A 144,179-nucleotide genomic window follows, 5' to 3' on the forward strand; every position below is an offset into this window, starting at 1 on the left:
GATAGAGAATGAGCTCATCTTTGTAATATTATAAAATGAAAAGACTTATTGCACTCCTGCTTAGACATGTTTCTAATTTGAGTACACTAAACTATTTTATGAATAAAATTATTTGATCTGTTAACATATATTCACAGGCATTTTATCTATATTTATCACTAATATTGTAGAGCAACATCTGCTAACAATTTCTTATGAAGTTTCTTCAGTGCTCAAACACTTTACTAAAAATGTAATTATCTGTTTTCAACACTCTCTTTGGCCAATTAGGAGAACATATCAAAGAACTGCACAGTGAACACTTTCAGAAAAATGTCTAGTTCTTGTATTCTATTAATTTTTTTTGTAAATCAGATTTATTTAAATGATAAATGTCATGGTCCCTAAATGAAAGTAAATTTATTCTCAGATCATTGGTCAACCTAGAAACTTTTAGAATATTTTCAACATTATGCATTTGGAGGAGATGGTCTAAAGAATTTTTAATGAACAGTAATAAATATCACATGGAATTGTAACCAGGAATTGTGTTTATTCTTTCTGCAAGTACTTATTGACTGTCTTCTCTATTTGACACTATGAAGTTATGCTCTAGAAACGAAGATAAACAAGCTAAGAATGATTTTTTTCCTAGGGGCTTACACTGAAATAGGTAAAGGAAAAAAAAAAACAGTAAATTAATTAGCAAAGTTACTTTATTATGCCAGATAATAAATTTAAGCAGTTATTCTAGAAAACAATTTGTCAGTATTAGATAAATAAGATGCATCTGTAACTACACACAATTAACAGGGAGTCGAATAACTTAGATGTTCCTCATTAGTATATATCATCAGTAAAATGTGGTGGAACTTATCAGAAAAATACAATGCAGCAGTCAGATGCAACATAGAACTATTCTAAATGTATGTTGCCTCAAAAAATTAGGAAATACAATAAAAGTTATAGCACAATACCTCTTATGTACTTATGCAAATGAAAATGCATACTTAATCAAAACTGATGATGGCAGAGACACAGAGACAAAACCAAAAAGTGATAGAATAGCAAAAAATAAAACAAGAGGGAAATAACACACAATATTGTTGATAATTTTCCATGGATTGAAAATATTTCTAACCAACTCTCTGTGTCTGAGATTTAGAAAATGTATAAAGAACAAAATCAGATGACTATATGATCAGAAAATTTGCTGAAAAGTAATACAAATGGGGATCAATAGCATCATATGTAATTAGGAAGTAGAATGTAAAGCAATGATAGGTTACTTATTTCTTCCTTTATGGTGACAAAAATGATAAAGTTTGTTAATATCCAGAATTGATGAAAACGGAGGAAATGATAAATTCTGTAAAATGTTGAATGAAGTATAAGTATTGCCCTGAGCAATATTCTTTCAGGGCAAAAATTTTAAAGGTACATGCTTAATGAGTAACTATTTCAATTCTAGAAATACATCATTAAAGTAAACATACTAGCATGGCTTTAAAGAAGAATGCCACATTTCTGCTTCTGGTATGGCTGTATTACTTTCTTAAGTACAGGCTATCCTGATAACAGCTAAAATTCTAGATAAAATTGGAAATTTTATTTTTTAAACAGGCAACTTTCTGAAAATTCTGTAGTGTAAACATAAAGAGGCAGATTGTTGAGGGGAGTCAAAAATTTGATAAGTGATTGCCAATTAGTTTCCTGTAATTTCTTTTTGATAGATATTTTCAGAGAGAAAGTCTAAGTCATGAAGTAGTATGAAGAGTTAAAACCATGACACAAACTCTGATGCCCTTTTGGATGGGGGAAATAGAGGAAAAAAGTCTAGGATATCTTGGTGAAGTAAATACATGTATAAAAGGATCCCTTATTCTATGCATGAACACCACAGGTATACATGTGACAGATTCAAGGAAGCATTGCAAAGGCTTAAGGCATTGAACTGAGATTTTAAAAGAGATCATATACAGTAGGAGAAATAGTGCTTAAAGATTGAGCAAAATGTACATGTTAAATATAATTATAACATAATTAGATAAATAGATGCGTACATATGTGCTAATAGTATAGTGAAATATAAAATATATCATATTTAATTGAAATATATATATATATATCTCTCTAAAAATGCACAAACATTTCTTAAGACCAATAATCTCCGGGAAATGAATAGAAAATATGGTATACCAATGGAAAATCTATGAATTCAGGATAAAACTAAACTTAAACATTTTAAGACTTCTCCCTATTAATGGCATAGGATTATATAGCATGTCTATAAAGGATACAAGATACATAAACAATTAAATAGCTAGTCTTTTCATATCTCTTTCAGGCCACAGCTCTTCTCTATATATCATGAATTCCTTAATTCTATATAAAGATTTTTCCCCTTTCTACACATCACCTTGCACATGGCCAAATATAATTACTCCAGCCCATACACGTTGTTTCAGATTTCATCCATGGGTTCCCACCTATAGAGTATCAGGATATAATTTTGTAAGTGAGAATCAGATTGTCCTGCTTTACTCGCCTAAGATTGAACTGTTCTTAATTTGTCCACCTTGATCCAGGCAGATGTGACCAAAGAAAAAGTCATGTTTTACAATGCTAAACTGGCTCTTCAGTATTCACTGTTGAGGGGCATTTATTCAGGGAAATGGTCTGGACTAACTGCGAACTTCAGTCTACCGCTCCTTCATCATCTGAAGAAGACACTAAGTAGAAAATTTTATCCTCCAAAGGCATATGAGCAGATTTACTATTGTTTAAAAGGTAAACTGAGACACAGTACAGTTATAAGAGTTTATTAGGGAAAAGGGGATTCATGAATCAGACAGCTACAAACAAGAAGTGGTTCAGAAGCTCCCCCAGGAGGTTTTTATAGGATGAACATGGAAGTAAAGAAAATATTTAATTGCTTTGCAATTAGAAAGTTGCCTTACTTAGTCTATTCCACTGGAAATTCTCTAGTTATAGATTTATAACTTTGTTGATGTTTTCTGATTGATTGAGCTTCTGCGTTTTCCTTTACTATCAGAATTTACAAGAAATAGCTCAAGTTACATTTTGCTTATGTTTGCAAATCAAGCAACACCGAGGTCACTTTTGAGACCTAATTGGCTTTGTTTGTTCAGGGATTCTTCTGGCTTTGCCTCCCTCTTAGTTTAATTTAACGCTAGTTATGTTCTCATCTCTCATTTTCTTTACATATACTTTTACTGTTACTGTGAATCCCTAACAGACACCCTTATACTCAATGATTAAAACTTTTCTTTCACTGACTTCCTCCTTTTAAATTTGTCAGTTATTTCTTGACATTGTTCTCAACTATAATCTCTCAGTATCTAGAAGGGATTGGTACCAGGAACTTCCCCAGGTACCAAAATGCAAAGATGCTCAAATCCCTTGTATAAAATGGTGTAGTATTTGCACATAACCTACGCACATCTGTCTGTATACATTAAGTCATCTGTAGATGACTTATAATACTGAATAAAATGTAAATGCTGTATAAATCGTCGTTGTGTGTTTTGTTTGTATTATTTGTTATTGATGTATTTTTTATAAATTTTTAAAAATTTTACCTTCAATATTTTCTATCCACAGTTGACTGAATCCATAGACACAGAAACTGTGGATTTGGAGGGTTGACAATATCAATCAATGCTTTTTTTAGGTACCTTGCCATCTATTGTTAGTAGTCGTATCCTTTAAAAACACAAAATATATTATTCCCAACCACTAATGCTTATAAACTTACAGTGTGCAGACAATTGAAAGGAGATGGATTTTATACTAGCAAAGCTCTAGTAAATTGGATTACAAACAACCAAGAGTGCCAAGAGCTGTCAGATCTAAAAGCAATTATCTTGTAAAGTACTTTTACTTTGTCTAATTCAATGCAGTATATCATGCTACCTGAATGGTGCCAAATAACATGCAAACCTTACGCAGGATAGAATACTCCTGTAATATACAGATGTGTTTCTGTATTTCTTATATATATATAAGCTAAAAAAATCAGACTTTACAATGATAACCTCTTCAAGTAACATTGGGTAAAAACTCTGAGATATACTTGACTAAATTCTCACTGTGGCTTAAAATTAAAGCAAGAAAAATAAAGAATGTGAAAAATGAAGATTCAAATTATTATTAAAGATGTCTACAATTTTTCAAGTTTATTTGTAAGTTGCAAATATTTTTATAGCATCATTTTCTAAAATAAATAAAAAATTATGTCTTTAAATAAAGTAGATTATGTCTTGTATAATTAATTTGTTAATTGTTATTTTACAGCATTATACCCTGAGATACATAGCGTAGGGAAAAACTGAACTTAAAAACATTTTAGATCCATTTGAAGCAACTTCATATTTGCATACATGGCATAATGATTCAACTGAATCTGTTGTATAGTAATACTATACAATAATCTACATGTGATTTATAAAGTCAAGATAGCATTTCCATTTTAAAAATTATTTATAAAATTTTCGTGACTAATGTATTTTGCTTTCTTGGTCTATGTCAGGTAATACAGAAATGAACTAAAAACAACCATATCTATGCTGGAATCGTATCATTGTTAAATATGACATTATTAATATCAGTTTTAGGGATTCTATTAGCTTTACATTAGCTTTAAGGATTATAATTCATATCTTATACCATTATTATTTGATTTCCAATGTTTAGTTGTCCTTTAAAATTGACTACTATTAATATAGCTGTTTCATGTGGCCAATACAGACATATAGGGAAACATGGTTTTTTAAATTCTTCAGGTTGTGTGGCTAGATCTGGACTGGATCTTACACAATTAGATTTTTGGGTGATGTAACAGAACAATATAACAGACATGATAGTGAAAATTATCTAGAAAAAGTCTGGCAGGCCATACAAAGGCATTTATTATCTTCAGTAAAGCATTTACCTATTTTTATTAAATAGTCTTCTACCACCACACTATATTCTCTCAATATTAGGTGCAGTTTCTCTATATCCTTTCCCTTGACACTGTTGACTCTCATGTCACACTTTGTCACAAGTGTTGTTAGCCTCTCCCTGTTGTGCTCCTTGCCACAGCACTTCTCGGAGTAGAGTACTGAGAGCATTTTCCTAATAAGTTAACCCCATTAGAGCCAAAGCATTGCAATTCTTAGAGTCTGAATGCTCTGATAGGGCTCACCCCTCCCACCAGGAATACCACACTTCAAAATACTTATTTAATAGATGTTAAAACATATAATAGTAAACATTATTGCTGAAACTGGATTGAACTTCCTAGTTGCAACAGATAATCCTTAACCAAATGTTTGTAGCCTAAGACAGACAAGCAGAAAAACTCCATTAGGCTTTCTATGAAATATTAGAGATCATTACGAGATTCCAAAGACAATCATTTTAAGAATATTTGTGAGAATCATAGTCTTGGCTTCTTTCAATCAAGTCCACTTTCTTCTTGAGATTCTAATCAAATAACTACAAATAATAAATTAGCCAGCATGTTTCTCATCTTTTATTATATATTTTTATACATATATATACAAATATACATTGCCTTTGGTTGAGATGTATTATGATAAAAAGCTAGTTGTTATTTGTTTTCATTTTTATTTTTTAATATACAGTGAGTTTTTTGCTTTGTTTTCATATTAATAAGCATTTAGCCCTTTAAGTTTTACTTTATTTTTATTGACACATAAAATTTTACATATTTATGGGGTACAATATGTGGTGTATTTTTCTCTAAAATATAGCATTAACAATTTTGGTAGAGAAAAAAATAGAAATGTTAACTATCATGTGTCATAACATTCCATTTCAAATGCATTGTAATAGTTTCAAGGAAGAGCAGAGCCTGAGGTCATTAAAACTTTGAAAACTCTGCCAGATGATTCCAATCATAGTGATCCCTTTATTGTATTCAAATTTTCTTTATTCGTGAACATTCACATGTCACTAGCAATAATTACTTTTTAAAACTAAATATTTAAAATTATTATATATTACACAATAAAGAAGTATAATTACAAGGGTACCTTTGCTTTCTTCTCAAACGTAGAATGTGTGAGAAGAACACTTGTTTCTGTCAGCCTTTGTGTTATTGCACAAGTGATGCACTCTGTACTAAAAACACAGTGTACAGTGATTTTAGAGGTAAACTTTAACACACAGAAAGTTACTCTGACCATTTTAAATTCAGCTCTTTTTCACTTTCTACAAGGACAGTAGCAATTGTGTTATTCTTTTAAAGCATGTAATTGTAGGAATAGGACAGATCTGAGGGACTACTAATAAATACCTCTACTCTAAAAGAGAGTTACATGGAAATCATTACAAAAAGTGAAATATCCCCTCCTTTTAAAAACATAAAACAGAGCTTCTACAAACTCTTTAACAACTCTGACTTCTAGAGATTCAATCATTCTCTGTCCAAGCACCCATCTTTAACGTAATTGTCTAATTTTTTATTCAACTTCAACACAGAATATTTTCATTTTAAAGAGTTGTATTTTAACTCCTCCCAGGCAAATTGTTCTAATTCATTCTAGATCATCTGTCACTTTGCTTGAGAAACTAATTCATAAATTAATTTAATATTAGTGTTTGGAGTGACTTAATTTTGCCAATTGCTTGGAACAATAGAACATATAAAAATTGTCTGAGAAATTAACACTCTTATGGAGGACAGTATGTATACTACATAAAAAAGCAATGAAAGATTTTTAAAAACCTGTAGAAGTCAATACAATCAATTTCTAAATACATATAATTCAGAAAAATATCTGTAGGAAAAGTCAGGAATGTGAGAAGAAACATGTTGTTAGGAATTACTGAGGCTTGTTTCTTGAAACATTTAGAACTAGAAATAATTCTTCATTAACCAGTACATAATGTGTAAGGGAAGAGGAGGAAAGGATAACATTCTATGTGTGAGAAGAAAGCAGAGGTACACCTGTAAATCTGAAGAGATGAGTGATCATTTATTTCCATTTTTCAATCAGCATCTCTAGAATATTACCTAGCAGTTGAAGTTCAGTAGGACAGCTTCAGAAAACGGGGATTTAATATGATGAGGATGTAAAGTTTGAGTTTGATCTCATAGGAAATGAAAGCTAATGGCAGAGATTTAAATGAGAAAGTCACTTCTATAGCAAGAATTTTGGCATCACTTTATAGATCTCATTTTAAATAATTTTCATGTAATTACAATTAAACTGCAGTTTTTATTAAGTTTTGGTTATGAAAAATACTCCCAAAAGGAAAATTAATTTCTTTTCCAATTATCCTTTTAGTGATTCTGAATGAAGTATACTTGCATAAGATGAAAGATACATGGTTCTATGCCAATTAATCTAGCACATAATCTTGTAAAAAACAGTTAAAATTCAAAAACTATATAAGGAAATACAAGATAACATCTTTCTTAAAATTGACAGAAAACTTGAAAAAGTATAAGTGTGAATGGTAGTAAGCAGGAAATGTAGAAGTGTAATAAACAAAATGTATCTACAGGGACTTCCTAAAGAGGAAGAACAGTTTCCTTCAGAAAAGTTGTACAAAGCATGCAGTAGATAAAAATTATTTTTCATTGTCTTTGGACATTACTGCTGTTCCTCTGGGACGATGGATTTTTTATTTAGAAAGTATTTTGATAGAATGATACGTTTTTAGTACTACAGACAATTTTGGAGTTTTATGCTATTTTTGCTCCTTTTGCAAAACTGTGGTCACATATTTTCTGTCATTATTTTAATCAAGTAATTTATTATTCATTTAAGTATTTTAAACGACAGAAAGCACATTAACAAAAACATATTTATATAGATATAATACACATATATTGACATATTGCTAAATGTCTCAAAAGAAGCTTGTTTCTAGTGAATCCTTTCTTAAGGTATGGTCCTAAGACTAGCAACATTAACCTCACTTGGAAACTATTGAATAAGAAACTCAGGGGCTGCACCCATCAATCTGTTTTTCCTTCCCTCAGGATGCTTCTGGTAGAAGTTATGAGAACAACTTAGATTAATGCAGTGTATTTATATGTTGCTATATAAGACACTCATAGTTTTGCATGTAATGATATTTTATCTTTTTCTGAATATTTATTATAATGTAGTTGTAACCTACTCTTCCTTTTTTTATAATAATGCATATTATCTGCTATACAAATAACTGTTTTATAGCAAATTTAGAATGACATAGCATATATTGATTCTAAAATTAAATGAACAATAACACATTAAAATATGTAAGATACAAATTATATAAAACAATATATTTCCTATATAGACATGTATGATTCTATTTTATAGTAGCAGATAAAATTTAACTTAAGACAGCATATATATTTTATTATTAATTTTTATTTTTTTAGAAAACAAATCTGTTCTTTTTCTAATGTAAAATAAATATTAAAAAATAAGTGAGTGTAAATTACCCTTTCAGAATTAACAAGAGATTATATCAAATTCCCTTTTGCTTCTCTCATCAACGAGCTGCTAGAAAGCTATCAGGATTTCTACTTCTGCTTTTTCACTCTTTAATTTTGTTTTTTAACAAAATAGAACTTCTAAGATCTGAAAAATAAAGAGAACTTTTAAAATAAAAACATACACCTATCTATAGTCTTTGACACTATACTTTTTATTTAGCTTATTTTTTTATGAACGTGAAAAAAGCCCCACCTCACATTCCCCCTACAATAGTTCAGGTGTACGATAGTTGTCAAATTATCACTAATAGTTGTGTTTCTGTACTGTTATTGGGTATGTCTTAATACTAGAGATGCCTGAGAAACAATAAACATATTATACAGTCTACATTAATTTAACATTTGTCACTCTCCTCCGTTACCATTTTTCCCAAAGTTTCTAGATTCTGTATTATCTCCCCCAGCTTTGCTGTCATAACTAGCATATTTTCTTACAAGGGTTAAAACAGTGTGCTTAGTGGAATGCTGAAACATACAATGTAAATAATGCACATTTTTTTGTATTACAAAACAAAATAAAAAATATCTTCACGTTATGAAGGAGCTTTACACACAAATACATATTCTAAAAATAAAAAGTATTGTTGTGTTTGCTTTTATTCATTAAAGATGAACTGCTATCGGAAATTCTTCCTGTAAAATAATTACAAAATCCTCCAAATAGCCATTGAAAGATGTGCATTACAGGACAATGGTCTGTGATATTATGAAAACATTACGTGAGCCTTGTAACTGTCCCCCTATCCCATTACTACAAGAGGCAGTTTCCAGATTGCAAAGTAGGGAGTTGAAACCCAAAAAGAGGCCAGTGATATCTCTGATGAAAGGAAACAGGGTCAACGTTTGAAGAGATTGAAGTGGTTAGAATTTGTAGAGCAGAATACCAAACAGGAAGCTGCAAAAAGTGGGAAATCCTATACGTCAGCAAAGCTGTCTCCTCAACATTTCAGCTGAAAGATTACTTGTACTTGTATGAGAAAACCTCAGTGGGACTGAGAGGAACAGAAGACAATAGAGTGCGTGTCTCTGAGCTCACACGGGACCAAGAAGAGGCTGTAGCCCCATCAGCTAGAGGATAGACGTTGTGACACATGGGGCAGTTGTTAGAGTTCTAAATTAACTTTAGACTAAAGACTCCTCTGTTTCTGACATAATCCTTGATTTTAAGGCTATTTATGTATCTTCCTTTTCAGTTCTGCTTAGAGTAATACTTTATTTATTTTCAGAGTCTTTGGGGACTTCTGCAAGGTAAGACTCATTCAGCATATATTGCTACAAAGGTAAATTTACTGCTAGAAAATTCAAAACACAATTCAAAAAATATCAGCAGAAATACTAAAGATTAGACTAGGCATTTTCCAAGAACTCGATGTATTAAGCCAATTAGTTTTAATTGTAATTAGCTACCGAGGAAGTAATAGAGCTGAAGCCTGCATAAATATCTAAGTACCAGATAACATTTATCTATTATGTTTTGCCCTGTTAGACATTTGAGGAAACTTCTTTTTTTTCTGACTAAATTTTTTTTTTATTATACTTTAAGTTCTAGGGTACATGTGCACAACATGCAGTTTTGTTACGTATGTATACGTGTGCCATGATGGTGTGCTGCACCCATTAACTCATCATTTACATTAGGTATATCTCTCGGTGCTGTCTCTCCAAATGTTGCAGCCAGGATACAGTAAAGAGAGGTGTTCAGAGGGCTTTTCAATCAATGTACTCTCCTGAATTACATGAAATAAATATGTCCAAATTCTTTCTGGAATCCACAGTTTTAAATATCTTATTAAGTGCCAATGACAAGCTAATATATTTTCTAAATTCAGATTTGCATCATTTTTTAATGAAGTTGGGAGTTGGGAGGTTTTTTAGATTTATTTGACTATTTGGGTATATTTATCTTCAAAATATGGCAACTGAACTTATATAAAATGAACCCTAAAATTTATTCCATATTAATTAATCATAATGCTGTGTGTGCGTATTCGTGTAGAGAAAGAGAAAAACCCAGATTTTTCATGAGTTAACTTTATGGAAAGTACATCATTGTTTTCCCCAGTATTAAAAACACAATGGAATTATTATAAACAACCATTGTTAAATATTTTAAATTATTCTAATAAACCATGAACAGCTAAAATATCTTGTTGGCAAGTAAACAAAAGATAAAAACAAGTAGTATGTGTTATCATTCCTTTTTTTTTTAACTAAACTGAATAATTTGGCCTCATGTTTAAGTTTACAAGTTTTTTGTTTTATCATAGATGTTTTCCCTGTACCTACCATCAGGAAAAATTGTGAAAGACTTTGAAATAGGCATAGTGATAAATGAGTGTTCTGGCTTCCTTCCTTACATTTTCAGGTTACTTGCTTCAATAGAAGCCTTACAATACAGCTAATGCAAATTATTCTTTCCATAGAAATGCAAATAATTACATCAGATGGTGATACAATTGGCAATTGTCTTGTGGATTTGGACAACAGTTTCTTGTTCATTTGTAAATTTGCTTCAGTGTTCATGATTGCCTGTATGTGTGCCTGAGTGTGTCTGAATTATTTGAAATAGTTGTAACGTCTCACTGGTTCTGTCATAAACTAACGACTTAAATAATATCTCTGACATGTGTTCATTTTATATGTGTATGAGAGTTTTATCTTAGATTTTTAAAATATATTTTTAGCATTATGAGAAACTCATTTACCAATAGAAAGTAAGGGATCATGGGTCCTGATTCTTTCCTAATTCTCTGCAGGGGAAATATTCTTTGGCTCATGAATTAGTAATTTTCAGAAATTAATGGTCTTGAGTAGTTATTTCTCTTATATAGATATTTGACAGAGGCGGCATGCAGTTTTTTACACAGTTACTGTTATGCCCAGACCCTCTATTCCCCAAAGAAGACCACCAGAGTCCAGAGTCAAAGCCAAGCGGCAAGGATCTTTATGACAAGTTCGAACTTGGTCCCTCCATTACACAGCATACAAGAGGGCCCCGAACAATGCGAGTGTTTGCTTTTTATAGCCCAAAAGTTACAGGGGAACAAAGGAATTCTTTTGGTTCCCGTGCTTTCAGTAAAACTTTGAACGGCTGCCTCCTTATCGGAGACTTTTCCAGGTGGTGTTTGTACTGGGCTCAGGAAGTTTGAGAGATATATGGCGATATGTGGTGGGATGGGAGGATGGGATGTGTTTGTACTGGGCTCAGGAAGTTTGAGAGATATATGGCGATATGTGGTGGGATGGGAGGATGGGATATGTTTGTATTGGGCTTGTTTGTTTTGAGCCCGGGGCTGAGGAATGTGCCCGGCTCCTCTCATTACGAAAAGAAACGTTCCTACTTTTGACTTTCAAAAGCAACAAAAATTTCTATATCTACACTTTGCCAAATGTTTAATCCAATAGTCACATGTGGTTATTGGGTACTTGAAATGTAACTAGTTGAGCAAAGAAAATACTTTTTAAATTTTGTTAATCGTATATGGTCCCCTGTAACTAACAGCTACTGTTTTGGACAGATCAGTTCTAGATCAATCATCTTACACTAGAAAATGTACTCAAGAGGTACAGAACTTCTTTCCAAAGGGGCATACATGCATATGAACCAATGCCATATATATATATATATATATATATATTTTATTTTATTTTTCTTAAGACTGCTGATTTTCCTGTCTCACTTCATAAAACAAAGAAACTCTTTGCACTCATCCAGATATTACTATTGTACCTAGCCCCAGGGAATAAATATTTGCATAATGTTTGTTGATGCTAGAATGAGAAAATAATGTCATTTCTGTATAATTGTTTCCAACAATTTTAAATAAAATCTGATTAAATTTTACTTGATAGACAATGAAAATATACTTGTGACGGCTTTATTGATACGTTTTACCTGACAAAAAAATCACCACAGTGTGCAATTAAATGGACTTTAGTATATATAGAGAGTTATGGCAATAATCAGCACAATTTTTAAACTTTTTGTCACTCCAAAAATAAACCCCATGCCAGCAGTTGCATCCTATTTCATCCAATACCCCCAGCCCCAGCAAAACACCGAGATACTCTCTGTCTCTCTAAATGTTGTTACTGGCATTTCATATCAATGAAATCATACAATACATGATACATGAATTTTTTTTTTTTTTTTCCGAGACGGCATCTCGCTCTGTCGCCCAGGCTCAAGTGCAGTGGCGCGATCTCTGCTCACTGCAAGCTCCACCTCCCGGGTTTACGCCATTCTCCTGCCTCAGCCTCCCGAGTACCTGGGACTACAGGCTCCCACCACCACGCCCGGCTAATTTTTTGTATTTTTTTAGTAGAGATGGGGTTTCACTGTGTTAGCCAGGATGGTCTTGATCTCCTGACCTTGTGATCTGCCCACCTCGGCCTCCCAAAGTGCTGGGATTATAGGCTTGAGCCACCACGCCCGGCCTAATACATGATCTTTTATGACCATTGTCTTTCAGTTAGTCTACTGTTTTCAAGGTTCATCAATATTGTATCAATTATCAGTAATTCATTCCTTTTATTTGTAAGAATATTCCATATTTTATTTATTCACTTATCTTTTGATGAGCATTTGGCTTGTTTCCAATTTTTGGCTATTATGATACTGCTGCAAATATTTGTATACAAATTTTTGCATGGACAAATGTTCCTATTTTCTTAGGTATATTCCTAGGAATTGCTAGGTCATAATATAACTAACTCTATGTTTAATTTTTTTGAGGAGCTGTTTAACAATTGATTAGCATATCCTTTCAAAAAATAATGTGATTTTTTTAAAATGTGTTCACTTTCAACAATATTGAGAGATAATCTAATTGACTAACAGCCATTAAAATATATTTGATGGCATATCATGATGTGATTTTTGGCATAGGAGCTCAGATAAGTAGTGTTGTGGGGCAAAAAGAAAATAAACATACTTATCAGCAATTAAGAGAAATAATATTTTTACAAATAAGAGTAATGCAATGAATTATTAACAAAAAAAATCAAAATCTTAGAAAAAGAAAGTATTCTTTAACAGCTATGCAAAACCATATTGGAACATGAAGCCAAAGACCTAAGATCTCCCCAGAAATCTGAAGCAGTTACTTTTACTAAGTTTCTGTACTTTACACTGTAATATAATTATTTCTATAATATCATCAATATCTTTTTAATTCTTTAACCAGGATGTAACTTAAGTCTATTGTGCAACCAAGACCATATATGGAGTGTCATGTTTGAATTTATATGGAGCCAAAGTTTACAAAGTCCTGCAGAAAAAGTGGCCTAACGTTGGGAGTAGAGAATCCTACCCTTATAGATGGTAAGGAAGGTCAATTTTAGGCAGGCTAGAAAATTTAGAAAATTATGGAGGTCTCATGAAGGACATAGTTCACCCACATTACAAGTACTGCATTTAAAATCTGGTGGACAAGTTTCCTGGAGGGTTTCCTATCAGCCTGATAAAAGAGCTAATAATAGAGGCTTTGAAAGTTCCATATATTCACACATTTCTGTCCTTATTAAAGCTTCTGGACAGAAATTTATCCTGTGGCCTTAGAATAAATAGCTTCTGGCTCTATCTTTGCAATGCAAACTCAAGAGGTATGTGGATACTAAATTTACTGCATGAATGAAATAATAGATAAAAATGAGTCTGGCCTTTTTGTAATCAAATAATTGTTCCAAATAATTTATTGTGTCAAGGGGAATGGCATTGCTTGGAAAATTTGCCCAATCTTTGGTAAAAAACAAAAGAGATTACCGGGTGTTCTTTCAGAGTAGCTCTGGTAATCTAGCAGATGCTCTTGGTATTAACAGATAGTATAAAAATGGGCACTCTGTTGCTCATTTGTTTAAATGAATAATAAAATTAATCAATCAACACTATGTTGACAAAGCTATTTTAAATCTCTGCTATTTTTTAAAATATCTAATTCCAGTTGTTCATTGCTGGCATATAAAAAAATAAATTTTATATATCGACCTTTGAATCTAAAACCTTGCTATATTTTCTTATTACTTTTAATAGTTTCCCTGAAGATAGTTTTCTACATAGACAATCATGCCATTTGCCTGTTAAGACAGTTTTATTTCTTCATTTCCATTCTGTATTATTTTTAAACTTCTTCACTCCATTATTGACTTCCTGTTTACTTTCTGATTTGACAGAATACTTTGTATGATTTCAGTTCTTCTAATGTGTTGAGGTGTTTCAAGGTTTAGAATATGGCTTATCTTGGTGAACGTCTCATGTGAGCTTGAAAAATTTGTGTATCCTGCCCTCATTGAATGAAGTATTCAATAAATGCCATTTAGATCAACTTGATGGCTAGTGTTCAAGTTAACTATATCGTTACTGAGTATGTTCCTGCTGCATTTGTCAATTACTGATAGATGCTGAACTCTTCTACAATACCGTGACAACATTTTTAACACACACTTTTGTGCCTTTATCACTTTGCTTATCAAATACATATCTTGCTTTAGTTTATACAGTCTATATGCAGAATTGTTTCTCTCATATCTAGTAGTTTTTAGCTTGTAGTGACTTTATTTCTAGTGAAAATGATAGAAAGTAATTTTGAATTGTTTTGCATCAGTGTTTGTAGATAAAAACCATTTGTATGGTCATTATTTTTTTGTAAGGTTAGAGTAAGGGGTACACTCTTATTCTGGAATGCCCTGTTTATAGGAGAAAAACAAAACCTAATCTTTTCTAAGAACTACATGTTTCCTTAAAGTCTTAGTTTGATTACGACGCATTTAGCATGAGTGACTCCATTTTGGTTTGGTCTGATCTTTTGGGGCCTTGTTCAAACAAAACAAGGGAACTTTTGTTTAAAACTTCCCTAGTTAGCTTTACCTTAATGGTTCTAATGGATGTAAAGTTTTGTTTAAAACTTCCCTTGTTTCAGTCATATTCTCACTTAGGTGAGAGTATGACCAAAACTTAGGGTCTTAGTGCCACTCTAAGTTACCATCATTTTGGGTTTCTGGTTTCAGCATATCATTCACAGGTTATGGTTCCCTCATGGTCACACATTTCTTTCAGCTATTGTCATTCCAGTTGAAGACAGAACATCTGACATTCTAGAGATGGCTGAGCGCAAACATTTAAAACTTTCAAGAGGATACATGCACAAGGGAGACTTCTACTATAACTATCAGGAAGATAATACCAAGAGTTTGGAGTATGCTCCTTAGCTAGGGTCCCCATAAAATAAACCAACTAAAATCAAATAGATCCAAGAATTAGCTAAAGGGCCTACTCACTTTAACCAAGCAGTCTCTTCATCACTGCATTACAACTAAATCTTTGTAATACCCAATGTAATGTGTTTCGCCATGGACAACAAGAAGTGCCAGCAGCTGCACCGATACATCTCAGTTTAGCCAGTAAGTAATCTGGAGCAATTCTATTATTTAGCATAACTTTCACAAGAGAATTTGAAGTCTGTTGTATAACCGTAGAATTTAGAGTATAATCTGCTATACAGCCTATTATGAGGAATAAATTTCTTTCTTTCTTTTTTTTTTTTTTAAGACGGAGTCTTGCTCTGTCACCCAGGCTGGAGTGCAGTGGCCGGATCTCAGCTCACTGCAAGCTCCGCCTCCCGGGTTTACGCCATTCTCCTGCCTCAGCCTCCCGAGTAGCTGGGACTACAGGCGCCTGCCACCTCACCCGGCTAGTTGGTTTTTTTTGTTTTTTTTTTTTTTGTTTGGTTTTTTTGTATTTTTTAGTAGAGACGGGGTTTCACTGGGTTAGCCAGGATGGTCTCGATCTCCTGACCTCGTGATCCGTCCGTCTCATCATTACTTCATTTAATCCAAACTATGGAAAAAAGGATCTAACAAACGATGCCCTTTTAGAAGAGTGAAGCCCTCCCAAAAATGTTCTTTTTTACCCTTGGTGTAGGTTAAGAAGGATGGACCAATGTTCTGTTTCTGACTATGAGGCAATATACATACCACTAAAATTTCTCACCTACATTGGGACTTCATATTCCATTGATTAAGGCATGAGGTTATCCATGTATAAGGTTGACTGCAAAACCCTTCACAAACATAAGTATACTCCATGAGTGCAAAAAACAGACCTCCTTTTCACTTCTATATTTCATAGAGGTATAAGCAGTGAACAAAATTAAAGATAAGAGTCTCATGATAGTAGAGAAGTCTTGATCTGTCATTTTGGGGAAAAGCTGACCACATCAAGGATGCTGTCTTCTTCTGGGGAGAAACTTCCCTGGTTAGCTTTACCTTAATTGTTCTAATGGATGTAAAGTTCGAAAAGTGTGGAGGGAGCCTTCTGAGTTGTGAGATTATGAACCCAAGGTTCAAGGTCTTGAAATTTTACTGCAGTGTGGATAACAAGGGCAGTGTTTTTCTGATGTTCTCCGAAGATCCAACCTTGGGGTTCTAGATTGTGAAGGGGTTACTTGTCCTCAGTCAGTGAACCAGAGGAAGTTTTCTTTTCCTGGTGATAATATACTGTGGCATAATGATCTACTGTTATAACATCAGCCCTCTAGCATGGAAAAGCTTTTATACAACCAGAAAACATGAATTAAAAATGACAACTGAATGAAATCCCTCTATAAATGTTTAAATGGCCCATCAAGTAGCAGAATATACCTAAAGTTTTGATTGTCTTCCCAGGAATATGTGTTTGACAGAGTAAACATTGGTCATAAACTATTTTAGCAATTTAGAAGTCACCACACTAATATATACATTTAATTTGGATAATTTTATCTTTTCCATGAAGAATCGTGGAATGCAGAACTTTTAATAACAAAAGCTTTAATGACTCAGGAAAACATTGGTCATAAACTATTTGAGTAATTTAGAAGTTATCACACTAATATATATACTTAATTTGGATAATTTTTCCTTTTCCATGAAGAATCATGGAATGCAGAATTTTAATAACAAAAGCTTTAAGGACTCAGGAAGAACAAGGTGGTCGTCCTGGTTCTTCCAGAGTTCATATTTACTACTGAACTTATGTCCTTTTGAATACCAGTTATTTCTCCAATTTAGGTGCATAGAACTGATAATTATGGGTTATCATAGATAATTTTACTTAGACCTTGGAGTTCATTGAAACTGTATATATAAACAATTTCAGTATTGGCTGATTTAGCAGGAAAATCTGGCAAAGTATTTTCCTGGTATTCTATTATTTTTTGTCTTGCTTGGGTTAGCAGTTTATAAACCAGTTAATCTCTTCATTCAAGTTTTGGGAATTCTTAAAGTCCAAATAATATATTTCTAATGTGATCAAAAACCCATATTCTAGAATGTTTCTCGGGGTCTTTTCCATCCATTCATGAAGGGACTTCCTCAAATACCCCATATTCTAGGATTTTGTGTGCTTGCGATGTTTTCAGAAACTGCATCTGAAAGAAGCAATTAACTGTGGAAATGACTTTAAACAGTCATAGTTAAAGACACAGTTGGCAAGGAAATTTGATTATTTCTGTGGTCTACAATAACTTGATGTAATAACCATAATTATGATTGATAGCATATATTCACACATATCAGAATTTTAGAAATCCCATACAGTTTTGGAACATATATTAATAACTTCACTAAAATATAATCTGAAGAAGGTTAAACATTATTTCTTATTTGACAGTGCACCGCATGTAAATGAACATGTCAAATAATCCAGTTTACCTCTCTTTCAAATGCTTCATGGGCCCTCTGTAACATCCCGAAGTTAGAGGTCAACAAAGACTTAATTTTGAAGAGGAATTTTGATTTTGGGAAGCCTGTCAAATATGTTAAAGTCTTAAAACATTGGACCAAAATAGGATCACAAATCACCATAAAACAATAGTCATTCATTCAACCAAAGTGATAATTAAAATATTTTTAAAAGCAAATACCTGTAAGCTTTGATAATGGACACTCAGTTTTCCAATCAGAAGCCTTAAGACAGCATAAAATAGCATCTATCCTTTCTTCTTTCCTCTTTCTTCTTCATATTTTTGCAGTTTACTGAAAAGACAAAAATATTTTACTGTGTCTTGTTAATAGTAAACAAAATTTTGTTCAAAAGAGAAAAGTAAATTTTACTGTGGTATTAGTGTATCAATACTAAAACTAATTTTAATAAAACTTCAAAAATAAATTTATCAAATCTGTCATCTTTTAAAAACAAAATTTCCATAAGACTTTTGTTTTACATGTTTCCCTGACTTTCTATAGTCATTTTGATTTATTTTTTATTTCTTCAATTTGAAAACTTTAACTTCAAACCAGTTTTTAACACACACTTTTGTTCTTTTATAAATTTCTTCATCAAAAAATATATTGCTTTTGTTTATAGACTGTATACAGAATTGTTTCTTTCATATCTAGTAGTTTTTTAAATATTAGTTACCCTAATATGTAGTGAAAACCCTAGAAAGCAATTTTGAACTGTTTGATATCAGTATTTGTGGAAAAAATATTTATAATTTTTTAGAAAAATAGTTCTTCAAATTATTGTTTATCAACAGGTCTATATATATTTAGTTTTTAAATACCGTATAAAAATGTCAAAGTACCTAGACTTAAACTCATGTTTAATAATTAATATTTCAGTATCTTAACTTACAGATGAATCAGACATTTTATGATTATTTATTACTTAACCCTTTTCCCATTTAGAAAAAAAGAAGCACAGCTTGCTGGTAGCGCTCATTTAATTTTACAAAAACATGCTCCTTGAAGCTGAAGCAAATCTAACTGATTTTCAACATGACAATAAAATATAAAAACTGTTTTAGGAGTTCTTTCTAAACAGATCTAACATCAGAATCATCTGAATCATCAGAATGGTCTGTTTTGGAAAAATTGAATTCACCAAAGAATCTTTGTCTAACAACTGTTCAAAAATCATGTTAAGGTTACATGTAGTAATGCTATGTTTTCTAGAATTTGACATTTTCAGCAATTGAGAATTACTATATTTTGCACATGGAAATACCACTACTAAAACCAGAATGCTATAAAGAGAATGATGTTTTTCATTTGCAAAGTCAATATGCTTGAGAAATTTGAAAATAATAACAAAAGTGAGATATTTCATGGCAAAATCATCTCGGGGTAAATGCTGCATCTACAAGCACTACTGGTGAGTATACTTGGGGCAACTGGGGAAAAGGTTAATTTAACATAACATAATTCTAAGATTTTAAATTACTGAAAAGAGTGTTAATGCTATGACACAGGTAGCCTTCCTAATGTCTTTCTCCAGTCATTCCACGTTTCAAGGAGCCACGTGGCACCCAGGAGGACTATGAAAGTCAGGACTATAAGGACAGAAGACAGAGCTATGAAGACTATACCCGGAGGATACAACCCCTCTTAAAATATCTAGGAGGCGAAATCGGAAAAGCAGAGAAAGAAGGGGCTAAATTTGGCTCGATTCTGGCTTATAGCTGCTGGTCTAGGCACTAAGAACCTGTCTCCAGACTTCATTATGGCCACCTATCCAGAACCCTGAATTCAGCAACTGTAAAGACTTAAGTTCACAGTCAAATCAAGCAAGTATCTAATTACAATTAACTGATAATTTTGAATCCATTTCTATTTTACCAATAATTTTTAAATTAGCTTTATTTACCAACTATCACATACATATAATATATAGAGACATACAAATGGAGCAGATCTTATATCTCTCATAAAGGATTTCCATTTACCAGCTTTTAAATATATATATATATTTTTCTTTTCCCCATTCGGTCTATCAATCTTCCAGTTACCTGTTTCATTGCCATAAGCAATTGTTAACTAGGTGAAAAATTTGCATTTCTAAAAGAAAAACTTTTAGGTGGAACAAAAAAATTATGTTTCATAAACACAGAGCTAAGATTTCAGGCCTAAATATTGTATCATAATTTGCTCAAACCAAGGGGAAAAAAACTGCTAAAGTAAAAATTTGCTTAAGACAAGATGGCCAGAAAAGCACCTTAAATAAACATATGACTTAACATGTAAATTTAAAAGAATAGTAAGATATTTGAATATGCATTTGCAGATATCCTTAAAATTGGAGATTTCCTTAATAGATGTGAATTTCTTTTACGAAAGAGTTTCAAGATAGCCAATTAAATTTCAGAAAGGTGTATTTTAGTTTAGTAGGGTATTCTTTTTTAACTTAGATACTGTTTCTTAGATAAAATTACTAAGTTCAGTATGGAGCCCTTCAATTAGGGACAAGAAAGCATTCTTAATGCCTGGACTCAGGATGGACATATCTATAAAAGAAACAAGCCTATTCTGCCTGTGAGCCTACCTTTTATAGACACCTTATCTAGGATAGCTTTCTTTCCAGCTTTGGGGTGGGATACCAACTAAGCCAAAAGGTTAGCAGTTTTGATTTTTCTTATCAATTAGTTGCTTAAGCTTTTTATTTGCTCTTCAAAAAGTCTTTAAATAAAAATAAAATACTCAATAAAAAAAGGAAATGTGTTTTGAAACTTCTGCATATCAATACAAGTGTCCCTGGAAGAGAATACTTTGGGAGTCTTCATTTTCGAATGTACTTCTTCAGTGCAGTGTTGTTTATTTGGAATGCTCCATTGTAACTTTATATTTCAGTAAGATTTTACTGTTTCTGTAAGCCTTGCTGCTTCTGGGGCCTAATAATTATGCATGCATAAGCTAGAAGGAATTCAGATCTTCAGAAACTATGCTTTCCATTTTTACTTCAAATATTGGCTTTGTCTCTCAGGTTCTCTTGATCAACTTAGCCAATGATATTTTTTTCCTTACTTAAGTAATATGGTTTGGCTGTGTCCCCACCCAAATCTCAACTTGAATTGTAGCTCCCAGAATTCCCATGTGTTGTGGGAGGGATCCAGGGGGAAGTAATTGAATCATGGGGGCCGGTATTTCCCATGCTTTTCTCAAAATAGTGCATTAGTCTCACAAGATCTGATGAGTTTATCAAGGGTTCCCGCTTTTGCTTTTTACTCATTTTTCTCTTGCTGCCAGCATGTAAGAAGTGCCTTTCACCTCCTGCCGTGATTCTGAGGCCTTCCCAGTCATGTGGAAATATAGGTCCAATTAAACCTCTTTTTCTTCCTAGTTTCCAATATGTCTTTACCAGCATCATGAAAACAGACTAATACACTAAGCATGCAAGAAAAATAAACAAATGGATAGAATACAAAAATTCCTGCAAAATTTCAAAAGACAATACTTATACCACCTGCAATATTTTAACTTACTGCCATTTTATTTCTGACCCATTCAGATGTAAGAGACCTCTAACTGAATCCAAGCTAATTAATTATCAGATCCAGTCCAATCCTGAGCCCAGTCCTATTTCTGTCATTACTTCCAAACCCAATTTGGATCAGAGATTTGCTCAAAGAAACTCAGAGAGCTCAAAACACAGATCTGTGAAGCTTCAGAATCCAAGAGAGCACTTACCACAATCCTCAGTTGCTCGGAGAAAACAATGGACACAGTGGGCCTGATGGGTACCTCATCACTTGGCACTCTTGAGGGTTGCTAAAAGCTCTACTTCGTATCCCACTTCTGACACCACCTGTTAAAAAAAACAAAACAAAACAAAACAAAAAACTGTAGCTGAATTAAATTTAAAATAACTTAATTGAGCAAAGAGAAATTTGTGAACTGGGCAGTCTCCCAGGTCAGAATAGGCTCAGAGACTACAGCACAACCACATGATGGAAAAAGATTTATGGACAGAAAAAGGAAAGTGAAGTACAGAAAATAGAAGTGAGGTACAGAAACAGCTGGATTGGTTACAACTCAGCATTTGCCTTATTTGAGCATAGTTTGAACAGTTGGCCACCTTTGGCCAAATCTCAGTGATTGGCACAACATAGGCTATAATCTGCTTATATCTCCATTGAGGTTATAGTTCATGATGTAAAGAGAAACCTTAGGCAAAACTCAAAATATGTAAGGAGGCAGCTTTAGGCTAAACTTGATTTAACAAGTGATGTGTCTATTACTCCTTTCAGTTCTATCAGTTTTTGTTTTCTCACATATTTTGCTGCTCTGTTGTTAGTTGTATATACATTAAGAATTATTATATCTTGTTGAAGAATTGACTCCTTTTATTATTATATAATGTACTTCTTTAGTCCTGATAACCTTGCTCCTTCTGAAATCTGTCTTTGATATAGCTCCTCCAGCTTCACTTAGTATTATTAAAGTATACTTTTCTCCATCCCTTTACTTTTAGCCTCTTTAAGTCTTCACATTAAGTGGATTTCTTGTGGGTGACGTATAGTTGCCCAGTTATTTAATCAACTCTGACAATCCCTGTCTTCAAACAGTTGTATTTATGCCACTCACATTTAAAATAAACTTTAAATATTTGGATAAATACCATTTCTAACAGTTTTATATTTGTTGTATTTATTACCCTTTTTTCTCTTTTACCCTTTTTTTCTCTTTTACCTTTTTTTCTCTTTTCTGCCTTGTTTACACTTAATTGATCATTTTGTATGCTAAATTAAGATATCTTCTCTCTTAGAGTTTAATTTTTTTCTATTATTTTTAGTAGATATCCTAGAATTCACAATATATATTTTTCATTTCAACTAACAATATACTGCTCCAAATACCGCTATGTATCTTTTATGCAAGTACCTTACTATAGAATACTTCTAATTCTTTCCTCTCATTCTTGTCATATTGCTATAATTCATTTCACATGTCATTTTGAAATAATAATTTAATAGTTATTTATTGCTTTAAACAAAGAATTATGTTTCAGATAAGTTATAAATATGAAAATACTTAAATATTTTCTTTTTATTTATTCTCTGATGCTCTTCCTTTCTTTATTAGATCCAAGTTTCAGAACTACATAGTTTTCATCGTACCTGCAGAACTTACTTTAAACCTGTAGATGAGATTTACTAGCAATAAATTCTCTTTGCAGTCTAGTTTGGGATTTTCTATTAACCCATTTTCAAGTTCACTGATTCTTAGCATATCAAGTCTAATAATGAGCACATACATCTAAAACATTCTTTGTTTCTGCTACTGTTTTTTTTTTTTCATTTCTAGCATTTTATTTTATTATTTCTTAAGAGTATTTATATCTATGCTTACATTATCTGTTTTTACACGCTGTCTACTTTTCTCCAATATAGTCCTTAACATACTAATTGTAACTTTTTCAATACCCTGTCTCATATCTGAATTCTGTATCATAATTGAGTCGGGTTCTCGTGACTTCTTTGTATCTTTAACTTATGTTTTATTTTTTTCTCATTTTTGACATGCCTTTCACATGCCATATTACCCATTCATATGGGTAATAGGGACTGAGATAGATTGTGAATATCAGGATTTAATTTATGTTAATCTGGCTGTGGGTTGTTCTGTACTTAATGTTAGTTGCGGCTATAGGCGCCAGAGGCTTCAAGTTCTATAGTGTGTTTGTTCTTGTCAACATTTTTGTCATAATCAACATTTTGTCTTTGGGCTTCCTTTTGTACCTCTCCTCATAGAAAGAGTCTGAATCTTACAGTTCTTTAAACTGTTATACTGGAGCCCTGTTCATGTGGTATTAAGTTTGGGGGATGAAATGCATTCTAAACTCATCTGAATAAATCTGTCTTTCATTGTGCCTGTGTCTTGAGCTTGTGACTTTCTCAAGTATTTGTTCGAAGGTATTGCATTATTTTCTCCCAACCCCCTATTCCTTTCAATGGCTGCAGCTTTTTTGATTTATTTTCTTGAAGAAAGACCTGACCTCTATGCACTATGATTTTATGCCTTTGGGAAGGAATCCCCTTCCCAATTGGGAATAGGTGTCAAAACTAAGCTCTGGTAGAGTCTTATTTTCCAGAGAATAGGAATTTCTCTGTGGAAAAGGTTCTTCATCTGTATTTCAATGGATTTTCTTCCTGACAAGCATAATGACTACTTTAAAGACCCCCAAAAGGTTTTGTAGATACTTTTTAATTTCTTAAAAAAACTGAAGGAAATGTCCATTGTTCAGTCTTCAGCATCACACAAAAATTAACAATTTAGTATAAGTTCTCACACATGCCTCATATAAGACTTTGAGCTCCTCAAGGCCACAGATTTTCTTGTTTTTCTTTTTCTTTTTTTTTTTTTTTGAGACGGAGTCTCCCTCTGTCACCCAGGCTGGAGTGCAGTGGCTTGATCTCAGCTCACTGCAAGCTCCGCCTCCCGGGTTCACGCCATTCTCCTGCCTCAGCCTCCCGAGTAGCTGGGACTATAGGCGCCCGCCACCACGCCCAGCTAATTTTTTTATATTTTTAGTAGAGACAGGGTTTCACTGTGTTAGCCGGGATGGTCTCGGTCTCCTGACCTCGTGATCCGCCCGTCTCGGCCTCCCAAAGTGCTGGGATTACAAGCATGAGCCACCGCGCCCGGCCTTTGTTTTTCTTTTTCATTGTCACACAACTAGTACCTATCATAGTGCTTGGTAGAGAACTCATGCTTTATAAATATTTTTTCTGAGCCATACTAATAAATAAGCATCTGATTTATTTTATGATGCTTTGGCAAGTAAATATCTATATTTGGTCACATATAGTACAGTAGAATGCAATAAGAATAAACACAAAAACTAAAGGAGCAGAAAGAAAGTTTTAAGTATTAAAAAAAAAAGTTTTAAGTACTGAAAGGGTTCATTCCATATCTTATTGATGTGAAAGTCAATGTTTCTTTATATAAAAATGCCTGTCTACGAAATCTACCAAAATTACAGAATAGTAGATAAAATTCCAGGGATTCTCAAGGTTATTAAAAATGTAAATCATGTTGAATTTGGTCTTTACTGGCATTTTGGTAGATTACTATTATTTATTAAACATTGCAACCTCTTACATTTTGATTCATAAATAATTTAATGTTCTTTATAAGATTAAATTTTTTCTTAAATGTAATTGCAAAATTAAACAGGTCATTTATTAAAATTATATATTATAACACTGTAGTAGAACCTGTCACACTTTTAATACAGGCCACTAGAGCTAACTAATAATCTTAATATGCAAGACCAATAATTGAAGAATATATGCATACATAGTGTGTTTAAATCACTTGATATTATATAATGCATTGCTAAAATAACCTTTGGCTTATAGATTTGCTATCTGGACTATCAAACAAAGTGCTAGAGTGCCATCTCCTGGAAAGTATGATGATCCGGAAGAGGAGGTGTGATAGAATATGAATTATTTAGTTAATAGGTAGTTCAGTTTAATCAAACAATGAGGAGGTTTAAAGAGAAGGATAAGCTTGTAGGTTTCTCTTCTGAGGATAATAACTGTGTTTTAATATAGAGTAATAGAATATTAAATATTTTACTCATATATGTAACATTATTATTTCTTTATCTTTTGGAAGGCTACATCAATGTTAATATTCAGGGCATGTGCTGAGCTTACAAAACACGTAAGATAAATCATCTAGTTCAGGAAATTAACTTCCTGTTTAAAAATCATTTAGGACTCTCACTTTATAGGGGCCTCTCACTCCTTTTCCTGATCTTATGACCATTATAAAAAAAAATGTTAAAATATGAGTGGCTATACAAGGTATTCAAGTCATTTAGTGAAATACTGTAAGTTCATGGAGAATACATTTCTGTACCTCCATATCAATTCCGGCCTTAAACTGTCTTTTCTTTATTTTTCTCATGTATAACAAAAAGATTTCAATGGTTTAAATTTATTTTAGCATATTTCTTATTAGAAAAATTATTGAGTTAGTGAGTCCTCTATGCTCAAAATTTAACACATTTCATCTTAAATTTCTTTTAGTTTCTTTTTAAACTTTTATTTTAGGCTCAGGGAAACGTAAAGGTTACTTTTTTTATATATACTTTATGTTCTAGGGTACATGTACACAATGTGCAGGTTTGTTACATATGTATACATGTGCCATGTTGGTGTGCTGCACCCATTAACTCATCATTTATCTCCTAGTGCTATCCCTGCCCCCTCTCCCCACCCCGCAACAGGCCCCGGTGTGTGATGTTGCCCTTCCTGTGTCCAAGTGTTCTCATCATACAATTCCCACCTATGAGTGAGAACATGTAGTGTTTGGTTTTCTGTTCTTGTGATAGTTTTCTGAGAATGATGGTTTCCAGCTGCATCTATGTCCCTACAAAGGACATGAACTCATCCTTTTTTAGGGCTGCATAGTATTCCATGGTGTATACGTGCCACATTTTCTTAATCCAGTCTGTCATTGATGGACATTTGGGTTGGTTCCAAGTCTTTGCTATTGTTAATAGTGCCGCAATAAACATACATGTACATGTGTCTTTATAGCAGCATGATTTACAATCCTTTGGGTATATATCCAGTAATGGGATAGCTGGGTCAAATGGTATTTCTAGTTCTAGATCCTTGAGGAATCACCACACTGTTTCCCACAATGGTTGAACTAGTTACAGTGCCACCAACAGTGTAAAAGTGTTCCCATCTCTCCACATCTTCTCCCACACCTGTTGTTTCCTGACTTTGTAATGATTGCCATTCTAACTGGTGTGAGATGGTATCTCCTTCTGGTTTTGATTTGCATTTCTCTGATGGTGAGTGATGATAAGCATTTTTTTCATGTGTCTGTTGTCTGCATAAATGTCTTCTTTTGAAAAGTGTCTGTTCATATTCTTTGCCCACTTTTTGATGGGGTTGTTTGTCTTTTTTCTTGTAAATTTGTTTGAGTTCTTTGTAGGTTCTGGAAATTAGCCCTTTGTCAGATGAGTAGATTGCAAACATTTTCTCCCATTCCGTAGGCTGCCTGTTCACGCTGATGGTAGTTTCTTTTGCTGTGCAGAAGCTCTTTAGTTTAATTAGATCTCATTTGTCAATTTTGGCTTTTGTTGCCCTTGCTTTTGGTGTTTTAGACATGAAGTCCTTGCCCATGCCTATGACATGAGTGGTATTGCCTAGGTTTTCTTCTAGGGTTTTTATGGTTTTAGGTCTAACATTTAAGTCTCTAATCCATCTTGAATTAATTTTTGTATAAGGAGTAAGGAAGGGATCCAATTTCAGCTTTCTACTTATGGCTAGCCAGTTTTCCCAGCACCATTTATTAAATGGGGAATCCTTTCCCCATTTCTTGTTTTTGCCAGGTTTGTCAAAGAGCAGATGGTTGTAGATGTGTGGTATTATTTCTGAGGGCCCTGTTCTGTTCCATTGGTTTATATCTCTGTTTTGGTACCAGTACCATGCTGTTTTGGTTACTGTAGCCTTGTAGTATAGTTTGAAGTCAGGTAGCTTGGTGCCTCCAGCTTTGTTGTTTTGACTTAGGATTGTGTTGGCAATGCGGGCTCTTTTTTGTTTCCATATGAACTTTAAAGTAGCTTTTTTTTTCCAATTCTGTGAAGAAAGTCATTGGTGGCTTTATGGGGATGGCATTGAATCTATAAATTACCTTGGGCAGCGTGGCCATTTTCATGATATTGATTCTTCCTATCTATGAGCATGGAATGTTCTTCCATTTGTTTGTGTCCTCTTTTATTTCACTGAGCAGTGGTTTGTAGTTCTCCTTGAAGAGGTCCTTCACATCCCTTGTAAGTTGGATTCCTAGGTATTTTATTCTCTTTAAAGCAATTATGAATGGGAGTTCATTAATGATTTGGCTCTCTGTTTGTCTGTTATTGGTGTATAAGAATGCTTGTGGTTTTTGCACATTGATTTTGTAACCTGAGACTTTGCTGAAGTTGCTTATCAGCTTAAGGAGATTTTGGGCTGAGACAATGGGGTTTTCTAAATCATGTCATCTGCAAACAGGGACAATTTGGCTTCTACTTTTCCTAATTGAATACGCTTTATTTCTTTCTTTTGCCTGATTGCCCTGGCCAGAACTTCCAACACTATGTTGAATAGGAGTGGTGAGGGAGGGCATCCCTGTCTTGTGCCAGTTTTCAAAGGGAATGGTTCCAATTTTTGCCCATTCAGTGTGATATCAGCTGTGAGTTTGTCATAAATAGCTCTTATTATTTTGAGATACATTCTATCAATACATAATTTATTGAGAGTTTTTAGCATGAAGGGCTGTTGAATTTTGTCAAAGGCCTTTTCTGCATCTCTTGAGATAATCATGTGGTTTTTGTCTTTGGTTCTGTTTATATGCTGGATTACATTTATTGATTTGCGTATGTTGAACCAGCCTTGCATCCCAGGGATGAATCCCACTTGATCATGGTGGATAAGTTTTTGACGTGCTACTGGATTCAGTTTGCCAGTATTTTATTGAGGATTTTTGCATCATTGTTCATCAGGGATATTGGTCTAAAATTCTCTTTTTTCATTGTGTTTCTGCCAGACTTTGGTATCACGATGATGTTGGCCTCATAAAATGAGTTAGGGAGGATTCCTTCTTTTTCTATTGATTGGAATAGTTTCAGAAGGAATTGTATCAGCTCCTCCTCCTTGTACTTCTGGTAGAATTTGGCTGTGAATCCTTCTGGACATTTTTTGGTTGATAGGCTATCAATTATTGCCTCAATTTCAGAGCCCGCTAAGAAACTGCGTCAACTAATGAGCAAAATAACCAACTAACATCATAATGACAGTTTCAAGTTCACACATAACAATATTAACCTTAAATATAAATGGGCTAAATGGTCCAATTAAAAGATACAGACTGGCAAATTGGATAAAGAGTCAAGACCCATCAGTTTGTTGTTTTCAGGAGACCCACCTCACATGCAGAGACACACATGACACACATAGGCTCAGTATAAAGGGATGGAGGAAGATCTACCAAGCAAATGGAAAACAAAAAAAGGCAGGGATTGCAATCCTAGTCTCTGATAAAACAGACTTTAAACCAACAAAGATCAAGAGACAAAGAAGGCCATTACCTAATGGTAAAGGGATCAATTCAACAAGAAGAGCTAACTGTCCTAAATATATATGCACCCGATACAGGAGCACCCAGATTCATAAAGCAAGTCCTTAGAGACTGACAAAGAGACTTAGACTCCCACACAATAATAACGGGAGACTTTAACACCCCAATGTCAACATTAGACAGATCATCTTAAATTTCTATCAATGGAATTATTATTTATAAATACATTGTATTTTTTACTTTTCATGTTTGTATGATTTTAGTAATTTTGTGTTAAATTTCTAAATATTTTAAATTATTTTCAAAAATACTTTCTTGAACTATTAACAAACACATAAAAAATTTTGTCTCAAAAATTAATATTAGGTTTCATGCTCATTTATTTTTTAATAGTCAATATATTACTCATACTATTCTTATGATATTTTTGTAATATTACATGGGAAATATTATTTTAAAAGTTATAACTTAAACTTACCAAAATATCATATTAATAGGATTTATTGATTCACTATGAGTTACTAGTTGACACTCCATAAAGCTACAAATAAATATACTGTAAAAATACAATAAAATACATTGTAAAATAAAAATTAGCCCTATTTTCAACCTAAACTGTCCAGCAAACAACCATAAATGTCAAAACTACACTCTTACTAGTTTTTTTTGTATATATACCAGTTTCTATGTTAAGAAACTTTCCATGGCAGTGATTACCATATAAGAATTAGTGGAATTTAATGTTTTTTAAGTTTTCAATCTTTCTTTAAAACTTTATCAAATTCATTGTAAAATTATACACAACATACTGCATCCATTTAAAGTAGGCAATTCAATCAGTTTTGACAGCTGTGTACACCATTGTAACCATCAGCAAATTGGCAATAGAGAACAGCTCTCCAATCCCAGTCTATCACTTGCTTTAGGCAACAATTACTGGCAATTTTATCATCATAATTCTTTTTATTTTTATAAAAATGTAAGCTTGCAATATGTAATCTTTTTTCTCAGTTCTTTTAGTCAACATGTTAATTCTGACATTACCCTATGTGTTTGCATTTACCAAGAAAGTTTGTTATTTTTATTGTTTATTTATAGTAACTAATTTATTTACTGTTAATACAATTTTCCACTAATTTTAGACTTGGATGCTATAGCTGATGTAAATAGTAGTGTATATATCAGTTTTCACTTTTTCTTGGATAAATAACCAGGGGTACAATGGATGTATCATACAGTAAATTTATGTTTAATGTAACTGCAAAGTCTCTCTTGTATGTATCAGCAAAAAGACCCTTCTTTTCCCCCATGAACTCTCATGGCCTGCCTTATGTATCTGCTTTCTGGAAATAATCATATCGTCTTGTGTATTTCTTAATGTACACTTGCTTACTTTACTCTACATAAACTCTACTGCTAGAAACCACAGGAAAACAGAGACTTTTTCTCATTTTTCTATTTTCAAATGCAATACTCTCTCCATCAAAGAAGGTGTTTAACAAATATGCATTTCAAAAATGAAAAATCTTAATTTTAATACAGAAACCTTTTCATATACTTCACTTTGGTCCCACTCCCCTCGACATGAGGTACTCACCAGTCTACCTCCTGCTGTCTTCAATACCTATTAGTATTGTTTTAAAAGATAATTCAGTATTGCTTTTAAGGACATGTGAATGGTAAGAGTGCAGTCACATTGTTTTTCCTATGAGAGAAATGATATTATGACATGTGATCAAATCACAGGAGTATTAAAAGCCTGTAGAGACACAGGTGTTAAAACAAATAAACTTGATACTTGGAAAAAACTTCTTCAAGGCCTATTTGAAATGACTGGTATGTAGCAGATTTAGTTCTAAGTGAGACAGGAATGAAGTTTAAAAAGGGGTTCTTGCCTGGCATAAATTATCAGTGAACTTCAACATTGATTATTCTTACTGCCTTCTTTGAAAGTCCAGATTGCTTGCTGACAATCTTGACTTTCAAAGAGACAAAGGTAAGAAGACAAGAACTTAGCCACCAGAAATGAGATTAAATATGATTTCATGAATGTGAAATACCTTTTAAAAAGTCAATGTGCTAATTAAAAGTGCTCTTGGACACGAATAAGACAGATATCTCAGCAATATTTATAGATACAATCACTGCTTTAGACAAGCCAAATGATACATCCCATACACTAAGAACTTTCCTCATCAGACATGAAGATATAGTAATTATCCACCCCCTTTAGAAAATGTATTCCTCATGCTCGATAGAAAGATTCTGAATCCACAAGAGCGTTTTAAAGGTCTTTTGAGAGAAAAGATACTACCATAAAAATTTACTATGGCTTGAAGAGTGACAGCACAGGGACACAATCATTGGCTACAAATATTTTAATCACAAAATTATTTTTAAAAAGAATTCAGTTTTACTGTTTTAAATAGCCCTTTGTTTTAAATTATTTTACTGGAATGATTAAAAATCAGTTGAAAATTGTTGAAAGTTGTGTCAAAGTATGTTAAATTTAAAAGTTAAATAGGTAATTACATATGGAATATTAAATATGTACTACAGAGGTAACATTTAGAAGTTAAATAGGTAATTACATATGGAATATTAAATATGTACTACAGAGATGATATTATCAAAGAAATAGATAACTGATTTTAAAAGATTATTTCTTTTTTTTTTTTTTTAATTTATTTATTATTATTGTACTTTAAGTTGTAGGGTACATGTGCATAACGTGCAGGTTTGTTACATATGCATACTTGTGCCATGTTGGTGTGCTGCACCCATCAACTTGTCATTTACATCAGGTATAACTCCCAATGCAATCCCTCCCCCCTCCCCCCTCCCCATGATAGGCCCCGGTGTGTGATGTTCCCCTTCCTGAGTCCAAGTGATCTCATTGTTCAGTTCCCACCTATGAGTGAGAACATGCGGTGTTTGGTTTTCTGTTCTTGTGATAGTTTGCTAAGAATGGTGGTTTCCAGCTGCATCCATGTCCCTACAAAGGACGCAAACTCATCCTTTTTGATGGCTGCATAGTATTCCATGGTGTATATGTGCCACATTTTCTTAATCCAATCTGTCACTGATGGACATTTGGGTTGATTCCAAGTCTTTGCTATTGTGAATAGTGCCGCAATAAACATACGTGTGCATGTGTCTTTATAGCAGCATAATTTATAATCCTTTGGGTATATACCCAGTAATGGGATGGCTGGGTCATATGGTACATCTAGTTGTAGATCCTTGAGGAATCGCCATACTGTTTTCCATAATGGTTGAACTAGTTTACAATCCCACCCACAGTGTAAAAGTGTTCCTATTTCTCCACATCCTCTCCAGCACCTGTTGTTTCCTGACTTTTTAATGATCGCCATTCTAACTGGTGTGAGATGGTACCTCATTGTGGTTTTGATTTGCATTTCTCTGATGGCCAGTGATGATGAGCATTTTTTCATGTGTCTGTTGGCTGTATGAATGTCTTCTTTTGAGAAATGTCTGTTCATATCCTTTCCCCACTTTTTGATGGGGTTGTTTGTTTGTTTGTTTTTTTCTTGTAAATTTGTTTGAGTTCTTTGTAGGTTCTGGATATTAGCCCTTTGTCAGATGAGTAGATTGCAAAAAACTGCTTTAAAGTTCATATGGAACCAAAAAAAAGAGCCCGCATCTCCAAGACAATCCTAAGTCAAAAGAACAAAGCTGGAGGCATCACGCTACCTGACTTCAAACTATACTACAAGGCTACAGTAACCAAAACAGCATGGTACTGGTACCAAAACAGAGATATAGACCAATGGAACAGAACAGAGTCCTCAGAAATAATACCACACATCTACAGCCATCTGATCTTTGACAAACCTGAGAGAAACAAGAAATGGGGAAAGGATTCCCTATTTAATAAATGGTGCTGGGAAAATTGGCTAGCCATAAGTAGAAAGCTGAAACTGGATCCTTTCCTTACTCCTTATACGAAAATTAATTCAAGATGGATTAGAGACTTAAATGTTAGACCTAATACCATAAAAATCCTAGAGGAAAACCTAGATAGTACCATTCAGGACATAGGCATGGGCAAAGACTTCATGTCTAAAACACCAAAAGCAACGGCAGCAAAAGCCAAAATTGACAAATGGGATCTCATTAAATTAAAGAGCTTCTGCACAGCAAAAGAAACTACCATCAGAGTGAACAGGCAACCTACAGAATGGGAGAAAATTTTTGCAAATTTTAAAAGATTATTTCTAAGAAAAAAATGAGAGAAAAATGATCAATCTGTAAATTCAATATTTCATAGCATTGATTTAGATTATTAAGGTAAATAATTTTAAAAGGCAAATTTTCCTGTAGTATTTCCTGTAGTACTTTAATTTTCCTGTAGTATTCCTGTCTCAATTTTAATCTATCAGTCATTTACATCTGACTGTACATTAGCTCTGCTACAGATCACCTTACTCTTTATTGTATTTACATTTTTTCTTCTGTTCCATCGAAACTTACACATTTCTAAGGAGGAGGTCCTTCTTTGAAATGTACACCAATTCCTAACTAAATAAAATTATGAAGCTTTCAGGTTTACCTCTTGACAAGAGTCCTGCTCCCATTGGAAAAATCACACCAATCACTATACACCATTTGTGTTCAAGTTTAAAGCCAAAACGAATAAAGCCTAGGGGATATCAGTTCAAAGTCTGATCTGAATAATTCCTAACTATGTGATCTTTGATAAATTACTTAGCCTTTTGTGTATTGATACATAATAATCATACATATCTGGGGGACACATGCAATAATATATTTTGATATATAACATATTTTTGATATATAATATAATATTTTGATACATGCATATAATGTGTAATGATTAAATCAGGGTGATTACAATATTCATTACTGCAAACATTTACTATTTCTTTGTATTAGTAACATTCCTAATCTTCTAGCAATTTTGAAATGTGCAATAAATTCTTGTTAATTATTGTCATGCTACTGTGGTATTGGTAAATATAATTTATTGTATATTATACAGTATCAAACACTAGAGCTTATTCCTTCTAATCTTATTTTTGCACCTGTTAACCAGCCTCTCTTCATCCCCCCACCCGCTTACCCTTTCCAGCTTCTGGTAACTATCAGTCTACTATCCTCTTTCACGAGAGCAATGTTTTTAGCCTCCACATATGAGTATGGATGTGCGATACTTGTCTTTCTGTGTCTGGTTTATTTCACTTAACATAATATCCTTCAGTTTTATCCATGTTGCTGCAAATAGATTTTGAGCCACAGTTTCTATATTTGTAAAATGACATCAGTAACTATTTCTTTGCATATTTTTTTGACAATTACAGAATATTTATTTAAAAACCCTGAAACCCAGTAATGGTCCCATTAATAATAGTTATTTTATAATCAGATACTTCTAACTTGTAATTAAAAGTCTCTAATGTCTTTCAAAACTGCTGAGTGTTTGTTTTATATGTCAGAAAATTTTCGTGATTTATCCATTGTACTCCATGTCTATTCAAGCTTCCTCCAAGATTTATGTAATCAATTTGAGGCTTAAAGGCATAGTTAGAGACACACCTTTGTGAATTGCTTTGAAAAAAGTGTGGTGGGTGAAGCAACACAGCATGTCATATACTGTTTGGACAGTCTCATCAGTTTGCCTCTGCAAATTAAATTGAGTGGCAGCCCCTGGGCACAGTATGCAGAAGTACTCTTGGAAATCCTTATAGATTTTCACGTATTTAAATCATGTATCTTAATTTCTTCATTATGGCTTTTTCCCATCTAATTGAAATATAAACTACTGTGATAGTTCTGTCTTTTCTCCTTTATTTAATTTAAAATAAACTTGATGTATTTCTCCATTGTTCTTATTTTTGGTTTAAGCCACAAAATATTGACCTTCACAATCATGTTAGCCCATTAGGGTCAGAGTATATTGAAAATCAATGGGGTTGTAATGCCAAAATATAAATACATAAATATATATGTAGATTGTTGTCTGTTAATTGAGACACAACTAGTAAATAATAAGATTGAACTATTAAATTAATTAATAGGGACAATTCGGTGTCTGGACGTGTTTATCCAGCATGTAAATTTTGCTATGTGCTTAACAAGTGTAAGACACAGCAATAGGTACTTGATATATATAAAGTTTAATAAAGTTTTTTAACTTTTAGGAGCCTGTAACATGACAGAATAAATGGAGATCTCAATAAATAATAAAAAATAAATAAGAATAGAAAAAGATCAGTGTTATAAAGTGAAATGCATAAGAAAAACTCTCACATAAATCTGAGACAAACCACATGCAATAAATCAAGTCAAAAATCTGAAAGAAAATTACGAAGAGGACATTTTTTGAGACCCTTGATTACGCATTTAAGTTAGGTTTTATGCACTAGGTAATAAGAAAACTTCAAAAGGTTGAGCAAACAAGGATAAAATGGTCAAAACTGTACATTAAATCATTAGTCTTCTAAAACAATGAAGTTGAGTCTGATTTGAGAGAGGAGACAGGAGTAGAGATCAAACCCAAGGGGATAATTAGAGGTTTGTCGGAATGAGAAGTAATTATGGACACTTGATGGTAGAGCAATGCAAATCAATAGAAAGAGATATATTTGAGAGATGATAAGAAGGTAAAATTGAGAAGTTTTGAAAAGTAACTTTGTACTAGCTATTAACAAAACCTTAATTTTATAATAAAAATTAATTATGAAAATATTAAATAGCGAAATTATACCCTTAAAAGGGCAAAGTGGTTGCAGACACTTACAGAAACTAAGCTAAGTGACTCTAGAGGAAGGAGTACATTCTTGTAAAGTGATTTTACGATTGCATTTACTTTCAGGAATTAACACACTACCTCTAGGTAGAAGATTCTTTGTAAATATTGTTTTAATTTTTAATTTTTATGAGTAGATAGTAGGTTTATATAATTTCAGAGTAAATAAGATATTTTGGTTCAGGTGTGCAATGCATAATAATCACATCATGAAAAACTATGTATTCATCGCCTTCTAGCTTATCCTTTTTGTTACAATCCAATTACACCTTTTTAGTTATTTGCAAATGTATAGTTAAATTATAATTGACTATAGTTACCCTGTTGTGCTATTAAATACCAGGTCTTATGCTTTCTAACTATTTTTTGTACCCACTAACCTTCCCCATCTCACCCCTGCCCCCTTCCCACTACCCTTCCTAGCCTCTGGTGACCATCCTTCAATTCTCTATCTCTATGAGCTCAATTGTGTCAATATTTGGATGCACAAATAAATGAGAACATGCAATGTTTATATTTCTGTGTCTGGTTTATTTTACTTAACATAATGAGCTCCAGTTCCATCCATCTTGTTGCAAATGACCAAATCTTATTTTTTTAATGGCTGAATAGTACTTCATCCTGTACAAGTAGTACAATTTTATTGATCAATTCATCTGTTGATGGACACTTAGATTGCTTCCAAATCTTGGCTAATGTGAATAGTGATGGAACAAACATGGGAGTGCAGGTATATCTTCTCTATGTTGATTTCCATTATTTGAGGTATATACCCAGCAGCAGGATTGCTGGATCATTTATTAGCATATTTTTGTTCTTTGAGGAACCTCCAAACCATTCTCCATCGTGGTTGTACTAATTTTCTTTCCCACCCACAGAGTATGAGGGTTCTCTTTTCCCCATATCCTTGCCAGCATTTGTTATTGTCTGTCTTTGGGTATAAGACATTTTATCTGTGGTGAGATGATATTTCAGACAATTCTTATATACTCAAAAATGACCAACATCTATCTAGAATTTCCTAATTATTTTCCTGATATTCTAAATTTCACAAGCCTCAAATTTAGCTTTTCATTTCCCTGTAATCTGTTCTTATTTCTGTGCTCTCTAGCCCAGTTATGGCTTCACTATAAATCTGCTTCCCACACACATAGACAATAATAATAATAATAATAATAATAATAAAACTTCTTGTAATGAGTGATGATTATTACAGTGTTCCCTTGGACTTTGTCTTCCCCCTTTTAAATAACTCTGAAGGGTCTGAAATTTACCATACTTTCAAGGTAACTGAAGTCATGTTTCATGCAAACCTTCGTGTCAACAGGAGACATTAGACTTCTGAGTTAGAGGGAAGAATTGCGTTTCTTATATCAAGGGAAGCAGCATGAGCCTCGTGTTCACATTTTTGATCCTTGCCTTTCCAACATAACAGGGGCCACATGGAGGGGCCCAGCTGAAAACTGCACACGCAGTGAGTTTGTATCACAGCTGAGAAACTACAAACTTAGAAAATCCATTATCTTTATTATTATGGTCAGGAATCATATTTTCCCTCTTCCCTCTCAGTTTTCCAGAGCTGCTTGTTATACAAACACCCTGGACAAGATAGTTCAGAAAGCTGATACATACAGAAATGCTATGGAGAATCACCTCCCAATACTCATTACCTGTCACATCTGGCTTCCAATCTTACTCCCAAACCCTTGGGAGCCACCATTCTACTCTCTGTTTCCATGAGTTGAACTCTTTTTAGATTCTACAGGTACGTGACATTATACAGTTTGCCTTTCTCTGTCTGGGTTATTTCGCTTAACCTAATGTCCTCCAGGTTCATCCATGTTGTCACAAATGGCAGGACATCATTTCTTGTCTATGACTGAATAAAATTCCATTGCATATATATCTATATTTACAAATACCTATGTCTAGATATACCTCCAATTACCTGTTGATGGACACTTAGGTTGTTCAGATATCTTTGCTAATGTGAATAATGCTGAAATAAACAGGAGGTACAGATATCTCTTTGATATATGAATTTTATTTTCTTTGGATATATGCCAAGAAATGAGATTGATCATATGTTCCTTTTCTTTTTTATGTTTTTTATTTTTTGAAGAAACTCCATACTGTTTTCTGAAGTTGGGAGAGGTGGTATATCACTGTGGTTTTGATTTGTATTTCTCTGATGGTTAGTGATGTTGAGTACTTTTTCATATACCTATTGGCCATTTGTATGTCTTTTTTGAAAAATGTTGATTTACGTGCTACATCCATTTTCAATTAGTTTATTTGTGGAGATTTTGCTATTGAGTTGTATGCATTTCTTGTATATTTTGGATATTAACTCCTTATCAGATATTTATGAATGCTCGGCACAACATTCTGTATCTTTTTTTTTCTCAGATAACATTGCAGTATAAACATCCTCTTCCATCTCAATTACATATGACTAGTAAATATATTTTTAAGAGTTGCATATTATTACTTTGTATTGAAATGACATACTTTAATCATTACCAGGTGTGGAATATCAAAGTTATTTCTGTGTTTTCCTCATTATAAATAATGTTGCAATTCCTTTGCCTATCTCTTTATATAGATTCCTAAAATAGAATTACAGGATGAAATAATGAAAGCACTTAGGATATTGATGTACATTTCAAAATTTCTTTCAAATTATCCTGAAGGGTTCTAATTTAAACTCCTACCAGCAGTAGATATGCAACCATCTTACCGCAACTCCATCAGTATTAAATATTTTAAAAATATTTGTAACTCAATAAGTGTAAAATATCATACTGTTGTTTCTTATGTTATTCACTTTACTCTTATTACATTTGTAGTTAAACTTTAGTATATTTATTGATAATATATCTATATTTGTAACTTTTTAAAACTGTCTTTACTGCCTCTGTATTACTATGCAGGTTATTTCCTCCTATTGATTTATAAACTTTATATATTAAAAATATTAATTTTTGAGGCACATTGCTTTGCAATTTTATGTATTTACAACTACTTCTTTTACCTTTTGTGATATAAAGAAATAAATATATATTTAGAAACTAGTTCATTAGCCACCACTAAAGAGTCATCTGTGTTACTGCAAGTTTACATTTGTTTTATTCACTTGAAGTATACTCTTTTACATGAGTATGATTCCAAATATTTTTACTTGGATAATACCTTTTGTGGGAGGGAGCTATGAGTCCAGATAATTTTTCCAAGTTCCCCATATCATTTATTAAAAAAATTACCACTCCATTGTAATTATTATATGATTCTATGTGATTCTTCCTTTTTTAAAAAAATAATTTCCTACACATAGCTCCCACAAATTAATTTCATTTGTTTTTTGACTGAGTCTCACTCTGTCTCCCAGGCTGGAGTGCAGTGGCTCACTATAACCTCTGCCTCCCAGGTTCAAGGGATTCTCCTGCCTCAGCCTCCTGAGTAGCTAGGACTACACGCTGTGCCACCACACCCAGCTGATTGTTTTGTATTTTTAGTAGAGATCGGGTTTCACCATGTTAGTCAGGCTGGTCTCAAACTCCTCACCTCAAATGATCTGCCCCACCTTCTGAAGTGTTGGCATTACAGGAGTGACCCAACATGCCTGGCCACAAATTAATTTTTTATACACACCAGACACTATCTCAGAACTCTCTCATTAGATCGTTCATTCAGTCCTACATGTATTCAACAACATATGTTTTCTTTATAATATTTTATGCTGTTATTAAGACAAGTTTCCACTTATTGCAATCTTTTCAAAAATTTGTATAACATTTGTCCCTTAATTTTTAAAATAATAATTTTGGTGACAGCCTATATTTTCTCTTGGGAAGGAATATTAACCTAAAACACCACAGAATCCCCAGGTGCTATATTTTTATGCATGAAAATATAGTTCTTCCTCCAGAGACCATATTTAAATCAATAAGCCATCTGTGCCTGATATGAGAGGCCTGTTTAAAGATGCTATAATGAATCATGTCTGAGGCTGGAGCAGGGAATATGGAGCCATTTAAGAATTTTTTTATTGAATATGGGGTTAATGTACACAAAGAAGCCCCTCTTGTAACGATGTAATATGAAATTACAATGGAAGTTTCTAATATAATAAAATGCTGGACAAAAAAGACACAGTATATACGGTAAGATCTTTTAATAACTTCAATGTTTAATAGTCACCAGTGGAAGCTTTGAAGAGCTGACCTTTTTGGAGCTCTGGACATGATGGAATCTTCACAAACTGAGACATGTCAAGGTTTTGAGCTCCCCTCCCAAAGTTAAAAGCAGTTTAGCCTCAAGCTCAAAAGATGATAACCAGATTGAATGCCAATCACATTTTATTTTGACTTTTAGAAAAATTCTGCCAAGATGAACCATAAAAATAAACACAAATGGGATTATATGATAGTTTCTAGGAGGTGCCTTGGGCCAGCTTTCAAGATCAATGAATGTGTTTTTACTCTAATGCTTAGAATGACTCCATTATATACCTTGGAGTAAATAGCTTATCGGATGTTATTCTTTTGGAAAATGCAATAAATGGAATTTTCTTCATCAAAACTAAGTGTCTATTATTAGAATCAAGTTAAAGTTATGGATTCTTCTACACAAAGTTATTATAAATCCTGAAATAGATTTTTTACTGAATTGTGTAGGTCACAGAGGACTTCTTTCTGGAAATATCATATATCTATTTCTCCACTGGAGCATAATATCTAGAAATAAACTTTTACGAACGAGAAGGAAATGATAGAGGCTACACAGTCTAACAAAGGATAGTAAATTGCAGCAGTTTAGAATCACTCAAAGGAGAACACAAAACAAATGTCACAATCCATTTTCATTTGACAAAAGATTTCTAAAATGCTTACAAGCTCAGTGAAAAAGGCCAAACTTAGAGAAAAATAATTCTAGGGGCATAGAATTAAAATCAACACTTATTCATACATGATTGTTAACACACATATATTACCACCACACTGTTTGCTACTAGTGCATGTTAGCATCAAAATCAAATACACTGTTCTACATATCACATATGTGAACTCAGTACGAAATAGACTTGGTATTCTTTATAGATTATTAAATCATTGGCAAGAAGATATCAATGATACATTTATAAATCCATCCACTTATAATAGAGGAAATTACTAATATAATGCCTTATTGCAAACAATTGTGAAAATCTCAGGGTTTCACTGGAAATAAAATGTATTTATTTGTTCACTGTTTAATAAACATGCGTTTTGTACCACTATGCTCCCAGACTCTGTGCCGGTCCTACCGATGAAAACATCCATGGGAATTTGTCTTAAAAAAGACCTCACAGTCCAGGATAGACTGATGGTGAAGATTATACTACTGAGAGACAAGATTCTTTAATTTTCAAATGCATTAGGAATATTTATTTATTTGCAAAAGCGAAATTATCCTTGATAACCTCAAAATCATAGTACTGAAAATTGAAAGCAACACCAAAGGTCACTTGACATAGGAAAAAACTGACAGATCACATAATGAGTTGGAGATATGTAACTAGTATATGGTCCATCAGACTAGACTTCTATTCTTTTAACCATTCCTTCTGGAGGCTCCTAAGGTCCAGTCAGTAGAGCATGTCCAGTTACTTCCAAACAGGATGTTTCGTCTCAGTCATGAAAATGAACCTTTCAGACATTTTGTGGTAAACTTTTTATCAACATTAAAATTTTGTTTGTACTAACATTGAAATTCTGTTGTTACTAATATTAAAAATATAGGCCAGTTGGGGTGGCTCATACCTATAATCCCAGCATTTCATGAGGCAGAGGCAGAAGGATCACTTGAGCTCTGGAGTTTGAGACCAGCCTGGGGAATATAGGGAGACCCTGTCTCTGTAAAAAATTTTAAAATTCACCAAGCATGATTGTGCAAACCTGTAGTCCCAGCAACTGAGGAAGCTGATGTGAGAGGGTCACTTGAGCCTGGGAGGCAGATATTGCAGTAAGCTAAGATATTGATATTGTGTCACTGCACTCCAGCCTGGGCTACAGAGTGAGACCGTTTCATAAAACGAGAAAGTGTATGCTGTCATACTATAATAAAAAATATTAAGCAAACCACCACTTAATGTAGAAGAGCATAGTATTGTAGAAGAGGATACAACTTTCTGTAAATAAAAATAATAAGAGGCAAATGTAGAGAAATAGTTTTCAGTCTCTTCGCCAACTTTATCTCATAAACTAGGTGGTAAAATGCTGAGTGGGACTTTTTATTCCATCACAGAATTTCTGCTAAGAATAAAAGCTTAGGGCAGAGGTCACAAGTTATCTGCATGTTCTAAAGAGAATGACAAGAAGTTGCCAGAAACTCCCACAGGCATTTACTACAGATATATTTTCACAACCACCAGGTAGACAAAAAGTAAAAAAGAAAGAAAGAAAAATCAATAAATTGGATATTTTCAAGTTTAAAAATTTTGGCTCTTCAAAAGATACCAAGATAGATTAGTGAGATGATCAATGTGTTAATTAATTTCATTTAATCATTCCACTTTGTATACATAAATCAAAAACATCACATTGTATCCAATAAATGTATACAATGGTGATTTGTCAACTATAAATAATGTTAATAAAAATATATGAAAAACACAACAACAAAACATAAAAAGGAAAGCCATAGCCTAGGAGAAAATATTCTCTCTAGTGTTAGTAGGAAGGTAAATTGTTGCAACCACTTTGGGAGCTCATTTTCTATAAATGTGATCATACACTTACTACATGACCTAGCTATTCCACTTCTTCATATTTGTCCAAGGTAGTGAAAAGTGTGTATACACAAAGACTTGTAAATGAGTATCCATCCCAATTTTATTCATAGGAGTCCCAAACAAAAAACAATTCAAATTCAAAATACGAATAGGTAAACTAAACATAGTCTATTCACACCAAAAGATACAACAGAATCAAATCAAACTAAATCAAAACAAACAAAACAAAAAGAATACTAGTGCACATAATAGCTCAGATGAATCTCAAAAAAAAAATGTTTTGGGTAAAAGAAATCAGACACAGTATTATTCTACTTACATAGAATTTTAGAACCCATGAAACTAATAAATAGTGAGTGAAAGCAAATCAGTGTGTGCTTGACATAGGGAGTAGGGGAGAGTGACCGAAAAAAAAAAGGTAGGAGGGGTCTTTTGGGACAATGAAAATATTTCATATCTTGAAGAGATTACATAGTTTTATACATTTGTCAAAACTCATTGAAATATAAATATGAAGTCCATGCATTTTATTCTATGGAAATTATGCTTCAATATCATCTGATGGGGAAGAAAATATACTTGTAGGTAACAAACTATTAACACCTTGAAGTGAATGAGTTTACAAAATACCTGAAGTTCCTATGAGTGGAGGAGTTCGTTATTTAACCCTAACAAACATAGATGATATTATCTTCTTGTTCTAGAATATCCTATTATCCTGAGGGCTAGTTTTGTCTCTGAGAATGTGATTAACTTAATCACTAATAAAGAGGTTTTTAGAGGGGTAAGCTGACATATAATTGCTAATTTCTAAGTGTACTTTGTTTGTCTACATAATATTTAAATGAAATAAAAACTATATAGGTCATCCTATGATTTTTTTATATGTACATGTAACTATATGACGCACAGCCTGACTGATAAACTATTAAATGGAACATTTTTGGAGTTCTTATCTAATATTGATATTTTCTTTCTGACCTACTCACAAATAAATTGCACTGTGTTTTAGTCTCTTACCGTGAGCCAATATTTCTAACAATATGTAAAACTATAATACCACCTCCTATATGCCTCAAAACTATTGAAAATGTCATATATAGCAACAAAATAATAATAATAATAAACATTAGTTAGAGGGCTTGGTATGTGTCAGGCACCATTCTAAGATTTTATATATTTTCCCCCATTTAATCATCATAACAACCCTCTGAGAAAAGCATTACTATCATTTCCTAATTCAGTGAACGAGAAAACATATGCTCATTATAGTAATTAACTTTATTCAAGGTATTTTTGGTAATAAAGAACTAATTTAATACAGTCCTTTGATTTCTTAAGTTTGAAGTATGTGTTATTTGGGATAATCCTCTGAGACAAGAAACTGATAACTGTTCTATAAAAGATTTTTAAAAAGATGTTTACACAATATTTACCTTGGCTACCTAATCAAGCAGCTTATCAGATATAAAAGTGGAATTCACAATATGGCACTTTAATGATCTGCTTCCTCACATTTTACCCCTGGCTGCTTTTACCCCTTCAGAAATATGCAGTTGATTAGTTCTTTTCTTAGGACTCCTGGGAAACAGCGCTCACCTGAGGAGCCTTCCCAGCAGGACAAAAGAGCTCAAGTTCAATCTTTCATTTCAACATTAACTCCGAGGAGTCTGCTTTCTACAGTTTTAGTAAGACCCCAACCTAGGAATGAGAAAATAGGAATACATTATGCAAAATAAAAATATCTACATAACAGGAAATAATTTGCAAATTTCAATGTGGCCTCCAACTCTTCAATACATTTACTATGATACGGATAGCATCAAGGCAATATTGAGAAATTCAATTACAAAATATTTAACAACTTTTACTTTGGGATTTTATTGGAAGAAAAAATATCCAAGGAGTTACAGTTTTAAAAAAAACTAAGAAGGCTATGCAAAACTATGCTATAGATATATTTGGTTTTTGCCCCTAATTTATTTGTTATTATTTTTCCTCATGAAATCATCATTAATTGTGTCCATATTTTGGAATGCAAATGAAATAGCGTAGGTTCAATCCATTTAAAAATACTATCCCCTATTCAGATTGAGCTTTGGAGCAACAACTATGTGCCAAACACATTTTAGGTGATTTTTCATATAGTTATAATCTACAGGGATTTTTTTTCTCTTTTAGGTATTCAAATCCCCAGTTTATGATCTGTTTTCAAAAGAATAGACAGTAGGCCTGCTCTAAAATAATTGTTAAAGAAAGTTATTTGAAAGCAGACAAGTAATACCAGAAAGAAACTTGTAGTATCAATTGGTAAAAATATAGGTAAATATAATAAAATGGTTTTATTCTCTTGATTTCTTTAAAATATGTTTAGAAGTTGAGGGCAACAATTACAAAATTTCTGAAATTATTTTTAATGTATGCACTTGTAATATACGACAACTATAGCATAAGATTTAAAGAGGATTTATATAGTGGTAAGATTTCTACATCCAAATTGAGGTGCTAAAATCATGATTCTAAACAGACTGATTAGAATAATATATATACTTTGTCATTCCTTGAGAAAACACTGAAAACATTCACTTAAATATAGTCAAAATTACTATAGCTAAATTAAAATGAGATAATAAAGCATGTACAAATAACCCAAAAGAAAGATGAAAAGATAGGTGGACTAGAAACAGAGACAACAGATAGAAAACAAATAAAATGTGTACCCAAATTCAAGCATATCAGTGATAATAAATGTAATTGGTTTCATCACACCAATTAAAAGATAGATATTTTAGGAATAAATTAAAAATATGACCCAACTATGTCAGTTTTCAAGAAACTCATAAGAAGTAAAATTAAACGGAGAGGTTGAAAGAATAAAATAATGTAGAAAATCTATTTTATGTTACACAAAGAAAAAGAATCAGTAGCTATATAAATATACTAGAACTGTAAAATTGGAAATTGCAATAAATATACTGCCTACAATAGTTCTAATATCAAATAAATTCTTTAGATATAAATCTAACAAAACATGTACAGGATACCTATGCTGAAAACTATAAAACACTGATGAAAGAAAATTTTAAAGAGATCTAAATAAAATGAGAAGCATTCCACGTTCATTAATTGAAACACAAAATATGAATCATGTGACTTATCCATAAATCTATATTCCAAATCTTAGTCATAAATTGATCTATAGACTTCATGCAATACCAATCAAACTTTGAGCATATTTTCTGTGTATGTAGATAATAGATTCTAAAATTCATTTCAGTAAAGGAACTGCACAGGTAAAGTTAGATAAATTTGAAAAACAAAAGAATTAAAGTAGCTAACACATTTTGACAAAAATAAATTTTGTTTAAATAAGTAATACTACCAAATTCTAAGAATCACTCTAAAGCTATACTAATACTGTGTGATATTGCTTAAAGGATATATATGTAGATCAAAGTAATAGAATACAGAGTTCAGAAATAAACCCACACACATATGGCTATTTGGTTTTTGATCAACATGTAAAAGAAATTCAAAAAATAAAGGCTGATCTTTTCAATCAATAGTGTTGGATCAACTGATCAGCTATAAGTTAAAACAAATGAATCTCAAACCAAACCTGCTACTTTTATTAGAATTAACTCAAAATGAATGATTACTCTAAATATAAAACAGAAAACTATAAAACATTTAGAGAAAAATGTAAGAGAAAACTTTCATGACAGGGGATTATATGAGGAGTTCTGAGACATGATAACATAACAGTAAAAATGTTAAAAATATGAATTAATTGGACTTCGGCAAACTTAAAACTATTTCCTTAAAAATATCCTGTAAAGAGATAACATAAACTTTACACTTGGAGAAGATATTTGACAAGAACGTCTCCCCAGTGTATATACAGAATGTTCAAAATGTAATAATAAAAAGCCGAATTAATAACTGTACAAATGTCTTGAACAAAAACTTCACCTAAGAAAATACAAGGCAAGTAAATAGCAGATAAAAAGATATTTAACATCATTAGCCATTAGGAAAACACAAATTAAAGCCATAATAAGATATCACTACTCATCTATTAGAACGGCTGCAATTTAAAAATATAAACAATATCTAGCACTGGGGAGGATGCAGAGCAACTGGATTGCTCGTCTGTTGTTGATAGGAACATAAAATGTTATAGACACTCTGGAAAATGATTTGGAATTCTTTCATAAGTCAGTTCTTATCATATGGCCCAGTGATCTATCTCTTAGATATTTATCCTGGAGAAATCTTTAGACAAAAATCTAAAAAAAAAAAAAAAGTTCAAAGAAGCTTTATTTGTAGTATTTCAAAACTGGGAAGAACTCAAATGTCCTTCTGCAGGTAAAGAGATAAACACTAGTACAACCATACAGTGGGATGCTACTCAGAAATAGAAAGAAATGAAATATTAATACAACAGCCTGATACATTTCAAAAGCATGTGCTAAATGATAAAAGCCAATCTCAAATATTACGTGTCATATTATTATATAATATTCCTGAAATGGAAAATATAAAGACAAAGAACAAATCCACCTTTGCCAAAGATTTGTGCTGATGGGAGGTTGGAAGAGGGGGTGCAAGTATAAAGGGGTACAATGTGGAAGTTTCTTTGGGCTGATATAACAGTTCTGCATCCTGATAATGCATGGTTACATGGTTACATGTTTTAAAATTCATAGAAATGCATGCCAAAATTTTTTAAAGTTATTTTTACAATATGAAAATGTTAAAACAAAATTGGAAAAATGAAATAGGGAATTGCTGAGTAAAGATGACCCAAGAAAAATAGAAGTCTTGAACAAGCTGATTCTTGTTCAACATTGCAAAGAACTCAGCAATATCTGTTATGGGGCCGGTCACACAGTAGTCATTTTAAGTTTGAATTGCAAAGATGTATGACCAAGAGTAAACTTGAAATGATCTCCAAGTGCAATAGCTGAAAACTCAAAAGCACAGGCAAATAATTTGACATTTCAACCAATTAAATATAAATTATGTTAAAATCTTTATTAAAATGGCATAATTAATATATTTTTCTGAAACTAGACAAAAATAAATTTTAGAAAACAAACATAAAATGGTTTTTGATTTAAGATATCTTTATACTTATATGAATATCACTAGCCTATAAAGGAAAACTGAAGCATGCACAATCATAATTAAACACATCCTATTTTAAAAATATTTTGCTAACTTTCATATACATAAAGACCATAGTTGTACATATATCTTATTTGGTCTTTATGAAGGTATATTTGTCAAGTTGAGAATGCATAGCACCATGTGAGTCAACCTTCGCTGCAGTATGCAATTTCACAAACAACTCTCAAATTTCAGTGACTTTATAACAAAAAGATTTATTTTTACTCACATTACAAATTATAGCTGCAAGCCGGATCTAGCTCTATAGCTCTGCTCTAGGCTGAGAATGAACTGTGAGCCTGTTGCTATGTGTTCTCATTGTTAAGAGTAGTTGTACATGTGAGAATAAGTTTTTTTCTGATAAAAATCTAGAATGCAGTGAAATTTTATTTCATTTTAGTCAGCCATAGAAATCTCATAATTGGGAATTATACATGTTTTGGGAAATATCTTAAATATCTCTCTGGGGTAAGCGATCAGAATAAAATAGCAAAACACCTAAGCCCCTTGCCAATGTACCAGAGAAGAAAGCTAAATTGTTCTCAGGTTTTCAGTTGTCATTGTTTTGTTTTGTTTTGTTTTGAATTAGGGGACGTGGGAGGGGAATAAAAGGAGAAAAGGAGGGAAATGGATAGAGGAGTCATTGAGATAATATAAGACTGAGTACTGTTATAATAAAGTTGGCACTAAAAATATTCCAAAATTAGAGGAATTTAACAGTTACCAGGTTGATGATATATTGTTCCACAATAAATACTCTGCAGTCTTCTTAATTCCTCAGTAAAATCTTCTAAACTCAAATGCCTCATGGAGAGAGTATTTTGGTGAGGAAGGTGGTGAGTTTCACCTTATAGTCAAACTGGCTTGAAAGAGAAACAGCAGCCACAGGATGGAAGACCTCCCTTATTATGAACAAACTTGCTGGGACATGTGTTTGATACCAGAAGTGACTATGGAAAATAGAAGTTCTTTCGGAATTCTCCAAAATCTAGGGAATGATTTTGAAATTCCATTGGCCAAAAAAATGGGGAATGAAAGTGGCATCACCAGGCAATCTTAAAAAGTCACAAATGGCAGGCAGGGACACTCCAGTTCCATTAGAGAAATAATTGACCACGTTTTCTCTAATGTGATCACAGCCATTAAAATAATTGCTCACTTGTAGCAAACATGTGGTCCATTACTTTTTATGTTTTAAATCCCATTCTTGGTTCTACCTTAAAATGCTATCATAGGTTATCATTTTGCTTATGTTCCACTCTTTATTATTACTTCTTTTTTATACCTTAGTCTTGTGCTAACCCTCCTAAAATTGTGCTTGGAATATGATGAGGAAGGGAGGGAAGAAGGAAAGAAGAGAGGAAGAAACTAGCAGTTTTCCAAAAATGTTGGCCTTACTGGATATGAATTTTTTCTGTGATTTTACTTGCTCTTCATCAGGTTACCATCAACAGTTCTCTACCATCTCCATACCCCTTTTAACATGCATATGTAAAATATAATTCTTATGATAAATGAATTCACATACATCTATTCATAAGAATGATGTAACGAATCTGCCATATAAGTGGGATCAATTTTCTCTGTTCTCTTGACACTCCACTACCCTTCTGGCAAACAACAGCATACACTGACATGATCACTTTCAGGATTTAAAGTTCACTTTTTAGTCAGAAAACCAAAAATTCTATCAACTAGAGTGGGAATAAATTAACTACTTTGTAATTAGAGTAACAAACTAATCAAGGAAAATCATTATTCTTACATTGTTCAGAGAAGTGCTGGGTAAAAGTTACTATTACTGTTTTCTGCCTTGTCCTTTTGAACATCTCTTCAACTTTTTGGTAGCCTAGATACTGTTTATCTTTCTGGTGTTCTTCTCACCTCAGAATAACTAGGTGCCCAGTGACCCCAAATGTTTAGTCTTCCCTAGCCAGTCCTGGTGCTTCATTGTAGACCTTATCTCTACTGGACTTCCCCTGCTCTCACCCTCCTCACTGACAACACCTGTTCATCTCACATTTTAAGGAACTAATTTCATTCTGTTATAAAATACAGAAGAAAATTAGAAACTTGTATAGCTTTAAAACGGAATGAGGTATATGAGACATACTAGTAATGTTGTCCCCCATACCCAATTCTTTTTTTTCTTTTCTCTTCTCTTCTCTTCTCTTCTCTTCTTTTCTTTTCTTATCTTTTCTTTCGATGGAGTCTCACTCTGTCACCCAGGCTGCAGTAATTTTGGTATTTTTAGTAGAGACGGGGTTTTGCCATGTTGGCCAGGCTGGTCTCGAACTCCTGACCTTAGGTGATCTGATCGCCTTGGCCTCCCAGAGTGCTGGAATTACAGATGTGAGCTACCATGCCCAGCCCCATACTCAATACTTTTCTAATTTAAATTTGGTTCCAGTAGAAACAAAGCATAAACTAGATAATGACATAGAAGGCTTTTACTCTTCCACCCCTACCCCCAGCCAAAAAAAAAAAAAAAAGTGACTTATTGAGGAAACTGCAATCATTGTCTCTTTGCTTTGCATCAGAAATTTACACCAAGAACTACAAAGGGAGCCCACAGGTGGCGTAGGCCCAGGTGTTGAAAGGATAATAAGGTACTACAAGCAATAATACCCTTGTAGAGCTTTGCAGAAGCGAAGAAAGCAAAGCAAGGTGGTTAAATAAGAGAAAGGAATAGACATAGAGAGATCATTGTAGATGTATGGTGAGTCTAGAAGCCTGGTGGCTCTCTAGCTCCCAGTTATTAGAAACCCAAACAACATCTCTTACCCTTGAGTTCTATTTCCATCAATCTAATAGAAGCTCTAATAGAAGCCGTTGAAGAATGATCTAGAGTAAAACTTCCTTTTCTATGCAATTAAAATAACTTTGACTGGAAAATGATAATAAATGATCCCTGGCTTCCATTAGCATCTGCTCCATTTTGCTTTTGTAATATCCAGGTCTACATTAGTACTTGCCACCTTGTAATTATTAGTTGGCATTCTCAGTTCCCCACCAGACAGTTTAGAGCACTGAGAGGGCAACATCTGTCATGTTGGTGTTAGTACCAATGCTAACATTTTACCTATAGCTAAAAATAATTATTTAATTGATTAATGGAAAATGATTCCATTTAAAAAACAGAACCCACTTCTCTCTATCCTCTTATTCCACCAACTTGAGGAAAAAAGAGCAGAATCATAACAATACAATGTCACTCACATCAATGGAGAAAGGAGAGAAAATGAGATTGCAGTAAAAGCAAAAAGAAGGAAAAGAATTTTAACTTCCCTTATGGCTTGAGAGAATGTTTAAAGGGGTGCAGGTGGGCAAAGAAGACACCAGGAGAGAAGCTTTCATTTGTTATCTGCCTAATAGCACTGATATTTAATACTGAAACCAAATGATTTATTTTCTAATAAAATAAATCCAGGCATTAGCTGGATTTAGACACACCCCTCTCTTCACCTGCAGGCCGTGGTATTTCCAGACCCTCAATTCCACTCTTCTCATTCTGGTGCAAAGCATAGTAGAAGAACGAGAATCTTCAAAGGGAGCAGGTCTTGCAATTACGGCACTAGAAGTGTGTCTCTTTTTTTGTATAAATAGAAATTATCCAGTGCTATCAGTAATTCGAGGGTGAAAGAGGTTGTAATCTATGTCTCTTGACCCTCTCAGGATCCAGGACACCAAGCTTTGGCAACTGGGTTGGGTGGCAGACTGGAGAGGGGGGAGTATAGTCCTCAGAGTTGTCACGGGAGATATAGAAACACCTTGAAATCTGAAGGCACTTTGACTGCCAAGAAAATTCCCTTTACTCAGTAGAATTTCTATCATCTTTAACAAAGTTTCTCTGAAGTGATTTTTTTTCTCAGTAATGTAACATCTGCATTATTCTCTTCTGACATCCTACGAAGGTCTCCATAAATATGCATTTTCCATTGAATTTATGATACAACCACACTGAGTGCATCCTTGACATCATGTCACTTCCTTAGTCATGCATTGACATTATAATGTTATTTACTACAGAGTAGCATTGACAGCATCTTGGGAACACTGTGACCGCATTTTAGCTGCCACGAAAGTGAATATTGGAAGGGCATTTGAACAAAAATCATTTGGATGAAAAAAAAAGGAAATAGAACCTAGAGACAGTGATCACAGTTTCCTAAAACAATTTTACAACCTAGATACTTGCTGGAAATCTATTCTAGTTCAGTGATAGATGAGAGACTAAATGTTGCTCCTTTTAAAAATACAGAAATAAATTCTGTTTGAACCAGGAGAGTAGAAAAAAATCCGGAAATTATCACACTAGTTTTTGAATGCATGGCATTTTCATTATCCACATTTTCAGTTTTTTTGTCAAATGATTTTATCAGTAAATTGACAATCCACATTAAAATAGACATTTTACAAGTATAAATTAAGGTACACATTTTAGCAGGAAAAGTATAGACTATCTCTAAAGTAAAGAAGGTCTGTTTTTTCCTTAACTTTTAGAGTAGGCCAAGAATCTGTTTAAACCCAGTTATTCATGACATTGGCTATCACTACTATCTTCTATTTTGTTTGTTTGTTTGTTTGTTTGTTTGGACAGATTTCCCTCTGTCGCCACTCTGGAGTGCAGTGGCGCAATCTCCACTCACTGCAAGCTCCACCTCCCAGGTTCAAGTGATTTTCCTGCCTCAGCCTCCCAAGTAGCTGGGGCAACAGGTGTGCGCCACCACACCCAGCTAATTTTTGTATTTTTAGTAGAGACGGGGTTTCATCATGTTGACCAGAATGGTCTCAATCTCTTGACCTCATGATCCACCCACCTCAACCTCCCCAAGTGCTGGGATTACACACTATTATCTTCTACACTTATTTATAATTGCTCTTGTAGAGTTTAATAGACATCTGCAGGTAGTATTGGCAGAAAAGTGGAAGAAGAAAAAGTGAAATGATACAACTAATATTTATGTAGTGCCAATTCTGTGCCAAATGCTGCTTACCAAACATTTTACGTGCATAACTTCATCTAGTTATGATGAGAATCCTTTGGTATATGTACAGTTATTACTCACACTCTGCTTGGAAGAAATTGGCTTCAAGAGATGAACCACTTTCCTGCAAGCGCAGAACTAGTAATGGAGTTGGGAGTTGAACATGTGTGACTCCATGTTACAGCGCCTCTTGAAAAAATAAAGGGGGAAAATAGGGTCAGAAGTTTCCACATAGTGGTAATGTTTGAGCACACCTACAAATGATCCACCTCATGAAGAAGGCAACTCCATTCCCCATTCCTGCAGAGAGGTTGGTGGAAGGCAGGTGTCTGACCTATAGCAATGTTTCATGGAGTCAGGATGGAATTACCAGATAATGTCTGAAAGGGACTGAAGAGAGGCTTCATTTCAAGAGTATGAACGGGTTCCTCTAGTGGCATCGTTCAACACTACTAAGTCTTTTGAGTTTTAGGCTGTTGCTACTGCTACTCTAGCAAATAATTTTGATGAATAATTTACATTTAGAGCTAAGCATAATGGAGTATCTATTAACAGTTTAGGTTTTCATTATCACGTGTTCAGAGACGTTTAAGACATTTTCATAGTCTATTTTATTTTAGTTGTAGCTTTTTATGGTTTAGTTAAAATTTAACTTCTTGTTTTGATTATCTTAAACACACTTTATGCCAAATTTTATTAATTTCCTTCAATTGTGTTATCACAGTGACAGGCACAAATTTATTAGCCCTCGAATACTGTGCTTCAAAACAGATTATTAGAGCAAGGGAGGATGCAATGCCTCTCAGAAGCCTTGTGGGTAGACTGAGAACCAGGGAAATATGGACATCTGGGCAGAAGTCCCTCTAGATAAATACCAGAAACAGTAGCTGTCAGCTAATCTATGCAAATTTATTTAAAGGTCAGTAAGTGTGTTATATTTTAGTAAAATTGTCATGGTTTGCTGATGACATAATCTTACATATAGAAAACCCTAAAGATGTCACCAAAAAACTATCAAAACTAATAAACAAATACAGTAAATTTCCAGCATGCAACACCAACATGTAAAAATCAGTAACAGGTTTATATATTAACAACAAACTATTCCCCACAAAATTTAAAAAAAAAATCCAATTATGATAGGAATATAAAAAATTACATTATTAGGAATAAACGTAACTAAGGAGGTGAAGAATCCATATACTGAAAATTAGAAATCTTCAATGAAAGAAATTCAAGAAGACATAAATAAGCATAAAGATATCTTATGTTTATAATTTGGAATAATTGATATTGTTTAAACATCCATACTGTCCAAAATGATCAACAAATCAGTGTAATCTTTAACAAAATTCCAATATCATTTATCACAGAAATAGATAAAAGTGACCCTAAAATTTATATGAAACCACAAACACCATGAGCAGCCAAGGCAATATTTAGCAAACAGAACTAAGCTGGAGCTTCAAATTATATTATAGTCATTAAAACACTATGGTTCCAAAATCTTTTTTTTTTTTTTTTTTTTTTTTTTGAGACGGAATCTCGCTCTGTGGCCCAGGCTGGAGTGCAGTGGCGCGATCTCGGCTCACTGCAAGCTCCGCCTCCCGGGTTCACGCCATTCTCCTGCCTCAGCCTCCGGAGTAGCTGGGACTACAGGCGCCCGCCACCACGCCTGGCTAGTTTTTTGTATTTTACGGGGTTTCACCGTGTTAGCCAGGATAGTCTCGATCTCCTGACCTCGTGATCCGCCCGTCTCGGCCTCCCAAAGTGCTGGGATTACAGGCTTGAGCCACCGTGCCCGGCCAAAATTCTTTACTTACCATTAGTCAATATTGTTATCAGGATCTTCGGTGCACAGTGAAATCTTATCAAATAGCGTTCAAATGCGGTTCAGGATATCAATTTTTTTTTTGTTAAAACGCATTGTGTAGAGAGCATCACTGAGTAATGTAGGAACTTTTTAAATCTAACTTCCACTTTATCAGGACAACAGATAGATAATTAAATTTACTTCTTATTCTTTTATTTGGCCCCATGATGTGAATTAACTTATCCAACCACTGAAACCATGGCATACACTCGATGTGTTGAGGCAGTTTTTTGAGAGAATATTTCCACATATACAAAATCATGCTCTCAGTTTTGAAATCAAATTGCCTTAAAACTTTTACTCCTTGATAGCCACTCTCCAAAAAATCATTTAACAAAATTCCTTTTTCAATTATGCACTTAGGAAGTGGAATAAAATGTATGTTTCCTGAGGACTTTGAACTAAATGGATTTGTCTGGTAATGTTCAAATAATTCCTAGACATAGGAACTGGATGTTTTTCAGCATAATCAAACTGCTAGCTTGTCTGCAGTTTAAAAAATGTTTAGCTTAAATAATTATCTTGAAGCTGACTACTACTTGAATCTCTGAATCCATTATTAAGAATTATTCCTGGAGATTTTGCCTTTTATTTTATGTATAATGTAGGAAGCATATGATTTTGTTTTGTTTTGATCATGGATTGTGCCTCTGACAAGTTATTATCTATATTGGTAGACCAGACCAAAACATGAACACACACCATGTTTCTAGCAATGCCCTACACTCTAATAATTTTCTGCTTCATTAGTTTTTTCTAAAAGATCGAAGTAATACATGTACATGGGTGTATTAAAGTTATTAAAGGGGTTTTAAAGAGTAAAATTATATAGGAATGTTTATAATGAAGAACAATTAATTCCTACCTCAATCTTTTCTTTTCACCCCCCGACTAATCCCTTTTATTCTTTTCTCACCGTCGACTTCTTTCAATCTTTGTTTTTTGTTGTTGTTGTTGTTGTTCATTTGTTTACTAACTCCACATCTCTAAATAATATTGTTACCAATATACGATGGTCTGTCAACTTTAGATATTGCTTAGTGACTTTCTGATATAGTAGATAAGATTATATATCATACCACTCACATACTCCCTCTGAAAATATTACTTTACCACTAATCTAACTTTACAACTCTAAAATTTCCAATAATATATTCAAGCCCCCATTTCCTTTGCTATTAAATACAGTATGAAGACATGAGAAGATAAAAGTTTATCACATTTTTGTTAACTCTTCTCAAATCAGTGGATCCATCGATTTGAAATTTCAAAACCAATATAATATTTAAATTATCATGGTTCATTTTTAAAATATTATTCTCTGCAAAGGGAAGTTGTATGTTGGAATTACATTTCCTACTCTTAAGTTCTATGTTAGTCGTGTACTCCAGAAAGGAAATGTTCATAATACGATGTTTAAATTGACTCCATTTTGTTCTCTACCAAGTGGTTTTATTATATTTTGGATTTATGAAATTGTTCATCATATTATATGCTCTATTGAATTCTTTTTATGTCACATATCTCTATTCTCCTAGTGAATCTGAGCTGTCCTGGGACTTCTAAATCCTCTCAATGTTTTCTTGACCCCTGTAGTCCTCTTTTTTGATTTATAATTTTTCTTCACTGAAGTGCAAGTAGCTTTCAGTTTTATGTGGCATCAGTAATTATGTGTTTGAAAATTGATTTGTTCGTCCTTCACACTTGTTTGTATTTTGTCTAGGTTTAGAATTCTAAATTAAACATCATTATTTCCCTCTACACTCTCAAAATCCGATTCGGTTGTTTTCAGCACCTATTGTTGCTGGTGGAAGATCTAATCCTCCTGTCACTTAGTTCTCTAGAGGTGGCCTATTTCTGATTTTTGAAAGTCATTGGGAACTTACATTTATGTTTGGCGAGATTTCACAAACTATGACCCTTTATTTGGATCTTTATTTTTTTTAATTGATTCATTGTTCTGTAAGTAGTAGTGTGATCAATTTGGAAACACTCTTCAGGGTTGCTAAACTAACTTCTATTATTACCTTGATAAATGTTTATTTTAGAAAAACATGAATATTAGTGAGAATGAAAATATTTGCAGAAATATTAGACTAGAGGTCAAAAACACAGTGAAAATAATATTCAACCAATAGGAGTACTAGAAAGAGAGAACACATAAAACAAAATTATTAAGTTAGTAATATAAATTATCAGAAGGAAGTTATCAAGGTAATAATAGAAGATAGTTTAGGAATTCTGAAGAGGAAAGGTCTTCAAATTGATGACACTACTACTTACAGAACAATGAATCAATTAAAAAATAATAATAATAAAATAAAATTAAAAGATTCAAATGCAGGGTCATATTCTCTTGAATAATACATTCTACTTCTTTAGAGAAAGCCTCCCCCAACCAACCCTATGTGGCAATTTGGCAGGCAGGATAAGGAAAAGTATCAAGCCTTTTTTTTCATATGGACTTTATATATTTCCTTGTCTGTAGCATCTCTTTCTCTTCCTTCCTACACAGTGTCAACTTTCCAAAATTCAGAGCCTCTCTGAAAGTCTTACTCTCTATTGCAGATCAGCTCCCTTCTAATTCACGTGCACCAGAAACACATGATAGGTTGTGGCTTTGTCAGCTCTCATCTCTTTTTCAATCCACTCTTATCTCCCAGAAATGTGTTTAAATCTTTTGTCTGTTGATTATTAAATTCAAGTTATTTTATTTGTTAAGAGTTTTGTCTTTAAAATATATATATATATATTTCATCATGTTTATGGTTTATCATGAAAGAAAATAATTTGTATATATATATGTATCTAGTCTGCCATCTTGAATGAAACATTTTAAAATCATTTCTAATATAATCAAGAATTTATACTTTTAAGTATTAATTCTAATTATATCTTGTAGCAATCTTGTGCAGATTGTAGAATTTACTAAACATCTTCATATATTGTACCACAATTAGATATACCAAAGTATATATACATAATTTAAAGGACTTTACAATATAAAGTTGGCATAAATATTCCTCAGATTAGTGCTATAGTGTGAGTATTTTGGGACATTTTTCTTTTCATATAAGCCTACATATGTTGGCAGAAGTGTAGAACGAGTGGAGCAATAGACTTGGAGTCTTGTTAAGTAATTATCTGGCTACGAAATGTTAAATTATATCTTGAAATTCATCTATTTAGTAGTTGAACACATTAAACATTAAGGACATTTTAGGTTCTAAATTTCAATATGCAATGGTACATTTCTTCACTGAGTTTTACAGGTCCTCAAAAAATAATTAAGCTTCACTTGCAAAAGCTTTAATTTTTCATCAACTAAATGAAATTAAAACAAAATGTAATTTTTTTTTCAGCATTATGGAGCTTCTTCTAAACTGGTAATAGTAATTATAATGCTTTTCATTTTCATATCCTTTACAAAAAAAGTATGTAATTAACAAGCTGATCAAGGTTACAGAGAAAGCCTAGGAGATTCATTACCTCTCTGAGCCAGGCTGGGGCACATGTTCTGAACCTTGTTAGACTTTGCCAGTCTTGCCATTATTAATTAGACCAGGGAACAGCAACTGACCTAAGGAAAGACAACAGGTAGGCTGGCCAGCACTGACACTCTGACCAAATATATTTAGGTAATTAGATAACCCATAAAGATTTTCTCTTTTGATAGCTCCAAGAGAGAAAATTGAAAAGTTGGTATAAGGAGTATAGGCTTAAATTATGCATATGAAGGCTCATGAAGTAACAGTGTGTTATACTGAGCCATGAGTGAAGTTTATATTGAGAGTGAATAGAAGCAGGTAATTAAGGCAAATGAAGCAGCTACATTAAATGTGTTACAGGTAACAATTATAAAATACCTACAAAATACATTTTAGAAAATCAGCTACCTACAGGCATTTAAAAGTGGCCAAAGCAAGACATAAAACAAATTAGATTTTATTTTTGAAACACCCCATTTGCAAAGTAAAGAGTTGTGAATTTGTGGCTTTCTTGCTTGGGCTGATTTTTCAACCCACATGCATGACTACAACAGTTGCAAAACCACAGAATTTTCAATTTAAGGTGACAGAGGAGAGAATTTGAGACCAGAAAAATAACTGAAAACTTAACTGAGAAATATTTAAAGCAAAAAAGCCACAGGAATGAGACAAAAATATGAGTAAAAATACTGCCCAATTTCCCACATTAATAACTAAAATATAGTAGAGGTAGCACCAGCGGTTCCATGAAAAAGAAGACATGTCCAGAGTGGAAATTAATCCTGAAAGACACTGACAAAAGATGAGGTTTCTGAGTTTCCTATATCTGTTTTTAAACTGTATGCACTTCCCTACCCATTCTCATATCAAGCAGCAGAACATTAAAACATTATTGGCTTCAGGTGTCAGAAGACTGAAACGTTCACGGCTTGCAGAACAACTGGTAATTTGAATAAGTATCCAAAGCACGGAATAGATAGGTAATCCTTCCAAAATCTAATCATAAAACCTGCCCAAATTATTGGGTAATTATCAAACCAAATAGTCACAGCAACGATCCTTAGGGCCAGGATAAAACAGCAGTAGATGGAATCTATCTGTGCTAAGCAAAAGTAGCTGCTGTACCTGGGACAGAAGATATTCAAGTGCAAGCAAGTTAACTGACATAGATTGAACAACAACAACAAAAAGTCATCAAAATCATATAACAAAATCCAGGGTTGACGCAATGTATTATCTAAAATGTCATGTTTTCAAACAAAAATTACTATGGATGAAAGATGTGAAAGTAGGACCCATACTCAGAAAAATATATCAAGTAAGAGAAACTGATGATGAGCAGCTGAATTTAACGTACTATGACTTCAAAACAACTACTGTAAATAATTTTCAAGAATATTAAAAGTTGTTTTCAAACAACTAAAAACAAAACAATCGTACTTTGAATAGATAAGATATATTAATAGATGATTTGTAATGATACAAAATGGGAATTCTAGAATTAAAAACTAATACTCAAATTAAAAATTCAGTAGGTGCCATAAACAGCATACTAGAAATGGCAGATAAAAAAATTAATAAATGAAAATATTATTATAGGTTATCCAATCTGAAATACACAGAAAAAGAAGATTTTTAAAAAATTAACAGTTACATATATGTAGAAAAATATCAAGAAGTTTAACATACATGTAAATTTAGTCATAGAACAAAGAGAATGAAAATGAGTAGCAAAATATATTTGAAGTAACTATCAAACACTTTCATAATTCGATAAACAATGCTAACTTACAGGTCCAACAAACAAAAAGAAGTAAAAATGCGAAAGAAAATTCTATAGTCTGAAGCAAAATGTCATCAGATATTACCTTGAATATGTTGGAAGAAATGAAGAGCACCATATGTGAGTAAATTAAAAGTATACATATATTTTTTTACTTCTCTAAATATCTTAAGAGAATATATGTTCATTTAAGGTAAGCCTTATCATAATTTATGTAATAATATATAATAGGTAATAATATATAATAATTTTTATTATAATGTGTAATGACACAATATACATGTCAATAATAGCTCTAGGTATAGTGAGTAAATGAAAATATATTTTTGTGAGGTTCCTATACTGTACCTGGATTAGCACAATATTAACTTGAACTAGATTGTAATAAATTAAAGATGAATGCAGTAATATCCAAGGCAACCACTAAAAATAATACAATGGGATATAGCTAAAAAATTAATATATGTTTTTAAAAAATACTAAAATTTCCTCATTCATTGAGATTTTATCATGAGATTTGTCCTGAGATTGCAACAATTAAGTCCCATCTTTAGGCTCCACTTCTGATTTTAGTTCTCTTGATATTTCCAATATATCTGCAGTTGCATCCTTCACCAAAGTCTTGAACACCTCAAAATCATTCATGGGAGTTGAAATCAACTTCTTCCAGACTCCTGTTAATGTCAATATAATATTTTAATTTTTTTTACCTTACTTTTACATTTTTTAATTTTTTATTGTTGTGGGTACATAGTAAGTATATATATTTTTGAGGTATATAGTATATTTTGATACATACATATAATGTCTAAAAATTATATCAGGGTAAATGGGGTATCCATCACCTGAAGCATTTATCCTTTGTGTTGCAAACTATCCAATTATATTGCATTAGTTGTTTTTAAATGTAAAGTTAAATTATTATTAACTACAGTCACCATGTTATGCTATAAAATACTAGATCTTATTCAATCTAACTGTATTTGTGTATCCACTTACCATCCCCATTTCCCTGCCACTACCCCCACTATTGTTCCCGGCCTCTTGTTACCATCATTATACTTTCTATCTCCATAAGTTCAATTGTTTTAATTTTTAGTGCACACAAATAAGTGAGAATATGTAAAATTTGTCTTTCTGTGCCTGGCTTTTTTCATTTAAAATAATGACTCTCAGTTCCATCCATGTTGTTGCAAATGACAGGATCTCATTCTTTTTATGGCTGAATAATAATTCATTGTGTATTAGTACCATACTTTCTTTATTCATCTAATGATAAGACACTTGGGTTGCTTCCAAATATTCGCCATTGTGAATAGTGCTGGAATAAACATGAAAGTGCCGTATCTCTTTGATGTACTCATTTCCTTTATTTTAGGTATATACTTAGCATTGGAATTGCTGGATCATATGGTTGGTCTATTTTTGGTTTTTGAGGGACTTCCAAACTGTTCTCCATAGTGACTGTACTAATTTCCATTCCCACCAACAGTATACAAGGGTCCCCTTTTCTCCACATCCTCACCAACATTTGTTATTGCCTGTCTTTTGGATAATAGCTACTTTATCTGGGAGAGGAGATATCTCATCGTAGATTTGATGTGCATTTCTCTTATGATCAATGATGTTGAGCACCTTTTCATATACCTATTTGCCATTTGTATGTCTTCTTTTGAGAAATGTCTATTCAGATGTTTTGCCTATTTTTAATTGGATTATTAGATTTTTTCCTACAGAGGTGTGTGAGCTTCTTATATATTCTAGATACTAATCCTTTGTCAGATGGGTAGTTTGCGAATATTAAATGATTTCTCTTATTCTGTGGGTTGTTGCTTCACTTCTTTGATTTTATCCTCTACTGTGCAGAAGCTTTTTAACTGGATGTGACTCCATTTGTCCATTTTTGCTTTGATTGCTTGTGCTTGTGGAGTATTAATCAAGAAATCTTTCCCTCATCCAATTTCCTGAGAGATTATCCAATTTGTGTGTGTGTGTGTGTGTGTATATATATACTTGTGTATGTTTGTGTGTGGTAGTTGCATAATTTGGGGTCTTAGCTTTAAGACTTTAATCCATTTTGATTTTATTTTTGTGTATGGTAAGAGATATAGGATCTAGTTCTATTCTGCTACATATGAACATCTGGTTTCCCCAGCACCATTTATTGAAGAGACTGTCCTTTCCACAATTTACATTTTTGGTTGCTTTGTCAAATATTAGTGTAATCTAGATGTATGGATTTGTTTTGGGGTTCACTGTTCTCTTTCATTGGTCTGTGTGTCTGTTTTTATGCCAATATCTTGTTGCTTCAGTTAGTATACTCCATAATATTAATATAATTTGAAGTCAGGTAGTGGGATTCCACCAGGTTTTTTCTTTGACTGGGGATAGCTCAAGCTCTTCTTGGTCTTTTGTGGCTCCATATAAAATTTAAGAATTTTTTCCTATTTCTGTGAAGGATATCTTTGGAATTTTGATAGGGATTTCATTCAATCTGTAGACTGTTTTGGGTAGTACAGGCATTTTAACAATATTGACACTTCCAATTCATAAACATTAAATATTTTTCCCTTTTTTATGTTTTCTTCAATTTCTTTCATGAATGTTTTATACTTTTCATTGTAGAGATCTTTCATTTCTTTGGTAAGTTTATTCCTAGGTATTTAATTTTATTTGTGCTATTGTAAATGGGATTATTTTCTTGATTTCTTTTCAGATTATTCGCTATTGGTATACAAACACATTACTGATTTTGTATGTTGATTTTTTATCCTGCAACTTTACTAAACTTGTTTATCAATTGTAAGAGTTTTTTGGTGGAGTTTTTAGGGTTTTCAAAATATAAGATCATATTATCTGTAAACAAGGATAATTCCACTTCCCTTCCTATTTTGATGCCCTTTATTCATTATCTGAGTACTCCAGCTAGGACTTCCATACTATGTTGAATGATAGTGGTGAAAGTGGGCATTCTTGTTGTGTCCCAGATCTCACAGGAAAGACTTTCATTGTTTCTCCATTCAGCCTAATACTAGCTATGGGTCTGTTGTACATGGGTTTTATTATGTTGAGATATGTTCCTTTTTTTTTTGTTTTTTGTTTGTTTGTTTGTTTGTTTTGTTTTTGAGAGGAAGTCTTTCTGTGTCGCCAGGCTGGAGTGCAGTCACTTGATCTGAGCTCACTGCAACCTCCGCCTCCCAGGTTCAAGTGATTCTTCTGCCTGAGCCTCCCAAATAGCTGGGACTACAGGCATGCACCACCATGCCCGGCTAATTTTTGTAGGGTTTTTTTTGTTTTGTTTTTAGTAGAGACAGGGTTTCACCATGTTGGCCAAGATGGTCTCAATCTCTTGACCTTGTGATCCGCCCACCTCAGCCTCCCAAAGTGCTGGGATTACAGGCATGAGTCACCACGCCCAGCTGAGATATGTTCCTTCTATATCCAGTTTTTTGAGGATTTTTATCATTAAGGGGTGTTGAATTTTATCAAATGCTGCTTTAGCATCAATTGAAATTATGTGATTTTATCCTTCATTCTGTTGATACAATGTATCCCACTGATGGATTTGTGTATGTTGAACCATCCTTGTATCTCAAGGATAAATACCACTTTCTCATGATGAATTAATTTTTAATGTATTGTTGAATTCAATTTGCTAGTATTTTGTTGAGGATTTTGCATTTTTGCATCAGTATTCATCAGAGATAATGGCCTGTGAGTTTAGGTGGGTGGTGGTGTTGATGATGATGATGATGTGCCTTTGTCTGGTTTTGGTATCAGGGTAATAATACTGCCCTTATAGAATGAATTTGGGAGTATTCTCTCTAAATCTCTGATTTTTTTTTGTGGGGTGGGGATAGTTTGAGTAGGACTGGCATTAGTTCTTCTAATGTTTGGTAAAATTCAGCAGTGAGGACATCAGTTCCTAGGATTTTCACTGCTAGGGAATTTTTTTTATTTCAGCTTCTATCTCATTGTTATTCATCTATTCATATTTTGGATATCTTCATGGTTCAATCTTAGTAAGTTGTATGTATCTAGGCATTTATCCATCTCTTCTAGATTTTCCAATTTTTTGGCATATAATTGCTGATAGTAGCCACTGATGGCCCTTTGAATTTCTGTGGTATCAGTTGCAATGTTTCCTTTTTCATCTGATTTTATTTATTTGGGTCTTCTCTCTCTCTCTCTTTTTTTTTTGGTCTGGCTAAGAGTTTTTCTATTTTTGATATCTTTTCAAAAAACCTTTTCATTTCATTTACCTTTTATATTATTTTCTTTATTTCAATATTATTTATTTCTACTCTGATGTGTTTCTACTAATGTTGGGTTTTTTGCTTTTCTAATTCTTTAAGATACATAATTAGGTTGTTTCTTGAAGTTGTTATTCTTTTTGATAGAGGCATCTATGGCTTTACACTTTCCTCTTGTTACTGCTTTTGCTGTATCTCATAGGTTTTGGTGTGTTTTGTTTCCATTATCAATTGTTTCAAGAAAGTTTTTAATTTCTTTCTTAATCTCTTTATTGACCCACTGGTCATCCAGAAGCATATAGTTCAATTTTCATGTATTTGGATACTTTCAAAAATTATTCTTGTTGTTGATTTTTAGTTGAATTCCATTATAGTCTGAGAAGTTACTTGAAATGATTTCAACTTTTTAAAGTGTTTTAAGACATATTTTGTGTCCTAATATATGGTATATCCTTTAATGACCCATGCGATAGAGAAGAATGTGTATTCTTCAGCCATGGAATGAAATGTTCTATAAATATATATTCATTCCATTTGGTCTCTAGTGTAGATTAAGTTCAATGTTTTCTTGATTATTTTCTGTCTGAATCTGTACAATGCTGAATGTGGGGTTTTGAAGTCTCTGGTGATTATTGTATACGGGTATATCTCTTTAGCCCTAAGAATATTTACTTTGCATAACTGCATGTTTCAGTGTTGAGTATGTGTATACATTTACAATAATTATGTCCTCTTGCTGAATTGACCCCTTTATCATTATATAATGACTGTCTTTGTCTCTTTTTATAGTTTTTCTTTTGAAATATATTTTGTCTGATGTAAGTATAGCAACTCTTGCTCTTTTTTTTTTTTTTTTTGCTTTCATTTACATGGAATATATTTTTCCGTCTCTTCATTTTTAGTCTATGTGTGTTTTATGAATGAAGTATATTTCCTGTAGGCAACAGGTCTTTGGATCTTGTTGTTTTTATCCATTTAGCCACACTCTATATCTTTTGAATGAACAGTCTGGTCTATTTATTATACATTCACTGTTACTATTGATAAATAAGAACTTACTTCTACCATTTTGATTATGTTTTATGTCTGTTTTGTGGTCTCCTCTTCCTTCATTCTTTCCTTCTTCTCTTTTTAGTGAAGGTAAATTTTTTCTCTTGGTATATTTTTAATTTTTGCATTTATTTTCTGGGTATCCATTGCAGTTTTTAAATTTGAGGTTACTATGAGACTTGTAAGTAATGTCTTATAACCCATTATTTTAACCTGATGGGAACAATACTGATTTCATAAACAAACATACTAATAAACAAGCAAAAAGAAAACTAATAAAAATTCTATGCTTTGACTTCATCTCCCTGCTTTTTAAATTTTTGTGGCTGCTATTTCTTAGTGTTCTGTCTATGTCTTAAAAAGTTGTTGCAGTAATTATTTTGGATCAGTTAATTTGTTCATTTTTTGCTGAAGATATGAGTAGTTTACATACTACAATTACAGTGTTACAATAGTGTGGGTTCTGGGGTGGGAGGGAGTTCAGTTTCGTTTATTTATTTGTTTTGGAGACAGAGTCTCACTCTGTTGCCAAGGCTGGACTGCAGTAGTGCAGTCTTGGCTCACTGCAACCTCTGCATCCCAGGTTCAAGCATTTATCCTGCCTCAGCCTCCTGGGTATCTGGGGTTATGGGCACTCACCACCGCATCAGGCTAATTTTTGTGTTTTTAGTAGAGATGGGGTTTCACCATGTTGGCCAGGCTGGTCTCAAACTCCTGACCTCAAGTGATCCACCCACCTCAGCCTTCTAAACTGCTGGAATTACAGGCATGAGCCACTGCACAGGCACCTGACCTAGCCTGTTTTTTGTGTACTTACTATTACCATTGAGTTTGGTGCCTTCAGGTGATTTCTGATTGCTCATTAATGTTCTTTTTTTTTTTCTGAATTAATTTTCATGAATTTCTCAGAACTCCCTTCAGCATTTCTTATAGGACATGCTTGGTGTTGATGAAAGCCCTCAGCTTTTGTCAGGAAAGCCTTGCTTCTCCTCCTTGTTTGAAAGATATTTTCACTGAATATATTGTTCTGGGGTAAAAGTTTTTTCTCCTTCAGTGCTTTAGATATATATATTCCACTCTCTCCTGGCCTGTAAAGTTTTCACTGAGAAGCCTGCTGCTAGACATAATGGACATCCATTGTTTATTATTTGTTTCTGTTTTCTCTTGCTGCTATTAGATATCTTTGTTTATCCTTGACCTTTGGGAGTTGATTATTAAATACCTTGAGATAGTCTTGTATATTATACTTGAATATTGATAAATTTCTCTAGATTTGGGAAGCTCTCTGTTATTATCCCTTTGAATAAACTTTCTACCACTGTGTCCCTTTTTACCTTCTCTCTAACGCCAATAACTTAGATCTGCCCTTCTGGGCCTATTTCCTTAGATATTGTGGGCATGCTTCATTGTTTTCTATTATTTTGTTATTTTGTCTCCTCTGACTGTGAATTTTCATAGTCAGTCTTCAAGCGCACTAATTCATTCTTCTGTTTGTTCAATTCTGCTATTAAGAAACTCTGATGCATTCTTTAGTATGGCCATTACATTTTTGAACTCAAGAATTTCTGGCCGGGCGCGGTGGCTCAAGCCTGTAATCCCAGCACTTTGGGAGGCCGAGACGGGCGGATCACGAGGTCAGGAGATCGAGACCATCCTGGCTAACACGGTGAAACCCCTTCTCTACTAAAAAAATACAAAAAAAACTAGCCGGGCGAGGTGGCGGGCGCCTGTAGTCCCAGCTACTGAGGAGGCTGAGGCAGGAGAATGGCGTAAACCCGGGAGGCGGAGCTTGCAGTGAGCTGAGATCCGGCCACTGCACTCCAGCCTGGGTGACAAGGCGAGACTCCGTCTCAAAAAAAAAAAAAAAAAAAAAAAGAATTTCTGCTTGATTCATTTTAATTACTTCAATTTAAATTTCTTCTCTGTGTTATCTTGAATTTCTTTGAGTTTCTGCAACAAATATATTTTACTTTCCCATCTGAAAGGTCATATATATGTCTCTGTCTCTCCAGGATTGTCCCCCGATGCCTTATTTAGTTCATTTCCTGAGGCAAAATTTTCCTGGATGGTCATGATGCTTGTGGATATACAATGGTGTCTGGGCATTGAAGACTTAGGATTTCCTTGTAGTTTTTGCACTCTGCTTTTATTTTTAATCATCTTGCTTGGGAAGGCTTTCCAGGTATTTAAAGGGAATTAGGTGTTGTGATCTAAGGTTTTGGTCACTGCAGCCATATCTACATTAGCGGCCACCCCAACCCCAGTAACACTGTAGTTCTTTCAGACTCTTTGATGGTCTTGGATATGATCTGGAAAATTTTTCTGGGTTACTATTCAGAAACTCTTGCTCTCTTCACTTACTTTCTCTCAAACAAATGTGGTATCGCTCTCTGCTGAGCTTCCTGGAGCTCAGCGAAGAGTGATAAAAGCAGTCCTTGTTGCCGAGACAGCCTTTTTAGGTTTATTTAGAACCTCAGATTACTTTAGCCTGAGGCAGTGAAGCTTAAAAACATTTAGCTTTCAACTGTTGGTATGGGCACTTCCCTGCTGGCTAGGGCTGGCCTAAAGTCACCCTCCGTAGGCAACAGCTGAGTTCTTACCAGGACTGGCAGCACTTAGTTTCAATACAAAGTTCCCCAATCACTGTGCTCTCCCTCTCCCAAAGCACACAAATTCTCTCTCAATGTCATGCAACCGTGGCTGGGGGATGGGGAAGGGGTATTTTCAGCAATTCAAAAATGTCTTTTCTACCTTCTTCAGTGCTTTTTTCAGCAATATGGAGTTAAACTGCATATGTGATTGCTTACCTGTTGTTAGGTTCTTATGAAAGTGCTTTTTTGTGTAGATAGTTGTCAAGTATGATGTTGCTGCAAGGAGGATGATCAGTGAAGGCTTCTATTTGGCCATTTTGCTCTGCCTCTTCATTCAAAGTTGATATTTTGACCTCCTCCCATGAATCACAAATATTGTTAATGAAAATCTAGAAGGGTAAATCATTTTTAGGAGGTTTCCACTTAACTTTACATAGACCTATAAGAGGAATTAATGTCTATGACAGCCTTACAAAATGTATTTCTTGATGAGTAAGACTTAAAAGTCAAAATTACTCCTTGATCCACGGGATGCAGGATGTGTTACCAGACATGAAAACAGTATTAATTTCCTTGTACAACTCTATCAGATCTCTTGAGTTTCTAGGTGCATTGCCAGTGTGCAGTAATATTTTGAAATGGACTTTTTTTCTGATCAGTAAGTCTTAACAATGAACTTAAAGTGGTCAGCAAACCATGCTTTAAACAGAGGTACTGTCATCCAGGCTTTGCTGTTCGATTTATAGTGCATAGGCCGGGTAGATTTAATGTAATTCTTAAAGGCTCTAGGATTTTCAGAATTGTAAATGAGCATTGGCTTCAAAGTTAAGTTACATTAGTTCCTTACAAGAGAGTCCGCCTGTACTTTAAAACTTTGGAGCCAGGCATTAGCTTCTCTCTAGTTATGACAATCCCAGATGGCATCTTCTTCCAATAGGAGGCTGTTTTGTCTACATTGAAAAGCTGTTTAGTGGAGCCACCTCCATCGATGATCTCACCTAGATCTTCGGAATAACTTGCTGCAGCTTCTGTATCAATTGGCACTTACTGCTTCACCTTTCACTTTTATGTTGTGGGGGTGGTTTTTGTCCTTAAATTTCATAAAGCCACCTCTGTTAGCTTCACATTTTCCTTCTGTAGTTTCCGTCCCTTTCTCAGCCTTCATAGAAATTAAGAGCATTAGGGCCTTGCCCTGGATTAAGCTTTGGCTTAAGGAAATCTTGTGACTGGTTTTATCTTTTATCCAATCCACTAAAATTTTCCTTATATCAGCAATAAATCTGTTTCAACTTTCTTATTATTTGTGTGTTCACTGGAATAGGACTTTTAATTTTCTTCATAAACTTTCTCTTTGCATTCACTACTTGGTTGTTTGGTGCAAGAGGCCTAGCTTTCAGTCTATCTCTTCTTTCAATGTACCTTCCTCAATAAACTGAATCACTAGTAGCTTTTGATTTACAGTGAAATATGTGTAACTCTTTTTTTCACTTGAACACTTAAGAGACCACTGTAAGGTTATTAATTAACCTAATTAAAACATTGTTATGTTACAAGGGATAAGGAGGCCTGAGGTAAGGAAGAGAGAAGGGGGAATGACTGGTAAGTGGTGCAGTTAGAACACATACAAAATGAATTAATTAAATTCATCATCCTATATGGGAGCTTTTTGTGGCACTTCAAAACAATTACAACAGTAACATCAAAAATCACTGACCAGTGGCCAGTTTATAGTATGTGACTTGGTTTAGCAATGCCTGGGCCAAGACACACAGGTCTGAGCACCCTGAAGTCATTGACTTTGATCTCTGGTCTCTGGGATACATCACTGATGTGTTCAAGGAGGCTCGCGAGAGTCTAGCCCCTCCACTGCTTCTCCCTTCCCTCTTTCCCCATTCACACACTTCTTAGGAGGGTCATCGGCTAGTTCCCCACTTGTGGCACCACTTACAACAAGGCCTGGAAACTTAATGTGCACCTGTAATAACATGGGGAATAAGCCATTTGTTTATGACTGTGAAGGATGTGGCAAGACCCACCTCAAGAGGCTAATATCTGAAGTTGTCATGTCCTGATTCGTATGGCAGAAAAGCCATATATTCGTGCAGCTAGTAGCTGTGATAAAAAAATTCAACACAAAATCAAACTTGAAGAGACATTTTACGGGCAAACATGAAAACTAGCAAAAATATATATATACATATGCAATTTTGAAGGTTGTAAGAAGACCTTTACAAACATCAGCAGCTGAAAAACCATCACTGCCAGCATACCAATGAACCACTACTCAACTGTACCCAGGAAAGATGTGGGAAGCATTTTTTCCCCATCCATCTAGGAAGCAGCAAGGACCATGAGGGCTCTATATGTCAAAAAGGGTGTTCTTTTGTGGTGAAAACATGAACAGAAATTTTGAAACATGTGAGAGAAACCTATAAAAAGGAAATAACATATGAAGCAGGCCAGAAAACATTTAAACATTCTCTTAGGCAACATATGAACACTCATGCCCCAGAAAGGGATATTTTTGACATACAAGAGAAGTCTGTGGAAGAACCTACACAATTGTGTTTATTCTACAAATCCATGTCCTTTCCATGAGAAAAAAAGGTGCCACTTTGCATGTGAACATGTTGGCTGTGGCAAAACATTTGCAGTGAAGCAAAGTCTTTCTACACACACTGTTGCACATATTCTGACAAGAAGAAAATGAGGCTCAGAGTAATAGCTAGGAGAGTGGATTCTGAACATTTTTCACACAAAAAATGATAAATGTCAGAGGTGATAGATATGCTAATTACCCTGATTATAGAAATTGTATACACATATCAAAATATCACACTTTACCCCATACATATGCAGAATGTATTCATGCAGAATGAATGTAGTATGTGTCAATTAAAAACATAATAAATGCAAAAAAAATCTCACTAAAAACCTAGCTTGACCTCTCATCTCAGTGGATATATCCTTCCTAAAACAAGAGAAAGGCTTATTTTTGTCTCCAAGTGGAAGGCCTCTGAAATGTATGGAAGATAAGGGTGGGCTCCACAGTCAGGGTACTACCCCTTAACCAAGTATCATATTGCTTTTTTCAAAGGACTATAGACCAATGATCTTAGCTATTTTCCCTCAGAAGCATATTTTTCTTTATTAAAATTGTTGATGCAGAAAAAGGAAGATCACTAATCACAGATTGTCATAACAGATATGATAATAATTAACAAGTTTAAGTATTGTGAGAATTACCATGTAACAGAGAGACATGAAGTAAGCACATGCTGTTGAAAAAATGGAGCTGATAAGCTTGCTAGATATAAGTTTCCACAAAACTACAATTTGTAAAAAATGTAATATTGTGAAGCACACAAAAGCAAGGCACAATGAAAAAAAAAAAAAAGTCATGCCTGTATGTCACAGATGATATTTACTTAATCCCAACATAGTGCTAAGACTGACTGAAGACATTGGCTCACAAGAGCCATTTTATTTTTTAATTTTCAGGAATTTTTTCAAGCAAATTTTTAAACTTTTAATAGTTTGAATATGGTGATGAGGTAGTTACTTATACTATGGAGGCCTGCAAATTCTTCAAACCAGACTCCCTCCCTGAGGCCAGTTCTTGATATTCACGGCACATCACTACTTAAAACTTAAAAACTTAATTCATAGTTGATATGGTTTGAGTGTGTCCCCATCCAAATCTCATATTGAATTCCCACTTGTTGTGGGATGGACCTCATGGGAGGTAAATGAATCATGGGGGCTGGCCTTTCCTATGCTGTTCTCATGATAGTGAATAAGTCTCATGAGATCTGATGGTTTTATAAGGGGGAATTTCCCTGCACAAGCTCTCTTCTCTTCTCTGCCACCATGTGAGACATGCCTTTCACCTGCTGCCATAATTGTGAGGCTTTCCCAGCCACATCAAACTGTGAGTCCATTAAACCTCTTTATTTTGTAAATTGCCCAATCTTGGGTATGTCTTTATCAGCAGCGTGAAAACAGACTAATGCAATAGTATTACTGCAAATGTTGACATTAGTGCCAGTAAAACTAGGCTACCTACAGCCAGCTCTCTTTTACTTTAATGCATGTAAATTTTACATTAAAATGCTGTTTTATTATTAATCACAAGTGAAGTTCATGAATATATTGTGAGACAAAGTAGCAAACGTTACAAACCGTGTTTGCGCATTTCTGCTTGCTAGCAGTTCTGCTTGCTAGTTTTGTGAAAAAACCCCTGACTTTGTTACCATCTGCAGCTCTCTGAAGGGAGGCTTTGAAAACAAAACAGGATAGCATGCACAGCCTCCAATGTCTCTTGCCTGAGCTACTATGTTTTTCTTAAAAGATAAATGACCCTAGTCCTTGCCTTTCCCTGCACCCAAGATAACCTCTGACAGGGGCAGTGATTATGCTTCTGTAATCTATAACCAGATGTACCCTTACACCCAAACCTTGATGTGATTCTGCTTTAATGTAACTCCTGAGCAAGTCTGATGTGATTTTGCACTTACTGAACCCCCACCACTTGTATATAAGCAGTGGCCGAAACACTAAGCAGGAGCAGTCTGGCAGAACTGCCCTAGGGCTATAGGCTTCAGTCTACAGTCCTCAGTAAGACTTCTAAATAACACTAACTTTAATCCTTCCAAAGCTTGAGTATGTTTTCTTTAGTGAACAATATATATATACTTTTGTTATAATTCACAAAATGTATTGATAACAAAAAGAGTATAGACTATGTAGTTTCCAAGTAAGTAAAAATATTATAACAAATATTACAATTTTAAAAATATAGTATTAATATAGCATCACTACATTGTTAAGACATCAATCAGAATATAGAATATACTATATGATCCAGAATGATTCGAGGCTTCCAAAGAGAAGAGTAGCAACATTTTGTTTGATCCCATTTGTTTTTCAGTGAAGTGGTAAAGTGGGCAAACAATCATCAACGCAGCAATGATTCAAAAAATAAAAATCTAGCATTTGCATATTTCCAAAATAAATCTGTAAAGTTATCCACTGAGTCCAACATATCTTATTTATAAAAGTAGTTTGACAATAACATAATTACTTTCTTTGGAAAAAGCTTTTTTCTAAGACCTTGAAATCAAAAGCAATTCACTATAGATGAAGAACAGGACCCACTAAGAGGAATGTGGGAATAACATTGATTGAGCATGCTATGTGACAAGCAATATATTAGGCTCTTTTCAAAAATCTATGTAGCAATTTTTAAAAGAATATTGTAGCCTTGTTGCCTTGAAGAGAAAAGAACTCAAAATTTTATGGCATATTTTTAGTTTTAAATATTAAGTAGTTTGTTTTAAAATGTGCTTATTTGGATAAATGAATTAATTAGTTACAAATTTAGTAGAAATTTACTTACTAGTACAATAATAAAAAAAATTTCAGCCAAAAGTTATAAGTAAAATGCTCTCAGCACTTACTATCTATTTAGAAAATCTCTGAAACTACCCCCAAACACTCAGTATTTCCTAGACAGGATCCTTGGCAGAGAGGACCTGAGTTTTGTATTGTCTTGATCTCAAGAGAAGTTAATAATATACCAGCAGTGGCCATCCAGAGACAAATATTCAGGCCTTGAAACTCTCCTGCTTTTGATGAAGGGTGAGAGAATATGGGAAAACACCAATCCCAGCTCATTTTCTGTCTAAAATATCCAATAAATCTACCCCTTTCCTTCCTCCCTTCCTTTCCTTTCCCTTTCCTTTTTCCTTTCCTTTCCTTTTTCCTTTCCCTTCTACTTCCTCTTCCCCTCCTTCCTTTTCCCCCTCCTTTCCCCTTCTTACTTCCCCTTCTTTCCCTTTGCCCCACTTCCCCTTCTTCACCTTTCCCCACTTCCCCTTCTTCCCTTTCCCTGCCTTACTGCAACCTCTGTCTCCTGGATTCAAGCAATTCTCCTGCTTCAGCCTCCTGAGTAGCTGGTACTACAGGCTCGCACCACCACTCCTAGCTAATTTTTGTTTTTAGTTTTTTGGTTTTTGTTTTTTTGATTTTTTGTTTTTTAGTGGAGACGAGGTTTCACCATGTTGGCCAGGATGGTCTCAATCTATTGACCTCATGATCTGCCTGCCTCGGCCTCCTAAAGTGCTGGGATTACAGACGTGAGCCACTGCGCCTGGCCTCCTTTCCTTTTTTAAAAATATAGACATACATAAATGAGATCGGTGGGGTAAAATATAATCTTTCCCATAAATTACAATTTACCTCTAATATTTAAGGATTCCTTAGAGTCACAACTTCTGGAACACTCCTCACAATCTATGCATAGGTATATGATAAGAAGGCTGAACTAATTTGCCAAAGTGATAGTCTAATAAAGGGCAAGACCAGCAAGATATGGAACTCATGAGAGCCTAACTCCAAAAGTCATGTTCTCACAGTTCCTGGTAAACTTGAATAGCACAGAAAATTATGAGACTATTTAAATAAGGAACAAATGTTTCCCTTCCTCCTGTCATCTCGCTGAGTTTGTTATAAGATGTTACCCTTCGTTTACACTTAATCTTATATTCTGTTGTGTTGCATATAATTTTTAAAAAATATGTAGCATTCATTCACATTATTCTACAGTCAAATTCCCCAAAGGAGAGTTTTCTCTGTGTCCATGGCTTCTTTTGAACTCACTCTAAGTCTTCTGAGAGGAAATGGCAGAAGATAATGTCCCTGTGGGACTAAATTAAAATGTCAAGTCCTACGCATGAGCAAAGATAGAGAAAAACTAGACTAGGAATAATATGATGATAAATATCTCTATTTTCTGAAAAGCATTGCTTCTAATAAGTTCCAAGTACTAAACCTTCTATACATTAGATATTATATTACAGAAGAATGGCAAGTACTTTAAAATTGATCACTCATCACATTATGAAAAATGAATGCTATAGTATGCATCATAAAGTTGTGCATTCCAGTATTAAATACTGAAAGCTTGTTCCAAAGAAAAGGGAAGAAAAAAGTATTAAGTGCTGCAAAAATGGCAAGAAAAGGCATGGCATTTTAAAAAATATCCAAGGATATATCAATCTCCTGGAGTCAGGGATAATGGAATTTTATAGTAAATCTTCATCCATATCTAGTATACTTAATTCAGGTTTTAAATTTAAACCCTGGATTTATGCCTACGGAACTGACAAAAATCTGATTGCTATTCTACACCACTTTCATCTTGGCTACAAAAACACAGTGATATTATAGACAAGATGCAAAAGTCATATTCAAGAAAATTGATTTTCTCTATTGAGCAATGTCGACTTTGAACAAGTGAAAATGCAAAAATCACTTATTTTGCCTTTTTGTTTGGAATTAATTGCACAAACGTCGTTATAGACACATGATTAATTGTTAAAAGTATCATGAGCTATTTCCCTTCTGGAGCTTATAAGTGACTGACACAAACCCAAGACTACCCATCAGAGATTATTCCAAAGGTTAGACGATTCTGACCTACTGTCCTCCTGAAGAGAAGACAAGCTCATTATTCTGTAATTCTATGCAATAATGTTCAAAAGTGTTAATTTCTAACATACAAATGTTATTTTCCTATTATATTTTAGGCTGATAAATCAGAAAAAAACTCTCTCTTTTTGTTTAAATGTGACTAACCAGGTTAAAATAATTGAGAACAAAGTTTTGAATAAATACCAATGTCTTAAAGAGTCTATATATTAAACATTTATATTTACCACTTCTTTTTTGATCATCCAAACTGTGTCTGAAAAGATAATTGATAAAAATGGGTGGGAAACTTGTTTAATTTTTGTAGAAACCATATAAGAAGTGGCCATCAAATTATAATACAAAAATGCAGTATTCTAAGGCTAAGCATTTATTGTTGAGATTCTAAATCTGCTTAGACATTATTTATAATTTTTGAGGATTTATTAAAATAAAATAAATTTGCGAGAGAAGCTAACTTTTTGTACATTTATTTGTTTTCCTTCATTTGTGATAGCAATATAGGTTGAGTGTCTCTTATCCAAAACACTTAAGACAAGAAGTGTTTCCATTTTTATTTATTTATTTATGTATTTATTTATTTTTGAGTTTGGAATATTTGCATATACAGAATAATATATATCGGGAACGGGACCCAAATCTAAACATAAAATTTATTTATATTTTTACTTACCTTATACAAATAGCCTGAGCGTAATTTTTATAAAATATTTCTGCCAACTTATCACATAAAACAAAGTTTTGGCTGCATTTTGACTGCAGCCTGTCACATGAGGTTAGATGTGAAAGTTTTCACTTGCAGAGTCATGTCAGCACTCAATAAGTTTCAGATTTTGGAGCATTTTGGGTTTCATATTTTTGGATTTGAGATGCTCAAGCCGTATTTTCATTAGCAATTTAAGAATCCTAAATCAACAATGAATTGTACTTAATTAGCTTCATTTTGAGATCACCAGCTTAGCTTAGTTAACAGAGGGAATCTCTTTTATACAAAATTATTTTTTTGCACTGAAAATTAAAATTATTATAAATTATTCAATTTAGAAAATATAAGTGACTTAAAAAGGTCCAATCAAAATATAGGCTACTTTATTTAGAAATAATTTTTAAATACAAAAACTAATTACTAATTATTTAATTTTAGAAAAATAGGTGTTATTTTTATTTTCTACACATATATCTGTCAGGAACTCAGCCGGGCTGGGAGAGAAAGAACTGAGCTGTCTGGTGTCAAAGTCGCCAATTAAAGAAACAAGCCATAAATAAAAAGCTCAGCCTTTAGTCCCTCACTGTGATGATGTAAGCAAGAGTCTAAAACAAGAAGAAACACTCATTCCCCTGCTCTATTTTCCCCCATAGACTGTCACACAGAGTGAGAGTCAGGAGGATTAAAGCAAACATAGGGATTGTCTCACTCTTCAGGGATCTACAAACAAAAGTATTTGTCAGTTTTTTGGATTCAAGTGGGGCTAGAGGGAAGGTGGAAAGGGGTGAGTTTGAAGCTAGGAACGGAAAAGTACTGAGTACTGAATCAGTCTGGGAAAGTATCCTTAAGGTTTCTCCCTTCTCCCCTAAAAAGAGACCTCTGGAAACACCTGAAGAGGACCTTTGCTAATGTCCTCAGATAAAGCATTAAACTAAAAATGAAAATATGTGAAAGATTATGACCAGCAAAGAGAGTTTGTACTCTTGACTGCAACTCCCTTCAGAGAATGCAGTACCCTCGACTGGGCACCGAGTCTGGTGCGGGTAGGGCAGTTTCCCTGGTGAGGCCTGTCAAATAAAGTCTTTGTAGCTGCACCTAGGTCAGGCCTAAAAATCACACATAGGTTTTTAATCAGAAGCAGAACTCCTCAATATCCTCCTACTAAAATTTGATATGGACAATAGCCACACTAAAATATCTGCTAGTTTAACATACCTACATGACTAACAAAATAGATTATTTCTACAAATTGACTTTGAAGCATCTCTGTATTGATAAACCCATGGATATGTGGCATATAAGAAAAAAATGCATGTAGTTGAAGTAATTGCTTTATTCACCAGGTAGGAGTCTATCGTCTTGTATAGACTCTCTCTCTTCCATGCTCCTTTTATTACATTCTCACTTCTCCAAACACAGGTAGGATAAATAATCATTAAAAGGAGACTTAGTCTGATGTCAGTGAACATCCATTCGCTGGGAACTGGATATATTTTCCTGCCTTCTGACTGTGGATATATTAATAACACAAATAAATGCAACCATTAAGTCTAAAAAGTAGCAATAGAGAAAAGGGAAAGAAGAGCTTGAAGAGTCATGAAATAAAATCAGCAATGTGTCTTGAAGAAATTCCTTTTAGAGAGTTCTGTGAAAAGACTGCATGGAAGTTGGTGGCTGGAATCAAATTTCCAACTCCAAAAGTCACAAAATATAGATATGGGTTGAATCTGAATCAGAAAAAAAAAAATGCAGATAAATACTACTTGCAACTACTTAAAGTCAGGTGAAAGCAATAGGCAGCTGGATGTTGACCAGTGAAAGAAGCAAAAAGGAAGTCAATGCGGGTGAATAAATATTTGGCTGTAACAGAAACAAGGGTATATTGTGAAACACATGTGGCAAGGTCAGCCAGGTAGGAAGAAGACAAACGTCTGACACACTGTGAAAGAAGAGGGTTATCTGAAGACTGGCTGTTCAGCTGGCAGGACTTTACAAACTGCCTGTGAGTCACAACATGCCCAGGAAATGGATGTTCCTCATTGAGCCATTTCAGGAATTCTTGCTTAAGAATATTTACTTATCTCTTTGATATACCGATTTCCTCTCTTTGGGGTATATATCCAGCAGTGACATATAAGTTTCTTACGTAAATGCTAACCAAATTCTAAATGACAACTGTAACAGCCAAAAAGTCAACAAATAAATAAATAAATAAAACCTAACTCAGTAGGAGGTCTTCATCACTTAGCAGCAAACACATTACATCAATTAATTTCTAAAAGTGTTCATTAAAAAGGTTAAAGAGAACACTTGGACACAGGAAGGGGAACATCACACACCGGCGCCTGTCGTGGGGTGGAGGGAGCAGGGAGGGATAGCATTAGGAGATATACCTAATGTAAATGACGAGTTACTGGGTGCAGCACACCAACATGGCACATGTATACATATGTAACAAAACTGCACGTTGTGTACATGTACCCTAGAACTTAAAATATAATAATAAAAAAAGGTTAAAGATAGCATGGAAAAGTTATGCAAAGGTTGCATAGATAATAATAATTTGTCCTTTATACTTTTTTCATAGCCCTCATACTAAGCTTTATATGGCTATTTAAATATTATATAAGTAATGGTAATAAAATACTAATGTTTATTTCTCCCTTTCTACATACCAGAAACTGCACAAGGTATATTAATATTAAATTCTTTTTAAGAGAGCTTCCATGAAAACTATCTTTTCTCATCCCACTGAAACCAAAAGATAATAATTTGAAGCAATTCATGATGCTAGAGAGACCTGCGCACTAGGGGATAAACCGCTTGTTGTGACCATGCTGGGTGTGCCTGCCTATCAGACACCCGGTATTGCAAGACTGTCACTAAAAGTCTCACTTTCACTGTCCTCCAGGTGTTTGAGTCCATTCTTTCAGTTTGGATGGGTGAGTTTGTTTCTCACGAAACAACTCTGCTTTATATATGCTCCCAACTCTGGCCAACTCTACATTCATTATTCACAAAATCCCTGCTCTTATCTTAGATGCATTTAAGCTATCACTTCTTAGCAGCCAAGCATAAGTCAGGAATGTAAAAAACAAATTAGTTTAGATTGAACTAACTGGTCATGAATTGAGATTAATTAAATTACTTAATTTTGCATCATCTTAGCAAAACCATGGGGAGTAACGCAGTTAAACACAGCAAGAGAATAAGCTATGATTGAAATGGATAATAAGTATGGTCATCTGTATTCAACGAAAATTGTCTGCGGCGGTTATGACCAGATTTTAGTCACAAAATTAACCTTTTAAAGACCTTGCCCAACTGGGTCCTCCAAATCTAATCCTGAATATCTTCTCACTTGGTCCCTGGGCCTCTGCAGAAATGCACAGGGAGTCTCTTTTTCTTGTTGGATCTCGAATGCTTTTGAGACATTCTGTGTCCTAGGAGTGGACTCTTTAATTCTCCTAATTATTATCTCTTTAAGATCTTGCATTTAGACCCGATCTCTGGGGTTATTGTTATCCCACCCGGGATTTGCATTTGGGAATTTCTGCTCAGCTGGCAGGACTCTTTGCCCCAGAAGATGCTATCTTCCTCAGATGGTCACGGCTGCCCTTTTATAATCATTCCCCTCTCTCCTCCAGTAAACAGAACATTCATGATTGACACTGTCTCGGCCCAAGAATAAAAACTGGCTTTTAAAAATTGATCAAGCTGCTAAACTGAGGGGTTTTTCCAAGAGTGGCCTCATTTCCTTTTTAAAATTCCTAACCTTGGTACTTGTTAAAGGCACACTCACAAATCCAACTTCTCCCTGTCCCATAGGGACTTCTCTAAGAGAGTATACATGTTAAGACACCTGCTGTTTAGAAGGAATAGGGAAATTCTCCATGTCCTTCTTACATTGTTCTAATTCTTTCCTCAAGTTTGCATAAGTATTTAAGGGAACACTGGGTTTAGCTCCTTCATGACCCCCAGATTCCTTTTCCTCTGGCCTTCCTGTTGCCCCCTGATCTACCTGTCTTCTACTTTGTGAGATGTATGGTGCAGCGGTGGGGGTAACCATGGTAGGGGATCCCAGGGCTTTTCACTGGGCAAGGGCTCCTTACTCTGCTCTTTTTCTTCCTCTTTAAGGTGGAATATGGGGCCAGTTCACTAATCCAACAAACCAACAAAGAGCATAACCCATCTCCTCTTGTCAGAATGGAGTTTAATCATTGACATAGAGAATTAAAGCTTGGCACATTCAATCCTCATCTGAGCCAAACTTAGGCCAAAAGACCAAAGGCTGATAAATGGGCTGCTTTTTGAGTCAGATAAAACAGCAATACTTCATCATCTTTTGATTTTCCTTGTCCCTGGTTTGAGGATTATACCTTCAAACCTGCAACATTCTCCCCAGCAGACTATCTGGGAGAATGACAGAGGGGGTCTTTTTAGTTCCCTCTTTCATTTGTTCCCTAGGCCTAGAATTCTCGCTTCCCATTTTCAGTTAGTCTCTGTGTCTGAGCTTTCCCCTGTGTACTCAACCCCCCTTACTGGTGATTTCTTACACACCCTAAGACCTCTGAAAATGCCCAGCCACCAAGGTAGTACTTAGAGTCCACTTTTCCTACCTTGCTTGACTCATGCACAAGGTTGCCTGGTTGCCCCAGTGCCTGCTTTTCTCCCTGTGTCACTTCTGCTGCCTCCTGAACAATAGTTTCAGGTTTGGTTAAGGCTTCTGCAGGGAGCTAGGACACCTGGACAGGGTGGGCCACTTAAATCGGGTGGAACGCATCTCCCCTCTTGGCTGGAGTCTCACTCCACGCAGGCAGAGATCCTTGTGTGGGCCACCAGGTTGTGAGAAACAAACTCACCCAAAGAAGGGACTCAGAGACCCAGAGAACAGTGAAAGTGAGACTATTTTTTGTTTGTTTGTTTGTTTGTTTTTTACAGAGTCTCACTCTATCACCAGGCTGGAGTGCAGTGGCAAAATCTTGGCTCACTGCAACCTCCACCTCCCGGGTTCAAGCGATTCTCCTGCCTCAGCCTCCCCAGTAGCTGGGACTACAGGTGCATGCCACCATGCCCAGCTAATCTTTGTAGTTTTAGTAGAGACAGGTTTCACCATGTTGGCCAAGATGCTCTCTATTTCCTGACCTCGTGATCCTCCTGCCTCAGCCTCCAAAAGTGCTGGGATTACAGGCATGAGCCACCGAACCTGGCTGAAAGTGAAACTTTTAATGATGGTCTTGCAAGATAGGGTGTCTAATATGCAGGAACACCCAGCACAGTCACAACGAGAAATTTTTTCCCTAGTGCAGAGGTCTCTCCCCCGTTCCTCATAGGCTGGGTACTATGGGGTCACAATCTTTCTGGACATCGCCTACTGATTATTGAGTAGGGGCTTTAGGTGTTTTCTTTAGGGCTGTCTTGCTGCATTTTGTCGCAGCCCACAGTGCATTTCAATCCTAGTTAGATCAGGAGCTCTTTAAGTATTTGACTTATGACCTAAGTAGCTGGGCAGGCTGATAAGAACAGACAAAGTGAGCTATTTTGCAGGCTAGTAAACTTTCATTTTAGACTAAACTTTTTTGGTTTGGGTGAGGACAACTAAGGCAGGGAGAAGGGAGTGAAAAGAGGGAGGCTGACAAGCAGGTGTCAGCTGTCTGAGCAGAGGCCTAGTATATCCTGTTTCTTCTGTAGTTTGCTGACCTAAGCCAATTCAAGGCACTTTGTCTTGGAAATGGGCCACTGTATACATCATTTCCTTCATAAATACAGAGATTTTTATCTATCAGTTAACCAAATCAGTTCACATAACCTATATAAAAGACTTTCATCCTCAGCTATTTAAATGTGTAGCTGTGCATATTTGAGATGTAGTCTGCAACCCATAGCCATTTTCCCTTACTTCCTCACTTTATTTGCCATGATAAAAAGAGTTCCTTCATGATTATATGCACTGTTGTTGTCATTTTCCTTTTTTAAGAAATAAGCTTTATCTGAAAATGAGAACAGTGAATCAGAAGCTAGGGTTTATTAATCTTATATTCCACTGAGTCACTTATATAATGCATATCTTGAAAGTTATATTTGTTTGCTTATTTTGTACAATATATATATAACAATGCCTTACAATAATATTGGAAAACAAGTTTTCTTCCTCATCTTTTTACCAGAGATTATTTTTTAAGTGAATTCTACATAATTAGTTTATACAGCAAGAGGGCAAAATAAAATATTTCTTGGAGCCACATAATTATAGAGAATAGATTTCAAGGTAGGCAGCACATAAGAATCAAAATAAACTATATGGCTTATATCATTTGGGAGATAACTCATTTCTCTCTCTCAAGTACCTTATTTTAACCTCAGAGATCCTTTGTGTTTCAGTTATTTATATTGTAAATTTCCTGCCTTCAACCAAGAGGACCAAAAAATACAGGATGACATCTCATAATACTTCTTTAAAGTTTATGCTTAGCAGAACCCTTTGTCCTGAGGTCAACTAAAAATAATTATTGATAAAAAGAAGGAACTGAGGCTAAGGTCAACATTCACTGAATTAGTGATTTTGACTTTTAGGATTATGTGAATGCTTTCTGAATTCTCTTTCTTTCTTTCTCTCTGTCTTTCTGTTTTTCTTTTTGTCTTTCTTTCCTTTCTTTCTTCCATCCTTTATTTCATTTTTCTTTTTTGAATGCTGCTTTGATGAACCTCTGAATATTGTCAGTTTTTGCCATTGGTATCTCAAGTATGGCCAAAGCTTCGTGTTGAAAGACAAGGTAAAACAAAGAGAAAAAAACGACCTGCATAATTAAGAGGAGAAATTTAAATTTCTGAGAACAGACCAAGAGGGAGGAGAGATTAGCTCAGCAGAACCAAAACAAATCCTTGAAATACGGGGAGATGAGAGGAATATTCTAGGGGATATGACAAATGACAAGTGGCTTCTTTGGGGTAAAAAGTATTGCTAAGAAGAGTGGTGAAATATTAATTTAAATATTGTTTTCTGGAACTCTTTTATCGCCAAAACTTCAATAAAATTCTGCCAGACATGACAACCTTGGGAATATACTGTGGAAAATAACAATGTGCTGGGATACATGAGTACAGAGGCAGTAAACAATTTATTGTTCTGAGCTATCTTTCTAAGGATGTCTGTATAGCCCACATCCTTGAAGACAGAAATAATGTCTCTCTCCATAGTAGAGGGCAGGTTTGTTTGCTGTTTAGTGTAATAAAGACAATGCTGTTCTCTAGGGGCAAATATTCTGCATGTTTTCTTAAAGTGTATTGAAGAGTTTGGGGTTTTCTAAACTCAGGGTTCCTTTCTATAATCCACTCTATTTGTTATGTGGCATTATAGATATCAAAGCTTAGGAAAATGACAAAATACTGACATTGGTAAGGGATAATGCTTTGCAAGGAATAATGCTTTGTCCTTTGTCTCTGACCCAGGAATCTCCTGTTGCCTATTCGAGTTCATGAAACTGTGGCAGGCTAACCTGTTAGTTTTCGAATAGGGTAAATCCGAAGTCTCTTCACAGCTCTATAGACGGGTGATGTTCAACATGGGATGCAATTGGCCAGTGAGAAATGACAGCAAGTAGCAGGTGCTCAGAGTTACAGCTAAGAAAGACAAGAAGGGAAACAATGACTGACATATATGGAATGTGACCTCTACTCCATGTTACTCAAGTGCCAAAGATATTAAGGAGGTTACCACGAGAATTCCTCATGTAAGTGTTGTGAATATGGATATATTCTATTGGGATCTTAAAGGAAAAGATGGCCTGAATAAATTAAGAGGCCTGAATAAATTTCTTACCCCTATATAAGAGGGGTAGGAAATATTGGAAAAATCAAATTTACATCTTTCTTCTGGTACCTAATTGTTTATTTTTCATCAGCAATGACTATTTCAAATATCTATTTGGCTATAAGAAAGAATTTTGGCTGAAAACTTTCATTATGACAACATATGCTGCTTTGAATAAATTACATTAATATACTATGTAATTAAAGAGAACATTTCCAAATCTTAATACATATTTGCCATATTTCATTATTTAATAATTACTATTCTCTAGAATAAATACTGGAGCACAGTATAGATAATAACTATATTAATGAGAACTAACCACAATTATAAAAATATAATTATGGATCATATTTTTTCTACTTTTACAAGTTTGGAATTTGTGGTAACTTGAAAAAGGGTATAAACCAAGGTTTACATTTGTCATGACGATCACAAAGAGTCGGTAAGAAATCAGCATTGAAATAAAAATTTTAAAATGTCATTTCTTACAAAAAAAGTTCCAGGCATCATGGAAATATTTTGAGTATTGCAAATTCAAAAATATTCCTGCAGTAGGAATTGAAACCTGATTATATGGATTGATAGCTTAATATACTGCTTCATGAATCATGTATATCTACTGATAAATAAAGACATTTAATAAAACATATTAAGTTAATCTGAGTAATTGTATGAATTTAAAATGAACAAAGCTGCCATTCACTGGATGCTTTTTGGAATTCAATATTTTCATTCATTTGAACCAGAGTTCTTCCAATTATCTTTCCTAGCAAGCTTCTATAAATATTTTCAGATTTGAAGCATCTTTATTTTTAGTATAATGTTCACTCTCAACTTTGGTCCCCCATTTTTCAAGTGAACTCCAGGTAACAGCATATCTGGAAATCAAGAAAACAGGAAGCTGTCATGTATCAGCACTCTGTGAAGGTTTCATTTCCATTACCGTCATAAAAAAATTCACCCATTAATATTTTCCTTTGGTTACCAAATGAGTCTCTCAGAATAATAGCTTCTGGAAGAAGTGTTCAGCTTTTCTACTTACTACATCTAACTTGATGTGATAGGAGTGGAAGTGATGTTCCTTGGTGGCATTCATTTATTTTCTCAGAACACAATCCTTTCGCTGTGAATTCAATTACAATTAATAAGTGTTACTAAACTTTTTAAATTCTCTTCAAGAAATCAAAAAAGGCAATGGTTCCTTATGGTTTTGTGTGTGTGTGTGTGTGTGTGTGTGTGTGTGTGTGTTTCCTAGGAGCTATAGGATAAGACGGGTAATCACCTACCCCTTAAAGCCTTCAGTAAAATTGATTATTATTAGTGTCATCTACCACATAGGGGTAAGGCAGATAAGGCTGCAAGAGACCTATTCACTACACAATGGTGTGCACTTTGTCACCCAGTGGAATGGGAAGCTCTAAGGAGGCTGTTCTATTAAAAGTATTGGGGAATACATTGCTTTTGATATAAGCATTTTCTTAAATGTCTCAAATAAATTAATCTAAAAGCAAACTCCACATTATTCCTCCTTTTAATTTCAACATTTTTCTTATTTAAAAGCATTATCTGGAAACAAATAAATCACATACATGAAATGTTATCCACTCCTTTGGTTTGTTTAATCCTATCTTACTAAGGAAATGTTGGTAGTATAATTGGTAGAATAAACACATACACATATACAAAGACTTACTATGGGAGACCTTAATGTATACAATTTTTTGAAAAACCAGGATGAAGTGGCAAATCTACTGGAGGATTACTAAGTTTACATAATAGTAACTAACCCTAAATAAATCTTGCTTTAAACCATGAATCTTCATGAATATCTAGCCAAAATAGGTATGACACAAAAAGGAATATAAAATGCTAATTCCAAGCCAATAATTAGGCTTTTAATTCTTTCTGTCTTATGGATTAAGTTCCAAATTTCTGTATATTTTCTTTAGTCAACAGAAAAAACTTTGCTTCAACCAGTGTTAAATGCCACAGATTCCAGTCAATACATGAACTCACCAAATGTACTAGTTTCTTATCATTCTAATTCTAATTCTGTCTTATAAATATATACATACACAATCCTATCTTATCAATTGTCCCCATGCCAGCATTTAAGAAGCAGATGATTGAGGGAAGAAAGGGAGCACCATGGTAGAGAAAGAAATGTAGAGAAAGGATCAGGAATTGAGGGACCTCTGAATAAAATTAAAATGAACTGTAAATAAACGTTGATATTCTAAAACATCTATGGCAACATTATTAATATTTATGAATATGTTATATAGTTATATAAATATATGTAATTATGAAGTTCCTAAAAATATTTTCATGACAGCCTAGTGTGGTGGCTCATGCCTGTAATCCCAGTACTTTGAGAGGTCAAAGTGGACAGATCACTTGAGGTCAGGAGTTTGAGACCAGCCTAGCCAACATGGTGAAACCTCATCTCTACTAAAAATACAAAAATTAGCCAGGCTTGGAGGTGGGTGCCTGTAAACCCAGCTACTGGGGAGGCTGAGGCATGAGAATCGCTTGAACTCGGGAGGCAGAGGCTGCAGTGAGCCGATATCATGCCACTGCACTCCAGCCTGGGTGACAGAGTGAGACTGTCTCTCTCAAATAAAAGGAACATTTTTATGACAAATTATTCACTAAGAGATAAATTGTACCTAATGTTTTAATATTAGCTTTTAGATAAATAAATATATCAATCATATTTTAATATATAATAAAAATATATTCAATATATTTATAAAGACTATATTGACAAGAATTCTCTATATCCAAAAACATGTTCCTCTGCCCTACAATCTCTCTTTTTCTCCCTTCCTTGGTCTCTAGATAGAGTAACATGGAGAGGAATCAGAAGCACCTTAAAAACTTTTGAAGATTTTATGTAGAAAAAAGGAAAACTGGTCAACTAAAACTAAAACATTTAAAAGAAACCAGTGAACTGGTCATTTGGTGAATTGGCTTTTGGCTAATTGAACTACAGCCCAGTTCTGCTTAAGCCTGGATCTTCTAAAGAGATGATAGCCAATACTTCATTTGAAGCTAGCTGGAGCCTAGCCATGATAAGTTTACATAGAAAATGGTCTTCTCATCTGTTCCCTATTATACTGTGTCTCAAACATAATCCTTATTTGTATCAGTTTATCTGTTCAATCTACTTTTCTGCCCGGTTTCTTTCTTGTTATCAACATTTTCAGAAACCCACCGCCCCCTAAGAAATCATGTACATCTAAATCAAATCAATAGAATGCACCCATTAAGCATACAGGTCTTTGTTTAGAGATTTAAAATTTGTTTTGTTTTAACATTTAAACTTTTATCATAAGTCATGTTCTATTCCTAGGTTGCTGAATATTTGCTTCTTAATGGTCCTTTTCATTATTCTGCAGAAATTCTGCTGAATCTTCATTGCACATAATATTTTATTATAGCCATTTGCACATTTATATATATCCATCTTCATTTCTTCATCTCTGAAATTCATGATCAATATACTATATCCAATTGCTCTAAAATAAACCCTGTGAGATTCCATTAAAGCAGTTCCTTTTAAACTTAAATACACTATGTTAATGAAAACATATTATTTTGATTCTTCTACTAATTTGCATTTGCATTATATTTTTCCCCAAGATTTTAGGTGCCATATATTTTTTAAAGTGCTTGAAAGTGTAATAGCCTACATATGTCTGTTACAAGAAAAAATCCAATATGCAGATCAGGTTTTATTTACAGCAAAACTATGGTGTTCACAATAGTGAAAAAAAATAAACAAAGCATTTCTACATTATAAATAAATTCTGCATTTTCACCTAAAATATATTTTATCGATAAATATATGAAATTCATAACTTGAAATGTTTCTACTATTCTAATGGAGTTAAATTTTAAACACAACTTGATATGTCACAGTTTTAATATTGTGTTTTATAAGATACCTGAAATGTCTATATATCATCAAAGTAGCATAAATATCTTACAAAATCAGAGGAATTAGAACAACTGTTTGCAATAAAACATTACAGAATTTCTTTCTCAGAATTATTCAAACTGGACTCCCATTTCATTCTTGTGCTTCATTTTTAACAGACTTAAGAGTCAGTGCTTTAAAAAATCCTGTATTAATGAAATTTTGCTCCAATTAAATAAATCATTTGTATTTATAAATGTTAATAGCTTCCCTATTTAAATTTAATGCCCTTTGGATTGTTCAGTGCACCACACACCACATCTGTTCACTTTCCAATGTGATAAGTTGCCAGCTTATATTAAAAAAGTACAAATGGAGTAATACCAGGAAAGGGCATGTGGGGAGGCAAGCAGTAGATACAATTACTTTCACGTAATTTTTAAATCGCTTTATCAAACTCCTCCTGGAAATTTTGTAGAGATACTTCCTTTCACCTGGGGAACTATTGTTGGACCATGTGTCCATCATGATATAATGTAAGTCTCTGCTCATAATAACAGAGGCAGAGAGAAAACCACAGACAGGAATAAGAACAAGACCTAAGGCAAGTCTGAACCCACAAATGTAAGATGCTAGGCAGGCTTTCCCCCTAATCAATATTCTTTGAATATTTTGTTCAACCTTTGTTAATGGGAGCAAGTAGAAAACTGATTTTCCATTTATTAAAACTATATACTTCTTTACATTCAAAATAATTAACAGTTCTGTTCTATGTATTGAATGTAATATTCCATTTTAATTTACTATATATTTGGAATTAGGTTTCCATAATTGTTTTCCATTGTTCACAAAATGGATGGCATAGTCACTAAGGCTCATGGTTTAGAAGAACAGGCATTTTCTTGCTTTCATACCTCTAGAATGGTCAAAATTATGAAATTAAAAAATAGGATGGCCAATTAAAGTTGAATTTCTCAATAAACAGCAAATAAATTTTTGTAGTAGTAAATCCTAACTATTGCCCATCCCATATTTTAATATAAGTATTATATGTCTTAATTTTTCAGACATATTTATACTTTAGATTCATTGTTTGTCTCAAATTCAGATTTAGCTGGATGTTTAGTGTTTTTTATTTAATTTTTCTGGCAACCCTGTCATGCACACTTTTGAACTACAGAACCCAATTTTAGCTGAACTATAATAGCCAAACGTGATTATGCCCAGAACTCTTCATGAAATATACATTTTTAAAAGGACGAGTTTCCTGGGCAAAGAATGCTTCTGAGTAGATGCAGCTGGAGTGTCGAGGCTGTTATGTATTCTGGACAGGAGTTGAAGGAGACTTGCACTAAGATGATAAAAGAAAAGCTAGAGAAAAGCCGATAGAATTATAGAATATGAAAGTGATAAAATCAACAGGGAAGGCTATTTGTCTAAACTAAAGGAAGCTAAAACTTTAGGGTGCTAATGTAGCGAGGCTGTTTTCTGGACAAAACTGGCAGTATCTAAACCAGTTCACCTGCATCACTCTAGCCCCCTACTGTCAGTTTTCACATAGTAGCCAAAAGCAAATATGATTTTGTCACTTCCAAGCTTAAAATCCTTCAGAGGCTTCCTATTGTCGTTAGGACACATGAAGATCACTTCTTACGCCGTCCTTGTCTCATTCTCCAGCTATACCTACTACTCTGCTAGCCTTCCGGCCACACTGGCTCCCTTTGTCCCTCAGATATGGTATGGGTCCCTCTGCAATAGGGCTCCAAATGGGTATAGGGATCTGTTCTCCATACTCTCATTCATTCTTCCCGTCTAATGTTGCATCACTTCCTGTCAGAGACCATTCTTGACTTCCCTGACATTATGAAATCCCTCTATTATGTGCTGTCAGCAAACTGGCTGTCTTTCCTTGGTACCACCTGTCAGAGTTGAATTTTCATGTTTATAAAGTTTTTAACAGAAAATATCAAAGATATACACAAATAGAGAGAAGAGCACGATGAAGACTCATTTACCCATCTGAGATCCAGTGCTGTGGTCTGAATGTGTCCCCCCAAGTTTATATGTTGAAATCCTAACTCCTCAAGGTGATAATACTAGGAGGTGGCCTCTGGAAATTGATTAGGTCATCAGGGCCTAGTAAACAGAACTAGTGCCCTTATAAAGAAGGCCTTAGGGAACTCTTTTGACCTTTATGCTATGTAAAGACACACTGAAGAGATGACTGTCTATAAACCAGGGCTTTCATCAGAAACCAAATCTACCAGCACCTTAATTTTTGGTTTTCCACTCAGCTTCCAGAAGTGTGAGAAGTATATTCTCATTGTTTCTAAGCCACCCAGTTTATGGTATTTTGTGACAGCAGCATGAAAGTTCTAAGACATCATTGTGGTCTTAATGTTGTGTCCTCCCCAGATTTATACTTTGCAATCTTCACCACCAAGGTACAAGAGGTGGGGTCTTTAGAAGGCGCCTAGGTCCTGAGGCTGAAGCCCTCATGATTGAGATTAGTGTCTTTATACGAGAGATCACAGAGAACTCCGCCTCCTGAGTTCATGCCATTCTCTTGCCTCAGCCTCTCAAGTAGCTGGGACTACAGGTGCCCGCCATCACGCTCGACAAAATTTTTTTTTTTTTTTTTTTTTTTTTTTTTTTTGTATTTTTAGTAGAGACAGGGTTTCACCGTGTTAGGCAGGATGGTCTTGATCTCCCGACCTCATGATCCACCCGCCTAGGTCTCCAAGAGTGTTGGGATTACAGGCGTGAGCCACAGTGCCTGGCCTAGATTAATTCTTTATGAAATTTCATGAGAGTGTCTTTTTAGCCTCTCACTAAACACATACAGGATTGAGAAATATATTCTCGAAAGAAATAACTGAATCCATTTATAGATGTATTCTAGTTATTGGAAATTATTTTATGTTAAGTTTTTCTTCCCCATCATTTCCACCTTTCACTCTAGTCATATCCTCCAGAACTTCTCAAAATGAATCCAAACTTTCCTACACATATGAATCTTTAAATAATCAAAAAGAGCTATCAAATTCCTCATACCTTCCTTCTCCAAATGAAACATTCTCAGCTCTTGCAGGTAGCTTCTCATGTCGTGATTTAAAGTGAGCAGCAATGTTCTCACTACTTGTACTAGAATATACTTCAATATGATTAAAAGACCTCCAAAAGTGAGCTTTCCAAAAGAGAGCGCAGTACCCTAGTGAGGTCTTCCCAGTGCAGAGCAGAGAAGCCCCATCCTAACCTCACTTCTATTAATGCAAGAACACAGGACACCATTGGCTTGTACTGAGCCTATTAACAATGAAAGCTAAAATCCTCTCACTAGTCAATATGAGTTAGCATGTTAACAAGCAGTGGTATTGGCTAGCAAACAATCAAAATTTGTATGTAAACACTAAGAAGTTCCTAGATATCCTTTTGGGAAATAAACAGAGTATAACTCAATCAATAAATAATGGGGATTAGATTTTATTATTCCCACTTTATAAATGAGAAAACAAAACAGATTAAATGACACGTTCAGACTTATAACCGAGGGGCAACAAAAATTAGCCTAGAGTTACCCAAGCCTTGTGCATTGCATATTGTGCTATACCATGCTACCCTCTAGTTAGTATTTTCCATCATTTTTACCAAGAGCACTATTTATAATAAAGTTCTTAAAAATAGTAATATGTAGAGTAATAAATAAATGGAAATGTATATTCTTCATTGCTTATCTTTTTATCTCCCTCTGTACATTTAAAAATATGTGAACAAAAGGTTTGTGGTTGTTTAATACTTTTGAACAAGAGAGGTTTCTCTTAAAATATTTTTGAAAAACTACTTTTAATTCAAGCTGACAGGTAATTTTTCTTTAGGGCCTAGAATGATGAGCATAGCATTTTATGTTAACACTCAAGACAGTAAACAAAATAAGAATTATGTGCTTAAACCAAACTTACGAACTATGGATTCAAAATTTATTAGCATGGACCTAAAAGCCATTTTAAACATTGAAAATGATACAGTTTTCATCAGCTTTTCAGTTCCTGTCCAGAAGTGAATTGAACAAATCCATTAGAGCTACAAACATAATTTCAGCAGAGAGAGTTCAGGTGGGATCCTGCCTAAAAGACTGTAGCTGATTCTCCAGGAGCACCAAGGGGTCCTTGAACTGGGGTACCTAAAGATACTTAATATGTGTAATTTGTGTTACATCTCTCAGGAGCCCTGGTGAATGTTTTCTTTCTTATATTTCCAGAGACATGTAGATGTATCTGCAATTAAATATTTCCACAATTTGCTGTGATATAGGATGTCACAAGGACTATTTAACTGAGAAGCACATTTTCTCTAAATTCACTGGACATTCTGAATGTCTTTCCAGTGCAGCTTGGGGAAGATAAGGTGAAAGTTTGTTATCTGCAACTACTAATTATCTCCGAAGAATGGGGACATCCTGGTCTGAGTACGTCAGGGAAATGATCACAGCTGTACAAACAATGCTCATTTGGTAACATGGCCAACTACAACAACTCAGTCTCCCATCTTTCCTGGTGGTAAACACTCTTCATGACCATATGAAGGTCTGCCCTGTTATCCTGTCAAAATTTACTGCATTCTGTTGCCTCTTGCTTTCTGGAGCCTCATTAGGCCCTGTTTGGCTTGAATCACACCCTACAACCTGAGAAAGTTTTCACCTATAAAATATTCATTAGATCACGGAACAAAATGTTTCCTTCATTCAAGGACAATTAAGAGAGAATTTCTCGTCTCCTCTTGGGAAATTCAATCACTTATCTTTTGTCTAAAGACATGGGGCTTGTAGCAAATGCAGTAATTCATTTATTATTTATTTTCAATCTATTGTGGATTATTATAAAATAATGGAAATACCACTAGCTTTAAAAATTTGCCATTGAATCTAGGCAATGCCATATATTAGGGCAGTAACGTTACTTCTCTGAGTTTGAGTTTCCTCACAGGAAATAATGAGATGTCCATCTCCTAAAGGTATTTTGATGATAAAATTCGGCAAAATATGTGAAAACCGCAGGCCCAATACTACCATTTAGTAGGGATGCTAAATTTTTGTTAAATCATAAGCAAATGATTCAAATAGTATGATACTTTTCTCACCCACATATGTAATTATTTAGACAAAGACTGTTCTCTAAGCCCCAACTGTATTGTAGGAGTTCATCAAACCAATAAAAATTGTTAACCAGAGATGCAAGATATATTATGGTAACAGAAGGTGATAAAATCTCTACAGAGTAAATTAAATGTGTGCTACTAACTACACTTTACATATTGACAGCATCATTAAAAAAATAACCCAGCAGTATTATTATGGCATAAATTTTATTTTCATAACAGCCCACAGCTTTATTTTCGAAGTGATACGCTTTACATTCTTAGTTTTCTAATTTCATGTCAGAAATAAAGACTGAAAAGTCTGTGGTAATCAGAAATTCTTCAGTGGAATTTCACACATATATGTCACAGAAATCTGAAATTTGATTTGGAGACACTTTCTTACCTCTTGCTCCCTCTTCCACACCCCATTCTTTCCTTAGTGGTTACCCTTACCATAATTGGTTCTTGATAGATATAAAACAGCATAATGATATTAAATTTTTAATCAGTTGGCTATATTTTGAATATAGAAATGGAATGTTTTTGAAGTCAAGAAATGTCTGTGTTAGCTTTCTCCAAGTGTTAAGAGCTTTTGCAATTATGCCACTAAGGAGAACTGGTTGAAAATGTTTGGATAACTTTTAGATAATACTCATTTATTCACTTCAAATATTAAAGCTTCTATTACAACAATACAGTGATTACTTCAAAAATGTGACTATAGGGTTTATATAATTAGATCCACAGATATCTTTTAGCATTTCTATAACACAGTAAAAAGTAATTTCTAGAAGTTGACACTAAGTTCATGGAGAGAATATTTTTCATGACAGAATATAAATGGAGCCAGTTCTTGGGCCTGGTTTTATCAGTTTTCAGAGAAGTCACAAACCCATCTTGACAGTGGACCATTTAATAGAAATGTAATATGTAAATAATAATATATAATATATGTAAAACACTTAATATGAGAATAACTTTCTTTGTCTATGCATTTATATAAAAGAAGACTAGTTTGGAGGACTTTTGAGGGATCAAGGCACATTTGTAAAATATATTGTCATGATTGGCGGAAATTTTTACATTATTTCCATAAACTGTCTTCAGGATAAATTATCATCTTTCTGAAAAAATATAAGCATAAAACTACTGAAAACTTCCAAGTCTCCTACAGGTCATAAATGAAGTTTGATACCTGCTAAGATTTAAATTTTAAAGAGTCCAGGGTGATTTTCTCAAATACTGTCACACCTTTTGATAAGTGTGAGGGTGACAGGAAACTGAAGTCCTAAGGAGACCTAGAATGGGTTAGCTCTGAGAAACTTCCAATGCAAACCCTGTTATGTCATTAATCTGGTCTTCTGAGCCATCAGGCTGGAAACACAAATTACCACAAATCCATTCAAATTACCACAAAACAATGATGTTTTCATTCAAATTTAAAAGTAATTGTTATGCCCCCTAAATGGTCATTACCTCTTTCACTATATGCTACCTAGAGAGTAGTATCAGTTACAAAAAGAGTCTACAACCTGTTGACAACTGACTTTGTTGACAACTGACTTTGACACATCCAATGTTCGTTAACAGCTCCTCATCACAATGAGTCTTTCTTTCTCTCCTTCTTAACATATTTCAACTTAAGTAATGCAACTATATGCTGTCTACTTTCTTCTAATTTACTGTAACTCATATGTATCTCATTCTTGTGTACAATGTGATGCCATTATTTGCTGTCTGTAGTTTCCTCACTGTGCTATGCCTTTTCTTCAAATTTTAGTGCATACTTATCTTTCTATTACACACCATCAAAACATCCACAGGGAAGAATGAAATCACATATCTGTCATATTCAAGGGAAATGAATTGATGAAGATGATTTACTGAAACTCATGATGGGTTTGAATACCATTTCTATTGTATCTGTTCACATAATACGTTTAGCATTATATTTTATTCATTATTAAAAGCTTTATCATAATAATTTAGAACAATTTTCTGTTGCAATGAAAGGTTTTGATAGTAAAATTGATGAATCGTGTTTCATGTCTGCTCAAATTTTACAAAAAGAAATAGAATCCATTTAAAATCCCCTTCTAGAAAATGTTTTATTTTATTTCTAACAATAGCATGATTTTCTAGACACTGGATTTTTTTTTTCCATTTTCTTGGTTATTTCCTTTAGGGAACTCTTACATCTGGCAGTCTCAATTTTTATTTGTTAGTTCAAAAACAAAATGTAGTTTGATATAGCAAATTTTGGTCACTGTAACTGGAAAATTTGAAAGGAAGACAACAAAACTCAGCATTTCATGATGATATCCATGAAGATATTTTTCTTTTAGTTATGTAAAGCCCAGGATATAACTAAAACCAAAATCAAATATATATACACATATATATATGTATATATAAATTATATATATACACACATATATACACATATATGTGTATATATATTATATATATGTAATTATTTTAATAATAAACCTCCATAATATGCCCACTAGACAATATAGATTATTGGGAGCAATTAGCATCTCTTGAAACATTTATATAGATCATTCAATTAACCAGGATCTGAAAATAAGCATATATATAAACATATGAATATATATAAGTTGCATTTTTATGTATACATCAATAATAAGTGTAATTGGCAGTGCCATTATTTCCCTTCCCCTTAGTTTTCTTTGGTTTCTCCTGTGTTCAAATATTTCTGATGTTGTCTTTGAGTTATATATGCATATATTTCCAACCACCAATGCTTTTGAATAACAAAATCAGAAAATGGATAAACAAATGTATGAACCCATACATACAAACTCGAGGGCCAAACCATTGTTTAGAGTAGTAAAAACTGACCCCAGCTGTCATCTAGACTTGAGAATCTCAAGTTCATCAGATTACTTGAAGAATTTTTTTTTTCCTCCTCCTCTCAGTAAAAGGCACGGAAGAATTAGGCAGAACAAGGTGGGCAGACATTCTCTGTAAAGGTCCAGTAGTGAATACTCATTCAATGAGTTTGATGCATAGGCTACAAACATTGTTTGTCAAATAATTTTGTGTTTGTTTAAGCCCTTTAAAGATTTAAAACAACATTCTTGTTTTGTTTTGTTTTGTTTCATTTTAGAAATTATATTAACAACACAAAAGCAGTTTTCTCATAAATTATAGAAATTTGTAATGCTCTTGATAATTATTCAACATCTTAGTTTTTAAAAAAGGAGAAAATAAATTTAATTCTTCAAATTTACTTTTTAGACAGTGTTAGTAAGATATAATTGATATACATATAACTAAGCATATTAAGTATATACAGTTTGAAGTGTGGACATATGCATCCACCTGTGAAACCATCCCATAATCAAGGTAACAGACATAGCCATCACCTCCAAAACTTTCTTTGCATCTTTTTTTTTTCAGTGTTAAGAACATTTAATATAAGATCTATCCTCTTAATTGATTTTGTATTACTATACTTAAGTTCTGAGATACATGTGCAGAATGTACAGGTTTGTTATATGTATACACACACCATGGTGGTTTGCCACACCCATCAGCCCGTCATCTACATTAGGTATTTCTCCTAATGATATCTCTCCCCTAGCCCCTCACCCACTGACAGGCCCTGATGTGTGATGTTCCCTTCCTTGTGTCCATGTGTTCTCAACTCCCATTTATGAGTGAGAACATGCAGTATTTGGATTTCTGTTCCTGTATTAGTTTGCTGAGAATAATGGTTTCCAGCTTCATCCATGTCCCTGCAAAGGACTTGAACTCATCCTTATTTATGGCTGCATAGTATTCCATGGTGTGTATGTGCCACATTTTTTTTATCCAGTCTATCATTGATTGGCATCTGGGTTGGTTCCAAGTCTTTGCTATTGTGAATAGTGCTGCAATAAACATGCCTGTGCATGTAAAACACCATTATTAGCTGACAGTTGTATAAAAATAGGCCCTGGCCTACTTTGTCCAGCAGGCACTATTTTGTGAAACTCTCAGGACGATGCTAAGATACTTTGGGGCTGTTTCTTTCTCCCTCAAGGCTGCCTCACCCTAGAACAGTGCATTAATTCTCTAGAAGCCTGTTCTCCTGAGTTGATTCTCTCCCTGACAATCTAGTGGCAGATTAAGCTAAAATTCCCAGTAGCTCCTCTCTGAAATGCTCCCTGAGCAGGATTCTGTAAGCTGTGGCCATGAGATGGAAGTGGAAATGATCACAACTTATAAAAGCCAGTGTCGTATGGCCAAGGCTATTTCTTTGTCTCAGCAGCTGGCTGGCTCAGTTATACTTAATCAGAACCCTTTGTGCTCACTGAATTTGTCATCTGTTAACACTTATTCAGGCAAAACTATTTGTTTTGGCGCTAAGTCAAAAATCCCAGAGCATGACACTAAGGAAATCTACCTAAAAGGATATTCTAGAAGCCTCACACTCACCCACCTAAGACCACCTCTTCCCTAAACTAATCCTAAGAATGCTTGGTTTGAGTATACAAATGTAAGGAGATTTTGTCAAAATAGTACTCAACATAATGTCAACAACTGATAATTTATGTTTTTGCAAGAAATAGTATCATAACATTATATTTGTATCAGATTAATGAAAAGTTGTATTTAATTTAAACACTATCTTTAATATAATTTTACACCTTCTTAGATTATTTCTCTTAAACGTGGTCATCAAATGTTACAAAGAAGGTCACATGCTGTTAAGATCAGAGCAATAGCACATAAATAAAAAAATATATATATAAAAACAATAAAAAAACCCTACTTCATTCTGAAATTTCACTTCCCTTATGATTGCAAACATACTTGGTTTCTACCTCAAATTATTAGTTTCCAAGCCTATAAAGAAATCCTTTTATGCTGAAATTCCTGGCAGGTAGTCTAAAATTGTACTAACAACAAGTATTAATGGTGTTAGAAAATATCAGATTCTTTCTTCAAACTCATTACATAAGACACAATGTGCTTCACAGGTCTCTCCAGTTGTATGTTATCACTGTGTGCAAAATTCTTCATCATATCTCTTTGCTTTTTTACTCCATAATCAATTAATCAATATTTCTTTTATGGAGCCCTCAGTATTGTACTGGGCCAGGAATTTTCAACCCTGACTTTTGCATTTGCATCTCCCCTAGGAATCTTTCAATATTATATAGATTTCTGGGCCCTGTGCTAGATTTCCTGTGGGGTATAACTTTGTCATATTTTTATAAACACTTTCATATATGATTCTGATATGCATGTGGGATTGATAAACTCTGTGCTTGGCCTTGTGGGAATACAGAAGGGCAAATAAAAGAGACTAGTTAGGAATAACCTAATAAGTGTTAGTCTTTTGATGAGTTATTGTGTTGTAATTTAATTCTCATTACTATTCTATAAGGGATTCAATTTTTCTCCTAGTATCAAAAAATACTCATGAAATCAAAATTGCTTTTAAGATGAAGTCATATCTCCCAAAGCCCATAACCTTTCCATTAGGCAAAGAAGCAAGCCACAGCTAAATTGAGGCAATGAAGCAATCAGCAACTACCAGAATCCTTTTGTCCTGATCCTTGCCCAGATCATGGGGCGTCTAGTGTCTCAGTTGCTACACTGGCTCCACTCAGCTGCAGGTACCTAAGAACATAACTTGCAGATTCAAGTCCACCAAGGGTTAAATTGTTCCTGCCTGACTAAGCCTTACAGAAGTAAAGAAAGTCGTATTCTCTAAGTGAGGTATAAAATACATTTTTTATCTCAAGCTTGGTATGTCTGGAAGAAGGCTTATAACACCTTTGATTATAAATGTTAAATAAGATATTCTTTATAAAATATCCAGCAAAGTGCTTGACATAGATATAAGTATTTTAACCGACATACCCTTCCTCTTCCTACTACTCTCTACCCTGAAGAGGAAAAATATGAAACAAAATAAAAGTATTTCAAGGCTTTCTAAATGCCAGCCCATTAGACTAAGACATTGATGTCTTATTTACTTCCACAGGCTGGTGTCTTGTCCTATATGTATGACCGCAGTCAGCACTTCTGTCTTGAAATTCCAGCTACTGCATCACAGCCCAGGATTAGCTTCCCTATATGAATATTAATTGCTATGATAGAGGTTGGTGAGCCTCTCTCCCTTGCATATAATGATTTAAATGTTTGGCTATTTATTTGCAGAGCTATCCTATAGGATTAGAAGCCTTGCCCTGACCCTAACCACCCATATTTCTCATTTAACTTCTCCTAGTCACATTATGCCACACTTTCATTTTGTGGGTTTTGTAAATTATAAAGCTATGAGAAGAAGGAAAACTCCTGATTTGTTTACATTTTTACTAACTTCCTTTAAAGGTCAAGATAAAATATCCATTTTATAGAACACTGGCATGAAAAGGGAGATTATTATTTAGTACTACTCAATATCAGACCTGATATTAATGCTTCACATACAACATGTATGGAAAAAAAAAATCTGAAAAAAAGTTGGGATTTTTTGTTGTTTTTTATTTTTTTGTTTTGCTTAAAATGTTTTCCAGACCCCAATTCCAATGAAACAGCTGATGTCAACCAGTCTGAAGACCTCTCCACAGAGGAAAAAATAAGCATGAGAAAACAGTTTCTTCAGCTTTCTATCCTATGACTTCACCCTACTCTTCAACCAATCAATGATTTCCATTCTTAAACCAAGTCTAAAAGCCCTAAAACCCCTCTCTCCAAACTCCTTGAAGAGATGGATTTGAGGTTTCCTCTGTATCCTCATCCAGCATCCCTACAATTAATCTTTTCTCTGCTGTTGTCTCTACATATTGATTTCCCATGTGCTTCAGGCAAGGAACTAATTAAGGTTACAAAATGAGTATGAAAATCAGTGTAGAGGAAGAAACAGAGGAAAACAAACAAACAAACAAACAAAAAACACTAGGTTATTGTGTGATGTAGTCTAGGGAGAGAAGGTGGAGAAGAAAAAAAAAAGTCCCAAAAATGAGACAACAAGTGTTCCACCATTAATTATTAGGAGAAGAGGAGCCAGTAGTGAAATCTAGAAGGAAAGGTCATTTAATAAGAGAATTAAAAAGTGAGAGAAGTGAATGACAGAAACTAAATGGAAATGTTGTTTTGGGATGGAAGGATGAGCTAACTCTCAGATATGAGAAACTTCAAGAAGGATGCCTTCAAATAAGGGAAAATGATGTTACATAAATGATCACACTCTTTTTCCTTTCTTCTCTTTTTCTTTCCTCTTTAAATTAGAATTTCAGAGCTCATTCTCAGAAATTTTAATTCAAAATGTCTGCAGCAGGATCTCTAGAGCACAGATGATTCCTATTCAAGTGATCTGAACTCCACTTTTAAAAACTTTGTGAGAGAATTATTAGAAAATAAATTGTTCCTTAAAAGGAAAAAAAATGAAAAAAATAACATTAATTTACCTTAATCCCTAGGTAATTTGTCTGCTTACTAAATTTTCTATAATTCCATGGAAAAGATGACCCAACAGAAAATAGAAAAGAGGAGTCAACCCTTGGTGTTCACCTTTTAGATGTTTTATTCTCTGATATAAAAGAAAGGAGCTCATGTGTATGGACAAAGAGATAGTGAAACATTTGATGAGTAAAAGCAAGTCTTCCTATTCATAAGAATAGAATTATAGGGGGAACCAGCCCCCAATATTTCAACTTAGGTTCTTTTCTATTTTCCCTAAGTGTCAGTCAGTCTGAGAAATAAAGAGAAAGAATACAAAGAGAGAAATTTTACAGCTGAGCCTCTGGGGGTGACATCACATGTCAGCAGGTTCTGTGATACCCACCTGAGCTGCAAAACCAACACGTTTTTATTAAGGATTTCAAAAAGGGAGGGGGGTACAAATAGGGAGTGGGTCACAGAGATCACATGCTTCCTAGGGCAATAAAAGATCACAGGGCAAATGGCAGAACAAGACCACAAGGTCAGGGTGAAATTAGAATTACTGATGAGGTTCCATGTCCCACTGGGCATGTGTTGTCATTGATAAACATCTTAACAGAAAACCAGGTTTGAGAGCAGACAAACAGTCTGACTAGAATTTGGCAGGCTGGAATTTCCTAATCCTAGCAAGCCTGAGGGCACTACAGGAGACCAGGGCATATTTCATCCCTTATCTTCAACCGCATAAGACAGACACTTCCAGAGTGGCCATTTTAGAGACCTCCCCTTCAGAATGCATTCCTTTCCCAGGGTTATTCCTTGCTGGGAAAAGAATTCAGTGATATTTCTGCTATTCGCTTTCTGCAAGAAGAGAAATATGACTCTGTTCTGCCTGGCCCCACAGGCAGTCAGACCTTATAGTTATCTCCCTTGTTCCCTAAAAATCACTGTTATCCTGTTCTTTTTCAAGGTGCCCAGATTTCATATTGTTCAAAAACACATGTTTTACAAGCAATTTGTACAGATAGCGCAATCATCACAGGGTCCTGAGGTGATACACATCCTCAGTTTATGAAGATGATGGGATTAAGAGATTAAAGTAAAGACGCATAGGAAATTATAAGAGTATTGATTGGGGAAGTGATAAATGTCCATGAAATCTTCACAATTTATGTTCAGAGATTGCAGTAAAGACAGGCATAAGAAATTATAAAATTATTAATTTGGGTAACTAAGAAATGTCCATGAAATCTTCACAATTTTTGTTCTTCTGCCATGGCTTCAGCCGGTCCCTCTGATCGCGGTCCATGACTTCCCACAACATAGAATAGACTTCCTAGGGTAAGTGGGAAGGAAAGCAGAGAGGGATGCAATTTTTGAGAGCCGAGATGAGGAAACCAGACTTGAAAGCACCATGTGGTGTGGTAGGAAATTGAGATAGCATTCACTATTGCCAACCCTTACTCCAGTGAGCACATTCTGTTGCTAGTCACCAAGAACTGTGTGCAAACCCAGTTAGGACCAACAGGCCATCTAGCCTTCCTTTAAGAATATCACTTACTATCTATGAAATGCATCATCTGAACTTCCAATTGTGGTTCACCAAAGCTCTTATTTGACAATGGCAATATATTGATAAGTATCACATGACTTCCTGATGGGAGTGATGCTCTGTGGCCTTGAAGTTCACTGGTACCTGCTCTGACTGGTCTCAGACAACCTCTAATTTGACAACCTTGGGAATTTTTAGCTCTTGAAGACTAAGGGAAGGCTATGGAAATTCGCAAATAACACCGTAAGAAAGGAAAAGTTACCCACACATGCCTGAGAAGAATTAAGTGGAATTAGCTAGAAACTTACACTCCCCCAATCTGGGAAAGTACAAAAACTGTCCACTGCATATTCAATTACATCCTTTAATCATTCAACACATATTTATTGAGTGCTCACAATCCAGCAGACACTGTTCTGATCTACTCAGAGTGAGATGAGAAGCCAGAGGTGATCCCTGAGCAGAGAACTAACAAGGTTGGCCTTACCTGAAGTGAGATTTTCCTGGGCTGTATGTTGAAACAAAAACAAAGGCAGGGGTAGGATCAGCTGATTGGATATTGTCATCATCCAACCAAGAGACAATTGAGCTTTGATGATGGTGGCAAAGCTTACTATCTCTACTAGGTATAGAGGGGTTGTTGGATACTGGATTTTTGCAGGGTGGTAAATATTAATGAAATGAGGAAGGCTAAATAGGTATGAGAGGAGTTGGCAAGACAAGTTAGATCTAAGCATACAGGCTTAGGACGTTCTAGCTGCCTTCAGTCTTGGCACAGAAATTGCCTAGCCCATTTTCTTGGGGTCTTTGACTAAGAAACAATCTCTTCACCTTTTGTTAACTATCTGGACTCATAATAATTGGACAGATCACTCTCATTTTATCTATGCAGGGTCCTATGTCCTAAAGAAAGGAGCCACGAGTGAACAAATATGTAGATATAAATGCTAGAATGTGTTGTACTGACTGTGTGAGCAAAGCAAAGAATTTAAAGAAGGTCTGAACATGATATCCAAGTGTTTCGTGGGAAAAGTGCTCTTGATCAGGAATACGAAGGAAGCACAATTTATGAGGCGGGGGAGGAGGAGAAGTTCTGTAGTTGCTCAACAGGCAGACTAAAACTTCTGAGGCAGGAATGGCTAGGGCAAGTTCAATGGACACTCTGCCCTCCCCTGAGATCCAAAATCTTATAAGTCTTTAGAAGAGTAAATTTAATGAGAGTAGGAAATGGGGCTTTTAATGGGCAAATCTTCTTCAAGAGAAAATATAAAAATTTCTGTCAAAGATGTAGAAATTGAAAAAGAAATCTATCAAATACATACACTCAAGAGACACATATAAAGTTACTGTTTCTTATGATTTCTGAAGAGGTACAGAGAATTAGGCTACAGAATTAAGCGAGTTAGTTTCTATAATTAAAAGAACATGCTTATTCAGTTGTTTATCAAAGGTGACATTATACAAAACAATGAAGGATATGTTATATCATTTGAAATTTGTTAAGCAACTGTTAATACTACCCTACTAGACACTTTACATGTGTTGAGAAAATTGAGTCTATATGAGATTAAATAACTTGTCCAGGATATAAATCTTAGATTCTAACCTAGCTCTGTCTTAGGATCTTTTTCATTGCTAATGCTTTTTCACAACAGGCCTGGGTCTGTCAGCATTTATGTAAGAGCTTATTCTCCAGTTTTATTTGCTATTTTAAAAAATAGATAGATGGACTTATCCTTTCAACTGAAAAAAAAAAAAGAAAAAAAAAAAAAACAAACAAACTAGGACCTCTCCCCTAAAAACAAACAAAAAAACAAAAAGGACACATATGCTAAATAACAATAGACACTAGACATTGGGAATGAACAGATATCAGGTAACATTCCCTAGGTGATGATAAACAAACAAAATGAGCCATATGATTATCCTAGCTTACTGCCTTGATAGAGTTTTCAGGCAATGACTCAAGTTTGGAAAATTTCTTGAGTTGAGTGCAGAGTTGAGATTCCAAGGAGGCAAAGGGGAAGGTAGGGATCATAGGACCGACTGTCAGAGATGAGGAAACTGCACACAGAAAGAACTCGAGAAACCTGAGGAGGAAACAGTAGCCAGCACACATACATGTCTGGGAATTGTGATGTTCTAATTATTCAGACTGGAAAACCTCACAAGCCACAAGGCATTAGGTAGATTACAAAGACGATATTGTCTCAGTGTTAGGAAATAATTAGCCTTAGACAGAGTACTGCTCTGGACCCGTTGAACAAAAAGGTGAAAACAAGATGTGATAGGATGAAACTGCTTTTAAGCAACATAAATGAGTCTCAGAAAAACTTAAGAAAATGTATAGGCATACAAAAATATCTAGCACCCAACATGGTAAAATTCACAACGAAGGACATTCAATATGACATGCAAGGAAAGGAGGACAATGTGACCCAAAATGAAGAAAAAAAGTCAATTAATTGAAAACAAAAACTGATAGAAATGTTAGAAATAGCAGACAAGAACATTGAAATAGTAAGTATAATTGTACTCCAAAGGGTCAAAAATTCAGAGTCCTGAAAGATATAAAAAACACAAATATAAATTCTAGATATAAGTTGTAATGACTACAATATATGAAATGGTAAATACACTGACTGAAATAAAGTCAGAGTAGATATGTTGCCAAAAAATGAATAGTGTACATGAAGATGTAACTATAGAAACTATACAAAATAAAATTCAAAGAATAAATAAAAAGCATCAGAAAGCCGTGCAATAACTTTAAGCAGCTTAATGTACTTAATGTGAAAGAGATGCGAGAAAGGGTTGCAGAACAAATATTTAACAGAATAATGGGCATTTTTTCCCAAATTTCAAGAAAACTATAAATCCACAGATCTCAAAAATACAAGAAAGCTCAAGTGCAGAAATAAAAAGAAAACTAATTAAAGGTACATTCTAATTAGCTAGCAAAAGTCAGTGAAAAAAAATTATTAAAGTTTCTGGGAAAACAGAAGACACATGATCTACAGATGAATAAATAGCAGATAAATGACAGCAGATTTCTTATCAGACAAAGATGTAAAAAGTCAGTAGAGCAACATTTTTAAAATACTGAAATAAAAGGATCTACAAACCAAGAATTCAATGTCTAGTAAAAATACCTTTCAAAAATAAATGTAAAATAAGGTTGTAATTCTTAGACCTATAATAGCTTAACAAATTTATTATCAGCACACTTACAATACAAGGAATATTAAGGGCAATCATCCCAGATGAAAGAAATTGACACCAAATCAAATATGGATCTTCACAAAGGAAAGAAGAACACGAGAAATGGTAGCCCATGAGTAAAAATATAAGGTTTTATATTTTTATTTAAATATATATTTAAATATTTTTATGTAAATATATTTTTATTTAAATATCTTTAAAATATTATTCACTGTTTATAAACAAAAAAATAAATAGTATGGGACTTCTGACATGAAAGTAAAACATTCAGGAGAGGAAAAATTTTAGTGTACTATTTTAAGGTTCTTACCTAATGTTAGTACAGTGTCACTTATCATTAGACTGTGATAGATAACTGTAAATCAGAAAACATCAGGTAAAATAAGAAGAGAGAGAGAAAATGACAATAAGTCAATGTGAGAAAAATTGGACCCAAAAATATTAATAAATCTAAAAGAAGGGAGAACAGGAAAAATGGAACAAAACCCACAAACCTATAGGGACAAATATTTTTTAAAAGCAATATTTAAACCTAGTTATTTGGATAAATCACACTAAATATAAATAGTGTCTATGTACAAATTAAAGAGGAGGTCATATTGAATAAAAGCAGCAAAATCCAACTACATGCTATCTACAAAAATGTATTACAAACAAAGTAACAAATAGGTTAAAAGAGTATTATAAAAATATACTGTATTAACACTAATAAAAAGAAAGCAATGTCAACTACATTAACAACAAAGTAGATTTCAAAACAAAAAATATTACTAGGAACCAAAAATAAGCTAACACAGAATTAATAAAAAGGTCAATTCATAAAGATAACATACCAACCCAAAATGCTTTCTGGAGCTTCAAATTATATAAAGAAACACTGATGAAACTTCAACAAGAAATGAACAAACAAATAAATACAGGCCAAGATTTTAATACCTCTTTTTCAATAACTGATGGAAAAAGTAGGCACAAAATCAGTACAAATATAAAAGATGTGAGGACCACTACCCACCAATTTGATCTAAATAACATTTTTGGAATATTACCCCAAAGACAGTAGAACACAGATTCTTTACTAGTGCACAAAAAATTTACCATGACAGACCATATTCTGGGTCATAAAATAATTCACAATACAAAGAATGTTCTCTGACCACAGTGAAATTATGAATATAATAGACTATCAATAACAAAAAGAAAAAGCAAAAGTATATCAAAATTTAAAAAACATACTTCTAAATAACTCATAAGTCAAAGACAACATTGACAAATAAATTGAAATGCATTTTAGCTTAATGAAAATTAAAATACAATACATTTGTTTTGGTATGCCACTCAAGTATTATTAGGGTGTATTTATAACAATAAATATTTACAGTGGCAAAAACAAGAGCTCTAGAATAAATAACCCTGGCTTTCACCTTAAGAAACTAGAAAAATAAGTCCCGAAAGTCCTAGCCAGAGTAATTAGGCAAGGAAAAAGATAAAAAGTATTCAAATTGAAAAGGAAGAAGTTAAATTGTACCTGTTTGCAGATGGCATGTTCTTATATAAAGAAAACCCTAAAGAGACTGCATTAAAAAACTGTTAGCACTAATAAATAAATTTAAAACTTTGCCAAATACAGTCAACATCCCCAAATCAACAGCATTTCTATAAACAAATCACAAACTAGCTGAAAATTCAATCAACAAAACAATTCCATTTAAAATAGCTACAAAAATGCAATCCCTATCAAAATATCAATGTCATTGTTTTCAAAGAAATAGAATACCAATCCTGAAATTCATATGGAACCAAAAAGACCACAAATAGCCAAAGCAATGTAGAACAAAAAGATGGTAGCATCACATTACCAGGCATCAAAATATGCTACAAAACTATAGTGACCCAACATATAGAACAAATGAATAGAATAGAAAGCACAGAAATAAATCCATGCATTTACAGCCAACTGATTTTGAACGAAGTAGTCAAAAACACAAAGTGGAGAAAGGACAATCTCTTCAATAAATGGTTTTAGGAAAACTGAATACCAACATACAGAGAATGAAATTGGACCTTTATCTCACACTATATACAAAAATCAACTCAAAATTAACAATTTGAATGTAAGTACTGAAGCTGTAAAAATACTCGTAGAAAATGCAAGGGGAAAGTTCCATGGTATTGGCCTGAATGATAATATTTTTGGATATGACCCCGAAAGCACAGGCCACCATAGCAAAAAGAGATAAATGGGATTACATCAAACTATAAAGCTTCTGTTCAGCAAAAGAAACAGTCATCAGTGAAAAGACAATTTACAAAATGAGAGAAAATATTTGTAAACCATATATCGTATAATGATTTAATGTTCAAAATATATAAGGAACGAAAACAATTCAATAGCAATAACACAACTTGATTTTTAAAATGAGCAAAGACCTGAATAGACATATTTCAAAAGAAGACATACAAATGGCCAAGAAGTATATGAAAAGATGCTTAACATCACTAATCACCAGAGAAATGTAAATTAAAACCACATTGAGAAAGGACCTCACACCTGTTAAAATGGCCATTATCAAAAAGAAAAAAGATAAATGTTGGTGAGGTTGTGGAGAAAAGAGAACCTTTGCACACTGTTGGTGGGAATGTAAATTAGTATAGCTATTATGGAAAATGGAAAGGAGGTTTTTCAAAAAATTAAAAATGGACTTGTTCTATTATCCATCATTTCCAGCAATCCCACCACTGGGTATGTATATCCAAAGGAAATAAAATCAGTATGGTCAAGAGATGTCTGTACTCCCATGCTTATTGTGGCATTTTTCATAATATTAGGACATGAAATCTACTTAAGTGTCCATCAGTCAATTAAGGAATAAAGAAAATGTGGTATATATACATAATGGAATAATATTCAGCTATCAAAAAAGAATAAAATCTTGTTATTTACAACAACCTTGATAAATCTGGAGGACATTATATTAAGTGAAATAAACTAGGCACAAAAAGACAAATACTGCATGATCTCACCCATATGTAGAATCTAAAAATGTTGATCTTATAGAAGCAGAGAATAAAATGGTGGTTACCAGGGACTGGGGCAATGTTGGGGCATGGGGCTGTGAACATATTGGTAGAAAGTTACAAAATTTCATTTAGATAGGAGGAATAAGTTCTACTGTACAACATGGTGACTATAGTAAATAGTGATATATTGTAATCTTGAACATTGTTTAAGAGAATATATTTTAATTGTACTCACCACAAAAAAATGACAACTTTGTGAGATAATACATATGTTAATAAGCTTGATTTAGTCATTCCACAATGTGTGTGTGTGTGTGTATATATATATATTTCAAAACATCATATTATACATGATAAATATATACAATTTTATGTCAATTAAAAAAATTAGGCCAGTCATGATGACTCACTTTCAGAGGCTGAGGCAGGTGGATCACTTGAGCCCAAGTATTAGAGATCAGCCTGAGCAACATGTTGAAACCCTGTCTCTACAAAAAAAAAAAAAAAAAAAAAATTAATTAGCCAGATGTGATGGTGTATGCCTGTGATCCCATCCACTCAGGAGGCTGAGGTAGGAGTGTTGCAAGTGGGTCAGTTCAGGTTCCTTTTTGTTTGTTTGTTTGTTTTGTTTTGTTTTTTGTTTTGTTTTGTTTTTTATGACGAAGTCTCGCTCTGTAGCCCAGGCTGGAGTGCAGTGGCCAGATCTCAGCTCACTGCAAGCTCCGCCTCCCGGGTTCACGCCATTCTCCGGCCTCAGCCTCCCGAGTAACTGGGACTACAGGCGCCCGCCACCTCACCTGGCTAGTTTTTTGTATTTCTTAGTAGAGACGGGGTTTCACTGTGTTAGCCAGGATGGTCTCGATCTCCTGACCTCGTGATCCACCCGTCTCGGCCTCCCAAAGTGCTGGGATTACAGGCTTGAGCCACCGCGCCCGGCCAGTTCAGGTTCTTGATTCGGCTGCACAAAATAGTTTGAGAGTGAGTCCAAAGTGAAAGTCATTAAAGACGTTTACTGCAAAGTGGGAGTACACTCAGAGCTGATCAGAGCAGGCTGCTGAAAGCAGGTGCAACTGGTGAGACAGCACCATATGGCACTGTAGAACTTCTTTTTATAGGAACTTTACATGATGATTCATAAAGGGGTGGGAAAGGGTGTTGCTATTCAGCATGGTATGGGTGATTTCTTAAACCTGCATGCACAGAGGCTGCACATGCTAGTACATACATCACATATGTCATTAGCATCTAAAATCTCCACCCCAGGTGTGTTTTTACTGTTATAATGAACACAGGTCAGCCCAAGGACACTAATCGTGGGTTTCTACACTTGCAAAATTTGGGAATTTTTCACTTCTGCTCCTCTACTTCTTTGCTGCAGAATGTTCTAACCATGAGCCCATGATGATGTTTGTACGTTGTTGGACAGTTTGTTTCATCCATCCATTTTACGTGAGTTTTCCTCTTTAAGTGAGGCTATATGACCACTCTGTCCAATTTACCTCAGGAGGATCACTTGAACCTGGAAGGGTGAGGCTGCAGCAAGCCGTTATCACACCACAATACTCCAGTCTGAGCAACAGAGCAAGACTCTTGTTTACAGAAAATAAATAAATAAAAATTCAAAAAGAAACTATTAAAATAAAAATAAGACTCAAAGTAAGGAGGGTTGAAATAATAAATATTCAAAAATAAACCAGTAAAATAGAACTCACACAATAATACAGAAAATCAATGAAACCCATTAGAGAAAATTAATAAAATTGCTAATCCTGTATTTAGATTGGCTGGAAAAAGGTAGAAACCCAAACTATCAATTTAGTTTCCAGTGGCACCAAAAGCTTAGTAGGGAGACATTATGAACAATAGGGAGATATTATTGGAACAATTTTTTGGAACAATAAATTTAGTAACTTAAACAAAATCGACAAACTTACGGAAAGATAAAAGCTACTAAAGGTTACTCATGAAGAAATAGGTATACTGAGCACCCCCATATCTCTTTTTAAAACATGACTTTGTATTTAAAAGCCATTTCAGAGAGAAAACTTGAGAAACAAATGGCTTCACTAGTGAATTCTATCAAACATTCAAACAAAAAACAATACCAATGTTACAAAAATTGTTCCAGAAAATAAAAATACAGAAAATACTTCCCAATTCTTATGGAACTAGAATTAATGTACTACCAAAGAGATATAGATATTGTTAAAAAAAAGAACAGAAATTTAAAAAACAAATTAAAATAATTTAAAACAGAAATTTAAAAATTTAAAACAGAAATAAAAAAAAAAAACCTAAACAATATTTTAGCAAGTTGAATACAATGGATAATGAAGACAATATATCAAAGTAAGTAATTCAAGTTTGGTTTAACATAAAATAATCAATCAGTGTAATTCACCATTTTAACAATCTAAAACAAAAAAAAAGAATATCTCAATAGATGCAGCACAATCATTTGACAAAATCCAGTGTTCACTCCTTTTGAAAATATTCAGCAAACTAGAGACAGGAGGAACTTCCTCCAACCTGATAACAAACATCTTTAAAAAACCTACAGCCAATATCAACTGAATGTTGGCGTATTAAATGTTTGCCTATGAGGAAAAAGGCAAGAGAGTTGGTGCTGACCACTTTTACTTAATATTTTACAGAAGATTCTAGTCTCTAGTCGCTGTGATAAGGCAAGCAATTAAAAACGAAAGAACTAAAGCTTTGTCTGTATCTTTAGCCATAGAAAACATAATTGTCTATGTTGCAGTACAATGACTTTTACAAAATAGTCTCTAAGACTAAGTGAGTTTAGCAACATTACAAGACAAAAGATCAACGAAAAAATCAATTACATTTCTACATATTGGCAATGAAATATCAGAAACTGGAATTTTAATGCAATTAAAACAGCATCCAGTAATATGAAATACTGTCTGACAATAGGTGTGAAAAATCTGTAATCTGGAAACTACAAAACTTTGAGAGAGAAGTTAAAGAAAGAAGTAATAAATATACAATATATACTACTTTTATGATTTGCAAGTCTTGGCATTCTAGTATGCCAATTGTCCTCTAATTTCTCAAAGCATTCACTGCATTTCAAACTAAAATCCAGAATATTTTCTTGTAGAAATTAACAGACTAATCGTCAAATTCAAATGGAAATGCAAAGGACCCAGAAAAGCCTAAAACACTTTTAAAAAGATTAAACATGAAGGACTAAAACTATCTGATTTAAGATTCGTTACACATTTATAATTATCAAAACAGTGCATAACTGGAATAAAGATTTTTAAAAAATACATTAATAGGACAGAGTAAATTGCCTAGCCATAGACCTCCACAAACTGCTATATAAAGTTGAGATCTTAATATTTATCTTTATTAATTTTATCTTCAATGAGTACATGTGGTATTCTGGATCAGAGATAGAATACTTATTGTTTTTATAATCAAAACTGTTTCACCCACCCATTGCCCGAGTTGTTACCCCTGTGGTAATGTAATGAAAGCAAGGTAGAACATTCCCTTTATGCCAGGAATCAGACCCTTGATAGGTGACTAATGGTTTGAATGGATTCTCTCTGCTCAGACACAAGAGGCAGAGGAGCTACTGCCCCTACCCTCATGAAACAAAAACAAAAACATTTGCTCATTGGAATTGGAGTGGACAAGATTATGGACCCTCACTCCAATCATTCGGAATAAAAATACATCTTTTTTAAGGGCTAAATAAGCCTGTGTTCTGTCTTTTATGACCCAGACATGTCTCCAAGGTCCTAGGCACATTTTCTCTTAGAACGTAAACAGGTGCCTACAAAGTTAAGTAAATCTCTCTGGAGCTCTCGCTGTAAATATAAAGTTGTAAATTAATTTTCCAAGATTTCCTTTAGCCCAGAATCCCAAGTGTTCAGCAAATTTATTTATAAATCCTCATCTGTGAAGAAACACAAATATATGCCCTGTATATCTCACAATATATACAATGAAATACTACTTAACAATAAAAGAGAATTACTTTGCAAAGTAATTATGCTAAAGAAATAAGCTAGACAAAAAGAAATACAAACTGTATAATTCTATCTGTATTAAATTTTATAAAATATAAGTAACCCACAGTGACAGAAAATCAGTGGTGACCTGGGGAAGGGGCAGATACGCTGAAGGGAACTATTACAGAATTGTGCAAGGAAACTTTCGGTATTGATGCATATATTCATTATCTTGATTAAACAGTGACAGTTTCATGGATGGGTTCATAAACCCATGCATCTATCTATATCAGTGTATATTGGTATGTGTGTGTGTGTGTCAAAACCTATCAATTTTGTACTTAGATGTGTGCAATTTGTATATTAATTATAGTTTCATTAAAATACAAAATAAAGATAGAGATACAGGTAGTTGTAAATACAGCGATCAAAGAATGAATTTTTAAAAATGTGATCTGGAAAACCTAAGGTACAGAATATTGCAAACCATCATTTTATTTTAGTCTCAAGATTCTTTTTAAGATATCATCCCCTGTTAAATGACAATAGGAGTTTATAGAAGACCTCATTTCAGCACATCATTGGTGAATATTAAATGTTCTTTATTACCTACCACTATTTCTGCTTCCTCTTAATATTATGTCATATACAAGATTGATTTCACACTATTAATCATATTAGGGATACTTAAGGGGAAAGTGTTGTATTTTGGATAGCCTACTTCACATCATGATTCCCAGAATGTGAAATGGTAAAAGTACAATATAATTTAGTTTTATAAAATATTTTGAAAAATAAAATCATGCCTACACTTGAGGTTATATTAGAGACAAATGGAGACTTTGTCTTCTGAAAGCATCCTTTAAGAGAGTATATTAATCTCTAGAAGAACACTTAGAAATGACATTGCTGTCACTAGGAACACCAGTCCACTACTCACTTTTCTTTAATCACCTATCTGTCCTTTTCTTCCAGTCTTCTCTATAAATGCCTCCTCATGCCTTGGGCCTAATTTTTCATTTTTTTAAACATCTTCTCTCAGAACGAACTCCACATCATATAGACCTTAATTATATTCAAATTTCCATCTTATTTTCTAGTCCCAATTAATATGTTCAGCATTGAGACAAGCAGGAAAACTTGTTCCCTTTTCGCAGATATTTTGCGAATAATGGTATTTTGGTTGCTCAGTTATCTAACCTAGTGCCAAGATCCAAAGCTCTCTAAATACCATGACACATTCTCAGATATTATCATATTTTAAATGTGTTAGCTTCCCTATAAATGCAGTGACCTCTTTATTCACCTATTAAAATTTTCCATTATATATCTTACTTTCTTTTTCATTTTTTTAATTTATATACATCTACCATATTCTAGTCTGCTCACGTTTAGGCATCTTTCCAGTTTCCGTGTTAGAATGTTCTACATTATTGTTTCATAACAAAATATTACTCTATCAGGCTTAACAATATTACCATTAAAATTTCTTTCTAACATTTTCTTTTTTTGTTTCAGGGTGAAACCTTTCTATCATAATTCAAAAATCAATTTTCTATGAGGTAAAAATAACTCTGCCTTATTATAAGAATGCACATAATTGCAAATATTGTCATTTTGCATAGTATTGGTAAATCATACATACAGCAATACAGAAACAACGTGTTTCTCGCTTTGGGGACACAACAAGAGTAATAAAACTATTCCTGGATGCTTCAGCCCTAAAAAATTCAGAGATCAATATTGAGAGATGTTGATCTCGATATAGAGACCTATGAAGACTGGCCTATATTTTGATTCTTTAAATCACAGAGAGATGGAAATTTCAGCAACCAGCCAACATGGTTCAACTATCGCTTATTACACCTCGAAATAAGAAATGATACTTAGATGTTACCTACTATCTTTCCAACTCTCTGCTGAGGCAGGATTCTGCCATGGCCCTAACTGTTACTGACCTCGAGTTGACAGGACATGACTTGGTTGGTGGTAGAGAGTGAACCCAGATTTTGTCTGCAGCTCTCAGTAAAGCAGCCTAGTTTTACCATGTGAAGGCTTCAGAAAAAAAGGAGTTGTCCTTTTTAAATGTAACTTAAGGACAGAAATTTCAGGGCATTGTTGGAACCCTGCCACTATTTTCATGACTCCTTCAGGACAGTGAGGACTGACTGTCTTCCTATTCACCAAGAAAAGTTTAAAACATATGGTAAGTATAATTAAAATTATTTTAATTATATTTCTTTTTAAATGTTTAACAGAATCTGTTCTACCTATCTTCTAAAAGAAAAGTATACATTATTTTTCTATTGTTGCTTAACAAATTACAACAAACTTAGCAGCTTAAAAAATACCTATTATTATCTCACTGATCTATGAGTCAGAAGTTTTGCTGGCCAAGTCAGAGTGGGTCAGGGGTCACTCTCAGGTTCTAGAGATTGCTCACGTACCTTGTCACATTGTCAATTCATGTTCAAGCCATTGTCAGTCGTCCTCATTTTTCTCAGTTTCTCTGATTTCCTATTTGCCGCTAGTCAGAGAAAAGGAACTGCTTTTAAAAGGTGCGTGTGATTAGATTAGTTCCACCTGGATAATCTCCATTGTTGCTTGAATTCAATGAAATAGTAACGTTAGTTACAGCTGAAAAATTCTATTTCCCGTGTTACATAGCACAATATTTAATCTTTTTCACAGTCCTGGACCTTAGTGTGGGAAATATTAAAGAGGACATTTTAGAATTGTTCCTCCCACAAAAGAGAAGGTAGATCTTCCTGAAACAGGATTAGAAACATTAGAGCAATAACTTCATCAAATTGAATCCCGTCAATTTCCCGAGGAAATTAAGGTTTACAGAATTGTTTGGGGAGGCAGGTGTCCCATATCTTATAACAGATGACAAAATCTTTCATATTTTGATGACTGGTTTGGTTGTGATAATGAAAAAGCAAGACAGAATTATGTGTTGATCAGATTCTATAATATACAGCAGAAAATAACACATACTGAAGATTTGAGTAAGGATTAACTACGAATAATCATATTACAGGATCTTCTGATGATCATTTGTGCTCTGCATCAATAAATTCATTTCTGTGAGAAACACTGTTGATGGTTCATTATTTTGCTTAATTTTTCCTAGGATTATAACTTGCTCTGAAGCGACTTCAGTTTAGTGACCTGAGCACCCTGGGAAGACAGAGTTTCTGTTGTTAAATATTTTCCATTAATTCACACTTATTTATGTGTATTTGTAATGAAATCACTCTGCAAAAAGAGTTTTTAAGATCATAGTCAATTTAAAAAAGCAAATGGTACAATAAATATGTTGATTCAATGATTATAAAAACCAGAGGGCTGAACAACTAATTTAGTCACTAAATATAAAAATGATTAATATTTAAGTTATACTGAGCTTTAAATGTATGAATATGCTGTGTCACATACTTGTAAGAATTTTACTTGTAAGAACCAAATATTTTTGAACATGCAAAAATGTATCAATGACATAGTTATTAAAATATAAATTAGTACACATTCCAATCAAACATTTATGGTATAGTTTATACCTGAGCATAGTGGACATTGCAAGTAAAATAAATTTTGAAATATTTAAAATACTAATATACCAGATAGGTTTTCTCCACCTTTTACTAAGCACATAAATATTTGTGGTTGTCATACCAAACATTAATTTAAAAAACATGTTCATTGGTATTTATAGTCCCAAGTTTCTTGTTTGCATTTTATAAAAGGGTACAAACAGATTGTTCCAAAAGTATGTGAGATAAATGAAGCTCTCGGCCGGGCGCGGTGGCTCAAGCCTGTAAATGAAGCTCAGGAGATCGAGACTCCTGGCTAATAAAAACAACAAAAAATGAAAAAAACATTGTCTACTCGATGAGGCCCAAAGGCCTTTGATGAGATCCGGCCATGCACTCCATGTACTTTTTACATAATTTAATACTTTTTATTATGCTGAAAAAAGTCCTTTTTAAATATGTATTGAAGGATACATCTCCAAAGGCCAAGATCAACGATATATTTAAAAGTGAAATACTGAAGCACAGATGATTTGCATAGAAGTGTAATTCAAAGAAAGTGTTCATAGGCTTAATCACATTTTTGGAGGGATCAATGAATCACTGCACTACCAGTAATTCCAATAACAAAAGGGCAAAGTCATAGCTATCATTCAATATTCATCTAGAATTTGTAGTCATAGCAATAAGATGTGTGATTTTTTAAAAACTTTTTTTCATTTACTCAGTTCCTGGAAATAAAATCATTATGATTTTTATCATATCATTATTTTATTGAAAAACTAAAAGAATCAACTGCAAATTTACTAGACCTAATAAGAGACCACAGGAAAGTATGTAACAAAATAATTAAAAATTCATTTCCATGACTTCTGCTTTAAATCATGGTAGAGTAATGGGCCAAATTTACCTTCTTACCCAAAACAACCAAAAATGAACAACATATATTAAATGATAAGTTTCAATGTACTAGACATCAGGCAGTGAAGTGGAGTGACCCTCAAGACATGGGGAAGTAATGAAGGAAAGATGCAACTGGTTTTCCTTTCATTTCTGAGCCCTTTCCCCAGGCTGGATTCTTTTTCTCCTAAAAATGTGAATTAGAGAGCTTTTGGTGCTGTGGGTTTTGTTTTTTGTTCTTTTTGTTTGTTTGTTTGTTTGTTTGTTTTGGTTTATTTCATGTTTGTTTTTGGTTTTTGTTTTATTGCATTTTGACACCAAGATCTGATAATCATTTCCCAGATAGCTTACACATTTTAATGCTTTAAGAGGAAGAAAGAACATCAGATTACTTAACTTTTCTTTATAAATAGAGATTTTTCTCAAATGTCACTTGGGATGTAGATATGCAGCAATTGACAGATATCTAACAATAGTTAGTATATTAATAGTTTGTTTTAATATTTGCCATACAATTTTTGACTCCTTTATTAATTTAACAGATGTTATCGCAATACTATAGCGATACTCCAACATAAAAGTAACAGTTGTTGAACTTAAATATTATTGCAAAACTAAGGCATTAGCCAGTAACTGCATTTGACTTTTAATTCATAGCAACAAAAAAGAAGCAGTATTCTAGCTAAGGAGAATCTAAAATATATATGCAGAATATGAAGGGCTTGAGGTTACACACACACACACACACACACAATATGTAATATATAAATATATGCACATGCACATATATGTATACTATTGTATTTTAGTGTAAACCTATAGCTATGATTTATAAATTGCTTTATTTGAAATTCAGTTAAGCAAATTTTGTTTAAATAATTAGTAACGACACCAAAAATAGTATAAAAATACTAACACTATAATTGAGTTTTTAGTCCTTCAACATGACTACCTTATAACTAAAAAACTCAAAGGACAGCATTTATATGAAAAAAAAACTGAAAATCTTCTAAAACTTCTATGATCTCCATGAAATTTTGCTCATATATAAAAATCATTTTACATGAAAAAATAAACATTCAAAAAGCCATAGGGTGAATAGTAAATTTTTATTTTGGTGAAAATAAAATATTTTACTACTATAAATAATCTTAACCATAACTAAAGTCCCCCCTTTTAAATATTTTTCTCCACATTAGGAATTAAAATATGAAAAAATATTAGAATAAATAAATCAGACTTTTGCCATATTTGAGTCTTAAGTAATATGTTATAGTTTTGGGTGTTAGTAAATCAACTTGAGTTATGCTAAAATGTACATTTGGTGGTCTGAAATGTGCACTTTCTATAAAGAATGGGATTGCTAAATAAATTAATCAAAAATATTATCTCCCTGTCAGATGACCTTCAAATACATTTTTAGCTCTAAAACGGCATGTCCAATTTATTCCTTTTAAGAAGATGAAATTTTATAGATCAAAAAAGCCTTAGCATTTAAGACAAGGTCAATACAACTTTTCAAAATGCATTTTATCTATAGATTTTAGAAATCTACTGAGATTTATCACTAAAATCATGTTAAAAATTTATATCACTTAATGAGATTAAAAGCAATAAAAATGCGTTTGTTTTAAAAGGTTCTCCAATTCATAATTTTTATTTTAAAAACAAAACAAAAAATATCCTTATCCTCAAATCAATAAAAGTTTCTGTAGTGTTCCACTAACAGGATAAATATTAAGTATTTAATATATAATTTGCATTTAAAAGTGTACTCTTTTCTTTTTCAGATTTAACAAGCTGCAGAGTTTGTCAGAAACTTGATTTCTGCTTTAAGAATTTTTTTTTTCCAAATTTGAGTCCCTACATGGCTATAGTCTTTCTGTCAAGAATGAAGTTTATAGCCAGAGGTAATAAAGTTTTGGGATATGATTTAGAGAAATGAGTGCCAGATTTTGACATTACAAACTTCAGGGAAAAAAAAGTATAGCTGATTTTAAAGGCACAATATGAATAATGATAATTAGTTGTATAATTATGTTTATCTTCTCTATATGAAAATATTTCTCAAGAGCATAATTTCACAAAAGCTTATTGCCTAAACAACTTATTTCATATCCATTTTTGTCAACTTTAATTAACTATTTTTGTAATAATTTATATTATGCTATTTCTTGAGAAAATAGTGTAAGTATTCTTTATACACAATTATTCTTGATTTGTTTGCTTTAATTACTATAGAATATTTTAATCATTATTTCACAGGCTCTAAAATTATAACCATTTGATTTTAATGTACTCACTTCATTTGCTTTTTTATGTTATTCATAATTACATAGGTTGGTTAAGCCCATGTAAAAAAATAATACCCCTAAGTGGTCCTAAACTCCATAACCCGCCGTGTCACACTCTTTCCTCCTATTTTCCATAGTGTTTCTGTCCATTTTGAAACTTGGAATTGGACAATGTTGGAGCCTTCACAGATACTCAGATTTACTGTAACTATTTAGACTCCTTAAAAATTTTAAGGCATGCTGTTTCCACTTGTGGCTCAAGTGCTTCTCAGTCACTCCAGAGATGAAGTGGTGTAATTTACAATTAACACACATATTTAATATATCTCTAGGAGACTCTGAGATTGCTCTTGCTTTAACATTTAAACAAATGGCTCTGAATAGAGTTGGTTACAACCAGTGCTACATGAAAACATAAATGAATAATTAAATGAAAATATTAATGAGAGAATTTACTAATTTGCTTTAAGGTTGACATTCAGTATGCTCGCTACCCTTAGATTCAAGAAAAAGCATGAGTTTCTATTCAATCATGGAATTTTATTTAAAATGGGAATATTTAGAAAAAAGATTCCTACTGAACTCCCAAGTACGAATACAGTAAGAACACAATAGAAATACAACTATTTCTATTTAGGAATAGTTGAATTCCTAAGTAGGAATACAACTTTATCTACACTCTTATTTCAAGTTTACTCCTTCTAAGCCATAGCACATAGTAGCATTCCCTAGTCTATTTTATTCAATAAAGTAAAAACTCCTTAGTATGCACAGATGGTAAAACAATTTATTTGAAGTTACATAGAAGATATAGGTTACAGATTGGGAGAAAATGTTTGGAAATGTGAGGTATTCAAGATATTTCACCCATCTGGCCCCAACATAACTTCCTAAGTACTTTCGCTTTCTACCCTATACTCCAATGAACTACTCTTCCTTCCTTTTTCTATGTTTTGAGCATTCTATTTCTTCCATTACTTCCTAAGCCTTATCTCATCATTAAAAAAGAAAATCTTCCACAATGAATTATATTGAGAATTAAATGAGATAATATGTAAAACAATGAACAGAGTGTCTGAGACTCAGGAAATGCTCTATAATGAATAGATAGGTGGCCATTAAAGTTATCATTGTTAGTGTGGTTTTTTTTTTTTAATATGAAAAGGATTCATAAGCTTTCACAACTCCCAGTCAGAATAACTCCTCCTTTCTGTACTCCCTTTGCAAACTGTCATTTTAGTGCAGTTATTTTGTCCCTTCTGTCATGACTATTTGTGCATCTCGTGTTTCTCTCTAGAATATAAGTACCTTAAGGAAAGGAGCCATGCTTAATTGTATTTTTCTTTATTAATTCCTCATAACCTCTACCACAGAATTTTGGGCATCTCAGAGGCCCATAAGTATTTATCAAAGCACCTCTTTCCTTCTTAAAAGAAAACCCTGTCGACCTATTCCTAAGTGGTGTGAAATCTTCTACCTTTGTAAATTGGATCGATGCTCATGAGGCTTCTAAGAAAGTTGTGCTGCTAACTATAGCTGCCAAGTAACGGCAGAAAATAAAAACAGGAAAAGGTCTAAGACCTATGCTTTTGAAATACAATACTAATTTATTTTTAGAGGTATCAGGAGGAGAAGAAGGATATTCTCAAAGGGAGATATGTATAGGTAAACATTATAGACGTTCAAATGGCACAATCAACTTTAGAAAAAGTTTTTTAACTGAAAAAGGGATCTCCACTTCATTAAAAAAAGTATTCATTATTCTACCTGACTTCAATCAATTGGGATTTTCGTGATGCTCTTTCCAAATCAAATGCTTCTTACATTCATAAGAATTCAATTAGCACTTCTCAATGTTGAGAGATAAAAATACAAAATAAATTCATTAGTAAATGAATCATGGTTTACTTCACACATTTTTACTCAAGTTTGTTGTTTCTTTTCAACATTTTGTAGAGAATAAAAACATTGCACAACCATTTATCCATTTAAAAATAATTATGGAGCACTGGACTCCCCTGTGTTAAAGGAGGTGGTAATCTAATAATTATGATATAAGTTTATATTTATGTATTTCAGAAAAAGGGAAAATCAGTGTTTGACATTTAAAATTTTAGAAAGAGTACAGCTCACTACATTAATTCTAAAATTTAAAAATTAATATTAAAATAACAAGAATAGAATTTGCATCATATCCACCTTTTTTGCAGTTTAAACAATATTGTTATTGTTACTTCATTACTATCGTTATTATTATTATTAGGTTGTTTTGGAGAAAGTATTGATGGTGGCTCCAAGATCATATATAGGTCTCCAGTCCTCTGTACACTCTTTCTTTTAACCAAATTATTATAATAATATAGATTATATTAACCATTGCCTGAAAAAATAGCTAGAAATAATTTAACTCTGCAAATGGAACAGACAGGTTTTAATTTTAGTCTTACTCAAGTGGTATTTGTCTTAGAGGAATATCTAAGGATTGTAATGCAAGTTTTAAGACTAGCCAATTCCTTTAACTATGTCCTATGAGGAACAGGGTTAGGTTGTGCCTGTTCTATGTGCTGGTGATCAGGTACAAGTATTTCTACAAGCAAACACTTAACTATTAAACTTATTTATTTTCATATTTTTCTTCTGAGTTGAAAGTAAAATGTTATTCCCTGTAATTTTTTAGATCATTCTATTACAAACTCAATAATTGATAAATTATAAATTTTTATGTTCTCAGAAATCAACAAATGAATAAGAGAGAGTAATTGGGAACAATAAGATCCTCTTGACCCATGTGATTCAGATATATATGAACAGCAGGCACTAAGTAAACCTAATTGATAGACTAGGGTAAGAAATATGATAGAACAGTGAACTCAATCCGAATGAGTTTCTCAAATATAAGCATTCTCTCACTTGGAGATCTATTGTTAAGGATGAAATGAAAAAGAAAACATTACAACTGATACCACAGAAATACAAATGATCGCACACAATTACTACAAACAATTATATGTCAAAAAAAAAAAAGGATAAGCTGGAGGAATGGATGAATTATATGTCAAAAAAATGGATAAGCTGGAGGAATGGATGAATTCCTAAAACATACAGCATTCCCTGACAGAATCAGGAAGAAACAGAAAATTTAAACAAACCAATAATCAGTAAAGAATTGAATCAGTAATGAAACACCTCCCAACAAGGAATCAGACAAGACCAGATGGTTTTATAGTTAAGTTATACCAAACATTGAAAGAAGAATTAATGTCATTTTTAAAGTATACCAACACATTTAAAAAGAGGGTGATATGGTTTGGCTGTTTCCCCACTCATATCTCATCTTGAATTGTAGCTCCCATAAGTCCCCGCGTGTCATGAGAGAAACCCAGTGGAAATTAATTGAATCATGAGGGAAAGTTTTTCTCATGCTGTTCTCATGATAGTGAATAAGTATCACAAGATCTGATGGTTTTATAAAGGGGAGTTGCCCTACACAAGCTCTCTCTGTTTGCCTGCCACCATGTAAGATGTGACTTTGCTCCTCATTTGCCTTCTACCATGATTGTGAGGCCTCCCCAGCCATGTTGAACTGTGAGTCAATCAAACCTCTTTTCTTTACAAATTACCCAATTAGCAGCATGAGAATAGACTAATACAGAGGGTACACTTCCAAACTTATTTTATGAGACCAGCATTACTTGTGAATCAAGTTCACTGTGTACTGGTTATCAACATGTCTGAATTAGGTAAGACAAAACACATTTATACACAGCAAGGTACGTGAAGCAGATTTATTACTTAGAGAACAACAAGGCAGCAAGGAACAACAGAAGTCTGGGATTTATCATAGTCCCTCAAAGCTCAGGAAGGCTGCCCTGGGTGGATGGAGTTCTCTACTGCACCTGCCCCATTTGGATCATAGCTGAGGAACTCCAGGGTGTTTGCGCTGAGGTTATAACTCGGGAAACAACATGATGTAGTGGGTTAAAGCACTTAAATATATCATATTTCTACTGATCGGGGGGTGGTGGCTGAAATAGAGCCCAGTCTGTTCTAGACAGTCTCTCCCTGTTACAGCATCTTCCATTCCCGGCACATCCTACAGTTATAGTTGAGAAATACAACTAAAAATCAGAGAACAAGAGAGTTGGCCCAAGACCACCAAAAAATTGTGCTGCATTAATCTCATATCAAAACTCTCAAGGAAAGAAAGCTACAGGTCAATTTCTTTGACAAACATAGATTTAAAAAATCCTCAACAAAATACTAGTCAATCAAATTCAATTGCACATTAAGAGTCATAATCAAATGAGATTTATTCTTGGGATGCAAATATGATTAAACATATGCAAATCAATAAATGTGATACACCACATTCACAAAATTAAGGATAAAATTATATGATCATCTCAAGAGAAGAAGAGGTGTTTCACAAAAGTTAACATCATTTATTACAAAAATTCTCAACGAATTAGGTATAGAAGAAATATATCTCAATAAAATAAAGGCCGTATGTGGCAAACGCACAGCTAAAATTATGCTCAATGATAAAAAGGTAAAAGCTCTTCCTCAACTATTGGAAAAAGAATAGGGTGTCAATTCTCACCACTTCTATTCAATATGGTATTAGGAGTCATAACTAGAGCAATTAAGCAAGAAAAATAAATGAAAGAAGCTGAAAAATGATCTCATGGAAGTAGTAAATAGGATGATGATTACTAAATACCGGGAATGCTGGCAGGTGAGAGGCAGGGGGTTAAAGAGAAGTTGGTTAATGGGTACAAAAATATAGGTAGATAGAAACAATAAGATTTAATGTTCAGTAGCAAAATAGGGCAACTATAGTAAATAAAAATTTATTGTATATTCCAAAATAACTATAACAGGAGATTGGGAATGTTCCCAACACAAAGAAATGACAAATGTTTGTGGAGATGGATATCTCAATTATTCAGATTTGATCATTGAAATAGTTTGGCTACTTGCCCCTGCCCAAATCCCCTGTGGAATTGTAATCCCCAATGCTAGAGGTGGGACCTAGTGAGAGGTGTTTGTGTCATAGGAGCGGATTACTCATGGCTTGGTGCTGTCTTCACAATAGTGAGTGAGTTCTCCTGAGATACGGTCATTTAAGTGTGTGGCACCTGCCAACGCCTTTGCTCCTACTCTGGCCATGTCACATGCCTGCTCCCGCTTCATCTTCCACCATGATTGTAAGCTTCCCCAGAAACAGATTAGATGCCAGCACCATACTTCCTATAAAGCCTGCAGAACCATGAGTCAATTAAAACTCTTTTCTTTATAAATTACTGAGTCTCAGGTATTACTTTATAGCAATGCAAGAATGACCTAATTCAGTCACAAAATATTGTATACTTGAATCAAAATATCACATGTACTTCATAAATATGTACAACTATTGTGTATCCATAATTTTTTCAATTAAAAAAAGACATCCAACTTGGAAGCAAGGAAGTTAAATTGTCTGCTTGCATAGCGTATGATCTTGTATACAGAAAAACCTAAAGACTTCACCAAAAAACCCTGTTACAACTAATAAATTCAATAAAGTTGCAAAATCAACATACAAAAATAAAATTGCTTTTCTAACCCTAACAACACACTATCTGAAGAATAAAGAAAGCATTCTTAAATGCAATAGTATCAAAAACAATACTTTTATTTATTTATTTATTTAGATAGATAGATAGAGTCTCTCTCTCTCTCTCTCTGTCACACAGGCTGGAGTGCAATGGCGTGATCTCGGCTCATTGCAACCTCAGCCTCCCAGGTCCAAGCGATTCTCCTGCCTCAGCCTCCCAAGTAGCTGAAACTACAGGCACGTGCCACCATGCCCAACTAATTTTTTTTTTTTTTTTATTTTTAGTAGAGATGGTGTTTCACCATGTTTGCCAGGATGATCTCAATCTCCTGACCTCATGATTCGCCCACCTTGCCCTCCCAAAGTGCTGGGATTACAGGCATGAGCCACCACAACCAGTCAAACAATATCTTTAAGAATAAATTTAACCATGGACTGAAAGCTATAAGACATTAATTAAAGAAAATATAAAAGACAAATATAAGTGGAAAGATATTCCATGTTCCCAGATTGTAATAATTAATATTGTTAAAATGTCCATACTACCCAAAGTAATCTATAGATTAAATGCAATCCCTATTGTAATTTCACAGAAATGGAAAAAGAATCCTGAGAATCTTAGAGAGCCACAAAAGACCTTGAATAGTGAGAGCAATCTTGAGAAAGAAAAACAAAGCCAGAATGAGCATCACTCTCCCTATTTTAAACTATGTTGCAAAGCTGCAGTATCAAACAGTATGGCACTGGCATAAAAATAGACACATAAACCGTGAAACATATTTGAAAGCCCATCAATAAACTTATACGTGTATAGTAACTAATATTTGACAAGAGCATCAAGAATACACAATGAAAAAAAAAACAATCAATTATACTTCTTTCATCCTGATTTTGATGTCTTTTATTTCTTTTCCATGACTAATTTCTGTAGCTAGGATTTCCAGTACTGTGATGAATGGAAGGGGTAAGGGTGGGCACTATGGTCTTAGAGAAAAAGCTTTCAGTTTTTCACCCTTGACTATAATAATATTAGTTATGGGCTTGTCATATGTAGCCTTTATTATGTTGAAGTAGAAGCCAACTATACCTAATTTGTTGAGAATATTTATCATAAAACAATGCTGAACTTTGTCAAATAATTTCTCCTTGCATATTGAGGTGATTATGTAATTTGTATCCTTCATTTTGTTAATGCGATATATTACATTTATTGATTTGCCTATGTTGAACCATCTTTGCATCCCAGGGATAAATCTTACTTGATTATGGTGTATGATCCTTTTAATGTGCTGTTGATTTTTGTTTATAGGCATTCCATTGAGGAATTTTACATCTATGTTCATCAGATATATTGGCCTCTAATTTTATTTGTAGCATACCTATCTGGCTTTTGTGTGAATATATTGTTGGTTTCATAAAATAAATTTAAAAGTGTTCCCTTCCCTTCAACTTTTTGAATAAGTTTGAGAAGGATTGGCATTGATTTTCCTCTAAATACATGGAAGAATTTACCAATAAAGACATATGATTTTGGTCTTTTGTTGTTAAGAGGTGTTTGATGACTGATTTAGTTTCCTTAGTCATTATTGTCCTGTTCAGATTTTCTGTTTCTTCATGATTAAGTCCTGGAAAGATGTATGTTTCCAAGAATTTATTCATTTCTTCTAAGTTATTCAACTTGCTGGCATATAATTTTTCACAGTAGTCTCTTACAATCTCTTGTGTATTTGTGGTATCCTTTGTAATGTCTCCTTTATTCATTTGTAACTATATTGACCTGAACCTTCTCTGTCTTTTATTAGTGGTTAGTCTAGCTAAAGTTGATAAAATGTATTTATCTTTCTAAAAAAACAGTTCTTATTTTTATAGATCTTTTGTCTTTGTAGACTCTGTTTCATATATTTTTGCTCTAGTCTTTACAATTGCCTTCCTTTTGCTGATGTTAAGCTTAGATTGTTCTTTTTCTAGTTCCCTGAGGTGTAAAGTTAGGTTGCTTAAACTAGTTTGTTCTTCTTCTGGTTCCCTGAGGTGTAAAGTTAGTTTGTTTATTTGAAGTCTTTATTTTTTGTTAATGAACTAATTAATTTTAATGGACAAATACAAATTATATAAATTTATGATGCATAACATGATGTTCTGGTATATGCATACATTGAGGAGTGGCTAAATTAAGCTACTCAGCATATCCATTACCTCACATACTTATCTTTTTTTTGTATTAAGAACACTTAAAATCTACTGAATTAGCAATTTTCAAGTATACAATACCTTGTTAATACATATAAACACTATGTTTTACTGTAGATTGCTTGAACATTTTCCTTCCATCTCATGAAATTTTGTATCTTTTGATGAATATATTCCCAGTCTCCTCCCCACCCCACCAAGCCCTGGTAAATACGGTTCTATTCTGTGTTTCTATGAGTTTGACTCTTTTAGATTCCATGTATTAGTGAGCTCATGTAGTATTTATTTCTGTGACTGGCTATTTCATTAACACATTGTCTTCCAAAAGCATCCGTGTTGTTATAAGTAACAGTGGTTCCCTCTTTTTTGTGACTAAATGGTATGATATTATGTGTATATCCCACATTTTCTTTGCCAGTTCATCCAGTGATGGACACTTAGATTGATTCCATGTCTTGGGCATTTTGAATAATGCTGAAATAAGTACGGGAATACAGTATCTCCTCAACATACCAATTTTATTTTCTTTGTATATACTCTGCAGTAGGATTGCTAAGTCATATATTAGTAGTTCTATTTCAATATTGTAAGGAAATATTATACTGTTTTCCATAATGAAAGTACTAATTTACATTTCTACCAATCATCAACATTTATATTTTGCCTTTTTGATAGTAGTCATGCTAACAGAGCTGAGGTAACATGATTTTAATGTGCATTTTCCTGATCATTAGTAAAGTTGAGCACCTTTTTGCGTATTTGTTAGTCATTTGTGTAATTCTTTTGAAAAAGGCATATAAAAAATGACCTTTGCCTATTTTACTTAGATTTTTGTTGTTGTTGTTGTTGCTATTGAGTCGTTTATATAGATTATGGATATTAACCCCTTATCAGATATACATTTTGAAAATATTTGCTGTACAGAAGCTTTTTAGTTTAATATAATTACATTTATCTAATTTGCTTTTGTTTCCTGTACTTTTGATGTAATACTCAAAAAATTATTTCAAAGAACAATTTAATAGAGATATCCCCCTGTATTATTCTAGCAAATTTACAGTTTCCACCTTACATGTAAGTCTTCAATTTATTGTGATATATATACACATATGTATATACGTATATATGTATAATGTGTGTATATACATACGTATATATGTATATATGTATATATACATATGTGTGTGAGTATATATCACAATAAGGATTCAATTTTATTCTTTTGCATGTGGATATCTGGTTATTCCAGCACCAATTGTTAAAGAGAATGTTCTTTCCCTGTTGCTCGTTCTTAGTATCTTTGTTGAAAATCAGTTGACTGTACATCTGTGGATTCATTTCTTTCCTCTTTATTCTATTCCACTGATCTATGCATATGTGCCCTTAACATTATCAAAAATATTCTCCTGGAACTTAGAATCCAAAGTTTAGTAATATAATCAATCCAACAAGAAACATAGGAAGAATATTGATTAAAGGTGTTTGTTTTTCCTTCTCTATTAGTAACTGCAAATAGTGCACACAATAAAATGATCTCTAAAAGGCACTTGAAACTGGAACATGCAATAAAAAATATATACTATATTTTGTTATATCTATATCATTATAGTTATATTGTGTATAAATACACACACACAGAGCACAGAATGTATCATCCCATTTCCTCTCTCTAAGAAAAAATAGAAAGATCTGGCAAAAAAATGAATCAGGAAAATTAAAATGTACCAAATTCTCCACAAAATTAATTTTTTTAAAGTTACTATTAAGGAAATATTATGTAAATTGAAATTTTGGATAAGTGCACAATGTCTGTACTTGTTGCAATGTAATATCTGGGAGTCATTTATAATACAATACAAATCCACCAATAAAAGTACTACTATTTCCTTCTGTTAAATATAATTGAAGGCTTAAAATGAGAGGTCAAAAAATTCTTGCTCCAGAGTGACTATGGAAACATTACAAACACTTGGCTTTTAGAAGCAATATTTCATAAGATGTTTAAAAAGTCACATATTCCTGATTACTATTTCATATTATTTGAGAATTAGGAATCATTTTGAAAAGTTATAATAAGCCAGAAGTGTGAAATGTATTAAATGATAAGCTCATCACATGGTTGACATGGGAACAAGGCTGTAAAGCCTGCACCTAATGAGAATATGTCAGTCAAAGAAACACCTTGTTCCTGTTCTAAAATTGGTCTTCGTTTCCCAAACTTTTCAATTATTTATTATCACATAATGAAATTACCAAATTAACTTCTTGAATCATTTTATAACCCATTATTTGTGTGAATCATATATTTCTATCTATTGTCACAATGGGAACCATGCTTTCACCTGATTATGATTGCTAAATATTTAGTTAGAACTTAATTTCTGCTGATCTTAAACCACACTGGCTTGTTATCTACCTTAAAAAATGATGAAGAGTCTTACATTCAGTGTGTTTTTCCCTGGTGACATTCTGTATCCAGATCAAATGGTACATCACTACTGAATAATTAGGTCCTACTAAAATATCAGTTTTTATGTATGTTAAGCTGAAAAAAAATCAAATATGTACAAATCCTGGCTACTTCTTAAAAATGTGGGTAAAACACATTCTAGGCTATAGACATACAGAAATGTTCTAAGAATAGCTCTCTGAAAAGATTGAAGGGGGCCATGTTAAAGTTAATTACTCTTGGGGTTTTTTGTTTTTTTTGTTTTTTTTTCTATAATCATGCTAAATTCAACAACATCTCAAAGAAAAAAGAACAAGACTTTTACTTCCAGCTTTGGTGGAATGTCTTACATCAGACTAAACATCTGCCAAGAATAAATACAAGATGAGTAAAATACCAAAATAAACATAAAATTTGTAGCAAAATACAGTTTTTGAGACTTTAAATATCAATCAAGGCAGCCAAAATGTGAAGAGCCAAGATACTAAAGAGAAGCAAAGGGTTGGGAAACGCTGTGAAGGTTTGGCATGCAAAGCACACATGTAATTTCCACTTCTTTATATCAGATGCTGTTTTTATAGCAAAAAGTAGCAGAGTGGATGTACATAAAATAGTCATTAAAAATGTTTTTAAAATGCCTATCTTTTAAAATAAAGCATTTTTGGAAATAACTAAGCACTTGTTTATAACATCCCTTTACAGAATTTTTAAAGAATGGATACTTTTATTAGCAGATTATTTTGGGCAGTTAAAAAGTTCATTGTCTTAAATTTGAGTAAAACCCTACTTAGGTACATCTTAAAGATTTTTCTACTGGGGGAAATCTTATTTCCCTCTATGTGAGACAAACTAATCCAAAATTCTGACATTTTGAATTTTCCTACACAAATTAATTACTGAAAAATATTACCTAAAAATTGGCATGTTGTCTCTCTAGTATTACTCCTTAAACTAGGCTGCACTTATTTGCTGGAATTTCTCCTCTCATATACAATAGAACACCATATTTATATATAAATATATTCACATAGAAAATATGTGGACTGTATTTATATGCAGTACTCTTTAAACAAAGAGATGCCCCCTTTAAAAGACCATCCCCCAGGTTCATTTCAGCAGACAAAAAAGAAATTTCTGTAATACAGAAAACTGCCGCTGCAGTTTTCCAAATCTAAATGAATTTTCTTACAAATAATAGAAATTATGATGTATAAAGGAACAATACACAACTCCCAAGATTTTTTGTGCATATAAAAATAGATCTATAAAGAAATTTTATGGTTAGTTAACTGTCAGCATTTTCTAGAGTAAGAAAAAACACCAAATTTTGAAACCTATGGAATCCATTAAATACAGGCAATAAAATAGCTGATGAAAATGGTAAAGTACATCATGATATATAGAGTGAAATGATGGTGATACTGACTGTTATAGACCTCTCCACTGTCACATTAATTTGTGAGCTTCCTAATTCAAAAAACAAGGAGTTGAGAATTGTTTTTAAAAATGTTAGCACCATTCAGGAGTTGATGAATTTTATCAAAAAATAAAAGTTAGAACCATCCTTGTGGGTTGAGGACAAAACATTTCTGAGCTGCACTGTAACAAGAAACATAAACAGGTATGATGCTTGTGAGCTACTCTTCACACACAAATTATCAATTGACTTTCCTTGCTACGGGAAATAGGACAAACAGCCTCTTTATCTAACTGTGGAGTGTAGGCACTGTATAAAAGCATCCTGCTGAGGTGGTGCTGGGAACAGAAATGTAGCCTGGGCTCCACCTGCCAACCACGGTAACCTACTGCAGAATGGGGCCCAGAAAGAGCACCCTGTGTGGCCACATCTGCCCAGAGATGTTACTTTTCTGAGTCATCAATTTAGAGGCTACATAAAGGCTAAAAGGCAGTCATGGTGCAATGCTTATTCTCTGTACAAAGACAGGATGCTGAGTGAGGAAGAGAATACAGACATCAGAGAGAACTCAAATTCATTAGCTATGACAAACAATTCAGGAGGTACTCCAGGTGTTTATGGTCCCACTCTGGATAGAACAAGAGAATGCGGGTGGTAGGGGAGAGGTAAATGGCACCATAGGGGTCTGCATTATGTTGAAGGTTATGGTGCTTTGTTGCTACAGTTGCAGATGAGTTTTTCTCACTTTTCCTAGCTACCTACTTGTGCTGAAAAGAAGCAAAAACTACAGAGTGAGCACAGTGGAGGACCATGAGAATGTGCTTTGCACATCTCCAACTAAAGAGAGTAATGGATCTCAGATCCCAGCTACTGCACTCTGAATCTACTGCTGCATTTAGGTCAAGGTCATGCTTTCCACAGGGTGCTGCCAAAGGCAGCAAGCACAGCAGGAATACTAAAGCGGGTCCATCCCTAAGACACCTTGGACACCTTTGACAACCATCTTTGTCTTGAGGCTTACCAGTGCCTGGCTGAACCTTCCTTAAACTTTATAGTAGTCTAGAAAACCTCCACCCACCTTCATTTCCTCTCCCCTTCATTCTGGGTTAGACATCCATCCCACTCTGATATCACTCCCAGCCTTTGTCACTCCCATCTCCATTTTCTATTATAGGCATTTCCCTTAAAAACCTTGCATGTTCAATCCCATTTTTCTGTCTTTTTTTTAGGGAATCTAGAAAAATGACACATATTCAAGTTAATATTTTACTAGATTATGCTTTTATATATAGTGTGTAATGTATCTTTACTATGTGTGCTCTACTAGTTGGTAAATGCAGTTACAGTCACACCAATATATAATTCTCATTACTCCAACCATCGACTTGTTTGACTACCGAAAGTTTAACCTTTGTTTCAAACCCCTAAATATTTGTGTGCCTGTATTAATCACTCAAAATTGATTTCACTATGCCAAAATAGTACTGAGGGCTATTTCAGATCTGGGCATTACACATATTGTATGCGTGTATAAAAATGTCACATGTACCCCATAAATAAGTACAATTGTTATGTATCAATAAATAAATTTAAAAATTTTTAAAAGATAAATCTAAGTATTGATCTTTTAAAAATATAAGCAAATGCTCATTTTTTTGCAACCTGGGATTACAGTTCCATCTTTTACTGTCACCACCACTAACATGCTTCCCAGGGAATTTGAAATTTTATTACGTTTAAAGTTGACTAAAGTGCACTCGAACACCATTGCCACTATCACTGTCGCTCTAGTTAACAATGCTGGCACTTGTTCTTCTTAAAAATTGAAGAAAGCCACTTCTGCATATAGACCTCAAAGAATTGAAAGTAAGGACTCAAGCAGACATCTGTACACCTATGTCCATAATAGCAGTAGTCACAATTGTCAAAAAGTGAAAAAACTCAAGTGTCCATCTATGAGTAAATATGTGGTATATACATATAATGAAATGTTATTCGGCTCAAATGTGTGATACCATTTACACTCCCCTAAAAACTCAAGCTCCCCAATTTCTAGGTCTGGTTAATTTCACGGTACTCTATTTCTTTGTCTCCCTCACCCTCAAGAAAGTCAACCATAAAAATGTCTAAACCTGAGGATAAACAAGATAAAAACCTTTTCCCCCAGAGCTCCATTAACCTCTATGCAAATGAAAACTTGGGATTGGAACGTCGCCCAAGTTCACTTGCTAGAAATATTAGTCTACACTACAAATCTTCAAACAAGAAGCCTCTGATTCTCAGCTCATCTAGTTCTTAAGAAAGTTTTCAAGTATTCTTAAATGGAAATGCTGTACAAGTAAGGTCATAGCTGGCATTCAAAGTAGAAAAATTTGGATATGTATTACTCATTACAGCAGGCTACTTTGACAAGATTTATTTTTGTCTGTTTATTTTCAGGCTTCTTATCTTTTACGTCACCTCCCTTACCCACTCCCCATCCATTCATCCTGTAATCAAGGAGATATCTCTACCCTCCCTCTACCATAAACATCATATCAGCTTGTTAGCTATAGTTTTTCAGTTTTGGAATTGGCATCCAGATTGGTAAGATTAATAGAAAATACAAACAACTTTTATCTTGATCACCTAGATGTTCGCAAATATAGGTTGTCCACTAATGCCAATAAAATTATGCTTATCTTTGCACTGGATCATTTCATATGCACACTTATTGCCACTGCTGATTTATTTGCCATATAACTGCGTTATTCTCTATATGTAGCAGGTCTGGAGATTTATTAGACATTTCCCAGTGCAGATGAGATATGCTGAGCTCAGCACTGTGGTCAAACAAAAAGAAACATGATATGAGAACAACTTTTTTTTTTCTGTACAATGTATCTAAACATATTTCCCTGTTGTAAACATATTCTTGCAGAAATAATTTTCCATCTCTAAATGAAGAGTAAAGGTTTCTGCAGTTTACTACTGCAGAGAAGATAAAAACCATGTTTTCATAAATAAAAAGCAGCAGACCGCAACAATAACTTCTTTTAGCTTTAAGTTTTCTGTGTTTATGTGTATGGAGAGAGAGAGAGAGAGAGAGAGAGAGATGTTCTCAGTTTACCCTTGTCAGAGGAAGTGAATATTGATGGAATTTGTTGTTGGTAGGTGAACTATTTCAGCAGGTTTACTTCGATTTGGCCAGTTAATCATTAATATAGTGGCAATATTCAGATTGCAATTAAGGAAGACCCACACTAGTGAAAATCTACCTATAAATGAAACGTCATGGGCTATTTATTTTTCAACCATATTCTCTCTGATGCTAGAGTTAGTGCTGGAAGCCATCCCACAATGAGAGAGTTATGTAATCTCTTTGGTGTATAATTCTAAATAAGTTAAAGCAATTTAGTAAAACTTATTGCTAAAAATCTAAATATTACTAAATCATTTTTATATGTATTTAACTAAAAGTTATGGATAATATTAAAATAAAAGCAAAAGAAAATGTCAATGTAGTTGAAACATAGTTCTGTAAGCCTCCTAAAATTTATCCCATATTTCCTGCATAGAGCAAATTCATAGTAAATGCTGAGAAGCTACTTTGAGAAGCAATTATTCTACCTTCACGGTGTAAAGGATCCTAAACTCAAATTGCATATGTCTTAGGCAAAACATTTTTCTCAGTGCCCTAGAACTGGCATCTAAAAATATGTCTTAAAGATAACAGCCATCTTAAGTGTAAACGATCTAGAAACATCCCCGTCTTCTCCTATCTTTCTATTACAATACATTTAAACTTCACAGAGAATATAACTCCTGATTAAAGAAATTTAGGTAGAATAAGTCTTGAAGAGTATATAAATAATAACATATATAAAATATGTGCACTAATTTGTATTAAATAAAAAACTTAAATAAAAAAATAAAAAAAACATTATGTAATCCAGATGCAAAAAGTTATTTAAGAATTATTTTTATAAATGGAGAGACATTTATTCTTTTTCTAAAACTATTGTATGTTCAGATTGTGCTACATACTTGAACGGGCACACATATAAAATATATGTCTGTGTGTATATATTTATACATATATGTATATGCATATTATACCTTTTATCTCATCTCGCTTAGCGTCCTTTTCCATTTACCCTTTGACTGCCCCTACCACGAGCGTCAGAACTAATTTTAACATACCAACATCATGTTGATAGGGCTTCAGTAGACTATTCCAAGTTTGGAATTTTGGTTCCATCTCTTTTGCTGTCACCACCACAGAAATCGTTTGCGGGGTTATTGGAAATTCATTTGACTGAAGTGGCACTTACAATATTGCCATCATTACTGCAGCTATAGTTAATAAACAGGTAGCAGTTATTTATTTAAAAATTAAGGAAAGCCACTTCTGTATATATACAGGATAGCAGGGACTCAAGCAGATACTTGTGCACCCATGTTCATAAGAGCATTACTCATGATAGTCAAAAGATATAAACTACCCAAGTGTTCATCTATGGGTAAATGGTAAACAAAATATAATAAATATAGATGTATACATGTAATTAAATAGTATTCAGCCATAAAAATGAAGGCAGTTCTGACACATCCTACAACATGGATGAACCGTGTGTACATATTTGTATATATGCATATATATTTAAATGTGTGTATACAGACTATGCATACCCCAGTACACAAATTAATCTTAAAAAGATACAATGAATGGCCGTAAAACTGTTAAATATATAACAAACAGTATGTGACTTCTGCCAAGTAACATTGTCTTCGTCTTTAGGTTTTGAATTGCACATTACTTCAGCATTGACTCTCTAGGCAACTCTCTCTAAGGTGTCAAAGCCTGCCCAGCACCACTTACCTCTGCTAAAGGGTATCGCTACCTTCTCTAGTGAAGAACCCTTATCACGATACTTTCTTACTCATCTGTGTGCCCTGCTTGTCCCAACTCCCACCTCACAGATCTTATTTTCCTTTTCTGGCCAAAGAGAATGAAATTGTGACTATACAGAAAATACCCATGCTGAGCACAGACTTCTAAATAATTAATATTTTCCAAATTGTAAAAAAAATCTTTTCCAAGAAGAATAGGGAAAACACTTTCATTTGGTTTGGTTTTCTTTTCTCTCTCTCTCTCTTTTTTTTTTTTTTTTTTTTTTTTCATTTTCAGAAGTTGACAATTGCAAGCTAAGTACTAGAAATTTAAAAAATTCTCTTTTTTATAATAGTTTACATTCACTGACCAATGGAGCCTGATTGTTTCCCTCACCTGGACTAGACTTTAGACAGGTTTCTCCCTGACTGTAGCCCCATGATCCTGCTTTCCTTAGAGCATTCACTTTACAAAAGCTGCTTATGTACATTTTTTTCTGCTCCTCCCTGGAGATATGATCTTCTACCAGCCTCTTGTCAGTTTTACAGTCTAGAAATGTCTTTTTCAAGAATCTCTCTACTATATGTTTGTCAAGGAAGACAGAGCTCCTATTTCCCAATCTCTTTGATAGGGCAGGGGCCTAACTTCAATAGAGGTTAATTAGATGGTCTAATCACATGAAACAATCTTCTCTCTAATTTATTCCAATACTATTATTCCTCTAGCTCACTACCTTTTGTTTCAATGTACTTGAGTTCAGTCTCTCTGCCATGCTGCAATAGTCTTGAATGAAGTTGTACTTGCTTGTTTAACTATCTGATAAAATTTTTCTTTAGCTTTAAAAACTAGCTTATTTTAAAAATATTTTATTTTTAAATGAAGACAAAATCTGAATATAATGCCTGTTATATAATCTTCACATATATTATTTAATCCAAAAATATTCCACAACAGATTATGTTATAGATAAACTAAGACTCCCATTTAGAAACTTGGCTATTCAGAGCTAGAAAATGGCAGAGCTGGAATACAATCCAGCCATCAAAGGTAAAATCTGAATCCGGTTCTGCTACGCATTTAAACAAGATTGAGTGTCTTTTATCCTCCTGAACTGAGGGGCCAAAGGCTAAAGGCCAGGGCAGTCAGATAAAGGTGGAATGTAGCTTTCTTCCTGATTTTCCTCTAAAGGGTTTAGGGGCAGACACACATCATGAAACAATGGCATCAAAAGACACAAATTCATTCAGTGTAGCCTAGTTCTGAGGCAAAAATAGTTAAAACCTCTTATGGTTAATGATTTTAAACGTGTAACAACAGGTATAATCTTTGTTTGTTTAGTAATTAATTCATTTTTTTCTAATTGGATTAGGGTTAGTTAACAAAAACAGTGACTGAATACATGAACTATATATATGAATAAAATAGTCTCACCTGGAGTGGTTTGTGAGCCTTCAGGTTATTAACATCCCTCAAGAAAACAAAGAATAAGCTTATATCTAGAATTGGAAATAAGCTTTACAGGCAAGGGACAAGATAGGAAAGCAAGAGAAAAGATCACAGATTTTGAAGTGAGGCGTTCAGGACACAAAATCACAGACTTTTTTTTTTTTTTTTTTTTTTTTTTTTTTGAGACAGAGTCTCATTCTGTTGCCCTGGCTGGAGTGCAGTGGTACAATCTCAGCTCACTGCACCCTACACCTCCTAGGTTCAAGTGATTCTCCTGCCTCAGCCTCCTGACTAGTTGGGATTATGGGCACCTGCCATTACACCCAGCTATTTTTTTCTATTTTTAGTGGAGACGGGGTTTCACCATGCTGGTCAGGCTGGTCTTAAACTCCTGACTTTGTAATTCACCCACCTCAGCTTCCCAAAGTGCTGGGATTACAGATATGAGCCACTGGACCCAGCCAATCACAGACTTCTTTCTCAAAGGCACTTTCTAACAGATTGCTTTTGAAATACATATATTTTTTATATTTTGAGTTCTAGGGTACATACGCAGAATGTGCCCGTTAATTGATGCAGTTTCTTCATAGTGTCAATGGTCTTTACAGTTTGATATGTTTTGCTGAGAAGAATGTATATTCTGTTGATTTGGAGTGGAGAGTTCTGTAGATGTCTATTAGGTCTGCTTGGTCCAGAGCTGAGTTCAAGTCCTGAATATCCTTGTTAATTTTCTGTCTCTTTGATCTGTCTACTATTGACAGTGGGGTGTTTAGGTCGCTCACTATTATTGTGTGGGAGTCTAAGTCTCTTTGTATGTCTCTGAGAACTTGCTTTATGTATCTGAGTGCTCCTGTATTGGGTGCATGTATATATTTATGATAGTTAGCTCTTCTTGTTGCATTGATCCCTTTACCATTATGTAATGACCTTCTTTGTCTCTTTTGATCTTTGTTGGTTTAAAGTTTGTTTTATCAGAGACTGGGATAGTAACCCCTGCCTTTTTTTTCTGCTTTCCATTTGCTTGGTAAATATTCCTCCATCCCTTTATTTTGACCATATGTGTGTCTTTGCACATGAGATGGGTCTCCTAAATACAGCACACCAATGGGTCTTGACTCTTTATCCAATTTGCCAGTCTGTGTCTTTTAATTGGGGCATTTAGCCCATTTGCAATTAAGGTTAATATAATGTGTGAATTTGCTCCTGTCACTGTGATGGTAGCTGGTTATTTTGCCTGTTAGTTGATGCAGTTTCTTCATAGTGCCAATGGGTCTTTACAGTTTGATGTGTTTTTGCAGTGGCTGGCACCAGTTGTTCCTTTCCATGTATATTGCTTCCCTCAGGAGCTCTTGTAAGGCAGGCCTGGTAATGACAAAATCTCTCAGCATTTGCTTGTCTGTAAAGGATTTTATTTCTCCTTCACTTATTAAGCTTAGTTTGGCTGGATATGAAATTCTGGGTAGAAAATTCTTTTCTTAAGAATGTTGAATATTGACCCCCACTCTCTTCTGTCTTGTATTGTTTCTTCAGAGAGATCCACTGTTAGTCTGATGGACTTCCCTTTGTGGGTAACCCAACCTTTCTCTCTGGCTGCTCTTAACATTTTTCCTTCATTTTAACCTTGGAGAATCTGACAATTAGATGTCTTGGGGTTGCTCTTCTCGAGGAATATCTTTGTGGTGTTCTCTGTATTTCCTGAATTTGAATGTTGACCTGTCTTGCTAGGTTGGGGAAGTTCTCCTGGATAATATCCTGAAGAGTGTTTTCCAGCTTGGTTCCATTCTCCCTGTCACTTTCAGGTCCACCAATCCAACGTAGATTTGGTCTTTTCACATAATCTCATATTACTTGGAGGCTTTGACTGTTTCTTTTCATTCTGTTTTCTCTACTCTTGACTTCTCGCTTTATTAAATCATTATTTTCATGCTCTGATATCCTTTCTTTCATTGGTTTGATTCAACTATTGATACTTGTGTATCCTTCACGAAGTTCTCATGCGGTTTTTCAGCTTTATCAGGTCATTTATATTCTTCTCTAAACTGTTTATTCTAATTAGCAATTCCTCTAACTTTTTTCAAGGTTCTTAGCTTCCTTGGATTGGGTTAGAACATGCTCTTTTAGCTTGGAGAAGTTTGTTATTACCCAACTTCTGAAGCCTACTTCTATCAATTCATCAAACTCATTTTCCATCCAGATTTGTTCCCTTGCTGGAGAGGAGTTGTGATCCTTTGGAGGAGAAGAGGCATTCTAGTTTTTGGAATTTTCAGCCTTTTTGAACTGGTTTCTCCCCATCTTCATGTATTTATCTACATTTGATCTTTGATGTTAGTGACCTTTGGATGGGATCTCTGAGTGGACATCCTTTTAATTGATGTTGATGTTATTCCTTTCTGGTTGTTAGTTTTCTTCTTAACAGCCAGGCCCCTCTGCTGCAGGTCAGCTGGAGTTTGCTAGAGCTCCACTCCAGACCCTGTTTGCCTGGTTATCACCAGTGGAGGCTGAAGAATAGCAAAGATTGCTTCCTGTTCCTTCCTCTGGAAGCATCATCCCAGAGGGGCATCTGTCAGATGCCAGCCAGAGCTCTCCTGTATGAGGTGTCTGTCAGCCCCTGCTGGGAGGTATCTCCCAGTCAGGAGACACAGGAGTCAGGTTCCCACTTGAGGAGGCAGTCTGACCCTTAGCAGAGCTCACACACTGTGCTGGAAGATCTGCTGCTGTCTTCAGAACCTTCAGGCAGGGACGTTTAAGTCTACTGAAGCTGCGCCCACAGCCTCGCCTTCCCCCAGGTGCTCTGTCCCAGGGAGATAGGGGCTTTATCTTGCTTTTGAAATACATTTCTGACAGTCACTCTGGCTGTTTCCCACCAGAAATAACTTAAATTAAATATTTACCTCGCATATATAAATGAAAGCCTTTTGTTAAGCAATGTTTACTTAATATAGAATAAGGAATCCAGAAGCTATTAAGAAGTGTTTTGGATTTAAGGTTTTTTATTGTTGCTATTAACAAACAGTATTTAATTTTTTGTATGCCTTAATGAGATTATATTCCAGGAATAGAAAAAAATGCAAGAATCATCCGGGATAGCCATCTCATTTTACAAATAAACTTAGGCTCAGATGTACCATATAAGCCATAAAACAAGCTAATGACAGAACAATGTTTACTCTTTGGAAACATGCATCCTAACTTTCAGTCTAGTATTTTTTCTAGTATCTTCCACTCCATTCTACTCATCTGCTAATATAAGTAGGGACCATGAAGATGAATTTTGCTACAAAACATTATTATGTAGCATTTGTAAACTGTATTCCACATCGAATTATTCTACAATTCCAAATAATGTTATCAAATTTTAAGACTAACATCAAACACATTGAAATTTATTATAGGTAACATATACAACATAAGTTTAAGAGAAAAATATTCTTTTTTTAAATTCTTTTTTCTTTTTTACTATACTTTAAGTTCTAGGGTACATGTGCAAAACGTGCAGGTTTGTTACATATGTATACACGTTCCATGTTGGTGTACTGCACCCATTAACTCGTCATTTACATTAGGTGTATCTCCTAATGTTATCCCTCCCTGCTCCCCACACCCTCCAGCAGGCCCTGGTGTGTGATGTTCCCCTTCCTGTGCCCAAGTGTTCTCATTGTTCAATTCTCACCTATGAGTGAGAACATGCAGTGTTTGGTTTTCTGTCCTTGCGAAAGTTTGCTGAGAATGATGGTTTCCAGCTGCATCCATGTCCCTACAAAGGACATGAACACATCCTTTTTTAGGGCTGCATAGTATTACATGGTGTATATGTGCCACATTTTCTTAATCCAGTCTGTCGTTGATTGACATTTGGGTTGGTTCCAAGTCTTTGTTATTGTGAATACTGCCACAACAAACATACATGTGCATGTGTCTTTATAGCAGCATGATTTATAATCTTTTGGGTATATACCCAGTAATGAGATGGCTGGGTCAAATGGTATTCCTAGTTCTAGATCCTTGAGGAATCGCCACACTGTTTTCCACAATGTTTGAACTAGTTTACAGTCCCACCAACAGTGTAAAAGTTTTCCTATTTCTCCACATCCTCTCCAGCACCTGCTATTCCCTGACTTTTTAAGGATTGCCATTCTAACTGGTGTGAGATAGTATCTCATTGTGGTTTTGATTTGCATTTCTCTGTTGGTGAGTGATGATGAGCATTTTTTCATGTGTCTATTGGCTGCATGTCTTCTTTTGAGAAGTGTCTATTCATATCCTTTGCCCACTTTTTGATAGGGCTGTTTGTTTTTTTTCTTGTAAATTTGTTTGAGTTCTTTGTAGGTTCTGGATATTAGCCCTTTGTCAGATGAGTAGATTGCAAAAATTTTCTCCCATTCTGTAGGTTGCCTGTTCACTCTGGTGGTAGTTTCTTTTGCTGTGCAGAAGCTCTTTAGTTTAATTAGATTCCATTTGTCAATTTGGGCTTTTGTTGCCATTGCTTTTGGTGTTTTAGACATGAAGTCCTTTCCCATGCCTATGTCCTGAAGGTATTGCCTAGGTTTTCTTCTAGGGTTTTTATGGTTTTATGTCTGACATTTAAGTCTCTAATCCATCTTGAATTAATTTTTGTATAAGGTGTAAGGAAGGGATCCAGTTTCAGCTTGCTACTTATGGCTAGCCAGTTTTCCCAGCACCATTTATTAAATAGGGAATCCTTTCCCCATTTCTTGTTTCTCTCAGGTTTGTCAAAGATCAGATGATTGTAGATGTATAGTATTATTTCTGAGGGCTCTGTTCTGTTCCATTGGTGTATATCTCTGTTTTGGTACCAGTATCATGCTGTTTTGGTTACTGTACCCTTGTAGTATAGTTTGAAGTCAGGTAGCGTGATGCCTCCAGCTTTGTTCTTTTGACTTAGGATTGTCTTGGAGATGCGGGCTGTTTTTTGGTTCCATATGAACTTTAAAGCAGTTTTTTCCAATTCTGTGAAGAAAGTCATTGGTAGCTTAATGGCGATGGCATTGAATCTATAAATTACCTTGGGCAGTATAGCCATTTTCACAATATTGATTCTTCCTATACATGAGCATGGAATGTTCTTCCATTTGTGTCCTCTTTTATTTCACTGAGCAGTGGTTTGTAGTTCTCCTTGAAGAGGTCCTTCACATCCCTTGTAAGTTGGATTCCTAGGTATTTTATTATCTTTGAAGCAACGGTGAATGTGAGTTCACTCATGATTTGGCTGTCTGTTTGTCTGTTATTGGTGTGTAAGAATGCTAGTGACTTACAGCACTAAATGCCCACAAGAGAAAGCAGGAAAGATCTAAAATTGACACTCTAACATCACAATTAAAAGAACTAGAGAAGCAAGAGGAAACACATTCAAAACCTAGCAGAAGGCAAGAAATAACTAAGATCGGAGTGGAACTGAAGGAGATAGAGACACAAAAGACCCTAAAAAAAGGAATGAATCCAGGAGCCGGTTTTTTGAAAAGATCAACAAAATTGATAGACCGCTAGCAAGACTAATAAAGAAGAAAAGAGAGAAGAATTAAATAGATGCAATAAAAAATGATAAAGGGGATATCAGCACTGATCCCACAGAAATACAAACTACCACCAGAGAATACTATAAACACCTCTACGCAAATAAACTAGAAAACCTAGAAGAAATGGATAAATTCCTGGACACATACACTCTCCCAAGACTAAACTAGGAAGAAGTTGAATCCCTGAATAGACCAATAGCAGGCTCTGAAATTGAGGCAATAATTAATAGACTACCAACCAAAAAAAGTCCAGGACCAAATGGATTCACAGCCGAATTCTCCCAGAGGTACAAGGAGGAGCTGGTACCATTCCTTCTGAAATTATTCCAATCAATAGGAAAAGAGGGAATCCTCCCTAACTCATTTTATGAGGCCAACATCATCCTGATACCAAAGACTGGCAGAGCCACAACAAAAAAAAAGGGAATTTTAGACCAATATTCTTGATGAACATCAATGCAAAAATCCTCAATAAAATACTGACAAACCAAATCCAGCAGCACATCAAATAGCTTATCCACCATGATCAAGTGGGCTTCATCCCTGGGATGCCAGGCTGGTTCAACATACACAAATCAATAAATGTAATCTAACATATAAACAGAACCAAAAACAAAAACCACATTGTTATCTCAATAGATGCAGAAAAGGCCTTTGACAAAATTCAACAGCGCTTCATGATAAAAACTCTCAGTAAATTCGGTATTGATGGAACATATCTCAAAATAATAAGAGGTATTTATGACAAACCCACAGCCAATATCATGAATGGGCAAAAACTGGAAGCATTACCCTTGAAAACTGGCACAAGATAGGGATGCACTCTCTCACCACTCGTATTCAACATAGTGTCGGAAGTTCTGGCCAGGGCAATCAGGCAAGAGAAAGAAATAAAGCGTATTCGATTAGGAAAAGAGGAAGTCAAATTGTCCCTGTTTGCAGATGACATGATTGTATATTTAGAAAACCCCATCATTTCAGCCCCAAATCTCCTTAAGCTGATAAGCAACTTCAGCAAAGTCTCAGGATACAAAATATTCTTATATATTATATAAATTATAATATAATCAAAGGGACAGAATGGCACCATGAAGTCTATAGATGACTTCGAGTTTTGGATACAGTGCTATTTGCATGCCTCATCTTAAAATAAGTAAAATTATGAAAGTTAATTTTGGAAAAATTATGTCACTAATTTATTTCTAATATTAATTAATAATTGAAAACCTTTACATACTATTTGATATTATTATGTGTGAATATGTAACATAAATTTTAAATTAATTGGAAAACAAATTATATTTTTAAATAAAAGAGCATGAATCGTCAAATTTATTCGTGAAATTCAGATGCCATCTATTGCTCAGAAAAAAAATATACCTTCATTTAAAAAAACTTTTTTGTTGTTATTAACAACATGAATATCTACAGGAAAGTATATGTGATTTATACATAAAGTGGAGCCCTGCTATCTAACTCACTAGTTTCTGTGGAGGTGTTAGGGGAAGAAAACACTAAAATGATGGGTTTAGAACTTGCATTAGAGTAGAAAATGTATGATTCACTTCAGTAGCCAGAGATTCAGAAAGTCCA

General features: G+C 34.0%; 1 long non-coding RNA gene across 2 annotated transcripts; it reads right to left on the reverse strand.

The window, feature by feature from the left end:
• Positions 1 to 18,196: 18,196 nt before the first annotated feature.
• Positions 18,197 to 115,051, reverse strand: LOC126951190 (uncharacterized). 2 transcript variants are annotated; one of them, XR_007724382.1, is made up of 3 exons: positions 114,802 to 115,051; positions 21,944 to 22,061; positions 18,197 to 18,514 (listed from the first exon to the last, which is right to left on the reverse strand). It is a non-coding gene; the product is annotated as an uncharacterized LOC126951190 (long non-coding RNA). The 2 variants fall into 2 exon arrangements; XR_007724381.1 differs by lacking the exon at positions 114,802 to 115,051 and adding an exon at positions 44,503 to 44,598.
• Positions 115,052 to 144,179: the final 29,128 nt, after the last annotated feature.

This window comes from Macaca thibetana, chromosome 3 (genome assembly GCF_024542745.1).
Source record: "Macaca thibetana thibetana isolate TM-01 chromosome 3, ASM2454274v1, whole genome shotgun sequence".
In the NCBI taxonomy this organism is placed as follows: domain Eukaryota; kingdom Metazoa; phylum Chordata; class Mammalia; order Primates; family Cercopithecidae; genus Macaca; species Macaca thibetana.